Source organism: Varanus komodoensis, unplaced genomic scaffold (assembly GCF_004798865.1).
Source record: "Varanus komodoensis strain SLA01 unplaced genomic scaffold, ASM479886v1 scaffold4, whole genome shotgun sequence".
Taxonomy (NCBI): Eukaryota; Metazoa; Chordata; class Lepidosauria; order Squamata; family Varanidae; genus Varanus; species Varanus komodoensis.
Genome location: NW_025335941.1, coordinates 10663540 through 10807718, shown reverse-complemented (window position 1 = coordinate 10807718; position 144179 = coordinate 10663540). Strand labels below are relative to the sequence as shown.

Genomic DNA, 144179 nt, shown 5'->3' with positions numbered 1-144179 from the left:
TCAGCTATCTTAAGGACAATTCACACACATTGTTCTAACAAGCTACCTTTCTAACAACAGGCACTATCCTGATTGTTGGCCATGGTTCATCTCTGGATTCCTTTCCTAGGCCATTATTGGGTCTTCCAGCCAGGGAGAGCAGTGACTTTGCCCACTTTGTTCAAAAGGTAGGCTATTACACACCACTATAAATAAACAGGTTATTTTGGGTTTTTTCTCCCTGTTTTGTGCAGGGTCTTTAAAATTTTAGCTTGGTCAGTCCCTGTTGTCCATCCATACAGTACATATGTGTGCGTATTTACTGCTAGAAATATGGAAAACTTTTTATACTGGGTTTAACAATTTATCTGTCTAGTAAAAGATCACCAATTACAGGCAAGGGTCTTTCCCATTACTTCTTAGCTGGATGTTTTAAATGGAGATACTGGGAGTCAAATCTGGTAACTGTAGCATCCAAAGCAGGATTGTTAAAACTCTTTTGTCCCAATGGACAGTTCTTCAGTTTTGAAGAAGCTCTCAGGGGCTCATTCCAGTGCTAGCTGGGACCTGAATCAGAAGGTGGAGCCAAAGTCATACTTGAAAAGGCAAAGGTACCATCGTGTTTTTGCTTGCCTACAGGGCCACAGGATTATTTGGAGACCCAGGTCTGATATTGGGAAACAGCTCCAGTTTCAGAGCTGGGCCTCAATGCCTGAAGCACCCTCCTCCCACCTTGCAGACAGCATGGACAGGACCTCCCTGGCTGCAGTTCCAGGATCAAAAGAGCAAGCTCAGGGAGGTGAAAAGGGTGTTCTGGCAGACAGGAAGGGTATGATGTATCCTGGTGGCATCTCAGTTTTCTTCCCTCCCCAACTGAAGCACCCCAGCTAGATGGGCAAAACTGACTGTCTAGCTAAGTTGTAGAGTGGGAGGAACACAAAGGCCATTTTCACCTCCACCTGTCTTCATCTAGGAGAAACATTTCAGCTGTTTGGAATGGGAAACAATTGGCACAAACTTGAGAAGCCACCAAAGAATGCGTAGTTGGGTGAAAGGGGTTATGGGCAGGGAATGTGGTTATCTGAGGAACCTTAGCTTACCAAATCAGAACTCTGGGAGGGCTAGCTTTGACATGCAGACATGAGGTTAGGTGTCTCTGATCCCAAGTTGATTCTGATCCATGGTCCTTTACCCCAGAAAAATGGGCTGGAAAAAGAAGGCTTTTCCTGGCAGCTTTTCTAATACTGTTGATAAGGCATATGGAGAATGGAAACTGCTTTCAGATCCCATCATCCATTTGTACTATAACACAACCTTCTCACATATGCCCATCTTTTAAAAAGCCTCAAGTGCCTGTCCTTTATTGTCTTGGATAATGAAAACTATTAATTAATGAAAATGATCAACTATTCAATGATTTCAGGGTGTTGGCCTGTATGGGGCAGAAACTTTCTTGCTTGCTTCAAGCATTTTGAATAGTCCTAACAAAATCCTCTGGAAATCTTCTCTGCTTTACCAGATACCTTCACTAGGCATGTGTTTCTGTGAAGAACTGAAAGAAGAGAAAAAATGGAAAATGATAAACCCACCTGTCAAGATGTTAACCCATGGAGCAAATGTTGCATTTGATTGGAAGAAGATCCTTCTGGAGAATTAAGTTATATGCATTCATCCCCATTGTGGATTTATACTTTTCTGGTTCTACAGAATCTCAGCCCAAAGCCCTGCCCTGTGGTCTCTTTCATGGCTACAACAACCAAGTGATGGAACTCAGGAACTGGCTTACATATAGGGAGAGGCAGTCCATACCTTCTTTGCAATTCTAGGTTTTCAGCTTTAAAACAAAACAAAACTTCCCTGACAAGGAAAGAAATGCAACCTAGAAATAAAAGCTGTAGGTTTCATTTTAATTGCATTTCTCCCCTAATAAATAGGAGTAGAATTGATGTAGAATACTGCCTACATCATATTTCTCTAGCTAGACTCTGTCTTCTATCACACAAATAAGGATTTGTGAAATGTCTTGCAGTGCACTTTAAAAATAAGAATATTTTATTGCTTTGCTAATGCAAAAATTGTGTTGCTGATTTTTAAAAAAAATCAAGCACACTTTTCAGCTCAGTATCTGCTGGAGATTTCCTGAGCTTAGATTTATGTAATAAAAGCACATGGAACTGCTGCTTTTGATCTTGTCCTCTGATACACCTATACATTTGTCCCCCACATTCTGACACATAGACAAATCTCTTTCACACATGAAGTTGAATCTCCCCCTAATCTACTTTTCCCCCCTGTGAGCCCAGCCATGAATAGAATGTGTTGAGGACAGCTCTAGAGTAACAGGCACTTCAGAAAATAGTGTGGGTTGGTCCTGCATATAAGGCTGGAGTGGAGAAAGAGGATTATTTTTAAGGGAGTTTATTGTGTTAAAGCATTCTTAATCTTGCTTACCAGTCAAAAAGTCTCCCTGGTGGTTTATATGCAATCAAGAAAAACAAGAGAGACTCTCATTTTGTGCTTGCAATCAACAGACACAACACAAATGGAAGGAGTAGTGAGAAAGGAAGAAGGGGCAGGCAAACTCAGGCACAGTTGCAAGTTAAATAATCGTTCTGATTAGCTGGAAAAGAAGCAGTTCAGGGAAAGGATAAGCCTGATCGATCTAACCCCTTCCCATCCCCCACGGTTACAACCCAGAGAAATGTCTCCCTGCCTGGGAGGGAATGCCCAAGTGAGTTAAAATAAGAGACCCAATTCCTTGACATGTGTTTCTGTCGTCCATTATTGTTGATGCGTATACTATACATTCACACAACTGCAGGGTCCCTTAAGGATTTCCATCAGTACCAAGCAGAGCATGATACTTTGTTGGTAAATTATATGGAATTAAGCATGATCAGGGATGTGGACGAGGTTGGGGATGGTGCCAATTATTGGGGACGGTGAAAACCAAAAGGGTGTGTGAGGAGCTCCAAAGGAACAAGGGGCATCACACAGCTCCATGTAAGCAAGGATATCGTGATAAACGAGGGGCAGCAGGATCAGTTGATGGGATCCAAAGTGCTAGAGAGTTCTATCCCTGCCTGAGATACCAGTAAAGAGGTTTCTTCTTTGCTCTGCTCCACTTAATGTCTTCAGCTTAGTCAGCTCTAACCTGTCTACAATAGCCGCACCATGGGCCTCCCTGGGCCCTTTCTCCCAGTCAAAGCTTCATCTTCTATGGTTTCCACTACCATGTTCTTCCCCTGGAAAATCCCTTGAGGCAGTATCTTGTCTGTGCTATAGGATCACTTCCTGGCATCACCTGTTGAAAGCAAATTATGGCAAGACTGAAGCTGGGACTTGGGCCTCATTACTGGAAGCTTCCCCTGAGGCTGGAAATGATTGAAGGCAAAAGTACTCCTGTATCAGGCTGGTCCTATATCATTTACACTGGCAGCCAATTGGAATCCAGGCCCAGTTTAAGGTGCTGGTAATGACTATAAAGCTCTAAACAGCTTGGGTCCTGGATACCTGAAGGAGCGCCTTCTTCCCCATGTGTCTGCCCACCCCTTGAGATCTGAGACACAGGTCCTTCTCCAGGAGCCCTCTTTGAAGGAAATTAGGAGGGCAGCTACCCCAAGAAGGACCCTTTTGGTGGTGGTGCCCTGACTTTGGAACATGATCCCCAGGGAGGTTGCCTGCCACTGTCACTTTATTCTTTTCAGCATCAGGCAAAACCCTTTTAATTTTCCCAGCATTTTAATATTGAATTGGTTTTATCCTTGATTTTCTCATTAATGGTCAGATGCAGTGTGTTGTTTGTTGTTATGTTGTTGTTTTCTGGTTTTTGGATTTTTTTTTTTCTCCTTTGTAAGCCATCCAGAAACTGTGGTATTGGACAGCATACAAAAACTTTAAATAAATAAATAAAACGAACAAACGAATGAATAGGAGAAGGGGACAGCAGAGGCTGTGGTGGCTGCTTGGGGTCACTAGGGAGGTGGATGTGGGGTTGGACGGACTCTGGGGGATGGTGGAGGATAGGAGAATTGTCATCCATGGGGTCGCAAAGAGTCAAACACAACTTTGAGACTGAACAACAACAACTAGAAACTTCAAGAATGGAAGGAGAAATGAGGAGAAAGATGGTCTAATGTGTAGTCCTGAAGCACAATCACAGCTTGCTGAGAACTTCATTGATTTTTTTAATGATTAAGCCACAGCCACCAGTGAAAAGACACTGTGCAGCTAGTCTATCTTTTCCTCCTTAGTGGAGTGTGTGTGTGTGTGGTGCGGGAGGAGGGCAGAAAAGGGAGGGCTTCAAAAAGAGGAAAATTGTCCTAAGTTCCATGTTTCAGGTAAGGTGGTTACACGATAAATGCTTCCTCAGAAAACATCCTAGGAAGCAGGAATAAGTTTAAAAATCTGGTTTCTGATGTTTAAATGGAAGAATGTTGGTACATATAGCAATCTAGGGTGACATCTAGTGGGGTAAACTAAGAATGCAGCCATCTAATTACCATTAGAAAAGCTCATTTGGAACAACAAACAGTTCCCTGCTATTTTATCTAAAGGAACCCCAAAGAACAAGTGTCCTTATATGGCACTTGTTGAGGAGGACTACAATCTATCGGGAAACCCCTGCAGTATGTGCTGTCCTAACAACTCATTTAAGAAACATCTGTATTTTTTCTACAACCTACTCAAATAACATGAGTAGCGTCTCTGCTCAAAAATAAACAGGACTAAATCAGGCAGCAGAACCTTTGAGACAAAGCTGCTGTAGCAGAAGTAGCCCACACATAAGCATGGGTGCCAATGGTTATTCATAAGTCAGCAGGACAAATGTCTCTATGCTTTCTCAGAAGGAAGCTGCTCTGAATCACTCAGCAGCTTTCTCCACAGGTTCAATCCTACCTCCACAACAGGAAAAAAAGACTAATGTCTTGGATCAGCAGCTGGTTGGAATCAGAGCCAGGGGAGGGGGCATGTCTGAAGATGCAGTTGGCAATTAGATCAGCCTGACTGTAGGAAGGGGGATTGGGTGCTGTTGACTTTAATGCGCCATCCTGAGGGCTGTATTGGCCTATACGTCATGGACTGTGCTTCCCTGCACTATCCTATCTAGACTGCTATACTTACAGCAGACCCACTGAAATCAAGCAGATTTAAATGGGATGACTAATTGGAAGGCCTATAAGGGTTTAAGCATGTACAATTTGCCTCTGACGTTTTGCTTTTAAGCAGTAAACACGCACACAGATGTGCCATGTTATAAACTACTTTTCAAGTGTTTTTACATTTTAAAAGTGGGCTGCCACATGACACAGGGGACAGTTGTTGAAACTTCTTGCAAAAAACAGCTTGAAAATTCTTAAATTTTCATTCTGTATGACAAACCTGTTTCATAACCTAGGGAAAATGTGAAAGGTTCTCTTTTCTTGCCTATGGACTGCAGTGGTCTCATCCTGATTGGTTCCCCCTGACTGGTTCCCCCTTCCACTTCCCATGTATACATGCATGCCAGTGGCTCCTCCCAGCACATTAGCCTCACAGGGATCTTTATTAAATGAAATGTTTTGCCACAGTTCCATCCATATCCCTCCATGTATTTATTATCATTTATCAGATGCAGTGTGTTGTGTGTTCTTTGTTGTCTATGGTTGCTTTTTTTTTTTTTTTTTTTGGTAAGCCGTCCAGAGATTTTTCATATTGGACGTCATATAAAAAACTTTAAATAAAGTTTTCACACTGTCTCTGTTTCTAAAAGTAAACAGAGGGGGCTCCATTGCTTGGCCAATGGGAATTCAGCAAGTAATGATGCAACTGTTGCTACGCAGCTGAGGGCAGTAGAGATTGAAGGCTATAAGCAGGTACTTCTGTGGCTGCTCTTGCCAGGGGACTCCTATGCTATTTCAATTATGAACGGTGGTAAAATAGTGATCCCAGATCTGGATGACAGAAGCTGTGGTGAAACATGGAAACCTTAGAACAAAACAGTGATTCTCTCTGTAGTTTCAGGGGAAAAAATCTGAAATACAGGAACTCCAGAACTGGGGCTAGAGAACATAACTGATTTTATTGTGATCTCTTATTGTGAACCTGCCCATTGTAACCTTTTCTCTTAGAGGACCTTTTCAGCCCCTTCATCATTTTAGTTGAGCCTTTCTGCAATTTTTTCAACTCTGCAATATCTTTTCCTAGGTAAACTGACCACAACTCTATGTAGTGTTCTAAGTGTGAAAGTGCTATAGATTTGTATCAGGGGGTCATGATCTTGACAGTTTTATTTTCTGTTCCTTTCCTAATGATGCCTAACAAAGAATTTTCCTTCCTTCCTTCAACATCCACTACACTTTGGGTGGACATTTTTCTACCACAACCCCAAGATCTCTTTCCTGGTCAGGCATCATTAGCTCCAATCCCATCAGCCTACACTTCCAAGATGCTGGGCAGGGGGTTGCCCCAACATGCTTCACTTTACAGTTGTTTGCATTTAACAGTATATGCCATTTTTATGCTCAGTCACCCAGTTTAGAGAGATCTTTTCCGAACTCTCTTTTTGTTTAAACCACTCCAAATAATGGTGTGTCATCAGCACACTTTGCCACGTCACTGCTTGTTCCTAATTCCAGATCATTTATAAATAATTTGAAAAGCATTGGTCTGGATACAGATCCCTGCAGGACCTCACCAGGGAAGACTGGCAATTCCGATGTTAGTAAAAGCTGCAATAAATGAGGAGCCTGCCTATTACCTTTACAGGAGAGATCCATGGTACGGAACCTATTTTGGGGTTGGAATTCAGTACCATGGTTAGCTCCTATAAATTGGCTGCAATGCATGAGGAACCCCACTGAAATAACTGCCAGCAGTCTTCCTGAATCCGTGTTCACATCCATTAGGGATATTATAATGCTTTCAGGCAATTTGTTTGGAATAGACATTAAGCTGACTGGCCTGAAGCTGAACCTCAGCCAGTAAGGTTGAGAATGTCTTCTTTTGCCATGACTATTTCCCTGAGTTCCTTAAACTCCTGTATTGAAAACATTTATTCAGGCACAGTATGTTCTATATCTTCTGTAGTGAAGTCAGATGACCACTTACAAATGGATACATATATACTTAGCCTGCCTTTGTTAATTTTATGTATCATTCTTAGAAAACTGCATATATATCATGAAGCATAAATTGAAAATGATATATTCAAAGCTATGAGGTTATATTTTTCTTCTCCCTTTTATGGTTTTGTTGAAATTTTATAATAAAAACATCAGTTAATAAACCCCTTCAGCCCCTGGCCTGTTTCAATAAGGCATAATTATCACTAACCACAGTTTTTTGCTCAGATGAAATGAGTAGTAACTTGAAAATGAAAGCAAAAGCTTCCTTGCTCTTCATTGTGGCTGGGCTGTAGGAACATAAGAGTAGAGGGACATGCATGCTTATGGTTCATTCTCATAATAAATGGTTCAGGATTACATCTGAATGCAGAGAATGTGTGTAAAAATATGAATATCACAAATATGGGACAGAAGATGAAATACAACTTTTTGACAAAAATATATTCTAACCAATGTGAGTTTTATATTATCATTACAGATACAGATATGATGATACCATTTTAATATGCAAAGATGGCCTGAGGCTAGCAAGACTGGGATACTGTGTGTGTGTGTGTGTTTCAAGACTTGGAAAACAAATTCAGATACAGCCAAGCTTCTATCCTATGCCAGATATTCATTAATACGTGTTTATTCAAAATAGTTTGATAGGCCTTTGAATTTCTAAAGTACATTCCACCCAATGGAGAAGACATGGCTGGAGGAAGAGGAGCAAGAGAGGCCAAGGTGGATCTCTTGCATCAAACAACAGTGAGGCTTAGGCTGCTCCTGGAAACATTCAGCTACCAGTCCAAATAACAGGCTCAAAAACTAAAGTTTCCATGCAGATCCACATAAATTAACTCCTTTTAAGTTCCACTGATTTCAGTGAGAAAGTTGCATGTGCTTATTTTTTGTTAATATTAATGGAACTTAAAAGTACTTAAGCTTGACTGCACCATCCCTCAATTTGTTATATGTGATTTTTGTCATTCCTTTCTCCTAGTCTTGAGGCTCAGCATCCTTTGCATCTTCTTCCTTCTCTTCTGACATGACTGCAGCTGCAGAGAATAAAATAAAATGGAAAATAATTAACATAACATAACATATTATCATTTTTATTTCTGAAATGTTAGCCATGTAACTGACACTATAGAAATATAGAATTCAAGAACAATTGTTGTCTAAAATAGCTTAAGTTAAAATCAAACTTAGACAAGAGTAAAAGCAGACAAAAGGAAGAATAGAGCAAATGAAGATTAAAATGCTGCTATAATTTCAGTAAAATTTTGTTAAGGGTTAGATAACCTTGGAGGGAAAGACTAGTATGTCAGAACTAATAAAACAGATCATGAAGAAGCGATCTGAAGGAAAAGGTTAAGGAGGCATTGCTGATAGTGGATGGATCCAGTCATGCTTAGAATAAACCAACAGGACTTTAAGTTTGTCATCATTAAGAATTTATTCCATTGATTTCAATTGGTTTATTCAAAGTGTGACTTAGTCTGAATTCAGCCATAAGAAGAACACATGAACCTAACAGTTTTACAGTGATTTCTCTCTCCTCTAACTGTAGAGACAATCTATTTTGCACTGTACACAAACTGTAGGCTTTAAGAAATAAGTACCATGTATTGCAGAGCAGCGTGGTAGTGGCTTGTAAGAGAAGGCAGCCTGGTTCACCTTGCAAGTCCTTGCAAGACTGGCATTAGGCCTGTGGATGCTTGCGGGGATTAGACCCACTGCAGTCACCACATCCAGCAGGAAGCCACAGGAGGGGCTCTAAACGGCTGCTCAGCCTTGCCCACGTTTAGGATAGTAACACAAGTTCTTGTGATGGTTGTGTTATGTTCCTGATGGTGGCCCCTTCTAGACCTGCAGTGTCTTCCTCTGTGCCTTGGTTCCTGTCTGCTCCCAACTACGCCTTGCCTCTGGTTCTACCAAATCTTTGCTGAGTATCTGAGCCACAGCTGCTCATAACCTGCATAGGCAGGAACTAGTAGGAGTTAAGGCACAATCAAGGATGGGGTGGGCCTGGAACCAGGATCAAGAATACAATGCAACCTCCACAAAACCTCGTGTCGCTGTGGCAAAGCTGAGGGAAGCCTTTTACAGAGGGTTCCGGAGCTTCCAGCTGTGCTGCATGATTGCACAGGCTCCAATCCTTGTGAGTACCAACAGGTCCTGCAGGAACTTGCAGGGTGAATCATGCCGCTCATCACCAGGGGAACTGTGTCAAGTCTCAGATTCTGACACCTTCCCTTCCAGGAAGAAAACATGGTTGTTAGCTGCCTAGTGCCTGAAGAAGAGCTGCCAGAGCTCAAGGTGTTGTATAGATCTGGGATTGGTGATAATTACCATCAACCGTACGTAAGCCACAGTGAGGATCAAAACGTGTGATACATGCTTTCTAAGCACAGTCTTCTTAATCTTTCAAGAGACCAGCTTCTTTCACTCACCCTGATCACCAAGGTCATCTTTCACTGTCTCATCTTCTTCCTCAGTTTCTTTAGGTGGAGATATTTCTGTGGCCTCTGCAGGTGCCTCAGCACTTTCAGCAGGAGCTTCAGAAGCAGTCTCACCTCCAGCTGAAATGGAGAGGAAAACAGTGAAAAAGTAAAGGTAACCTGTGTGTATTAAGTTTCTTTTACTTAATTTATTGGAGCTTAGAGGGGAGGCAGGAAGAAAAATACCATTGTTATTTCTGATCTGTGGTTGGGATTGTGACTGTGATTGGGACTGGGATAAAAAGGGAATTCCAACTGGAGGCACCAGCTAAGCACCTCCTTCATGCAAAAGAAGATCTGCATGAAGATCACTATCTTCACCCAGCTAAACCCAGCTGTTTACTATCACTAAAGGAGGTGCTTGTGTTCATGGGTCCCATGGCCTCATGCAATGGATTATCTAACCAGTGTGTTGGATAAAATGTCCCATTTCATCTACTTCTGCCACTGCTGGTAGGCCAAGGGAGGTTTCTGCAGGCACAACTGGGGCCTCCAAGGACAATGTCCCCACTGCAGATAGAAGTTCTTTCTACCCTGATTACATGTCACCAGCCAGCAGATTTGGAGGATGAGAATTACTCAGGCCAAAATTAGGAGAAAAAAACCCAAAGTCAAATATTTTTTTTCTAAGAACTTCCAGCAGTATCAGTAACCCCTGTATTGGCTTTTAAAGAAACTCTGAATGCACTAAAATCTCTCTTCAAGGATCCGATAGAAACACTGAAGCCTGACTGAGCTGACATCTATAGCAAAGACATAAGTGAACTAAAGGGCGCATCTTTGCACAAATCAGCTTTACTCACCCATTTATTAACACCTATAACTTTTCTCTATAAAGAATCCATGCTGCTTCATAATTATCAGAACTTCTCAGCAACAGCTCTCCCTCAAACAAGAAATTTCTTAAACTTCCCTCTTGTTTCATTATTCTGGCATGCATCAAAAAGAAGACGGATGGTATGGTTTGCATGTTACTAAGAAGTTACTCTATGCTCAGTGCAGCTTATTCCCTAATATATATGTGTTAATTACTGCAGCCTTATGGACAAACTCCACATTACACTAATGCTGTAGTTTGTAACTTATTCTCCTATTGTTTTGTTATTAATCAAGGAGTCTTTTTTGCTATGATTTATTCATTTTGAAAAATTTAGAAATATTTATGTAATTTAAATTTTATTTTTATGAAAGACACACCGTACCCAAGAGACTGCTCAAGCAACAGGCAACTCCCAAACCCAGCTCCTATGAGGCAATGCAACTGCCCCTAGAGTAAATCTACCAAATCTTCCATTCTACAGGAAGAAGGAACTTCATTAACACAGAACAGTGCAATCCCTTTGATGTTCTTGGGAACAAACATCCATTGCCTTGTCCCTAAAAATGGCACATAACAGTTATTAATTTATTTATGAAATGATCTTCTGAAAGTAGTCCACCTGGCACCCTCTTTACATTCTTTTTGACACCAGGCAAAAACAGTCCTCTTCTGCAGACATTTTAACAATTGATTCTATATTGTTAAAATTTTATGATGTCATTTAAACTGCTTTTAGCTTTAATATATTTTAACATTGCTATTTGATCCCTCAGCTGCATATTCTGTTTTATTGTATGCTATTTTTATGTGTTTTAAAATTTGATGCTATTTTATGTGAAATGTTGTAATCTGCTTAGAAAGACTTTGAACTAGTCATAGTGAACTTGTTGTAAGTTATTCAATTATTTATTTAAGTAATTTTTGTCCACATGACTGAAAGTTCCAACCACTATGCTGGCCAATACATCTCTGGAATTTGCCATCATGCACAACATGGTGGTGGGGATATTCCAGACTGGGCCCAAATTTTGGAGGGAGCCCCTACATAAGATTAAAAAAATAAATCCAGTCTTGAAAAATTTTGTTATACCAAGTACATTGAATGTGAATTGCTCCCACAGCCACAGTACAAACCTGGAACCACTGACTCCTCTGCTGATGGAGCCTGTATAGTTACTACTGGGGTCGGTTCAAGAGGAGGTGGTTCTTCAGGTGCCCAGAGTATTAGGTTAGTAATTTTTTCTGCTTTCCATTTTGGAATAACTGGTGCCAAAATTTCCTCCTCCTCCTCCTCTTCTACTTTTTCCTAAAAATCAGATGAATACCAAGAGTAGTAATTTCAAAGAAAAAGGAAATGCTAAGACTTATTTGTAACACACACAGAACTGCATGCTCTCCTTTGCAACTCTCAAAATGTCACACATGCTTGTTACATATCATTTACATTGCTGCAACATGCTTTATGTGAGCTGCCTTTGATGACTGCTTGGAAATTTCATCAGGTTCAGAATGCTGTTGACCAGTTACAGGGTACATCTAACTATGCAATTACTACAGCTACACTGACTGCTGCTCTGTTTGCAGGTGGAGTTCAAAGTGACCCTAAAAGGCTTAGAGCCAAGCTGACTGAAAGACCATACACAGGAAGGTTCTATCATTAAGCCACGGCCACAGATGCTTTCATTAGCTCTGATTTGGACTACTCTGATGTGCTCTACCAGGAGCTGTCTTTGAAAACCTTTCAGAAACTTCAGCTGGACCAATAATACTGCAGCCAGATTGTTGACCAGGGCCAGTTACAGGACACATGTAACTCCCTTGCTACAACAGCTTCACCAGCCACCAATCTGTTTCTTGGCAGAATTTGAAGTGCCACTTATAGCTTAAAAAGCCCTAGCTGGCTTGGGACCAGGCTACCTGAAAGGGCACCTTCTCTCACAGGAGCTTATTCAGGTCTTAAAACCTTTGGGGAAAGGCCATCTTTCAATACTGCCACCTTCATAGGTGTGTTTAATAGTGGTGAGAAAGCCAGCCTTCTCAGTGGCAGCTCCCAGGCTGTGGAATTTTCTGCCAAGGGACACTAGGTCCACCCCTTTTCACCCAACAAGGCTTGTTTTATTCAAGGTGGTCTTAGCATGTTGGAATTTGCTTTTTCATAGTAGTTTAATGCATTGCTTTAGTGTTGTTTTAATCAAGTTTTATTTATGTGTTATGATTATTACATTGCATTTATATCCCGCCTTTTCTCCTCTTGTGAGGAACCCAAGGCAGCTTACACAGCTCCATTTTATCCTCACAGCGACCTCTCTGTGAGGTAGATTGCACTGAGAGTCTGTGACTGGTCCAAAGTCGCCCAGTGAACTGCATGGCCCAGCAGATACTGGAACCTAGAATACTAGAAGTCCCTAGTCCAACCTGTAACCACACCACTACACTGGCTTTCTTTGAACGCCCTTCTTGGTGGAAAGGAAACAAAAATCAGGTAAATAAATAAAGAGGCAGAGTGAAGTATTCTATTCTGGAAGCGGGGGGGACTAGTACTGTAGTGTTGGAGGACAGAGCTGTGTGTCACCCTGCCATCCTGCTGCCTTCTAGTGAGGTGGAAGACATGATCTAGTCACCGTTAGAAATTCAGTTACCAGTCCAATTAGCTTTGGTTCAAGGAAGAGAAGAAACAAGGACCACTTGTCCTCCACCGCGGGCTGCAAAATATCTTGGGTTGATCGTGGAAGGGCTGTGTTCTTCCCTAGAAGCCTGTCTGGGCAGTGATTTCTTCCAGAATGACCTTTTGCTCTGTCCCACTATCATCTGATGTACATTTGGGAAAAACCCAAGGAATGGCCATCTCAGTGGCTGCACCCAGACCTTAACCCTGCCCCTCCCCCTACCCCCCACCCCCACCAGTAAAACAGCCATTCTGTTGTACTATTCGTGAAATCACTATAACCTAGCAATCCACTCACTGGGATTGCAGGTAGTTATCTGAAAACTTTGGGGCTATTTTCCCCATTATCATCTATTGAAAAAGCTGCTTCATTAGTATTAAAATTGTACCAAGCTACTCAAGAGGCTACAAAGAGACCACAAAATGACTAGCTGAATATTAAAAAATGTAGAATTATAAAATATCAATAGATGGATCACAGGAATTCTTTCTTTTCCAGAATTCCTTTCTAACTTATGTCACATGCAAGCAAATCATGCAAACACTCCAAAGCCAGAAAGCACCTCTGTTGCACTAGTTTCTCGGTAGATAAACACTTCAATGGCTGGTTGCTTCTCATAGTTCTGAACAGAAGGCAGTTCTTTGCTGCCTCTTCTCTTGTTTTTGGTTTGCATGAGCTAAGTTGTGAAAAGGAATCAAACAATGAATTCCACAATACAAAATTTTGAAAGTCCCATTTGCAGTGGGGAAAAAAAGCACACATTTTTTTGGAGAGAACAGAATTCAGATTCAAGGAATAAATGGAGGCTTGAGGCACAAGCTTCACAAAAAGCAAAAAGTTTGAAAAAAAGAATGAGTGCATTTCTGAAAACTATACCATGTGTTTTGTTAATGGTTGATGGTCTTCTATAGATCTCAACTGAATACAGTTATTTCCTGCCTCTTCTGCAGGAGATTGTGGGGAGGTGGAGAACCACACTGGATGTTTACACAAAATCTTGACTCCAACTTCAGCAATTTTGCATGCTTAGAATTCAGTATACTAACTTTTAGAAAAGAGAGTCAGATTCAGATTAGAGCTGCAGAACTTAAAGGACATTCTCCTTTATTAGGGTTAGGGTTACAAAAATGAGGTGTCCTGATATGATGTTAATGGCTGGAATGTGTTTAGAAGGGACAGAAATGATGAGCTGTGCAGAAAAACCTACTCAAGGAAGGCTTTTTCAAAATTGTCCTCTTTTCTATGCAACTTTAGCCCTGTATTAGGGTTAGGGGTGTGCACTAGGGTAGGGTTGGGGTTACAAAAACGAGGTGTCCTGGCATGATTTCGATGGTTGCAATGTGCTTACATGGGCAGAAATGATCAGCTGTACAGAAAAAGCTACTCAAGGAAGGCTTGTTCAAAATTGCCCTTTTCAATGGTATTTTACCCTTATATTAGGGGTCAGGGGAGTGCAGCAGTGTAGGGTTAGGGCAGTGGTGGTGAACTTATGGCACATGTACTGCAGTGGGCACACAGAGCCCCCTCTGTCAGCACGTCAGCCAAGTCTCCCCAGCATCACCCCAGCAGCTGAGCATCGGGTAACAGTGCACACACAGGCCATGAGTATGCTCAGAAAGGAGTAGTGGCACCAGGGGGTGACATGATGAACCGTGCCTCATTAGCCGCGACTTGTCCGAGCTTTCACATGGCCAGTCAGTGTGCTCCCAAGGAGATGGCTGTGAGTTGTTTTTTCTAAACTAAAACCTCAGTTTTCAGGTTTTATTGTAGTGTTGGCACTTTGTGATAAACAAGTGGGTTTTGGGTTGCAGTTTGGGCACTCGGTCTCTAAAAGGTTTGCCATTACTGGATTATACTGTTAACCTGCAGAACTTCCACAGAACTGAAATGTCAAAAATATGGTCTGAGAATGCATTTATTTATTTATTTATTTATTTAGGGGACTTCTATGCCGCCCCATTCACCGAAGCTATTATATATTAGAGCTCTGATCTCACATATTATTTTGATCTTAAAGGTTCATTTATGACCATACTGTATGGACACCTAGATGTAGATCCAATCTGAACATGATGACAACTAGTGGGTTGTTAGGGCCACTCAGGAATGAAGGTGTGAACAGTCTCCCACCTGTTTGCCACTTCCACTTTCCATCTGGTTTAGAAAACAGCTCAGGAATACCCCATTCCTGGGTTGTTTGGTACATCATCCAAACCCAGCACTCTGCATTGCTGAAGATGCAACCCAGAGATTTAAACAAACCATTGATCACACAATTATGTGCAAACTGGATTGTAAAAAAGTTGTGTAAAAATTAAAACTTTTCCTGGATGGAAGCAGGACATCAGAACACTGTTCTTTCTTGTATATAGATTTGGCTTTGGCAAAATTAATATGTATAATTTATCCCTAAGTGGGAAATATGATCTAAACAAAATATATGGACAGGGGCTTGATGGCAGAGTACATGGTTTGCATGCAAAAAGGTCCAGGTTCAATCTCTGGCATCCCAAGGAACATCTAGGAAAGAATCTTGCCTGAAATCTAAAAAAGCTGATGCTGAGCTAGATGGGCCAATGGTCTGACTCAGTATAAGCTTCCTTTTTTTCTCAACACAGTGTTTATGCCTGTGTGTTAAATTCCATGGGACTTCAAACTATGTGTGGGTCATGCGTTTAATATCCATGTATCATGGGATTACTTAAAAGAAGCAATTCATGGGCATGTGTTAGGTTACCTGAAATAGGCTCTAAACAAAGAATCATGTTCAAAGAGTGAAAGTGTGGCTTTCAGTTCCTTTTCCATGCAGAGCATTGACTTGCTGGTACAGAGAAGCCTTCATTGCTTTACATAAAGAGCACAGGATAGTGTTCTGTTCTCAGTGAATTTACAGAACTGTGCTATTTTTGAACACCGCAATCTTCTGAAGAACAGCAACTGTATAGGTGCAACATGCTGACATCCTGATGTTACAGATAAGTTCTTGGAAAAGTGCAACTGCAAAGAAAGTCTTCACTCCTTGTATCATTACACCTGTTAATGCTACTAGTGGGGGCAGATTGGTGGTGATATGGTCATAGACAAAAAGCGTAGGGAAGAGGGCAAGCAAGTATTATGTGGTACCTCCATCCACTGTTATAAAGATCAGAACAGTTTTACAGTCAGGTAGTGCTACAGCAACAGGCTAATAGAAGTAATCTATTGACAGTTATTCTAACAACGCAGACCAGATGACTGAATGGATGCTAGTGTAGTTAGTCATGAAAATTGTTGCTGTTGAATTTTAATGTAAAGGAAAGTACATGCCTCTTCACAAGAGTTATTGTTTCAACAAGAATCAGATGAGTTAAAATAATAAATACATTTCTGGGCTTTCTAACCATTAGCATTGTTTATGCTATAATATTTACCTCATGACAGTATTCACCATGTTGTTCACATCCGATATCAAATATATACTTCCCATGGCCCATTGGCTGTATGAAAAAGGAAAAACAAAGAACAAAAACAATGATATTGTCAAAAATATTTCTGACAATATTAAAGGCATAAAAATACCCCAAACTGTTTTATACTATAGCATAGATGGCATCTGCACAAAACGCTCTTCTGCATTGTGCATGGGAAAAACAAATCATTCTCTATGAAAAAAGAAAAGAGATGGACAGAAATCTGGTACCAGAAAGAGCTAGTTATTCATATATAAGCTTGGACAGAATTGCCACAAACTGCATTTCTGAATTGCATTTCCTGTCCTGACTGTTAACATCCCCCCTTCATACTCCTGTATACCTCAACTGAAGTTAACAAACACTTCATGCATTTGATGATGTAGACTCTAGTCCTCAAAGCTTACGCCATAGTAAATTTATTAGTCTTCAAAGTGGCACAACATTCTTAGTTGTTTTTGCTGTAACTGTTATGAAATGTACACCCTAGGGGTCCCCAATGTGAAGCCCACAGAGACTTTTCTTGGCATCCATGAAGCTCTACTCTCTACTCCCTGTCCCTTTAAGGATGTATTCTCTCATTTAAAAAATCAAAAAAGGTTCGAGTGCTAGCTCCTTCTTCCACTGAACCTGAACCTGCCACTGACCCACTGTTTAACAAGAAAGAATTGCTTCTTGGCCTCAACCAGTCCTCTGTCCTCATGGACCTCTCTCCTCCTCTCTCTCTACTCCCAGCCCCTACCCTTATTTTTCTCCCATTCTCATCCCTAGTCTTCTTTTTCTCTTTTCCAAGCCCTATCTTTCTCTCCTATTCACCCCTTTTTCTTCCTGTTTCTATTCACTTTCAGCTTCTAACCCTACTCATTTTTCCTATCCTTTTCCCTTGCCATTTCTGCCTCCCTACCCCACAGGCTTGAGCAGTGTAATCTCTCTCCCCCACCCCTATTTTGAAAAGTCAGGAACAGAAACAGGTTTATATGACTAGCCACATCTTCAATAAGAGATATGTTGTGAAGCTCCCCACAGCAGTTTCTCAAACTCCTAAATGTGTCCACAGGTCTGAAAATGTTGGGGAACCTTGCTATATTTAATTCATCTATTTATTACATTTATAGCCTGCCTTTTTTCCTTTCAAGGAAATTTATATAAATCTACTTCTCTCAATCTTATCCTCACAACAACCCTGTGAGATATGTTGGTCAGAGAGTTCATGCCTGTCCCAGTTAGTTCTGTGGCTGAGTGGGGACTAGAATCCAGATCTCCTGAGTCCCAGGCCAGCATTCTTATCCACTGTCCCACACTGGTAGATATATATCTACCAAAATAAAACATATTATCAGGCTACTCATAACCTCTTGAGCAGCTTCATATGGACAAGGAGAACTACCCCCTCACTAAAGTGAGTGAAAAACACTTGTTCACATGAAGCTCTGGGTGAGCACTGCAAATCATCTGTACACAAGTTGCTGCTGGCTATCAGGACTATCACTCCTTGGAAAGGGGGACTAGACACCAAATAGCCTGAAGATGTTACTCAGTATGTTCGGTTAAGAAATAAATGATGAAAGATAACTTGTAAGCATTCTGAGATCAGTACTAATTCTAACATGCATACATGTTTATTCACAAACTTCCCCTGGAATCTATGGTTGAGGTGTACGACTTCAGCAGATCCTTCTTGTTGTCCATTTGCCCAGGTGCCAACATATTTAGAGCCAGTTAGTGCATAGAAATATGTACCTTGTCCATGCCTGTGGAGAGACAAAAACTTTGCATTAAACAAATGGAAAACCCTAATCCTAGTTCGGAACATGAGAGCTCTCTCCCTAACATTGTCTTCATATACCCTGAGATAATCGAGGAAATGCAATGATTGATTTAAACTGGTTATTAGATTATTTCTAACAAAAGTCTGGTTTGAATACCAAATTTAAACTAAGACTGCAGTCCAGCACACACTTACCTGGGAGTAAGCCCCACTGAATTCAACATGACTTACTTCCAATTATGCATAGGATTTCACTGTTTATTTCCTCTTTTTAATATTATATGTTTCCTGACTACAAATATATATGAACTAGATGCTACAACAGTTAATGCATACTGGTTTTCAACTAAATAGAACCTTTGTTTTTAATCGTTTTAGTCTGTACCTGAGAGCATTTGAGAGACATGGAATACTCAGGATCCTGACTGAAGGCTGGTTGGAACTCTCAGCATACATTCTCCTACAGGGTGCAACTTTTGTTTCAAATGCTGTTTGCACTTCCTCCAAACTAACATCCTCCAGATGTGTTAGATTGCAAGATATACCATCACCACCTGCACAACCAATGCAGACTTTGAATGATAAGAACTACATTCCAATAAATTTGGAGGACATGACTTTGGGGAAGACTACACTAATATTTAAAGTTCATCAATAATATTAATAAAAAGAAACTCGAAACTTCACTGAAGCAAACCTGTAGTGATTGAACCACTCTCCAGTATATGTATCTCCATTTACATAGTAGTAAACTCCATTACCATGTCTTTGGTCCTCCACCCAGTCTCCTGCATTGAACAGGATAAAAACATATACATTGACGCACAGAAATACACATACTTCTTTGTAAGCCATAGTACTCAATCTCTGGCTTGATTTCATCATGTAAACACACATTTCCTGGAATAAGAATGTGCTCAAATACAAATATTGGATTAGCATACCTCACTAAAAGTTAATTTGATCTTCTTGTACTGCTGCTGACACTGCTCTCTCATTCACACATTTGAACATATATCAGAGTTGTTGCAAATTCTATCACTCCAATGTACAATTCCTTTACCAGAAGTAATCTTCTATTCCAAGCAGCAATAATAACAAGATAAACCGGAATAACTGTGCAGCTGATGGAGGACTGATGTGATGTGCTCTCTAGGACCATTCCTTGTGAACAACCTCACTGCTCTGCTTTGAATTAAATGTGGCGAGGCTCCACTCATCCAAGTAGGAACGTAGCTGAAAAATCAGCCAAAACTGAGAGAAGGTGCTCTGAGTCACCAAGCACATTTGAAACAAGTGACAATTCAGGATCCAGAAGCACCCCAAGCTACTTTGTCCTTTAGGGTGCATGTGACCCCAACCAGGCCAGATTGAAAATTTCTCAGTTGGGCAGAATAATTGCCTACCAACAGCCCCTCAATTTTGGCTGGATTGAGCTTCAGCTTATCAGCCCCCACCCGGTCCATTACTGAGTCCAGGCCCCAGTTAAGAACAGTCACTGCCTCCCCTGGATTAGAAATGATTGAAGTCTGTGGTATAGCAAGTACAGAGGGAAAATGAAGATTTAATAAGCCTTTGGCTTGTTGAATTAAGTATCCACTACTCAATCCATTGTTCCCAACTGCCACATTCTTTCATTCATGCACAGGGGCACAGTTGTGCAGGTTTCACTAGCCATCAGAATCCTCACAATTGTATCTGAGCAAAGAAAATATAATTTACCTTCATATTTGGATCCATCAGGATATATAAAGACACCATGGCCATGTTTTTTATTGTCAAAATATTCTCCTGTGTAGCGTGCACCATTTTTAAATCTGTATAGTCCCTGAAACATACACATTGCATAGAGTCTTGTTCATTCACAGGGAAGTTTTACTTCAGTGCCTAAGTTAGGAAAATAGCAATTATATGCAAAGAAGCAGGATCTGTCACAAAATGTTGCAGCACAGACTTCTGTTCAGGTTTTCAGCCATCCTATTCCATTCTACCATCCCTAGCTGTATTTCTCCTCCAACTGTCAATCAGTGTCCAGTGCTTACTGAGAACTGCTCAGTCTCTATTACACCACTTTTTGGTGTATCCCCCAAATTTCTTTTATACTTCTGCAAACTTTGGGGAGGGCATCAAAATCGGATGATACCTTTCTCTTGCGCATAGATGGCACACTTTTGGCCATTTAAGAATTGGCACTCTCACAGACTGAACTTGCTATTAGCAATGAGCAAATCCTTTTCAAAATAAATCTTACCTGCCCATTTCTTTTACCATTTGCATATTCTCCTTCATAGGTATCACCATTGGGTAATCTGGCCTTTCCATGGCCATGCCGTTCACCAGCTTCATTGCGTTCACCTTCATATTCCTACACAAGTAGGCACAATACTTACTATTGTGCTAAAACAGAGAAGCTAAATTGATATATTTGCTTATAAACAACCATTACCATGTTTTAAAAGTAAATGCTTCAAGTAAATGTTGATTATAAACAAAGTAACCAAGCCATTGGTCCATGTAAGTCAATATTTACAGAATGGTAGTCTTAAAGATGCCACAACAGCTTTACTTGTTTCTGCTGCAACAGACTTCACACAGTCATGCCTCTGGAAAATGGGTGCCAATGGCTTCCCAAGATTTCAAATGTGAGTCATTCCCAGTCATAACTAGAAACTGGATCCAGGTCTCTTGAATATAAAGGATGTTTGGCCACTAAATTGGGGCTCCATGTAAAACAGGTATGCATATAAAATAAGTTATATATTTCAAATGTTTCCTTAACATTTAATCTGTTAATTAACAGGTGTTAATCTTAATTTTCTCTTTTTAAAATGTTAATCTTAATTTTAAGATCTTCTGACACTGCAATGTTCCCTTAGATTGTATTTGACTATCCTTTTGCCCTAAAATTATTTTAATTAAATAATTCCATGGTTTATATCATGCTAGCATCTTGAGCAAGAGCTTAAATCTTAATTGATCTTAATCTTAAGAGCTTACATCTTAATTGTGTTCTCTCAGAATCTAGAATTCTTTGAAAAATCCTAAATTCTATTACCACACATCTTCTATTTGTTATTTAATTCAGCTTACCCCAGTGTGGTGTTCTCCAGCCATGCTGGCTGGAAATGAAGAGAAATGCAGTCCAGAACAGCAGGAGGGCACCAGGTTGGAGAAGGGTGATTTAAATAAATCATGTTAATTAAACATTCCCATTTCCACACATCCATAAAGTTATAGAACTTAGATGTTTTATTCTTGTATGTGATGGTGGAAGAGATCAAGGACCAGAAGACAATAATGTTTATTCCTAAAAGGATGAGATGAGAGACTAGAGCAGCCTTCCTCAACCTGGTGCCCTCCAGGTGCTTAGCACTTGAACTCCCAGCTGGCTGGGGCTGTTGAGAGTTCAAATCCAGATCCTCTGAAAAAGAACTAAGTTGCACTGGGCAATACTCATTCATATTTTGGAGACAATTCTGTATCAAATTCCCATCATTAATTATTAGTAATTCATCATCTTCCACTTTAACTTTTGCTTTGTGGCCTGGTTAATGCTTTGCTTGGCCAAAACGTTTTCATCACCAACCAAACACCGCTTTCTTTATTCAACCAGTTCACCATGGGGAGGATTTTTAGTCGGATGACGTTAATGTCTATGCATATCCACTCAGAAGTGCGTCCCACGGCAATCAAGGGGTTCATTCCACAGTAAATGTGCTTTGCATTTCTGACTCATTTATGCACATACACCACCCGCCTAGTACCTGAGCCTTCTTTCTCTCCTACATGATCTTCGCTCCACCCCCGTCTCCCGCCCCCGCACTCAGTACTGACCCCCAAATCATTCTCTGCCTCCTCTTCGATCTCTTCAGAGCCGAGATCCGACATGCCTCAAGCAGGCCCTATCACCATGGAAACGGCGTCCCGGTCGGACCCCGCCCCCTCCCGGACCTTCCGAGGCGAGATCCTGGAGTTTAGTCACCATAGCAACCATGGCTTGTGCCCTCGATTCGCCGGCGCTTGCCCCGCCTCTCCTCTTCCGGCTGGCTTTGCCATTGGTCCGTCGTGTGACAGGCGGGCGGTACTTTCGACGCGAGCGCGCAGCGGGTGCTTCAGGCGTTCTAGGTTTGCGTTCCTTGCATAGCTACGCGATAGGCAAAAACTTCACAGGTGCGGTACTGCCCAGGATTGGCATGAAGGGACAGGGAAAGGTGCACGCCTTGAATTGCTAGATTAGCCTTTCCTCAACCTGATGCCTTCCAAAAGTTTTGACTTCGACTCCCATCAGCCCCAGCCCGCATGGCTAATACTCAGGAATTTGCACGTCGGACTTCCCGACTGTGCTGCAAAACAATTTGGTTCATTCAGAGATACGTTCCACTGAGTTCCGTGATTTACTCCCAAGCAAATTTGCAAGGGATTGCAGCCAAAATGAGCCTCATTGGCTGCTGGAATAACACTCGGGTTTTTAATTTAATTATTGTAACACTCATATCCTGACTTTCTTCCTCCAAAGAGACAATGGTGGCATAATTATTATCCTCCTCTCCCTGTAATCTTTACAACAACCTTGTGAGGTAGGTTAGGCTGAGAGTCACTCCGTGAGTTTTATGGCTAAATTGGGATTTGCCCCAGTCCAGCATTTTAAACACTAAATCACAGTGCCTTTTTTAAGGTAACAAAATAGTTTTTTGGGTGTTCAAAGATAGGCTGGACATGCACATGATAGGCATGTCATGAGCAGAGCCGGCTGGAGCCAGGGGTCAGACTAGATGGCCCTGGAGGCCCCTTCTGACTTGCTCTATGTTTCTAATTCAGGTTTAATAAGAAGGAAAAGAATGAAGGGCAGCAATGGAAAAAATGCAGTAAATGCAGAGATTTAGTATATAAATGTAATGTACTGAGTTTATAAGTAGAAGTTATGTTGAAGGTAAGCACTTCAGAAATTAAGTGCTCCTGACTTTTTCCAATCTGAGTAATTGGCAGAATTTAAAGCAGATATTTAAAACCATTTCACTTCCTATTTTGATTGTACATTTGGCCAGAGGGGCAGAAAGAGGATAGTGGAATAGGAAAGTTTAAATAGATAATTACTTATATATCTGTCCAGAAAACAGAAGGCGGCTCTTGAAAAATGCATCTTTAAAGTGCACTTTTTCATACCTGCAGCTGGCCAGAACTGGAGTGTGTGTGTGTGTGTGTGTGTGTGTGTGTGTGTGTGAGGGTGAAGCAGCCAATCCAGAATTTATTGGACTATGTTCCGACATTACAGATAGCAATGCTGAGTATGAACTAAGTAAACCTCTGCTTTTTAAAGGCATACAAATTACATAATGTAATTCGGCAGCTTCAGCTTTCCCTACTACTGTAGTTACAGTTAAATACTATATCAGTTGAATTTCTGCCTGTCACAGTTTTTCAGGTGTAGGTGCCCTTTTCCCAAAAATACTGTACTTTGAAACCTTTATGACTTTTTTTAACTTTGAGAGTGGAGATCACTCTTGTTTCTAATGGAATAATAAAAGAGAGCCTCAACACCCACAGTTTGTATATCGGAGTTTAGAAATCTGAATTATAAATGCAACCAAAGTACTTTCCATTTGCTGATATTTTTAGACTTCTACAGTCTGAGTTTTTACCTCTTCTAATTATTTGAGATGAAAATAAATTGTTTGTCTGTGCAACAGGTAAGTGTAAAAAACTCATTTTCTGTGTCACCTCCAGATTAGAATTAGTTCTTGGAGCAACAAATTAAATTGCTTTCAATATTTCCAAATCCACTAGCAACCCCAACCTGAAACACTAGCCCTTTACTTGCTTTAAACTTATAGATTATTTTTACCTTAATTACAGTTAGTTGAATTTGCTTTTCTCTCTTCTGCTTTGTGTTTATACCCATCTTTCTCCTTTCCTCTTCCTGCCCTCTCTCCAAAAGATGGCAGCTCAAGTCCATGGCCAGCAGTTGAAGACCAATTAATCAAAAGATAAACGTGAAGGCATGCAGCCAACCAAATTTTGTGCATTGGCTGCCACAGGCATAAAAAGTTGTATCATTTATCTGTTTATTTATAAACAAACTCCCAGCTGCCATAGACATAAGCAAGCTGCATGTAGTTATCTGTTTATTTATTGTTTTATTTACATATTTATTCTTTGCTAGAAAGGGCAGGAGAGTGTCTATTTTGGAAACAGGTTTACACACCCTTTTTGTGGGAGAGATGTCAGCAGGGAGATGTAATTATAAGAAGGAAATGGTGACACCAGTTAAATGTTTTATTACAGAGCTGCTGTGAGCTTAACAGATAGTAACTGTATTTAGAAATGCCATGCCCATTTACTTCAGAGCTGGTTTCTCCATGCAGGTTCCTTCACCACCAGAAATGACTTCTGTACATTTGCAAAATCTGGGGTCCCCCCACTAAGTCTGCTTATATCTGCCTCTTGTCTGCTGTTATATAAGGATATAAAGATTCACACTCAGAGAATGAGTTTATTAGGGAGGAAGGGGATATATAGCTCATAGCTGAAAGGCCTCCTCTCCCTCCACCCCCCACCCCCTGGTTTCAGGCAGAAACTGGTATTCCATTGCGTGTTTTGGTTCCTATTGTTTACTTCCCTCTCCACACCAGTTTGGTTTTGGTGGCCACCAAATAGCAGGAAAGGAAGAGCTCTTCAGAAGAAATCTTTACTCAACTGACAAGAAGTCTGGCTGTGATCAGAGGCGGAGGAAAAGTGGAGTGATGTCTTCAAATATTTTCTTGCTTCTGTTTGTCTGTAGACACCTACACCGGAAAACCATACGAAATGAGAACCTTTTCGTTTTATAGGAATGTAACTATAATAACAACTTACAATTACATCATAACATGAAAATAACATCCTCTAATTCATGGCAAGGATTCATAGATTATCTTTGTTTGAATTATTAATGTGTTTTACTGTTATCTCAGCAATCCCTTGTACAATTCTGCAGTAAAAGGCATTCTTGTATATGGTGAAAAGGTACACTTTGCTGAGGGCAAGCAGTATGAACTAAGATTTAAACCAGGCACTTCTAAATTACAGATTGTATTTTAAATATTATACTCCCAGATGCCAGTTCTTATATAGTAACTTACTGCTTTATAAGTGGAGATCTCTCTATAAACAAATAAAATGAGCTAAATGCTCACATAGCAAAAACTACTCAAAGCACCTTGGTGCTCTTTTCTGCTAATGCCTGAAAGCTATTATTGTTTATAACAGTTGTTTGTTGTTTATAATAGTAGACAGAAATTAATGTAATCTAATCCAACATTTATTTCCCTGCAAGTGAGTCACTGTTAATGGTCATTGCAGTCAGGCAGAGCTCTTCCTATGTTTTCAATCTATTTTTGGAATGGACATATTATACCAGGAATGAACAACTGGTTTAATCCCCAAAATCATATCAGAAATATAGCCCAAGCCAAATACCACAGATAATTTGTATATTGTGTTCATAGGATTAAAAAAATTCCCATAATTCCATGTATGCATGCTTTAATTAGCTTGAAATCTTTATTGGATACTGCTATGCTGAAAATGGGTTTAAGACTAGAAATCATAACAAACTGAACTTGAATTAGTTGCACAAGCTATATAATAGCACTGAAGCATCATCTACTTTTCTTTTAAATGAAGCAGCTCCCACTGAACCACAGGGTATCTAATTGTGTTTTAGAAACTACTGTGCTGAACAGGAGAAAAGGCAACTGCATGTGACCTTATCTAAAGAACATCAGACCTGGGTCAAATCCTGCCTACCCAGGGTCCCCATCCAGTCCCCTGAGATGGTCACATCCTCTTGCCCAGAACTTAGGGGGTAGTTTCCTGGTTTATGTGCAGTTTTTCCACTGTTTTAAAATGCTGGAATGCCTCTCCCAAGGCATAGTTACTGGCAGTAAGAGCTTTAAGCAAACATATGCTGAAATGTTTAGTATCCAGCTCTTTTTGCCTAGCCCTTTGGTCCCACCTAATACTGGAATACAGCCACTGAGAGTTTCTTCCACATGGAATTTTACCCTTGATCCAAAAGAGGTTCTGCACTTCTCATCCCTAATTGATCATGCCAATTGCCTCTTTTGTCCTAGCTTCTTTCCAATAATCATACAGACACTTATCTGGAACTATGCCTTTGATTTTAATTAGTTCTCCAGGCTTGGGTCCAGGCAAAAGCATCTCAGGGCTGTGCATTGTTTATTAAAGTTTTGGCTCAGAGGTTTTCTCCAAGATGCTTAACTTTATCACTGATCATTAACAATCTCTTACACATCTAACTGCATGCTCCTGTGCCTGTATGTTCCATTATATTCAGTAGTGTTTACTCCCATATAAGTCTGCATAGAATACAGCCTAACAGTATTTAATAACATCTTCCCCCTCCTCCTTTTTGAGCTATATTTCTGAAATAAATTCGTCCATGTAGCTCCAAGATGCACGAGAGGCAAAAAACAAAATGATATCCCCTAGCAGTTCATAAGACAGCATGATCCACTGCACTTCAAGGCAGCAAACTAGCTTAGGGGGTGGAGGACAAGCCACATAGCCCACCACTCTTTCCTCCAGAGCTTTTGCTGCAACCTCCTGGCAGCTGCTGCCTTGGGCAACTGCCAGATGGTAGTGCCAGCCCTGCAGAGTGGCCTTGGGCCAGTAGCTGACTTTCAGCCTAACCTTCCTCACATAACTGAAGAAAGAATAAAATGAGAAGGATACTCATGTTCATCACCCTGGGTTCCTGGAAGAAAGGCAAGATTTAAATGCACCAAACGACCAGCAATTGAGGAAGTACTACAAAGATGTGGTACCCAAAGACTCTCTGAGTTGATAACAGAACGAAGAATGCATTTTGCTGGACATGTGCTTTGCATGAATAAACAACATCCTGCTAAGATTGTAATTAACTGGATCCCATTAGATAGTCAGAGGAGGAGAGGAAGACCAAAAAAGACCTGGTGTCAAACATTCCAAAATGACCTAAGAAGCATCAACCTTGAATAGAAGGATAAAGAACTGGTTGCTGTAACCTGATGTGCTTCTCACAGGATGTAAAGAGGAAGAGACAATCAACAATTTTCAGAGGAGTGTTGTGTTGGTCTACAGCAGCAAAAGCAACAAAGGGTCTTGTTTTAAAAACTAATAGATGTATTAAGGCATAAGCTTTCTTGGATTACAGCCAACCTCAGCAAAGGCATGAAGTATTACCCAAGGTTACACACACACACACACACACACACACACACACACACAGAGTGTGTGTGTGTGGGGGGGCAAGCAAACTGTTAACAGTGAGGTCAGAGGGAAACGACATGAAGTATTTACAGCCATGACCAATATGATAATTTAATAATGGCCACCATTAATAATTGTCACTATTTTACTTTCGGCATGCCCTTTCCTACATCACTGTTAACAGCTTATGCCATAAAACATTGGTTAAAATTAAAGATGCCATAAGACTTTTTGATGCTTTTTCTCTGGGATATATATTTGACCAAGAGGACACATTCTGATGCCAGTGCTACAGAGGCAGTTAGGGAATGGGCTGCTAGGGCTGGAGCCCTAAATCTTGCATTTGGAGTCCCAGACCCTTGGGAAGCCCTCTGCCCACCCCCTGCTATCCATGTTTGGCATTACTGAGTGACTTGCCTAGGCCTGAGTCCTGAATCTTTTGAGCAAGATCTTAAGAGTTGCCCCAGGTTCCATCATCTGCCTGAATACAAGCCTGTTTCTGCCATCAGTAGGACACCTCAAGGCTCAATCATACAACTAGCAAACAAACAGGAACTGTAGTGTGAAGGCACCGGCTTCTTAAACCAGAGGGGAGGCTGCCCTTCCCTTCCACAGGCTGTTGGTTATTTTCATTAAGTCTTCCAGAGACCAGCACTGGTAACAGCACCACCTTCACTGAGCTCTCTCAGAATGTGCCTGACCCCAGGGACCCCAGGGAGACCCAAAGCCCTGGCGAGAACAGCAGGGACATCGGCTGCTCACCTATCAAGTGGAGTACCAGAAGATCCGTTTATATGAGAAGCCCGGCTTCATGCTTAGATATACTCCGGTCTATGCCTTTTACTCGTAAGAAAGGAAGACGGGGATGGGGGAAGCTCCTCCCCGCGCTCTCTGACGGAAGTTTTGACATTTGCCGCCACGAGTCATGCCTTAGAGCGCCCTTCTTTGGCGGAGCCCGGCAAGCCGAACGGGTTCTCGCGGCCAGTCTCGCCTTACTCAAAGACCGGCCCGGCGTGAACGAAGCGAAACCGCGTCTAAACCAGGAAGTCGCTGCTCTCAAGAACTGCGCCTCCGCTCCAGACAGCCCCGGAGGGGGACACCCCCCGCCCCGCTCTCGCCATCATCATCGGCGCCATCCTTTCAGGTAGGAGGAGACCCCCGAGGCCGCCCCCGCGCGCCCGAGCCCCCAAGAGGGCACCCCGAGGGCAGGGGGAAGGCGCGGGGAGCTCCTTTCCCTCCTCGTGGCCAGGAAGGCGCCTCGGCCCGGGCTCCGTGCGTGTTCCCCTCGGAGATGCACCTGCGGCCGGCGAGGCTGCCTGGCAACCGAGTCGGCGAGCCAGCGGCGCCCCGGCAACGCAGCGCCCGCTGCATGGGCAAAAGCGGGCGGGCTGGCGCGCGAGATGCCTGGGCGCTTCCCGGGCACTGCCTTGTCTCTCGCCGGGTCCTCCGCGCGCCCCTCCGGCACTCCTGGCTGCCTGGGCGGGTGATGCGGAATCTCCTCCAGCGCCGGGGCCAGTCCCACTCCCACTCCGAGCAGTTCCCGTGGCCGCGCTCCAGGGCAAGGCGGCTGGGCCGAAAGTGCCACAGAGTGCGGTGGTTTAAAGCTCTCGCCGTCAGCAAGGAAGCCTTAAAGCGACTGGGGTGGAGGGGGGGAAGCGGCGCCAAAGCCGGGGAAACGCCGGACTCGGGGAAGGGGCGTGGCCGCCTAGGGAACCCGAAAAGGACAGACTGAGACTCCTGGAGAGCTGGGTTTGGCTCCACGTCCTGAGGTTCTCCTCCTGTTTTAGGGTAAATATGTAGGGTCACTGAACGATATTTAGCTTCTACGGGTGTAACCTTGCTTGGGATTAAGCTCCACTGAATTTAGTGGGACTTAATTCTGAGCAAACATGCAATGGACTTGTGCTGGAAGACGGAAATTTTGTAACTCTTTACCTAGGAGTGGACTGCGCTTAAATTAATGCAGCTTGCTATTGAGTAGGCATGCATAGGAATGCACTGTTGTGCCTTAAGCTATTTACAAAATACTGTCTCTTTCAGTTTACTCTTATGAGTGACTATACATTCCACTTTGTGGAGTTGCTTTCCTAGGTAAGTTCCCTTGTGTCTTCATTGTTTGATGGGCAGAAAGTTATTGTTTTGCTATACGTTTAGGATATGATTGACTTTGCAGTTGGTTTTACTGCTTTCTGGAAATATGACTGAAAGGTTGAATGTAATTTTTTAAAATAAATAAACAATTATGCCATTTTAGTGAGGTGGCATTATTAGAATTATTTTTTCCATTCAGCTGTATTGATAAAGAGTTGTATTTTATTCTGGATAGATTTATACCTTGCCCTGTTTTTAAAAAAACTAACTTCATGGAAGTTTCCACGGTTCATTTTTGTTGCATAAATTTTTAATCTGGAATGAGTCACATATAAAATTGGTTATGCCAAATCATGATGGGCGAAACAGATTTTTAAAAAATTCAGTCTAGTCATAAAAATGTTAAAAGTCTCCCTCTCAACATTTGTATGATTAGGAAAAATGTATTGGATTTTTAAAAGTGCTTCTCCCACTTCTGCACCTGACATTTCAGAAAATTGTAAAAGAGGCATCCAGTGTCGTGGCTGCTTCACAGCCACATGTTGGGGGAATAAAATATGGATCAGAGATCCAGCTAAGGTGAAGGCTAAAGTCAATTTCTAGCTGCTGTATTGAATAAAACAGAAAAAATTAGGGACAAATTCATGCCTTGTAGCTAGATGGAATCAGTGGTAGTTTACCTGATTGCCACAGGAACAAGAATTAGTTGCATGGATGATACTTCCTGGAGAAGCCATTATCTCATAAACTGCATTTCTGGCAAGTTGCAGGCCCTGCTTTTTCTGATTATTTGCCAAGAAAGTTGTCTTCTCTGGCTCATTTCTGACCAACTTTCAAAATCTTTTCAGCAGCTGTTTCTTAGATTGCATGTCCCTGGCTTTTCCAGGACTTTTAAGAACTGCAGAAATGCAACCGTTTGAAATCATATTAAATGCACAGTAAGTGTGTTACAGAAGTTATGATGTTTTTGTTTGGCAAGACTACAACTTCTTTTCTGACAAAGTTTACCAGTTACACATGTACAAATATTCAACAGGTTAAATGTTTCTAATTGCCCATCTCCATGCTGAGACAACTACATCTATTGAATTTCTGTCCATCACTCAGCTATTAAGGGCTCAAGGGTCATTTGAGAAGAGGTGTTTTTCTTGTTCCAAGACATTTTGCAGAGGTCTACTGTGCTCTCCCTGTCTCTGAAATACCAAGCAGGCCTTGAAAACATGTATTCCTAGTATGTCTACCATCAAGTTAGCAGTGTGCTCTGTTGTCCATTTAGGCATTATTTGGCTGGATTCACACTGTTGAAAACATATCACTTACAGTTCTAGAAAAATTTGACAGCAGGCTGCATTCCTCAGACATTTGTTTAAAGGTGGACCCTCTATTATCCCTGAAAAAGTTGCAGTCAGGTGGCTGGCATTTTAAAGTGAGTATAAAAGTTGCTTAAAGAACTAGGATCCAGAGTCCTAGGTAGACTCAGCTGGGACACTTTTCCCTTGGCTTCATTCAGTGGCAGCACACTTAATATATAGGTAGTAAGTGACAGAATACTGGGAAAAAAGGATGTATAGTTTAATATTTAAATTGTATTTGGGTGATTTTACTTGATGTGCTTTCTTAATGATGTTTGCTTTGCTCTTTTTTCTTATATTGGCATAAAAATGCTAAAATTTAAGAAATGCTTCATTATATAGGGATTCACAAACTTGCATTAAAATTCTTCCTTCTTATTGAATTGCCCTGCATCTATATTTTCATCACATATTTACTGAACCTGGTAAATGTTGTTACTGCGTTAATGATGACTCTGAAACACTTTTTTAAAGGTATGCACTCAAAAAGCATCTTCACATAGTGATGGTTGAGAACATCAAGGAAAAAATGTAAAAAACATTGCCAGCATGACATTCTGTTTACTGATAACTTGGAGCAAATCTCTGAAGCACTAGACTAGCTAAAATTTGAAACTAGTACTGAAAGTAAATGGCTGAGCTTCCACCTGGGATTCGTTTGGTTACATCATTTACGAGAGACCAGTGGTAAGTTGCATTCAATTGTGTGAAAAGAACAATTGACCTGATCTGGTTTTGTTCTCATATTTTGTATTTGAATATCCATTGGTACAATAAGATCACACAATAACACATACATTATTGTGTTATTGTTACTTGTGAGCTGCCCAAAGAACCCTTGAGCTATGGGGTGGCTTACAAATGTAATAAATAAATAAGTAAATATGTTAAAATGTGTATTTCTTCTTGATTTGGTGTTGCATTGCACTATAATATTTCACTAATTTAGTAATATGCTTGACTTTGGAGACTCAGTACTGGGAATAGGCGGAATATGGAAATGACCGTGATGGCCTGCACTTGAAATTATTACTGCACAGTTATTCATACACAATAAACCAGGTTTCCTCATACTTACTGTGGTGTATGAATCCAATAAGTAAATAACTCTGGTTTACACTGTGCTTCGGAAGATAAAGCCTTTTTACAATGAATGGTTACATTTGAAAGAAAAATGTTTTCTTTATGTAGATATTTCTACATGCTTATAATCTAATATAGTGATACTCCTAACGTACTGTATAATATAATTACAGGGCATTATTCACAAACCCTTTGCACTAATACAATCTCAAATACCTAGGATTAGGATTGCCAGCTGAGCAGAAAGAAACTGATTTGTTCTTATGTCTATAGCGGCTTGATGTACACAATTGTACCGTTTTTACAGTATGGGAATTAGCTGGTGATAATATTCGTATCTAGTCATGAGCTGCTTGAAAAGCTGGCTATCCTACCTGGGTTCTGAATATTGCTGAGCCCAGAGGCCATTCATTGGCTGTCAGCAATGCCAGGGAGCTGTTCTGACTCATTCAAACAGTCAAGCAGCCTGCTCAGTTTCAATTATGCTTAAGGCTTGCTAGGTCACAGATGCCTGGACTGAAGGCTTGTATCTATGTAGCATATTTGCAGGTTGCCCCCTTGTTCAAGGGTGGGAGGCCTGTGACTCTCCAGATGTTGCGAGACTCTGGTCCAGCCAGTATGAACCAAGGATTGCCAAGGAAGACCACAGTTAACCTCCGACAGCATCTGGAGAGCCATAGTTCATCACCCCACCCCCTCAAGCTGCAGTTAATGGTGAACATCTTTCTTTGCTGTTTATCTTGGAAATGACAATAAAGCCCTTTCTCCAAAACTATTCAATTAAATAGTTTTTCAGTTGTGGAGCATAGTGAGGACTGTGCAACATAAAATCAGAAATCACTCAGGGCACAATCCTATGCAGGTTTAGACTGAAAAATTGCTATAACTCTTGGTATTATTCAGCCAGCATTGGGACTGCGCTTTTAACATACATTACCTGATCTTTCAGTGATGTTTGATTAGTCTCAAAATCTGTGATAGAATGAAAATAAATCTTTAAAAAGTGAATATAGCAACTGAACAAAATTTGACCTATACATCAGGAAATAAAAATAGCTGCAAACCATGGAATGTTTGTTCTGTTGCAGGTACAGGGCTTTCACATTTGTCCTGACTTTTATGCTGTATGCTAGTTTCCACTTATCAAGGAAACCAATCAGCATAGTTAAGGTAAGCAATAAGGAAATAATTGTGTAACATATCCTGCTGATGTCAAACAGGGAAGTACTTCTTACACATGTGGTATCACCATATACATTACAGAGCATGGCAGCAATAAAACTGCCAGTATCTGAGTAATAAAACTGAATACAAGTGTTTATACAGATTAAAACTCTACAAAGAGCTTCAGTGCTGCATATAATTTTGTATGCCTCTTCGCGATGATATACATGACCTGTTAAGATATATGTACCACACATACAAAAGCGGATCAAAATATCATTTTAAGTGGTCCAAATTGAAAATAAGATGGACTAAGATAGTCCCCAGATCCTGCCAGCCGGTCTCATCATGACTGAGGCAGATGATCAAACTCCCATCAGGGCTGTAATGGCATGTTGAGACTACAGGTTCAAGCACTGGCATCTATTTAGATTTAATTTGTGACTCATGCCTTTCTTCACTCAACGCCCTTCTTTCTGTATGCAAGCTAATTAGGAATGCTTTGCCATCTGTCAGTTTTACTTTATTATTTTAGATTATGTCTTTCTCTTCTTTTCAAAGGAATAAAAAGTGATACGCATTGTTCATTCCTCTCTCTTTTCAATGATATCTGAATAACAACCCTATGTTGTAGGATAGGCTGAGAAAGAGTTACTGGCCCAGGGTTAGCCTGTAAACTTCCTGGCAGAGTAGCTGAGTCTCCCAAGTACTAGTTGGATCCTCTAATCCAATCTTTCTCTAACACTGGTCTTCATATATTGTTGGACTACTATCCCTATTATCTTTGACATCTGTCTGCTGCCTGGGGACAACAGCAGTTGTATTCCAGCAGCTTATGGAAACCAGAGTTTGAAATGGATGTTCTAGCCTCTGGACCACAGATGAGATTCTGCTGCTGTTCTTTATCCAGCAAATAAATCCATGAATAAAAATCTGCATGAAAGAAAATGATAGCAAGAAAATAAGCTGTGTCTTGTTTTCCAGTCCATGAATTCCCCAGACTTGTCCAAATACCAAACAGAGCTACACAGAACACACGTGTTCAATCATCCAACATGAGTCATAGACCATAATTTATATTCATGTGTTCACTAGAACATTTCTATCCCAATTTCATAATGGTGCTCTTCACTTAGCTTACAGTCAAAAATCCCAAGATCACTTTGGCAATTGAAAGCACACACTACACACAGTAGTCACACACTACACAGTCATCAGCAAAATAAACTCACTCCAGGGCATCTATAGGTTACAACAACTGAGAACATTTGAAACCAAGAGCACACATTACTCATAAGTCCCATTTTAGTGGGACTAAGAACAATGGATGCCCACTGGATTGGGGCAATATCTTATCTTGGAAGAGAAAGTGGTTATAATCTCTCCTTAAATTCCCCTTTCTAAATGTGTAAGAAATGGAAAGAGAGAACACTTGTCTGATTTTTAAAAAAGTTGTCCAGTACTGTTAGGTATCCCACTAGTCCTCTTAAAGACACATGAGTAGTGATTAGGCAATATGATGAAATATTAGACATGCAGAAGAACTTGCTTTAGTGGGGGCACACCACGGTGTAAGTGGATCGTACAAATCAATCACCCCAGCTTTGCATTTCTCTGGTTTGATGTTTCTGTGCTGCTCATTTTCTTAAAATCTGCTCTTCTTGCCACTTCTGCTTCTTAGCATGGATAACTGGTTTAAAGCATTTGGTAATAATTTATATTCTGTCTAATGTTCTCTTTAATATTCGACTCTAAGGACAAATTCAGCCTGTTGCGACTGCAGTTTCTTGAATATATTTCTTAATTTTCTCTTTTTTCTTTTTTCTTTTGTGTATGTCAACATAGCTTAGATTGAGGCTCTTACTGAAAATATACAAGGTTGAAGAAAGCACAACTAGCATGAGTTTCTGGAAAGCGAGCTGATGTTTGAAATCATGCGAAAGAAAAATTAATTAGTGCAATATTATTATTTTTTTAAAAAAATCTCATTTAGGGAGAACTGCATAAGCACTGCATTATTCCAGAAGTTATTGAGGATAAAACTGACAAAGAATATGCCATCCAGAGTCAACCAGATAAAGAGTTATATAATGAGTCTCACTGTGGTTGGGAACCATTTGGTGAGTAATGATTTTTTTTCTGACTTTCTGGGCAAGATGAATTAAATGGAATAATATACTTGCTGCAAAATAGAATACCTAAAACAGAAGAATGTCTCTGCAAAAAATCTGGGGTGACTATGGTGAGTAAGCCAAGTAAGCTGGCCAGAAAAGTTTTTAAAAGCCTCAGAGGAAGAGGGTTATCTTAACCTGGCACTGAAAAGATGACAAATTCAACGCCAGCTGGGCCACCGTGTGGAAGGTGTCCCATAGATGGGGGTGGGGGGGTACCACAGAGAAAGCCCTCCCTTTTGTTTCCACCCTCCTTCAACACTGAAGGAAGCACTTTCCTGCTTCCTTCAGAGTTGGCACTTGGAAGAGGTTGACCATAGTATCCCAACTGTTGATATTAGAAAAGTATTGGTCTTAAGACCACAGGCAGAGTGCTCTTACGGCCCTTAGACGGTACCTAGAGAGTCATTGGATTATAGGGATTCCAAGCTCTGTGCTTGGAAGACAGCTCAGCTGTCTAGCTGCTTTACTAGCTGAGAGGAGCATGGAGGTGATCCTCACCTCCCACTTTGCATAGAATGCCCATCGTCCTCTTTGTTTGGTAGACTGCTGACAGCCTCACTGGATTGCACCCTAAAAGAGATTTTGCGACAGGCACCTTAAATCAGCATTTGTTCAAATTGTTTTGTAATACAAATATATAGCCTACATTGGCTACATGATGTTTTATTTGATGGTTAGCTACCTTGAAGTATTCCAAAGAAAGTGATAGATAGATAGATAGATAGATAGATAGATAGATAGATAGATAGATAGCATGGTTATTTTTTTCTTTCCTTTTCTACCTTGTATTAACATTCGTACATGCCACAAATAGCAACAGCCCTATTCTCAAGGCATCCATGGCCAATGCATGTACAGATAAGGGGGTGCACCTCCTTGAAATGTTACAAAAGTAATGCACCACACAAATACAACCTAAGCAAATTTGTTGAGGAGTAAACTATTTTTATTATATATTTCTTGAAGCTACACCAAGATTGAGTGGCCTGATTTGCAGAATCAAAACTGTCTACCATGGATTGTTAAACCATGGTGGGCTGCAATGTATTTGCATAGTCAGTACCTGAATATTCAAAATAACCACTCATGTGCTGCAGCCTTATTGTGGCCTATATAAGCCAAATAGTGGGCTGTTTGATTGTGCAAACCAGTCCGATATAAATTGCATATTAAATAATTATTGGCTATTGTTCAAAATTACTTACATCTCAAACAATTTAATCCATGAACTCTTGCAAACATATATTCCCAGATAAAAGCAACTACAAACAGTTGTTGGGAGCCCTGGACTATTCATTCCTATGTGCTTATGCAGTCGGAATGTATTTGAGGTAAGGTTTATTTTATTCCTTTCTTAATCCTGTTTCATAGCCTCAAATTGTCAGTACATTAGATTGATCCATCTCTTCCTATGTGTGGTATAAATGTTGCAGAGTGTGGAGAAGGGAATATTCAAGAAGAAATGAGAAATGTTGAAGGCTGTATATACTCTAGGGGACATGGTCCCCACATTTTTCTGGTCACGTGGGCACAACTCCCTCTTTTTGCTCCTGCCTTTTCTGATTTCTTTTTTTTTTTTTTTTTTTTTTTGCAGCCCCTTTACCAGCTCAAGGTTTCCTGTCCTTTCTCTCCCCACCGCCAGGACCCTCTATTGCCACCACCCATGATCCTGCTGCTGTTCCCCTGCTTGGGATTGTCCTTGCTGGTTCTTCCCTCTCCCGCCCCCTGCCACATCTTCGTCTTCCCCAACCTGCCAGTTCTGACATGCTCAGCCTGCCAGCCATAACTTGTCAATTTTTATGTCATAATCTCACCTTTTAATGATTATGGCAATACACCTTTGTTCAGTAAGCACTCAGAATTAATCACTCTCTCATTCTCTCTCTCTCCGTCCCTTCCCTTAATTGAAAGTGGGATAATAGGGGAGCGCTTGCCTATCCGATACTATCTCACAGGGGGGATGTTTGCCAGTGGACTCTTCACAGCAATGTTTGGACTTGGCTATTTCTATAACATACACAGCCTGTGGTTTTACATCATAGCTCAGGTAGGCAGACCTATGTTTCTTTTCCCTTTTGTCCTTTAGAATTTTTCAGCATGGCACAACATAAGAACTACATTCCTGAAGTTGACTGAAGGTCCATTTAGCTTAGCATTAAGAACACAGGAGCAGCCATAGTGAATCAGACTGAAACCTATCTGCTCTGATGGGATGATGCGTATACATCTTTTACTTACCTAGAGTCCATTTCCAAAACCCAGTCCAGGACCAAGGAATAAAAGTCTCTTCTACCCTGTTGTCCCCAGTTACATGCTTTTAACAGAAAGTGGAAGAGGCCAAAATCTGCCCCATAGCAGAAGACACTGTTTAACCTAAAAGGATCTCCCAGGTACTGTTAGTCTTACACTTGAATAGGGAAAAACACACTGGTAGCAAAACCCAGTCTTACAGACAGGAGCTGTAACATTAATTTTTCCAATAAGTTTAAGACCATTTTAAATTCATCTCTAAAGTTGTGTGGTATAGTAGTAATACTTGAAGTTTCAACATAATGATTGACATGTTTAAAAATTTCAGGTGGCTAATGGATTTGTACAAACTACTGGCTGGCCCAGTGTGGTTACTTGCATTGGCAACTGGTTTGGAAAAGGAAGGTACATTGTCTACATTTTTCTCTTTTGGACAAAGGTGGGGAATATGTGATCATAGTGCCACATTACTAATTCTAAAAGTCATAGTCTGCCCTCCCAACAACTTAAGTGCAGATTTGCTAACACAGGTGAACTTGCAGGTTAGAAATGCTTTGTCTTTCTGGGGAATTTTGCCACCAAGTATGCCTTTTTAGGAGAATAATAAAGACAATAATAAATTAAATGTTTTGAATTTCTTAGAAGAAAAATGGTAGTGTGACATCTTAGTGGGCGCATTTTTACATACCAGTACTGCTGCATATTCTGAACACAATCCCCCAAAGTGTGGGGAGTGTCCTGAGAAAAAGACCCACAAGTTTAGCTAGTCATGGAGCTACAGCTTGTACAGGTCATGCATTTGTTCTGTCGGCTGCTTTGCTTTGTTTGGGACCAATGCAAACTGAAGAACTTTGCATTTCTCACCAGCAGCAAGTCTTTTCCTATCATTAGAGAAAGCAAAGTAGCTGATTCAGGCAGCAGCTGTTGGCGGGGTGGGGACATGGCAAGGCTGCTCCGCCCTCCTGCATGGCAGTCCTCTAGAGCTGGCCCCTCAGTGATGGTAATGCTTGCTTCTTTCTATCCTGGGTTGGCTTGCCGTCTCACCTCATTGCCTTTTCCCAGTGTGTCATGGGCCACATGCCATTGAGAAAAGCCCCTGTTTGAACAGACAGACAGAGAGGCAGGAAGCCCAGGTCACCTGTCTGAGCAGGCGCTGCATTTACAAATACATCGCTGTGCTTGCGTGATGCAAACTGGTGCACTGCTAGCCGGTGAAGCGCTGCTACGTGGGCTGCAGCCTGATCTGCGTCTCCTAACCTAGCCTCCTCTCCCCTGCTGCAGTGGAGGATACTGTCCCCTCTCAGTGGCCAGTCTGGCTAGCTTCTGTACTGGGACTGGGGTGCAGGGGAATGTCTTGGCCATCACCACAGGCCGCAAGAGTACCTTAGGCTTATTCGGACTAGAACTGAAGCACTGAATCTGCCTAGGTAGCCCTTGAATTTTAATTTTAAATGCAGTATTGTCTTTCGTACTAAGGGTAATGTTGATTGTCAGATTAATATATCGCTTTCCTTTTTTGTTTGTTGTAGGAGAGGATTGATAATGGGATTGTGGAACTCCCATACTTCCATAGGAAATATTTTAGGATCCCTAATAGCTGGCTGCTGGGTGTCCACCTGTTGGGGTCTGTCCTTTGTGGTGCCTGGCATCATAATAACTTCAATGGGTATAGTCTGCTTCCTGTTCCTTGTTGAACGTAAGTGTTACATTTCAGTGAAGTTATACTAAGTGGGACATGTTCTCAGTTGGGATAATTGTAATTGACCAACACTACTTTTTCTTGGCTATGCACAGAAACCTCTCTGCCTTCTATCTGTAAAACAGCCCTTATAATAAATTTAAGCATGTGCATAAAAGGTTTGGAGTAAGAATCCAGGGCAGGTGGTATATAAGGTTGGAGTATGTGTGGGCAAATCTGCAACCTTCTCCTGCTCGTCGGGCTTGGTTGTATGTCTAAATAACCGAACTGCAAACCATCTGGGCAGGTGTTTTACAAATATTTCCAAATAAACAAAACCAATAGGAGGGTTTAAATTGATATTATGTAAATGCCAAAACTACAAACTGGATTCAAATGACACATACCTATTTCATGGTACAGTGGTACCTCGGCTCACGAACACCTTGGTTCACGAACAAATCGGGTCACAAACAAAAATTACTGAAAAAATTTGACAATTTGACTTGGGTCACGAACACCACTTTGGGTGGCGACCAAGATTGCAGCCATCTCCCCCCCCCCTCCCAAGTGGGGAGATGGGGAGATGGCCATGATCGCAGTTCCATTCGTGGCAGGGAAGGCATGCATGATCAGAGGCACGCTGCTGCAGGAAAGACTGGAGCATCAAAGCAGAGCCGCGGGGGAGATGGCCGAGATTCCGCCTGTCTTTTCTGCAGGAGTGTGCCTCTGGTCAGGCACGCCTTCCCTGCACGAACGGAACTGCAATCACAGCCATCTCCCCACCCCCAGTGCACTGTTTGCGCCCATCTTTCCCTCCCCCAGTGCACCCATGATCATGCCTGTCTCTCCCCCACACCCCCCAGCACACCAGGATGACAGGCACCTGCAGGGATGACAGGCGCGATCTCGATCATGCTGGGGGGGTGGGGGGCAGATGGCCGCCATCTTTGTTGTTGTGACTTTGCTTCACATTTTTCTGATTTAAAAAATGGTTACAGAATGGATTAACCTTATTTACACTGAACCTTATGGGGAAATTTAACTTGACTCACGACCAATTTGGGTCATGACCAGAGTCCTGGAACGGATTAAGTTCGTGAGCCAAGGTACCACTGTCATTCATATATTTAGTCATTTTATACTATCAGCATTTTGGACATCATATATACTTCCATGAACTGTATTTTCTCTTTCAGATCCTAGGGATGTAAATTGTTCAAGTACATCATCCATTGTAAGTAAAAACTGTAACTGCATTTTCTTTTGGTTTTGTTTCACAATACTAGTTTACAACCAAAATGTTTAAGTGGGGGAAGGAATAAAATAGATGGTCCAGAGTAAACGCTGAAATCCATCTCCTTTCCCTCTTATTTTTATTTTAACATCCAGCTTGAGAACAGTTCTGTGCAACTCAAAAGTTTTGTATTTTATACTGCAAATACTGATACTACTTCAATAAAGTTGTTTGAGCTAAAACTGAATGTAATGGGGGTAGTCACTTTCCATGAAACGTTTTCTCACAATGTATACTTCCCAGACAGCATTGACTTTGCATGGTGTAGAAGTAAAATTAACAACAGCACACAGACAAATGTACAAAAACCTTTGCCTCTTTAGTACGGTTATGCATAAGGCCAGCCAAAACATTCCATTGCCCAAAACTGCATTTCTCTTCCTGCACCTGCTCTAGTGGCCTGCTGGCTTCCTCCAGTCTTAATTGTGGCAGCACTGCAGGCACATCTCCAAGGCCATGTTCCCCCAGTGACTCATTTTTTGGAAGGACTCTGCCTTATTATACAAGGCCCTTCCTCAGAGCAGGACAGTGGGACAAGGTAGGTCTGCACCTCTAGCTGCTTTGTTCCAGCTATTCTTGGGGTCCATTTTGACCCTCAATGCACCGTACTGAGGAAAGAACCATCCTTCCTGGTGATGGGAAAAATTGACTGTGATGTGTAAAGAACGCGATCTCTTTATCAAAGGTTTTTCTGAATGATGGTGCTGCCCAGTTTGTCTACATATTAATTTCTGTGCTTTTAGCAATGGTTTTAACTATTTAAAACATTCTAACTGATGCATTTTTATATTTATTATGATGGATTTTAACCTCAGTTTCAGTTAACTTTTGATATAATAAATGTTGGTGGATGTAAATTCATACATCATCATAAATGTAAAAAGGCTGGAAATCTAATCCTAAGAATGTTTATTCAAAAATCTTCTAGGAATGTAATCATCTTAACACTTATACCTGAACTCTTATTATCTTTCAGAATTATCAGAGTTACATGAATGGGTCAGATAGATTCTTCATTCAGAAACCAAAATTAAGCACATCAAAGGTAAAGAGAAAATGTTTTCATAAATACAGTATTTTTTCACAGCCTCAGTATGAAAGCAAATTACCTAAATGCTTTGGGGAATAGTATGGTTGTGCGAAAATGTTATTTGCCACACTTTATCCAGCTCTTTCTATTGTGACACAATAACCCATTCTGGGTTGGAACCCATGATGGTTTGTTGTGGCGTGCTAATCCAGACTCATTCAAATAGGTTTTTGTGTGGTCAGACCCCAGCAACCAGCCCTGTCTTGGGTAAAAGGATCAGCTACTGATTTGTGCAGCAAGAGCAGCAAAAACTGCTTGCTACTCTCACCAAGCATGTCCAGCCACCCCACAAGTGTCCCAGAAAGTGCCTCCCCCTGCTAATAAAAAAAAAAGAAAGTGGGATGTGCTATTACGTGTAGACACTTTGCGTGTAGGGTGGGGTATAAATGTGTTAAAATAAAATAAAAATAAAATATTACACTTTCCCAAGCACCTAGATTATTGGGGGAAAGTGTAAAATACGCCTTAACTGGGACGGTTAGAGTGAAGTTGAGAATTTTGCCACAAAGGGTGTAAATTACCCCCTTTTCATGAGCAAATATCATTCATCTTTTTGCTTTCTCTTGATAGCAAAACTCTCTACTCATTTCTCACATTTGACAGCTATCAAGAAAAAACAAGGAGAAAACCCATATTGTTCTGGGCAATATCTAGGATTGGTACCTGCCACACCTTGGCAGCAGGTACCCTCCAGGGCATCATCCTTGCTAAGGTTTGAACTTCCTGCATTTGCACAACTGGGGCTTATTTATTTATTTAAAATGCATAGCTATCTGCACAAGTTTTGTCCATTTTTAATGGGTTCTGTCAGCTTCCAACAGCCACTCCACCTTGTTGTCCAAGCACTTTTGAATGAGCTGTTGGTGCCTGCCAAAATGGGAATTGTAAAAAATAGTTGTCAAAACCTGGGAGTAAAAAGAGGAAATGTTGGGAGCAGCTGGGGTGGGGATGTGGGAAAGAACCGGATGCTATTACAGAGTCCCTTGAGAGGACCAATGGACAAGGAAGAAGTCAGTAACACATGGTGAGCCCAGTTATCTCTTGGGCACGTGTGGGTTGTTGTGATGTGTACGCCTGTGCAGTGTTTCTGTTTTGCCCCTTTTCCTGCCTTTGAGGGGGATCTGGAACTTGCATTTAAAGAAACTTTGTTAATATATTTAAACAAATTTAATAAATAAATACATTTTATACACACACACCCCTATCCATGCTTCATTTTCATTCCCATGTAGCTGTTTATCCAAAGAGTTAAGATTACTGTGTTTTGAGTTGAAGCTAAATTGTAAGTCCATGCATGCACATTCTATTAAAAACCCTGGTTTTAAGGAAATCTATTGTTATGGTTTGTTTATTAATAGACTATCTTCAGAAGTCAGTATGTGACAGGTTAGTGTTGAGTAAATAAATACGTGAAAACCAGGCAAACAAGAGTTTACATTGATCCTTAGTCTGAGAACAGATGTCTTCTGGTTGTACGAGTGTATCCCTATTTTAGTCTGTGAGATATTGAAGGGTATGTAGATATCTCTATTTTTGCCATGTTTATTGTGGCATATGTATAATGGTGTGGCTGATAATGGTTTTCAGTTGACCCAGATGGTATAGCCAATTCTTCATTTAGTTCATCATTGTTTTTTTAATTAAGAATACACAGTTCTTAGAATGGGAATAGTTCTGTAAATGTCTTCAGGAAAGAACTAAATTTATTTATTTATTTATTTATTTATTTATTTAGAAAATTTCTATGCTGCCCCATTCGCCGAAGCCTCGGGGCAGCTCACAAAGATATCAATTAAAATATAATACAATAAAAATATAGAACAAGTTAACAATATAAAATAAGTCGCCCTGGCCAAAGAATAAAATAAAGTATCCTTTAAGGTAGACTAGGTTTCTTGTTGAGTCTCTTATTCTTGGTACTAATAAAATAACGCCTGAAGAAATGAATGAAGAAATCTTAACTTTTATCAAGCCACACATGTCATGTGAATATTACTGTCTGTGCAGGTAACATGATTTCATAACATGTATGGCATAAGAAAATGTAATTCCTTCAGTCTTTACTGTTTCAAAAAGATAAATAGCATTTTAATTTTTTTAAATGTAAAACTTTTACTGTACCTTCTTTGAGTTGCTTGGTTTCTAAAGAAAGGTTATTGCTTCCATTGAGTTTGATGGGGTCTTTCGTAGGATCCAGAGATGCATTGTCTGCTCTCTAACAATGAGAATTGCTCAAAACAACCAAATCATACTAATGGATTATTTGAAGGACTTGAAAATGGGAAGTCTGCTATTAGTTTCATTGGAGCTTTACGAATACCTGTGAGTATTTCACCTTCATCACATCTGGTTTGTGACCTGACCTGCACTCTTGTCTGTTGCAGAAGATGAATATAACAGAGATTAAATCCTCTACTATGTCATCTTCATTAGTGATAGTCACTGTACTATGGAAAAATAGCAATAACTACCCAGTAGGAACTATGCCATGACAAGATTGGAAGTTACTATCATTGAATGAGTGTTACCATCACTATACAGTGATTGTTACCTTTCCCCCACCTTAATACTGATCCTGTTTTGGGTTCATAGTGGTCAGCACTGGAACTGACTCCTTTGACGTTTGAGTTATAATGTGCCAGTTACTTGTAACCATACTGCAGAAAATGGATAAAACTAACTAGATGTAGCCTTGGTGCTAATAACAGTTTAAGATAATGTGAGGCATATACCTCAGGTTTATTACGTAGCCCTCCTACTGCCTTGGCACAGTCCATTTATGGTCTGGTGTATCCATCCTTGCCTTCACCTATTTAAAATTGCAGGAAAAATCCCATTGTACAACTTACCTGTGCCACACAATCGCTCAGAGAAACAGGCACTCCAGAGACAGTAACTATGTACAGTTAATGAATCTGAGTACTGGAATGAGAGAACTTTTGCATTGTTGGGGGTACTTTATGCCTAATTCTGCGTAGCTGTCTCCATGTGCCTAGTGATAGGATCAGACCATTACATATTGCATAGGACTTACTTGCTTGGACTGAAATTACCTCAGTGCAAACAAACAAGCAAACTACAAAGTATGCTTTATGCCTGTTTATTAATTTTGTTTTACTATTTTTTCCAAATTTTTCCATTCTCCATAGGGAGTTATAGAATTCTCTTTCTGCCTGTTATTTGCCAAACTGGTCAGCTACACTTTTCTCTTTTGGCTTCCACTGTATATCACAAATGTAGGTAAGGATCTGTATTGCCTTTAAGAATGTTATTTGTAAGATACACCACAATACCTGATGGAAGTACCTCTCCCAGCCTCAATCTACCTGGACCATGTGATCTGAATCTGGGGCCTCAGTGGTGGTCCCCCATTACGAACTGATCTGCTCTCTAATTGTCATCTTCTTGGATGCAGATTAAAACTGTCCCAGGCATTTAATGGCATGTGATGGGTTATGTCACTTGCTTTAATTAGTCTAGTTTTATTGAATTTCCTTTATACGCTTAAACTGTTTTACATTTTGTGTATTCAAATTTTATGCGCCACCTGCATCCCTATTCAAATTTTAGACTGTTTTAAATGTATACTGGAATATTATACTGCACTTTACTGTATCTGCATTTTATTGTATTTCAAGAAATTGTGGTAAAGCACCAAGAGAGCTTTAGCTACCCAAGGCGGTGGGGGAGGTGTATGGAAGATAAATAAATATTTTTTTTCCTTGACAGAACACCTTGATGCAAAAAAAGCAGGTGATCTTTCCACACTCTTTGATGTTGGAGGAATATTTGGTGAGTTTGCAACTATTATATTAAAATCTGTCTATATTTGCAAGTGATATTCTTAAACAATCTTAGAGGCAGGAGATCGAGATAAACAGCAAGGAAGCTCATCATACATGTCCAGCTGCTCCACTGAGAGAGCAAAAATGTAAAGGACATGATGGCTTTAGTAGCAGATGCACTCTTGGAGAAAGGGGCAATTCCTGGAGATATTGAAGAAGTAGTAGGGAAAAGATTTGTAACAGTTTGGATATGGGCAGAAAAGAAAAGTAGAAGTGGAGTTATATTTTTGGAGACAAAAGAATTCAAGGAGCAACAGAACAGCAGGGAGGAAAGGGCTATGGATACAATAAGCAAGAGCAGGCTCTTCATCATGTTCAGTTTGAGACATTGACAGGAAATCTTATGGGAACTGGTGACAGGCAAGTATAAATTGCAGTTGGGCATATCACAGGAAAATAAAGTTGGGAGCAATTGACTTAAAAGTGTAGCAAAAGCCATCAGAATAATTAAAATTGTTCAAAGAGAATAGAGTAGAAAGAGAGGAATATAGGAGCCCCGTTGATATAAACCAAAGGTCCTACCTAATCCAGCATTCTGCTTTGTACAGTGATTGAGCAGATAGCTTTGCGAAGTTCACAGGATGTTCTGGAGCACAAAGACATTTGTTAATAATGCGTCTTTCTTCATCGCTTTTCTCATAGATTGAAGAAAAATGGCAGGAGAAGGTAGACATTTTAGACAGTATATATCCAAGTGTGATTGATTATAGTGCAAAAATTAAGAGAGCAGGTACTAATGCTACCATTGCAGCTGATGTATATAGAGCACATCTTTTAAAAAGAGCTGTTTGAGTCAAATCTAGGGAAATCTATCTAAAGCAGTTGCGGATATGGTTAAAAACATTCTGTCCGATGTTTGCTTTCCCTCCTCTTTCTGCAGGTGGAATTTTGGCAGGTATAATATCAGACCGACTGAAAAAAAGGGCTACAACGTGTGGCATGATGCTTTTGATTGCTGCACCCATGGTAAGATCTGCTCTCATTACCATAGCGATAAAATACAATTGTCCGTGACTCTGCTCTGCCAATATGTGCTGGCTTAACAATATGAATGTGCAATTTTATGTTCTCATGTTGTAACAGTTTAAGGTATTTTCTTGTAAAACATAAAATAAGCCTAAGGTAATGAGAAATGAAGGAAGCATTACTGAGGTGAGAATGATTAAATCCTAGAGCTGCCCTTACCCTCTACGTACCAGAGAACTACAGTTGGAAACGCCTTCATATTATCTATGCCTATAGATCCTAGAAAGCAAAATAATAGGAAGGGTTAGGGTTAGGGCAGCTCGCTGGATAGAAATAAAGTATAAAGTGTTACTGGAAGTAGAGGTTTGCATGATAATTTGACCTAACTCGGTGATGTCTGTGCCATCCTAGCTGTATGTATTCTCTGCAATCAGTAAAATGGGCCCTGAAGCTACCATAGGTAAGTTCTCAAATTGTTGATAACCAGTAACATCCAGGTGATGTCTCAGTGGGCACTAGTATGGCCTAAGAAAGCATAGACAGGTGTTGGGGGAAAGTAGCTCCTTGCTTTCAGCTCCTTCCCTCTCAGTCCTCCTGTGGGTATCCCAAGGGGCCCCATGACAGGACCAACTTGTCTCCCCCAGCACCACAATCACATGACATCTTCAGTTCACCATGGCTTTTTTTTGTTCCTTTAACTTGTTTTCCCAGAAATTGTGAAAGCTAGCTTGACAGTCAGGTTTTACAGTCGCCAGTTTGACAGCCACTTCCAGCTGTTTTAAAGTTTCTCAGTGCCAAGCAGCACATGGTAGGGTTGTCAGTGGTTAGAATTTTTTTAAAATTGGTTTCTGGTTTTGTTTTGTTTTTAAATGCCACACTTGCACAGCTGACAGCAGTTAATCTGCCCTAAGGGTAAGTTCACTTTTCCAGTTGTTCCAAAAACCCTAGATGCTTGGGAACATGGAAAATGGAAACCATCCACCTTATAAAGGAGTGGGTGCTTTGACAAGCTATGTGTTTAAACTCTGGCTCCTTTTATAAGGAAGTTCTTGAAAGGGACACATCCATTTATGCCTGCATGTCTCTGTCAAGAAACCAGACAGAGCCTTTCCAAAAGCACTCTTTTAAAATCAGCTGTTGTTTTGACAGCTACCTGTTGAAGCCAACAGCCCCTTGCCAAGCACCTATGCAAGAGTATAAGCAGCATGCTTACGGGGGTGGTTATTTTGGATAGCCATCAAATAATGCTGGGATCACACATTGTATATTGTTGAAGACGACATGCATTCTAAAACTCTGATCTGATGGCTTTTCTTCTCCAATTTCAAGTCATGCTGCTCATCTGTGGAGCTCTTGTAAATGGCCCATATGCCTTGATCACAACAGCTGTTTCAGCAGATTTGGTGAGTGCATTTCTTTTCTGGTGAGTTTCAGAAATGTATTAATCATTTTCTGTTTGATAAGAGCAAGTGCACGTGAAAGGTATGAGCATAAACTTATAGGCAATGATAGAATTCATTCAAACTGAACAGATGCAGCCTTGATCTCCACCAGCCAAGATCTGGGGGAATTGACTGCCTTCTTAATCCAAGATTAATCCACAACAGGATTTGTGAATATGTCCTCAGTATCCCTATTATCCCAATTTGACATGGGAAGGAAGAGGCTCCTGGCACCTGTGAAATAGTTTATTAGTGTGGAGTTGTGGAAATGCAAGGCAGAGGAAAATTAGAAGTGATGTACAACTTCAAAAATGTGAGACAAACTGTTGTAAAGTCTGCTTTAGTCCACATACGTTACAGCAGCCTTTTCCAACCTAGCACACTCCAGATATGTGGAATCCTGGGAGTTGTAGTCTACATCTCTCGTATACCAGGTTGGGGAAGGCTGCCTTGAGTTTCCTCTGTTTAACAGAATTAACCATATCATTGCAAATTTTTTAGAATCCATTTTGTGTAAATTAAAATGTATCACTGATTTGTTTTAGTGATGGATATTGTGATATAGTTCTTCTCTGTGTATCACACATATAGTCTCTGTACCTGTGCAGAGACTCACCTCAGGAAGGTTGTATAGCTGAGGTTCTGTTGGTGGGAACCTGCCATCACTATCACAGGATACATTCCCACCCCTTTCCCTCAGTTCTTCAACTACCATTGTGGCAGCCTCATGGAAGCTTCACTTCATCTACTAGATGTTTTTTTTCCTCCAGCTGAGTTTTCTTATTGTTGTTCTTATTTGGGGTATACCTCTGACTATTATCCACACTGCAAGCTCAGAGAGCAGACTGGCAGATGCACTCAGCCATTCAACAGAGGCCTCTCACAAGTGTTAACTGCACCCTGCCAACTTAGACGCATTTTTTCAATTTGGGGATTCCTACCGGTAAAAAGGTAAAGGTTTCCCCTTGATGTTAAGTCCAGTCATGCCTGACTCTAGGGGGCGGTGCTCATCTCCATTTCCTAGCCGAGGGAACCAGCGTTTGTCCACAGACAGTCTCCATGGTCATGTGGCCGGCATGACTAAATACCGAAGTACAGGGAACGCTGTTTACCTTCCCACAGAAGTGATACCTTTTTATCTACTTGCATTTGCATACTTTCGAACTGCAAGGTTGGCAGGAGCTGGGACGGAGCAACGGGAACTCACCCCACTGTGCAGATTCGAACCGGCAACCTTTTGATCAACCAGCCCAGCAGCACAGCAGTTTAAACCACTGTGCCACCTGCAGTCCCGATTTGAGCGGTAGTGGGCCAGAATTCATTGGGGATGTATTCCTCCTGAGATGGCTGGGGACACTTTTTTACCTCTTGCCTTCCTTTTCTCCCTTTTCTGGCAAGAGTTCTGCCAAAAATTCAACTTGACAGTACAGTTGGTATCATTTTCATGCCATGGGACTCTGATAAACATGGTTCCCCCAGCTACTTTGCCTGTACAGCCACACCTTCCTTTGGCTGCCATCAATAGCCAACTTCATCTCTTTGGATTAAGGAGGAACTCAGTATCCCAACATTCAGACCTTGCATCTGACAGCATGGAGCATCCTCTGCTAACATCTTACATCACCCTCCCTGAGGGCCTTTGCGTTATATTGAATGTGGCATGGAAGCCAACTATCAGATGTTTCAATGAAGCAAAATAGAAATTGTACATTCATTTCTCCCTAAAGTGGTAGCGAGTTTTCACATTAATGGGAGGGGGGGGTAATTATCTTGCTCACTTTTTTTCCCCACCCTCATTGTTGAATCTACTTTTTACACCCACAATGCCACAACTTTGGCATTCTGTAGATGGAAAATAGAATAATTCTGTCAGTTGCTGAAGAGTTTTTTATGGTATGTTGGCAAGAATAAAGAACTTCCAATTTCTTCCAAAGTGTCACATCCTGAGTAGTTCAGTTATCCCTTCATATCATGGGCTGGCCTGGAAACCTTGGAGCCACTGAAAGCTCACTTCATCCAGGGAATGGCAACCTTGTCTACTTCCTGAGTTAGTTGCCTCTGCTAGAGTTATGTAGGGCTCCTTTCATGTTCATAAAGCACTACAAGCGTGGCATTCAGAAGGGCAGTATTTTCTTCAGTGCTTTGAAGAAAACCCACCAGAAGTAAGTCAGCCCACTACTGGTGTAACGCACAGAGACCATGAAGAGGAAAGGCAGTTGCTTACCTATGTTTTTCTCTGCAAGTGGACAGAACCTTCCCGCCATCACCACTTTGGGTGTAGATGTCACATTTGGTGCTGGTACTAAGGCTGGTTGCCTTTGGTATTCACATCAATGTCTATAACAGATATTGATCTCAATGACCCTCTAAGTTCAGGGGCTACAGTGATGGTCTCTAGGAACTCAGGGAAAGTGCAGGAACTTATAAGAACATGCATGCTGTGAGGCTGAGGAGGTTCCTGCCAAAAAAATCCTCAGCTATAGAAGCTTTCCAAAGCACAGTCGACACACAGGTGCCAAGTATGTATGTAAAAACACACAGATGACCATTTGAAGAATTTGTATTGTTAAACTGTCTTTGGTAATGGGACATTCCACAAAAGTTTTAAATGGATGGATGGATGGATGGATGGATGGATAACAGTTACAGGTAAGCAACCCAACTTTAGTGAATCTGTCCAGCTAAATTTAGTTAAATGCTATTTTAACATCTTTTCAAATGGGAAGAATGGTGTACAGTACAAATAATATTAATAGTCCCATTCTCTGTGCTCACTGATTAAGTGCTGAATATATTTTCATTAAAGGGGACCCATAAAAGTCTTAAGGGAAATGCGAAAGCACTCTCCACTGTTACAGCCATCATTGATGGGACAGGCTCCGTAGGTAAGTGATCATTCTCAATATATGTGCCTGGGGCAGGATATTCTCTATAGCTCTTGCTACAGCTGACTAGAAGTTTTTATCAGGTGACCAGCCTTGCTCTAATACCCAGATGTGTGACTGTGCATGGGTTACTCTTGAACTGCTATAAGTAGATATTTCCCAGCATTCATTCTCCAGCACGTTATCCGTGTCACAGTCCTATCACGCGTAATAGGTGTGGTTTTGTAATTCACTGGTGACATACACAGAGAACAGTTAAACAGGAGTGTCATGGATAGAACATTTGGAGAGCTTTCAGCCAAAGGATTGCTATGAGTTGGAGACAACTTCATGGCACATAACAACACAACAGCAACAGCAACATGCACGGAATTTATAAAATTGGTTAACTGTGTTAAATTTTGAGTAAAGTATCAAGCATTGTGCAGTCCAGTAGATGTACTGATTCTCACCTTGTATTGCTTTACACTGTATTTCAGGTGCTGCTCTGGGGCCTTTGTTAGCGGGTCTCCTCTCTCCCTCTGGTTGGAACAATGTCTTTTATATGCTGATGATAGCAGATGCCTGTGCCTTATTAGTAAGTCCAAGTATATCATAGTGCCATATTGCTATGCTGCACTGTCTTTGTTAAAATGTAGACTTTGGTTTAATGAGTTGTCCATGCTTTGTTTGAAAGCATAATGTTTCACCATATGTGCACTGTCTGCAGCCATATGGAAAATTCTGACACATACCATGGTAATTACGCTTTAGTTTCCACAGAATGCCTGGACATCTTCCTCTTCCCCTTCCCTTCCCTGTCTTCTCCCCATGTCTTTCTTTTGTTTAGTAATTTGTATGAGAAATGCATATTTATATCATGGAGATGTCCACAGGCAAGCATCCAAAACATTTCGAAAGGACAGATACTGATGTAGTAAGAGTTTTGATGAGTGAGAAACAGTTTATTACTGTTTTTCTTTTCTGCTCAATTGGCACCAGACTCTTAAAATACTGTAATATTTTCACTGTACAATGCAACATTACCATACAGTGATGAATATGAACAGTAGCAAAAGCATAAGAACTTAGATAGCCCACATTTTCTAAGCAAGGTCCCAGTGCTATACCCACCCAGGTCCTAGAAATTTCACCAAACCCTCTTTTAATTTTCTTGTTCTCGGAGGAAAGAATTAGCTTTAATGCACCAAATGCAGGATCCGTCCTGCAACATGTTACAGCAACCCTGCCCCAAAGTATTGGAAAATCCTTGTAAAACCATTCACTGTGAATGGAAGGTAGAGCTGCCAGTCACAAATAATTCATCCCCGCCTCTTCTCATTTCCACCCTGGTGCTTTTCTTATGAAGAGAACTTGAGGAGAAAGGTCAAGTTTTAGAAGCATGCCATCAGAGTTGGCATTTTCCACTTTGAAGGTGCCCCGCTTCAGTGTGCTCTCCTCCTCAATCTGTAGGAATCAACCCCCCTGTTTAGGGGCATGTGCACGTTGAATTATTTGAGCGCTGGGAATGAACCATCATCACTAGATGAAACTAGATGCTTTTGGAAATGATGGTAGCATACTTTCAGAGTGCTATAAATGATAGCCAGCGTTCCAACAGGCCTGGGCTCCCTCCACTGGACCATTTAGCATTCTCCATCCACAGTTTTTGTTATGTGCAAATACAGATTGTGTTTACTCTTGGATTTAGATTTAATGCTGTATGCTTCACTGAGCCATGTGTTTGCTAACAAGTGGATTAATGTGCATAGGTGTTAGAAGATAATCTAACAAAAATGAATTACTCTGTCAAAATCCATTATATGACCAGTGCTCACAGTGGACTATATTTTAAATTAGGGAATGAGACACCCTTTGCCACTGTTTCATATAAAGCCTTTCAGTCCAGCATGAGCACTGGCCCACTTATGGCAGCAGCTGGGTATCTGTTACTAATTGCTAATGTATGTTTTAGCCACATAACCAGTTGCTTTGCCCACATATGCACTTCAGTTAAAGTTCCAGGAACATTCATTCCCTCTGACTGTCCTCCCCACTTCCTAGTTTTTCATGCCCTATCAGGTGATATAGTACCTCACTTTAATGAAGAATTAATGTCGGTGGCCATTTTCCCTCTTACCATATAACTTCTTTTTAATTGTACAGTTTTTACTCCGCCTTATACGAAAAGAACTTCAGTGTAGTCTGGACCAAGCCTTGTAAGTCCCTGTCTAATTCCCTGCATTTTACTTGTATCATTCATCAAACATGTCTTCCTATGCAACAATAATATGTTTTTTTCCCTTCCTACTTAGATTTTTGCACTATTTAACCATTTCTTTGTCATTTCTCTTAGACTGGGGCCACATTACACAATAGGCTATCCTGGGTTGCCACCTACAATAAGTTGCTATGTTGTGCAAATGTAGACAGATTCATATGGGTTGACTTGTGTGTGTAACAAGCCACCCTGGCAACCCATGAAGTGCTTTAGGGGTTTCTCTACCCACAGTGGATTCTCATATTGTCCAGACCAAGACAACCTACCCCATTGTGGGTTCAGGTGATCAGCTAGTGAGATCCATGGCAAGGGGAGCAGAAACCTGTTGCCATGTGGCTACCGGGCTAGCATTAGTACCAGCCACCCGCAGGCCACTGACGTGCCACTTGGGGCATCTGGCACTGCTGCCCCACTGCCACTCCAGGCTCACCACTCCAGGCTCCCTCCCCCGCACCCAGACATGTTCTGCAGTTTATGACCGCCTGCTCCCCTGAGCCCCACTTGCACAGCTACAAACAGTCCCTTTAAGTTTCTCAGCAGCAGGCTGGAGAGCTGCCTTGGTTTGCCCAGCCTTTACAAAACTTGCATAAGAGATTTTTTTAAAATAGCCATACTTGTTTAGGTAGTTGCTGCCAAGGTTATATGGCTAGCTGTCACTGCTGTCAAAACTCCTTTTTCCATAGAAAAAGTGGGTGGAGGGTACTCTTGCACTTTCCCAAGCGGGTGGTAGAGATGACAATCTTTGTGAAAGGTGACATCACCCCATTTTCTCTCTCACACACACACACACACACACACGGGCTTTGGGTTTTTTTGGGCATCTTGCCTTCTGACTGCTGGCAAGAAAAACCAAAATGGGAGAAATGAACTTGCAGCTTCTTTTGGGCAATGTCTTGGGATGGTACCTACTCCCATGGGCAGCAAGCCTTGGAGGTTTCCTTAGCTGGTGTTTCGAATCCCTGCACTTCCACAACTGCAAAGATTCACAGCTGTGCAAGTGCAACTAAAACTATTTCCCAAAAAAGCAGGGTAACCACAGCAGCCCCTCCAAACATGACTTTAAAGAGCTTTCTCCTAGCTGTCCATACAGGAATAACAAAAGCTGGCTTGATAGCCTGCTTTCATGAGTTCCCTCCTCATTCGCACACATACACACAAAAGTTTACAGGGAGAAAAAGCCAGGGTGAGCACAAAATATCCCATAGCAGCAGGAAAGAGAAAATTACTTCTTCCCACCATGTTCCCTGAGACACCTGCAGAAGGACAGAGGAGAAAGGAAAGAAGGGGAGATGCAGTCCAATGCAGTAGTGTGATAACAGTACATTTTCCAGAAGCTGTTGGACACTACCTTTTGGTTAACCAAGCTTTTTTTTGGCAAGGGGTGAGTATAGAGATGGCTTAGCCTTGTTAGCTATGCTTGACATATACAGATATATAGATATAGTTGATATATAATGCTAGCTACATATACACATGGATACTTTTTTGACATTAGTGATCACTGTCTCTTAATATATATCAGCTCTTGTTTCTTGCTTACTGACAAGTTTCATTCTTTTGTAGGTTTAAAGAACACTGAACTTTTTGCAAGGAGTAAATTCTTTATATGAGATTTTACAATAATCATTTCAAAGATTTTGACTGCAATTAAGAATGCCTAGTTATCTTGTTGAGAAGGAGACTGCTCTGCTTAAAATAAAGCAGGAGGATGGGGAATAGAAGAATTCATCTTGCATGTGGTTCTCTGGATCCCTGTTTTTGTGGAAATACTATTCTGCATTTGAGTTAGTTTTCCTGAATTGTTCTGAGCAATTACACGGAGGAGGCTCTCCCCTCCCCCCGCTGCAGTTTTATTTTGCACATATACCAATACCTCAGGAAGGTGACTGTCCTCAAAAGAAAGGAGCTGCGTGATATTTTATAGTAGAACTGAGCCAAAGAAAATGTGCCTTGATACTCTTTTTGTCTTAAGTTGATGTTATGCTACATGGCTGGTTTTATTGTATTTTATTTTATTTTATGTTAATAGGATGCCAACAAATCTGAGCAGAAGGCATTAAGAAGCCTAATTATCATTGCATGTTTGCAGTGTGCTAAGAAGAATTAGCAAAATATTGAGCAAAGTGTCCTTCATATGATGTCTTATCTTGCTAGGAAAGAATGGTGTTAAATATGTGCTATTTTAAGTAGATTGTTCTCATTATTCAGCATTAACAGGTAAGTTATCACACCACACAGTCACAAAGAAAATACTCTGTTTGAAACAGGTTAGAACCAGCAATGCCATGTACACATACTGGTTTTGCTGCTGTGGTCTCCTGCTCCTAAGAGCCATTCCCATTGAGTTCTGTGAGTAAGCAACTAGAGAACAGCATCCTTAAACTATCTTCTGTTTAGTAAGACAATAACATACACCTGCTAGCCTTTGAATCCCTGGTACTAATCAAATGATGCAGATTTGGAAAAGGCTCAACAATCTTATTTGGGCATGTATTGACTTTTATGGCAGAATTTAATTAATTTTAGGCCAGGAAAAACTTTTGTCCCCGCAAGGCCTGCCAGTTGAATGTTGGTACCTACCAAATGAGTCATCTGTAGAATAAAAATTAGCCCCTGCAATAAGCTACTCCAAGACACTCTAACTATTCTAGTTGGGGCTTCCTCTCTCATGTGGTTGATGAAGAGCTGCTGTCCCAACTTGAAAGTGAATGGTGAACCTCCTGTTTTTGCGGTGCTCTGTATTGCATTGTGGTGTTTATTTTTTCCTGAAGCCTTCGTATAGATTTCATCCAGTTGACTGATACTGATCCCTGTTGTGTGTGTCTGGTCAAGGAAACAATAGCATTGCTCAAGGTCTTTCAGCAGCTGAACTTGGATATACTCCTATTTTCATTGCGAATAGTTGGAATATTTGTAATTGTACTGGAATATCTTCCACAGAGTAAGAGCCTTAATTTGTACTGAGCTTACATACAAGATTATTCTTTCGCAAAAGGAGAGAGAAACCATTGTTTTGTCCCACAAAAGCAAGTATTAACAGTTTCTCACAGTACACTCTACGCTTTCTTCCTCAGCATATGCTAAGACTCTGTTTCGATGCACAGCTTGCTTCGGGACTGCAAATATGTATCACAGAACTGCTTGTTTATTTTTTTGAAGAGGGACATACTGTATTACAAGAGAAGATTTTAGTTGAATTCAATATGTGTACCATTGATGTGTATTTATTAAAGTTCAGTAGCTTATATTTTTCCTGACAATTGGTGTTTTAGTCAAAATAATTTACACTGTACTTGCACCACCAAGCCCAAGCCTTACTTGAGAAACAAGTTCCATTACCAGTTAGAGCAGCCACAACTAGCATAGCTTTCTGCAGATTTACGGTTTATATTCTCATCTCCCCCTCTACTCATGGTTAATTTTGGTTTGTGGCGGTGGTGCTGTTTACATATGTGTATGTGAGCAAAGAACTTCTTGGCATTAAATGGTCATGATTCAGTATTCGTTCTCATGCTGTCTTTATTTACCAGACTAAATTTGTGCATCCTTTGCTCAAGGATCTAGGGCCAAATTCAATTTTATTCTTGAGTTAAAGAGTTGCCATGTGAGAATAGTAGTTTGAGTGAAGGAGTGATAGGAAAAGGGACTGTTGGACTTCTTTCCTTCCTACTCCTTGACTACTCAAATGCCTCATGCCAAGCTTCTTTTTAATGCATTTATTTATTTCCTTTTTGCAATTACTGATATGTCAACTTTCAGGATACAAATCTTGAAAAGGCAGCTTACAAGTAAAATAAATATAACGAAGTCACAGTAATCAATATTAACATTTCTTAAACAAACCAGGATCCTTCCCTCAGAGGTATTGCTGGAAAATAGCCCTGTGCTGAGGATTGTACTCATGGATAGGAGCAGGTATCAGGCATTATCTGTATCTATCACAGGGCAGTTGATGATAGATGGCCCTTTGGAGGGGGCAAAGGGGTTCTATCTGGAGCAGACCCTCAAGTGTTGTTTTCTTCTCTCCTGAGATTTCTATGCAAATTTTCTCCTTATAGGAGTGATGCAAAGACCTTAAATGTTTTACCCAGTGGATGGGAAAGGCAGCTGCTGGCAAAGTGACTTTGAATGTAAAACTGGCCTAAAGGTAAACACTTTAAAAAGCAGCCCTTCTTCCTCCCTCTGACCCTAACACTACTCTCATTCTGTAAGTCACAACTTCCGAGGCTGCTTTTCAGTTTAAATAAATGCATCTGGTTCCTTCCCATGTTACACTAATAACTCGAAGGTACAAAATGATCCCTGTACTTTGATCCCCACAAAAGCAACTTTGCATGTGAACGCTGAGTACTCCCTGTCATTTGCTTTTTTATATAAATCTAAAGAGATTCTGAATGATCCTTCTGTATTTCATAAGTAGCCATGATGGGACTTTGCTGGTTCTGTACTTAAAGTTAAGAATATTTTTTGTGTGTTATCTGGTGTGTGAAGACTGTTGTACTCAGTCTCAACTGCAGGGGCAAGGTGTTGTTAGTCGCGAAGTCGTGTCCGACCCCTTGCGACCCCATGGACAACATTCCTCCAGGCCTTCCTGTCCTCCACCGTCCCCTGGAGTCCACTTAAGCTCACAGGTGCAAAGTAGCTAAAATATAAACCCTAAATAGTCCGCCAAAGCTCTGCACTGGTTAGCTCTGTTAGGTGGAATGTCTTTCAGTCGTAAGGCTGTTTAAAATAATGCACTGTACTGTTAACAATTACATCATCTGTAACCTTTTCAGTGAACCCATCAGGGAATGGTCATAAAATCCCTGCAGAACTATAGAACTATAAACCTTGGTTCCCAGATAGCAGTGAAGAACAACTGTTCTTCTGCAGCAGAGCTATTTCCTTTGTAAATAAACATGCACAAAAAGGCAACATAGTTGAAAGTCCAAACGTGTGATTTGTGTGATGGTTGGAGAACTGGTTGTCCTTGCCATCCTTCCCTTTTCACATACAACTATCAGGGGAAACTAGATAGAACTGGTTTCCACAATCACATGGAAAGAGAGGAAAAGAAGGATCCAGTTCTAACAACAGAAGGAATATAATGGGTGGCTCCAACTATGGTTGGTTTATCGTTGACACAGTAATCAAAAAGGCCATTATTTGTGTCTTGAACACTCGCAAAGTCTGGAAGATGAAATAATGCTGAGGCACACCCCTCGAGAGCAGAGAGGTGGTGGTTTAGGACCTTTAAAAGTTATTTTTAAATCATTAAAATCCCCCTTTACATTCTTATTAAGAATTCTAGTCACCTCTTACCTAATATTTACATGGGCCTTATTATCTCTTCAACAGTTCTGTCTTTTCTTTGGTTTCTGTGGTGTTATACTAGTTTAATCCAGGGACTGCCAGCATGGCACCCATGGGCACCTGTAAATCTTTTTGTTTAAATTCCATGTTTGTATATAGGTACATGGGTTTGTAAATAGCCATAGCAATGAATACATGCCATGAAATGCACACAGCTTTAGAGCAACAACAGATATTCTTCAATGAAAGGGGACTAACTAACCAAGTAAGTATCCATTTGAAGGAGACATCAGTGTGCCATGCACTTAAAAACTGAAAACATTGTAAGGGCCTCAATCCATTGAATTATAGGAGCTGTTTCTTTTTTCATTATGGTAATATCTGTTCTTTTACCTTTTACAAAGGAGCAAAGACTCCTTTACGCTATTTGTTAATTTCCATGAAGGAGGTAAATAAAAGAGTGTGTACATCAGTGAATACTAAAGACTGTTCCAGTACAAAGTATTTCTGTAATAACCACTTTCCCAAAAGTAGCAGCTACTGGCCAAAACCTATATTTAAAAGAAGCATTAGCTCTATAGCATTAGCAATTATCCAAATTAGACAATTCATTATTAAAATGACAGGGCAAGTTTCCAAAAGACATGAAGGTTTTTGTTCAATATGACACATCCTAAGATTCACAGGGGGGATGCAGGTGGTGCAGTGGTTTAAACCGCTGTGCTGCTGGGCTGGTTGATCAAAAGGTCACTGGTTCGAATCTGCACAACGGGGTGAGTTCCCGTTGCTCCATCCCAACTCCTGCCAACCTTGCAGTTCGAAAGCATGCAAATGCAAGTAGATAAAAAGGTACCACTTCGGTGGGCAGGTAACAGCGTTCCGTGCACTTCGGTGTTTAGTCATGCTGGCCACATGACCACAGAGACTGTCCGCGGACAAACGCTGGCTCCCTCGGCTAGGAAACGGAGATGAGCACCGCCCCCTAGAGTCAGGCATGACTGGACTTAACGTCAAGGGGAAACCTTTACCATTAACCTAAGATTCATAGACATGAAAAATGACTGTCCACTGATTATACCTTTTGTAGTGATGCCCACAACATATTCTCAAATTCCCAAAGATGCCCATGGGTCCAAAAATGCTGGGCACACATCATCAGCCCTGAATCATGCAGTATTTCCATGGTGTCTCTAGCACTTGTCTGCCCACAAAATCCAAATATTCATCATAATAATATGCTTTGGTGGATACATTCCAGCTGTGAACTCTTCAGGTAAAGAGGGTTTTTACTAAAAGCTCATGATTATGCTTCTCTATAATGCTATCACAGCAAATTTCTACTCTTTAAGGCAGTGATACAATGGTAGATGAACTGGTAGGCTCATTTCTGCATCCTCATTTGTTCTTCAGCTGGTTAAGAAAGCTGCTTCAGAGGAATGAGGGGGAGCACTTTTTGGAAGAGTTTGGTTTTGTTTTGTTTTTCAAAGCTCTATGAAATAGAAATGTGTACATTTGTATTTATAAAATGTGTACATTTGTATTTATCCATGCCCGTGAACAGGTGTGCAGAAAGTTGCAAACAGAGGAGTTGGATAAGTTAGGAGAAGGTTTTTCTACCCATTATAGACAACCCACCTTTGCAGGAAAAGAACAGGTAGGAAAAAGGTGCGTGCCCGCGCACACACCCCTACCTGTTGGGGGAAGCCCAAGATGTTGTGGGCAAGAGTTGAAATTATTAGCTCTAAACTGGAACACTTGGAAGTTTCTGGCCATATCCTTATGGAAAAGAACAGGGCACTTTTTCAAGGCTTCTTTTAATCTTAGTAAAGAACAGGTTAGCCTATTTGTGAAGTCGTCTGTATATGAGTCAGATCTACCTCAGATACGACAAAAGAACTTAACTTGGGGTTCCTATTGAGCAAGTTTAAGAATTGAGCAAATAGTGTTCCAGAAATGATTAGTTGCTTTAAAACACGGAATAAACTGATGGGTCTGTATCAGGAACTTAGATCGCAAAAATAACTTATCAACATAACTTGTGGAAGCAAGAAGAAGCCCACCTGAGATGCCATGACAGGAAGAGGCCAGTCTTGACTCTTGTCTAGCAGCATGAAAGAAAATGAAAAGTTTCAGTAACAGGTGGAAATGCAAACTGACCACCTGAAAGCCCAATTATTCATCCCTCCAAGTTGAGGTTTCTGATGTCCAAATGCCTCAGAAAATGCCACAGAAAAGATGACAGTGCCAATGCCTGGCAAGCTGCTTTGGGGAAAGTGTTGCATAAATGTGGGGCTATCAAAGGCCATTCCAAACTGCTACCCCTTGGGCTTCTTTTGGAGGGGGAAAACCAAAAAGGAACCCCTGAAGCCAATTTTGGGGTTCAGGTAGGTTCTTATGGGGGAAAACAGTGTTGAGGCCCTAACCTTCATACGTTCAAAACAGCATTTTGAACCTGACCCAAAAACAAATTGCAACCAGTACAACTGGGCCAGAACCAGACTTGCATAGTCACATCACCTACTCCCAGTCTGCCAACCTAGTGAATACTATACTAGCTGCAGTATGCAAACTAAATTGTCTCTGAGGACCGACTACTGTACATGCATCGCTGCAATCTAACCTCGAGGTCACCAGAGTATGATGCAGGCTATCCCCATTCAGACGGGGTCACGACTGAGGTACTACCCAGAGCTAGTAGAAGGTCACTTAACATCATGGAGATCCAGGAGTACTCTCAACTAAGCACCTGCTCCTTCAGGGGAAGTGCCATCTCCCCCTGAGCTGGCTAACATAGGAAGCACCCTAACACTGTGTAAGACCATTGTCCATCTAGCCCAGTGTTGCCAACGCTCCCTGGCAGTGGCTTCCCAAGGTTCCAGGCAGAAGTCTCTCCTAGCCCTACCTGAGAGGCTGGCAATTGAACCTGGGACTTTCTGCATGCCAGGCGTCAGGTTCTGCTTCCCACTTCCTCTGCAGAAAAGCCCACAACTTTTCCCTCAATCAGCTTTTATAATGCAAAACTCAAAGATCAGCCAGCATTGCTTCAGGCTACATAACAGATCTTGCAGTCAGTAGAAAGAAAGTACTCAAGCAGAGTTTACACTGTAGATCAGTTTCCTAAGATAAAATGGCAGGAACGTTAATATAGAACTGTTCGGGATGAACTTGTTGTCCAGTTGACTCCCATGCCCTGTCTACAAGGTGGATCTTCTTTGGGTGGTCTCGCTGCTCACCTATCTCCTTAAATTTCAGGCTACATTGTGCTGCACCACCCATTTCGTCTGTTGCCTGCCCTTGGAGCTCTGATTCCTACTTCCTCCTTCTGTGAGGAGCCTCTTTTCCTACAGTTTGAGGGGGCTCTTTGGCTGTCTTCCAACAAACTAGGTGCCCCCCAGCAAGCTCCCTCTGTATCGCACTTATTCTCTCCTGTTTCCTGCACTTGCTCTCTTGATGCCTCAGCAACCTCTTCCCTGCCCCCCTCCCACTCAGACTTGTCAGACTGTCTTGAAGTATATCTGCAAGGCCTAATCCCTGTACAAAGTAAGTGCCCACCACTGAGCTGTGCCTCTTCACTGGTTGCACCTGAAGAAAGGGACCACCCCACAGCACACCCTTACCCTCATCTGTATTGTCAGTTTTGTCTTGGGGCAGGTCCCATAGAAGTGATGCAAAGCTAGGGAGTATATGCAACAATAAGCCATGGTTTATGTTAACCTTGTTCTATTGCTTTAGCTACGAAATGTCTAGCAGATGAAAGCAGATTGCTTTAGCTATGAAATGTTCAGCAAACAAATGGAAGCATTTTCCCCAATTTTCTGGTTTATTTCTCTTCCACTCACTTTACCAGCCTTCAGATTGGTCTCATTTAAACCTGTTCTATGGGTAGTCAGCAATTTAAACCCTAAACTTTGTGTAGCTGTTCCAGATCAAGACAGCAATGCAAACAGGCCTGGAATAAGCCACAATTCTGAGTTCCCACATCACAACAAGCCATGGTTTAACCAACCAGTCTTATAAACCAATAACAAGTCATGGCTTCTATCTGTGGTTTATAGCTGATTAACAATTTATCATTTGTTGGTGGGGATGGGTTTGCACACAGTCAAAAGTCAGATTTCAATAAACCACACTGTTTCTTTTGTTAAATGTGAACCAAGCTTCTACATCTTAGAGTTTAATAGACTTTCCAACAAGTTGGATAGGAACTTAGTTCTTCTGTGCTATTATTTTGGTCAATAAAGAATACTTTGCAAGGAATAGGTCTGTGGCTTTGAATGCGTAAAGAAGAACCTCAGCTCTCGACAACCACAATATTTATTTATTTATTTATTTATTTATCTGGAGAATTTGTATGCCACCCCATTCGCATAATACTTTCCCTGAGTACTACTTTCTCTAAGTTAATATTGTATTTCAGTGGAGTTTAAATATTAAACAGTTGCTATTTATTTTATCATGGAAGTTAAAGCTTCCTAGATTACATTCTAAAAGGGGTAGAAAGGTACCGACTGTCATAATGGTTGACAACCATTATGGCCAACATAGAACAAAATAACACTGTGCTTCTGAACCCTTACATTTTGATATAAAATTGCCTCATTTTCCTGGAGCACAAAGAAATGCATAATTCTCCCTAAAAAGAACCATATGCTTAACTGTTTCCTATTTTGAGTCTGAAAATTGTTGCCATCAGTTGTAGCCTTCTGCCAAACCAGGCAAATCAAACTTCGGCTAATGGAAGAATTTCAGCTTCTCCATATCTTGGCTGTCAGCTGTGAGCGATCCAGCAGCCCTCTTGACATGGTTCACTTCAGATTTTGCCTGCCAGCAGCCTGTAGAAAGCTCCAATTGTCTGCTAAGCCTTCCACTGCATTCATAAAGTAAGTCCAGACAATCTTTATAGCTGGGATTTCCCAGAAACACAGTCTCATGTGCCAAACCTCTGACCATGTTCCCAGAGTTAGTCGGGTTATCTTTTTTCCCCTTTCAAACACCTCTCATCTATGTTTCACAAAGAGCTGCATCCAAAGGATCCTGAGTCAATTTAACTAAAAGGAACATGGCAACACCCCTCCATGAACGGGAACACAGCAGTACCCAGCTGAACCCCTAGGGCTGCCCACCTGCTTGCCAGCATTTTACTGATCTAACTAGTAAAAATATGTTTGACAGGCTATATCAAGGGTCTGAAAAGCTTTTCAGTTCTAAATTATGCCAGTCTCCATCTCTAACCTGAGAGATTCTGCTCAGATTCTTTATCATTACCTTCCAGATTCTTTCTTGACTTGATCAGAAGCCTACTAAATTCATCCAGCTTCTGCTTGACTTATTCCTGACCATGATGTTATTATTTTGAAATCTGAAAGCATCTCCCCAAGCCACATGCAATTTTATTTAAAGTTGGTACTGACAGCAAATCATACAGCATGGATATGTGGAGGTGGGACGGGTAGGTGGGAGGTTGCTCCTCTGCATGCTGGGCCATATCAGAGGAAAAGCATTGGCCCACTGATAACAAGGAGCTGTTTTTACTGTTATCATTGTTCTTAGCCTTACTACTATTATAGCATTTTGCCCCATTCTTCAGTCAAAAACGGAGCCTGAAGTGGCCCACAAAGAGTAATAGTAAGATAGTCACTGCATGTCATGCCTTGCCCCTGAGTCTCCGAGGAGGAGTCTAGTTCAGAAGTAGAAGAATCTCTTTTAGAACTGAACTAAGGTTTGGAGTGTCAGAAGCCTGCTCCAAACTTGCTTCTGTCCCATTTTATGGTCAATTGCTATCAGGAGGAAGCAGCTACTCTTTCCTAACAGCAGCCAGAGCTAACCTGGGAAAAAACACCCAAGTTACCTCAGTCTGGGATATGTTTTGATAAGATCCAGGAGACAGATTTGGCTGAGGAAGGGGCATGTGCAAGGCTCTCCTCCAGGCATTGCCAGTGGCTGAAACAGAGAGAGTCAAAACAACCATTCAGTGGGAATTCTCAACTCGAGGACTTAATTGATAAATGAAGTGCATTGGTCACTCTGACCCTGCATAAAACCTGGTGCATGGGCAAAAGTGATTTGTGGGTACCATGTTGCTGATTCCAAACAATCCATTGCTCGGACTGTGTCTGATACCTGAATTATTGCTTGCTTTGAATTCAGGAATCACTTAAATGTTGCGGGGGATCACATTCTGGATTATACCGCTCACTGGATTTTCTGAGTTTATCTGGGTGATCCATAGACTCTGGAAAAGTTTGTCTGTGCTTTTGTCCTGCTCTAACCAAAGATTTTGTTGTTTTTTAACATGTGTGTTTGGTTTCTGATATCCCAAGGGATTCTAAGCCCACCGTTATGTTTATAATCAAGAAGACATGACACAAAAGGAAAAGAGGTTGGAAGGAAGGGGAAGGAGCAAAACTCAGACACAAGTTCTTCATTTTTAAATTCTTAGAGGAGATTTTTCAACAAGAATGGTGAAGCAAACTTCCTTCAGCTGCTCTCTCTCCCTGACTGACAGATGGGACCATGTTAGTCTCTCCCTTACCTTTTAGGATGCAGGGCAGCATAAAAAAATAAATGTTTCTCCTGGAAAGCAATGCAATATAAATGGGAATGGTGGACTAGTGAAGCTCTACAGTGAAAGATGATGGTCAAGATTATTACAGGAGTCCAGACAAAATAGTAAGACTGTTAGCAAAGATGGAGGGCAGCAATCAGCCTGCAAGCTGTCAGAATTACCACTAGGTGGTGCCATTGATCAGCCTGGAGATGCTTTGTGAGAAGTTCTGTTCAGAAAGAAGGATCAAAAGCGCATTTGATCAGAGGTGTTTTCAAGTTGGGATAGTTTACATAAAGTAAAGACTAGACACCCAATTGATTATCTTACCCCCACTGAGTTGTTGCTAGATTCTAAAATGAAGAGGTTTAGAGCTAGTTATTGCTTAATACGCAAACATCCCATTCTTAAATGGAAGAAGCAAGTAGAGGATGTATGGTCTGAGACAAAACTGATTCTAATTTGTGGGAATTTAATTTAAAGTTTAAGAGCAAAGACATAAAGGCAAAGAAACCAAAGGGTTTAATAAAGAAAAGCTGGTGTGGCAATGGACATTACAGCTGTAAGTAAAATCCCTGAAGGGAGATTGGCAAAGGAAATATAGGAGAAAGAAGCATAATAGGAAATTGAAACTGAGGGGGAAAGAAAAATGTGAGGGCACAGAGGGAGCTAAATGAGAGACAAAGACACTATTCAGGCAGGAGGGAAATGGATTTGATTTATATATAATTTAGTGTGTACTTTAGCCAGAGGGCTGGTCCATGCTATGACACATTGGAGTTTCCTGGAGTCATATGCACAAAGGATGCCAGGTCCTTCATCTTTCTGAAGTGGGCAGGTATGTTTGCATTTCAGTTCCTTTCAGTGTTTGGCTTCTTCCTGAAGCCTGTGGCTCCCTTATAGAGCTAAATAACACAGTGCGCTTAACATTTCATATTTCAACTGCCAAGGACTCCAGTTGACTTCACTTGAAACTCTCCTAAGGCATGGTGTTTTAAGAAGAAAAATGCAATAAATCATAATCTAGAGAGAGGTGTGCAACAGCATTTTAATGAATTTCAGAGCTGACATGTGGCTATCCAGTGAAAAAAAATATAGAAAAGCTCAGAGAGAGCCAAAGGCTCTCGGAGAAAATAATAACATCGGAGTCAGGCAGCAGTGCAGAGAAACTTCTGTTTCTTGAGAAAGGTAATTTGATGTATTGATGCTGTTTGTGGGAAGTTGTTGTTTTTAAAGACAGGTGATTTATCCCCAACCCAATTGGAATTGGCTCAGAAATAAATCAAGCTATTTGCTGAGAAGTAAAAACTGACTTCAAAAGTGTCCCCCCTGACCTTGATTCCCAATACACCTGCTCAGTTAGGGCCTGATTCTCAAACTCCAATTCAGTGAAGTCATTAGGGTAGCGTTCCTCAAACGGCCATCCACCAGGAGTGCTGTACTACAACACCTATCACCAGTCAGCATGATTGTGTTGGCTGGGGATTATGAGAATTATACCAGAAGACATCAGCTTGGGGAGGGCTGATGGAGATAAATCAGAAATATGTCTCTGACTCAGATCTTAATCTGAAGCTGGAGTAGAATTTTGGTGCTCCTAAAGCTTGCATCTTCTCTGAAAAAATTTATGAGCCCCCCTCTCTCATGCCACCTCTTATCTGAGTTCAGCAAACTCCTTACTATCACCCTTAGATTTTTTTTAACACTCCATACAGGCCTAGATATTTTGGAACATTGGCTTCTTTTCTTGCTCTTCTCTTCCAACTCCCTTTCATCATCCCTGCAGCTATTGTAATATCTGCAGTCTTTGAAGATAAAATGTATTCTTCCAGTGATAAGGAAGTATGATGCAGTAGATAAAGGATGAACAGAAAGTTCTTAAACTGATTTATGCCCATTTCAGAAGTGTTCTCCCATCCAGCTTTTGTGTGGCCTTCTTTAGGAAATCTTCTTTCAGATCTGTACAAATATAGTAAATGTTAATGTGCTTAAGAAGTGCTAATGAACTGGCCCAAAGGCTGCTTTGTGTTGTTAGCTGTTGTTTTACACATACGAGCTGCCAGGAGTAGCAAGGACAGATGGTACTGAAAAGATGGCTGCAGTCGCCTGGGAACTACATACCCCAAAAACATGCCATTACTCTCCGGGAGCTTATACAGAAGAAAACCGTGGCTGCCGCTGTAGGTCCACTGGGACTGTTGGGAGGGGGCAGTTTCTCACCAAACAATCTTCCCAAGAGCAATAATACATGTTTCTACTGCTCTCAGGAGGAATTGCTGCCATATTTCCACCGGCTGCACTTTTTATGCCAGGCGGTTATATCTTCTTAAAAGCCTGGCAGGAGAGAGATATCGCTCAGATCACCTCATTGTAGTATCTAGTAGGAATGCAGAATGCAAGTGGATCTGTATCCAATCCACACATTTGTCTGGAAGACACAAATCAGGTGAGCCCAGATTAGCATTTAAATTTGCCAAATACTCCCCATTCCAAATATAGATGGTTGGGCAAAGAAAGAGAGAGAGAGAGAGAGAGAGAGAGAGAGAGAGAGAGAGAGAGATGTAGCCTTCAAATCGGTCTCCTTGACTTGGTTAAAGGATTGTCTTGCAGGCTCAATTTGCCTTCACCCTTTGTCTTAGATCTAAATAGAGCCTCATCTCATTTTCCAAAGCCATGGATGCCTCTCCTGTTTCTCAGAATGGAAAGATCACCACACACACACACACACACACACACACACACTTCTGCAAAGCTGTATAAAATGAACAGGCATGGTACACCTTCTGAGGGGTAGAAATGTCAAACCCCAGGCAGATAGGTGCAGATGATGAGCATCTGTGATGTGCAAATTTAAAATTTGAGGATGTTTAAAAATGAGGGGGATTCTCTGCCTTCTCTATTGTTCCAGACCACATACTTACAGTTTACATACAAGATACAAATACCCTTAGCTACATCCCCTGGGAATTTTTTTAATTTACCCAGTATTTTAACGTATAAAATTTTAATTATGTTTTTATTCCAGTCATGGGTTATTAGTGTTATTAGTATTATTGTTTGGGTTATTAATATGATATTTTATATCATTGTATTTATTGAATTATTGTTGTAAGCCGTCCAGAGACATATAGTGATTGGACAGGTTAGAAATACCCCAAATAAATAAATAAATAAATAGGGACAGCTTGTAATTTGGAGTTGTAGTTGCCATCATTCTAAGGCTGTCCTCCCCACTTGGCAGTTTTGTAAGCAATTTGCTGTTTGTTGTGTATGTTGTGTGAATATGGCACACACATCCACATGTGGATGCACACGCGTGCTGTTAGAGTCTTTTTGGTGCAACTATCTGCCTGCCAAGCCCACAGAGCATCCTACAGTTTCAGGAGGAGAGGGAGCAAACCGTGTTTGCTCCTTGTTTCAAGGGAGAGGAAACTGAATTCATCACTGTGGCTTTATTTGGAAAGTGATGGGAGAGGAGGGAAGATCAGCTCCTTCCACAGCTATGCTGGTTTCCTGGAGCTGGTGCCCCTTGCTGGCATCCTGCTCTCCCTGAAGGAGGATAGGAGGGAACAGTGCTTTGGGGACTTGGTCAGGTTGTGGGGAGTCAGTGGAGAGTTGGTGCCAAGCACCACTGAACAGGCCTGGTGGGACCCCAGGCCATCTCCAAGCGGTGGTCTTGGAAGCACTGATTGCAGCTGTTACCACACACACAGTGACAAAAGGCAGCGAAGTGAAAACATCAGAACACCTTCTAATAAGTTCCTTTTATACCTGTCCCCAAAGTTCTGTGATGGAAAACCAAAAGGACGGGACAGATAAGTCATTCTCTAGCTGGATACAATGGCTGTCAGTAAGAGGACTATAACCCTCCTCTAGTGACATTTTTCATTTACAAAGAACTTGGAGGTGCTTGTGAGAAGTTCAAAAATCAATGTGTACAATTGGTCGGAAAAAGTAAAAGCAAAATCATTGTTCCACAGCTCTGAGATGATTCAATAAATACAGGAGCAGCCTGCTCCGTCTCTCTCTCTCTCTCTCTCTCTCTCTCTCTCTCTCTCTCTCTCTCTCTTCCTGTGTATATAGATATAGGGATTGGGTATATGTACACATATTCATTCACTTATTTATCTGAAACATGAGAGCAACGATGTGCAATATTTTCAAATGAGGTGCTTACGACGGACCTAAGTCTCCACAACCTAAGTCTGTTGTGAAGCAATATATCTCGAGGCCAGTGCTGATCTTTGTGATTCTATTCCAGTACACATAAAGTTCAACAAATTACTCTGGCACTCATTTCTTTTCCATTTTCCCAAGCTCAGGATTTTGAAGCTTTGTGTTACTCTGTGTCATGATATTACCACATGAACCCATACCAAATGTAAAAATTAAACAAGGCAAAGGTGTGAGATTTCTCTTGTGCTCTGTGCCATTTTGTCTCCTATTTATGAAGTGTATCATAGTCAAGGTACATGCTGTGCTCAGATATAAATATGCATTTTTGTCAACTTTTAGTTAACCATGTTGGTTGAGGAATCCTGAAAGTTACAGGACATTTTTCTGTCCAAGCATGTGCAGGATAGTATCTTAAATCTCCATGAACTCCCAAGAGGGGTTAGGAGGGCATTGGCCCATGTACCTCCCTCCCTCCCTCTCTCTTGGTACACAAGCAGAGAGTCCTCCCATGGTCACCTGGGGGATATTGCTGCAAGAATTGTTCCCCTACAGAACAAAACAGTTTAAATCTGTGTGAACTCTTTTAAATTAATGTCACTAGAAATATCAGTACCTGTATTCACATAGGTAAGAGGTTGTGAAAAGTGGCCAGTGTTGTTGTTGTTTTAATAATTCAGGTGATCACATGGAACTAACACTTTGTTTTGTTTTGTCACTTCTGTGAATGGATAACAATATATAAAGCTGCACTTGCTTAACACTTTGCAGTATCAAGGAATGAGAACTCTATAGAAGATGAACTCCCATGGAGCCAGCTGGGTGTTTTAGTCTTAGTTTTGGGAAGAGGAGATGGGTTCTCTTTAGTCACATTTTTTCTTTTCAAGTGGGTAGCCATCAATAGCATCCATAGCTCTGCCCTGCTCTGATAAGGCAAGTTTTGGTGCAACCCTATCTATTCCTGCTCAGAAGAAAGTTCCACCTTATTCCCAAGATAAGTGTGTAGAGGTTGCAGTCTGCATCTCAATAAGCAACTTTTTATGCACTCGGCAGATGCAAAACAAAGGAAGGCCTTCCTTAGTAAGCTTTATATCTAACAGTGACTTTGCTTGCAAAGAAGCTGGGGCACTAGATGTTCACCAATTCCTCCCCTGCCCACCTGCTCCTGAGTGGACTGCAGAAATGGGAGGTAATAGCACCAAAAATAGGTTCCCTGACTCGCAAGAGTGGAAGCAAATTTTGGTAAGGCAAATCCATGATTGGATGCAGTGGAATATATCTAATACACTGCTTAATGTTGTCATTCTTGCTTATATGATATTGGAGCTAGTCCTTCCCCCTCCCTCTGTCCTCCTCTTGCCTTCAAGTCCAGCTGCGATGGCAGAACTCCCGTTTTCAAAAAGCGAACGTGCATGGCTCTGAGCAATACGTGTTTGGGTGGGAACCAAGTGTGGACTTCAGCTGGTGGAGCCTGCCTGTTTCATCTCTATGCATGCCCCTGTTCTCTTTTCTAAATGTCATGCTGTCCTGTGCTGTTGAGAAATAATTTGGTGAAGTTTAAAGAAAAAAAGAAACTATTGTGTCTGGTCACTGAAGGATCACTGTGCAATTGTTGTGAGTCGCAGACACTCATATTTTACCTCCCTGAAACATATACCATAGAATAGTTTATAAAGTAATCTTTGCATGATGGTTGTTTGAGATGGAGGCTGAGTTGCCCTCACCTAGCCATCTCTGGGCCTGATAACATGGTAAGGAGGAGAACAATGGAAAAGAAGAGAGATCCTGAGTATATACAATATCTTTTCTCAGATTTTGTCATATTTGACCAAGTGGGCCATTTCTTCAGGTTCACAAATCCAAAGGAAATCTGTGATTATGCAAAGGAGCTCTTGTCATGAGCTCTTATAGCTCACAGGATCAGACCCTCAAGGCAGCAGCTTCCCTGAATTTAAGTGTCAACAGGCTGCAGGTTTAAAATGATGTAGGATTTGCCAACTACCTTTCAACCAGACTTCAAGTTGTTCATGTACAAGTCGTTCACACCCAAAACCCTGGTCAGGAAAACCAGCCCTGAATTTTGCCCTGCAGAGCAGGAATGGGGAAAATTCAGTCCTGTCGGCCAAATCTGGCCTTCCTGGTACTCAAATCCAGCCCTGCAGGCTTCCCAGGCAAGTCATGCCAATCCCCAGTGCCCTGATAGTTTTGTGTTTTCTTTGCTTTTGCAGGTTCCCCACCATTCTAAAAAGTTGAAATGCTTTGATACTGAGAGAGGAGCTTTAAGAAAAAGTATGCTGGTCTTTATGTAGTTTGGGCCCAGCCCTTATTGTATTTGCTCTCACTCACCCCTGGACTGCAAAATGTAATTCAGTCCTTGGGCCAAAGGAGGTTCCACAGTCTTGCCATGAACGTAAACCCTGTAATATAGCACATTAAGATAGACCATTCAGCAGAAAGTTACATGCAGGATTCTAATCAGTTTTTCCAACCTAGATGTTTGAGGGTAATATAATTGGCTATCAACTCATTTTCCTCTAAGTAAACAGAACATTTTTAGGACCCAGAATTACAGCTACAAGTGAAGCATTCTGTTTTCTTGAAGCGTTTTCCTAAAGTCTGTGGATGTCTATTTTAAAACAGCAACCTTTTCTTCCTCTTGGCTTTTGTCTTTGTTTTAGACCATTAGAGCTGAAGCATGCATAAAAGAAACTGCTTTAATTTGAGTGGGGGTAATTTCAGCTCCGGCTCTGCCCTGCCCTTCAGTCAATTCAGGAACTAGTGCAGCTGGCAGCTTGTCATGCATTTAGAAAGAAATGTGCCAGGAGGATGGATGCTGAAAATTTCCAGTAAAAATGATCAGTGCTGACTGTAGATAATTTTCCTAGTACTAACTGGTATTCTGCCTTCTGTGTGGAAAGCAGCTAATCAAACCCTACTTTGCAGTACAGCATTACACATTGATTGCCCAGAGGCTCCTGGCTCTGAAGCAAGGGAGAGTTGCTATGGGAATCAAGAGGGCACTTGGAGACAGGATTTGGGGCTTGGCTCTTTCCTGCCCATGGCTGCTGGAGTCACAGGAACGAAAGGAAGGAAGGAAGAAATGGAGAGGAGGTGGCAGGGAGGCACAGGGAAAGGCATGCATGTTAGAGGAGGGACTGTTGTAGCCAGAGGCAGTGGAATGGAGAAGAGCAAAGGCACCGATGCATCAGGCAGTGGTGGTTCTGCTTAGGGTGCCTAGACCTTATTCCTGCCATAGAGTTAATAATCTAACAAAACTGCCATAAAAGTCTGACTGTGTCCAGAAAGATGGGATCCAGCTCGTCAGCATACCGACCCAAGTGTGTTTATTTGGATATTGATGGAAGAATTCAGAAGGTACTCTTTCACTCCTTGTACATTTGCAGCGATTGTCTTTATCAATGCCATTTGCATTTAACTGGATTCGCTGTCCAGCTTTCTTCCCCCCACCCTTTTCTTTTGTGTATCATGAGCTGTAATTGCATTTTCATTCAAATCGATGCATATTGCTGCCTTGTGTTAATAGTTTCATTCCTGCACAGTCTTGGGTGGGTTTGTCTGCTTGTTTGCAAAAGCCTACAGTGAGAACTCAAGGAAGCAGATTGATGGTTTCAAGATAGCAGAGATTTGGAATGCATGTGTGAATTCTCATGTGTTGTCTTCTGTAGTTACTGTGTGCACTAGTACAGCTGGGAATGCAAAGTTACAGTTACACTTTGAGGATTCTAAGCTAGTTTTTGTGCGAGCAGAACACAGTCTAAATGCAAATATTTTTACATATCCAAGCTAAGTCTGATAGGTAGATTTAAGTAGTTTGAGGGTATAAAGTATCCTAAAATTTTAGTGAATTATGCATGCCCTTGGTTCCTACAACTGTTTTCAGTGCTTCTTGTATACAGACACACACACAGCATAAACTTCTATCATAACTTTCATTTATTGTATGGGTGCCTCAGCCGAAGTTAAGAAAGGAGGGACCTAGATCTGCAACCTAAAAGAAGAAAACACCTGAGACATATTCTGTACACGTGCTTGTTTTGAATTTTGTAACCTGCCACTTATAATAAACAATGGAAAATAGGTGTGCTGAACATGATTGGGAAAATCCAGCTAGTTCCACCCTCGAGATCTGCATCTCAAGTCTTTTGGTCACTGTGCTCTGTTCTCTCATACAGACAGTGGAAATGGCAGGTTGTACATTCACCTCTTTCCTCTGGATCTCGAATTTGCTTTGAGGAATAATTTAGGATAAACTTCTACCCTGCCCTGCCTTGATTCAGTCTGCAAATGCATTATATTATAGCAGCAATGCTGTATTCACACTGAACTGAGTGTAAACCCCACTGGACCCAGTGGGAGTCACTTCTGAGGGGATATGCCTTTGGCTACAGTACAAGGGTATTTCTAGATGTGTGCTTAATTGGAAGTGCTGAAGTCACGTGAGCCCTTTTTTAGCACCGGTGCTGTTACACACCCATCCTTGCTGGGAAATGGCAGCGCTTGGGGTGGCTTTGCTCTCTGGAGGGACCCTTGCTGTGGTGCTTGGACAGCAGGGGTGTGAATCCCCTGTTGGCAGTACAGAGCCATAGCTAAAAGGACACAGGGAAAAGGAATGGCTTGCCCTTTATAATCGTGGAGTGGGGAGTGACTTTTGAGATCCCTGTCCATGACACAGCAGGCATTCGTAATTCTCAAGTATTTCACAGCTAATACATTGTTATGATGTCATTCATTCCATATTCATGGCACGAGTACAACTGTGATGGTGCGTCTTTCAAGCAGTGTTTGGAAACTTCAGCTGGAGCAAAAATGCGGCAACTAGAGTTTCAACTGGGGTTCAGTCTACCTAAAAACATGAGAAGGGCCCTGCGGTACTGAGCCAAAGATCTCTTTAGCCCAGCATTTTATCTATACAGTGGCCAGTGAGGTACTTGTGGGAATCCCTCTAATTCTCCCTTTGATGCCATTACTTCAACTTTTGCTAGTGAATTCCGTGTGACTCCGAACTTCGTCACGGATCTCTGGCTGTTCATTGATCTTCACTGGCTTCCAGTCCATTGCCAAATGCAGGAAGTTCTGGTGATTTCAAAGTTCTATCCAGCTTGGGGTCAGGATACCCTAAAGGTCCACATTTCCACACATGACCCTGCTGTGTTCATCAGCAGAAGCCCTGTTCCTCTTCCTCTTGCCTTTCAATGAAACAATACAAAATAGTGCCTTGTCACCTGTGGCATACAGATTGTGGAGGTAATTCCCTCCCAAGGAGGTAATCAGTCCCACTGTCTGCTGCTCTAACAGTCAGGAAGTTCTTCCTGATGTTCAGCCAGAACCTGGCTTCCTGTAACTTGATCCCATTATTCCTTGCCCTGAACTCTGGGAAGATCAAGGAGCGATCACAGCCCTCTTCTGATGATCAAGCAGAGATCATCGCCTTTCAGGAGTGCTACCATAGCTCCCTTCAGGCTTCTCTTCTCAAGGCAAAACATGCCCAGTTCGTCTGAGCTCTCCTCCTAGGGTTTTGTTTCCCTTGTTGCTCTACTCTGACCTTTCCAGTTTATCTGCATCATTCTTAAGCTGTGGTGCCCAGAAGTGGATGCAGTACTCCAGATGAGGACTAAGAAGTGCAGAATAGATGCAAACTAGAATTTTGCGTGATTTGAAAATTATACTTCCATTAATGCAGACCCAAATACCATTAGTCTATTTTGCAGCCACATCACATTGTTGATTCATGTTCAGATTGTGAGCTATAATTCCAAGATCCTTCTTATATCTAATATTTTTGAGCCAAGTATCCCATATCTGGTAACTATGGATTTGGTTCCATTTTACTAGGTGCAAAGCTAGGCATTTATCCCTAATTAATTCTTCCAAGCACATTCTTCCCAGTCCTTGTGAGATGCATCCTATCCCTTGCCAGCAGTCCAGTTTCCAGGAACTGTACCCCACGGTCCAGAATCTCTTGCATCAGTACCACCTTTGAAGTCAGGCATTCACCTGGATGGCAATGTTACCTTTGGGAGAAATGATATGAATTCCCTACAAACCTGTCCATTTTTCCCATTAGCCTGGAAAGACCCTAGGGACCTTTGATCACATAATCATGTGACTTCAGTGTTCAGCATTTTTCCCTTCCTGTTTCTGGCTAACCATGCTGATTGGAATGGGTTGATAAAATGGGACAGGCTAATGCCGCACAAATAGGCAGGAAATGGCAGGCAGCAAAAATAAGGATGACTGCAGAATAGATGGCTGGGGATGATGGAGGTTGTATCCCAGCATATCTTGAGCATTTTAGATTGGGTAAGGTTGCCCCAGGAATTCTGGTGAAGAACAGCTGGAGGCAGTAGGTTCCATAATAAAGAATTTGCTGAACTTTATCTACAGAACCATGGATAGCTCCAGAGCAGGCCCCTTGCTCCAACCACTGCTAGAGTGGAACAGGACCTTCTGATATTGATGAAGACAATGATACCTGTGTCAAACTCCATACCTCTTTGGTAAGCAGTGAGCCCTTAAAGAGGCTGTCCTCTGACCTCTTTACGGTACAGACTCCTTTGGTGCTCTGTGGTTCCTGGTGAAACCTCTGGCATCTGAAGAAATGGGGAGTGGATGAAGGAAGCAGGTCCAAGGCAGTTGGGGAGGAAAGTCCTCAGGGATGCTCTGCCCATCTGCTTGTACTTCTGAACTGACTGGGAAGCTGGGAGAGCCTGGTTCTGGTCCTCACCCAACCATGAAGCTCACTGGGTGAGGCTGAGCCAGTCACTTATTCTCAGCCTAACCTCACAGGGTTGCTGTTGTGAGGATAAAATGAAGTAGAAGACTATATAAGCCATCCTGGGTTCCTCACAAAAGGAAAAAATAAATGCAATAAATAATAATAGCCCATTCAGTTAAGTCAGATAATGCTATATCCTTCATGGTTAGCTGCTTCTTAGACTGGGCAGGTTCATGGATCCTATTATACCATGTCTTCCGGGATGGTATCTAGGTCTACACTGGCAACAGGGGAATGAATCCCTCTCCTCTGAATTGGTGCTTTACTCATTAAACAAGACCAAGTCACAGACAGAAGCAGTCGTTCTACAGCTTCCTTTAAACTTGTGCCCTTGCATATGTTACTTGACTACAGCTCCCATCATGCATCACCATTGGCTGTGCTGGCTAGGGCAGCTGAGAGTTGCAGTTCAGCTGCACCCGAAGTTGTCCATCTCTGCTTTAAACTGTTCAGAATGGGCTGAAGTACAAAATTTGGTCTTCTGTTCATGAGGAACAATTCAAATAAAGCCTTTACCTCAGACATATGTGGATGCAAATGTAGTAGCCAATTACAAGTGGGACCTGGCTTTAGCTGCTCTCACATCTTCCATGCTCTTCAAACATACCCCAAAAATATCCTATGGGAGCCTCTTTGATGGGGTCAGTGCAACATCTCAGGAGCAGAGAAACATGATTTGGTCATCTTGTCCCCTGTAAGCCTGCCCAGATTTTATGCTCTTGCAGGGAGAGCCTCCTCCATGGCCACCCATAGGCTATAGCACTCCCTGCTGAGCTAGGATGGCCCCTCCCAGCTGCCACAGAGATTCAGGCTGGTCTTTCTCATCTGGCTGGTCTTTTGCTGAAAGGCCTTTCAATTGGCTGGTGCTGCTTATTGCTTCTACTGTTGTGTTTAAAATTGCATTTTGAGACTGTTTTAATGCTAAGCCTTAATGAAGTTGATGTTGTTAGACTAGATTTTATTGGTAGCTAACTTGAACACCTTTTCGGGGGAGGTATGTGAAAAGGCAGGATAGAAATTAAACATTTATTTATTTATTTCTATGCCACTCCATAGCTGAAGCTCTCTGAGTGGCTTACAATAAAATATACAATAACTGTCTGACTATTACAACCCTTGCCAAGACTATAACTAGGTTTACACAACACAGTAAACCAGACTCAAGGATTGAGTATGGGTTGCTTTGTGGGTTGTCATTGAAATGTGCGTTATAGTCGAAATGTTGTTCATCATTTTGTCTAAACACAGCCAAGATAACAAACCACACTGAACAATTCATAGTTCACAACCTAATACCAAACCATGCATTCATTTGAAGGGTTCTTTGCAATTAACGAACTATGGTTTGTTCATGCAGCAGACTTCAGATAACATGTTTCAACAGCAGCCCATAGTTCAACAGCATTCCACACGCAACCCATGCTCAACCCCTGAGCGTGGGTTGCTGTGTTTTCTGAATCCAGATTAGGTGGAGCCACAAGTGGCCTCTCAAACCAGCCTCAGTGAACCTAAAAGTCCCCAACTTCCAACAGTGTCTTCAGATCTACCTCCCAGGATCATTGTAAGGTCAGGGACATTTCTGTCCTCACCAAATGTGGTGAAAAGAAGTAGCTAAGGCAATTCCACATTTATGTTCATTCTTCCTGAAAATGCTTTCAGATGATGCAGCTGGACCAAAACTTTGATCCTTTCCAATTTTAAAAGTTGAATAATGGTGTCTTAACTGTTACTTTTGCCAAGATGTACTTGATTTCCAAAAAGCAGTCCATGAATGCCCAGTTTAGTCTTTGGTGTTTGCACTAAAGGTAATATCTCTAGAATGATCAGCTCCTTATTAGTACCAAAAAGGGATATCTGAATTCTGTTAACATCAACAATTTTGGAATATCAAAATAATGTACCATAGACTTATTCTAAACTCTGGAATCCATGTTTCCATAGCCAAAATTCTATATAGTTTGAGATCCTAAATTCTATACAGTTTGAGATTCACACAACACTTTCTAACCTGACTTCCCCTCACCCAAATTTGCTGGGGTGAAAACACACATAAGAATTTGATTTTGTCCCAAAATTATTCTCTAATGAACACTTGTATTACTGCAGAACTTGAGAGAAAGACAAGTTCCTAAAAGTCACAACACATTCTGATACAAAGACTGGCTGTATGGATGTTATCCATTTCATTTTTCTATGATTAAATTTTATCTGGGGCTTGCCAGAGTGGGAAATGCAGGAAGTGGGGGAGAAGGAGACAGATTCTATCTTGTTTAGTCAGAGTTCAGTTAGGGGTAATACAGGAGATTATTTTTCTCCATACATGACGATATAATTAGATGACTTTGAACCTTCATCTGCCAAAGAATGCAGTTTCTGGAGAGAGCTCATTAAATGAATTCTAAGCCATCCTTTGACTTGACCCAGCAGTGAGTTAAAACCCTCTTCATACCATTATCCCATAAATTTGAAAAGACTCTATTCATACTGAAAACCACAGTACTTAGAAGCATTACAATGGACATGAGCATATATGGGAGCGTGTGCGAGGATTGCAACTGAAAATACTATATATAAGTACAACACGGATGAATGGATTCAATTAGAGGATTGCTCACTGGCCAAGGACAGTGGTGTAGTCCAACTGTCTCTCAAATGAAAATTACTAAATTATATATTGCAGGCATATAGGCAAGTTTGGAAACTTTGGATAATTTTTGGAAAGCTAACGTTAGGAAATGAGAATGTAACCTGTGTTGGCCAACTATGGAAGAGCTTTTTCCTCCCTCCCTCCCTCCCTCCCTCAGGAAATGTGTTTTTATGAGTACCCCAGATAGCCCAGAGAACCTCCTAAGCATTTGTACTGAAAGGAGTCAGACCCATGTACTTTGCCCATGGGAGTAATGGCTGGATGGTAGGGAGGAAAGCGTCTGTGATGGCACTTTGACAGGATTAGCATCTGCTGCAGAGAACCCTTTTTTTCTACAGGGACATTCCACAGGATGTGGAATGGAAAATCAGGGTTCTAGAACATGTGGGAAACCTTCATAGAGATAAAGGGCTCCTTGCAGGAGATAGTTGCCCTCAGCACATGGGAGAGGATGAGAATAGTGATGATGTGGAACTAGCATGCTTATCCATGCTCTGCTTCCTTATATACTGACTAAAGCCCTGTATATGGAATGCTTGAATACAACTTCCATAGTGTACAGGCTTCCCCTGAAAAGTAGCTGCAATAGCATATTCTACTCTGGGGGTAGGTACGTGCTGAAAATAGTACAACAAAGAGGAATGTTTTCCAGCAGGCCACTTTCTTTTTGGAACAGAAATGGTACTCTAGAGCATATCACCATCCTCTTGAAAAAATATTCTTGCAGTTCCTATTCTGAGATGCTTATCAAAATGCAATGAGTGTTTTATTACTTAGGCCTTTGCAAGAATCCAGAGTTAGAGAAGACTAACAAACTTTTATTAAACTTCAAGGTAGCATCAACATATGGGTGACAATAAGCTAATATGCTTATTATGTGCCTTGGGTTTGCTTAGCTGACACCTCCTATTGTGTGGAAAAAGAACATCTGCTAAGTTTGTTATGTCTCTCAGTGTGGGTTTTAATTAACCAGGCTAACTATCTGACTTCCATTTGTTCCAATTATATTGCCATATCCCACTTAACTTGCATTTATTCTGTTCAACGATAATTGATTTCAAGGCTCAATGGCCCAGCACATTTCAGAAGTTCATTCCAAGTTCAACAGCAATAACATCAGATCTCCATTGATTGAATTCTTCATCCATTAACAGATTGGTAATATTCTGTGAGCCCTCCTTTTTGCTCTGACAATTCCTCATGCTACTTTTTGCAATGATCTATTAGTATTTCAGGATGAGCCGCATCAGATTAACTTAAACAACACTAACATTGTTTAATTTCTATGAATCCAAATAGACAGGAACACTAGAATCTGCTTAAGTGATATCAGAACAACATCCACTTTGTTTAAAGTGTATCTTTATTTGGGCGCAGGAAAGAAAACTGCATTCTATAAAGGAGACACAATGCAGAAAGAAGGGATCTTATGAAAGCTGACAATAGATGGTTGAAAATTGAAGTTCTAGTGTCTAATATGACAGTCTTACGTGAGACATTCTAAAAAAGAGCCATGGGCAGCTTCCAGATGAGTCTTTTAAACCTCATTTACAGAATTTTATGGCAGGCCAGATGCTGTCATCTTCAACTCATAACCCGCCCACATTGTGCCACTACTTTCTACACGTTTTTCCCCATCTATTAAGGAAGAAAAAAAGGAATCCCTGCACCAGTAACCTAAAGCAGAGAGAATGCTGTGGAAAGTTGACCAGTTGCTGAACATAAATTTTGAAAGTAACAGCACCTGGAGGTTCACACTTTCCTTTGATCTCAGCTGCCAGCAAGAAATGTTGTTATTTCAAAAAATAAAAAAGTAGAAGAAGAAGGGCACCTCAGCCTGAGCCAAGAATAATGTCTAAGCATGCACTGGTGTCCAAAGATGTCACATTGCCTGCACTTACGGCGTGTTGCACCTTTTATGTCCCTCTCTCCTGTCTAAAATCAATTATTTATTCCACACAGATTGAAAGTTCCACATGTATGCATGAAATTGGTGGAGGTGGGAGCTGGCATGACTGAACAGTGTTCCTACTTGGCAATGTTTCTGTCTCTCTAGTACTGATCTCTTCCCCAACATACAGCCCCATCACAGGTGCCATTTTGAGGACCTATCTAAGGGGTTTTATTTTGTTCCTGCTGATCAGTTCCAGTACAAGTGGGGAACATCTTCAATTACTGGCTGCAGTACAGGCCTGGGGCCAAAACGCAATTACATAACTAAGCCCCGCTTAAAGCAATTGCTTAGGAGAGTATTTCAGCCTTGTAGAACTGGAGGCAAGAGGATGCACACAAGTTGGGAAACCACCAACTAATTAGGGGAAAATGTGGCGATGAGGGAAAGCTGCCTGGACAACCTCAGATGGGTGGATTCAGATCCTGAGCTTGCAATTCCCCACCATTGCGCTGCAGAGATAAAATTTCTCACAAAAATTACACACTATCCTTGATGATCCCTCCTAATTTGTCCTGTCCAGTTTGTGAGTGTGTACATATGCAATGCATATACAGAAATTAGGCTACCCTTTACTCTCCTATTAGTGTGATTTTTTTTATACAGTCTGGCTTAGGTTCTCAAACACCATTCTTATTATTTGTTCTCTTCAGAATGAGAAAATAAATTTAAAAGAATGGAAAGGGTTTGGAAGAGTAAAGAATAGGAACCAGATTATATTAAAAATGAGATATGTGTAAGTGGAAAAAATGATCATGTAAATTAATGGCATGTCTACAGGATGTAACTAAAAATTGCCATGGAAGGTCTTGATTTGTCTTCACTGATTTTATTTCCTTTGGAAGGTGGCCTTCAGTAAATACTGCAACTCAAGAGATATTATGGACCTCTTCTGCATTGCAACTGGTTTACCAAGGTAAATACATTTTCTGATGCAACTCTGTTCCTTAAATGGGCTAAAAACACTATTTTGAAAAGGTTTAGTTTCTCTTTTTCATGATTACAAATAGAAATATCATGAAGAACTATGGAAAAGAATTACATTTTCTTCCTTTCCTTTTGTTTTAAATAAAATAAACATTGTACCCATGTTTTTGATCTCAATAATAGGAACCACAAAGTAGCTAAGTAACCACAAACAATAAAATAATATGAAACTTAATTCAACAAAGCAGCAATGTTTGCTTTGAAATAACAATACTGTTATTTCATCAATGATAGCTAAACCCAAACCCCAGCCAGGAATTTCAGACAGTGCTGTGTGTGCACTAACTAGCTGTGATCCTTACAACAGCCTTGAAAGGTTCATCAGTATTTTTCCCCCATTTTGCAGATGGGAAGGCTGAGGTTGAGAAAGAGAGTGACTTGCCTGAGATTGCCTAGAGGCTGCATGGAAGATGCAAAATCAAACTTGGGAGCTGCTGCTCCATAGCTCAGTCTTTTAATCTTTATACTCCTTCAGCTGCAACTTAGAGGGCCCTCTGAAGATCTCGGGGTACAAGCACATTAATATAGAAGCACGTGGTTTTTCATTTCTGATGGACGCAAGCTGTTTGGAGTTTAAAATGTCATGACCAGCATTAGAATACATACTTAGAGGTTTAGAACAGGTCTGTTGTACAACATCACGATCACGATGCATGACTTTTGATAATAAGACTGCTGTGCCATCCTCTGGAATGAGAACTGAGGAGGGGCTGGGGCCCGTTTGCCCCAGAATGGCTGCTAGAAATGCAGCAAGTAAGGGCAAGCCAGCTTCACAGATGTCTTTTCTGTTGGCTTTCAGACGTCTCTGAATCGATGTGTGCGGAAATGGAATGTAGGGATGCAATCCATCTCAACTCACATCAGTGGCAGTCTGATTTGAAAGACAACACTCGGTACCCCTGCACTGAAAGTTCACGGAAAAGCGAAGAGGCCTGTGAAAGAGTTTTGCTATTTTTTGGACAGTTCTATTGACTGCACAGTTTGAAAACCCTTAATGCTCAAGTGGCAGAAGCCATGATTACTTCAATAGTGTCATTTTAGCTTAAAGATTAATAATCATTAATAACTGATGTACAGTTTCAGAAATGACTCATAATATTGTGATAGAGTATGTTAACCAAATTGCAGTGGTACGGTTGCTCTTATGTTCTTACAGTACTCTTAGAATATGTGCTATTTGTGTTTGCACCATGCTATTATCTCATATCAACCCTTTTAAAATTGCGCTTGTATCAAAAAGCGTAGCCCGTAAAGCTCTGCAAGCCTGAAAGATGGGTGAATCAATGCACTTGGCTGTTGATGCTGTATGAGCCAATGTAGGTCAGCCAGCGTCACCAGCCTGTGCTATTGAACCTTCTCTTTCCCCCTAGAAGTTCTGTTTAACAATCTGAGCCATTCACAAAATGCTGAAAGAAATCTGCATTTTTCACAAAGGTCCAACACAAATTCAATCTGTTATTGCTTAATGTGTTAAATCTGGGGTTCCAGGCTTAACTTGCCTGACAACTCTGAGTATTGATCCAGCAACAGTTTTTCCTGTACTAGATGTGTGTGCACTGATTGTAGCAAGAGAAAGAAACTCAGTATATATTCAAAGATACTCCAGGGATCCTGCAGCTGCCAAAGGAAATTAATCATAATGCCATCAGTCTCCAAAGCCTGTTCTATTGTTCCAGATTTTATGCTGATTTTTCTGGTTATTGTGTGTCATGTCAGAATACAATCATGTCTTTTCTGCAATTTACTGCACATACCTTTGGCATTTTGTAAGTAAATGGGTGAAGCATTCTGGAATGTTCTGGAAAAGATACCGGAAACTTTCTCAGTAGATTCTGATACAAATGTATTAATGGCTGCTCTCTTTGAGCCTTGCTGTTTAAAACTTTTTTCTTAGATGGATGAACTTTACCTCCAGAAACAGGCATAGACATGAACAGGAGTTACAGAGGCAGTGGGGAAAGCACAAGAACTGCTTGCCCTGACCAACAGCCAAATATACAGGAGAAAGCATCTAAGGGGACAATCTCGGGCAAGTTAGACACACACACACACACAAAAGAAAAATCCCATGACTCCCATCATGGCTGGGACAGGCTGAGAGCTGTACTTTTTCTCCTGTCTAAACATGCTTAGGATTGCGCCTTAAATTTCTTAAGTGAAAGACCCACTGCTTGAGGTGAGCCCTGGACCAGACAGACCCCTAGGATTGCTAATTGTCTATCCCTAATACATGCATTCTTTTTCATTAGCTTTGAAAGGGGTTTCATGGGGCTGTTTTGTGAATTTCCTCTCCTGGCTGCCTTTAACGGGGAATTAGACAAATTCGGGGAGGATAAGAGTATCAATGCCTGCCAGTGATAATACTTCTCTTCAGGATCTGAGGCAGTGTGCCAGTGCATGTCAAATACTGGGGAACACAGCCAGGAGGATGCTGTGGCACTCGTGTCCTAGTTGTGGCTTTCCCACAAGTAGTGGGTAGACCCCTGTAAGAAAAATAATGTTCGAGAGAGACCCTCGCTCTGATCCAGCACTGCTCTGCTTATTTGTTACACTAAAGGAAGCAATGCAAGATTTAGATCAAACTCCCCCCTTGGTATATTAAAACTAACTGTGGAAGAACGAACTGTGAGTCGGCTTCATTCCCTCTTTCACCACTTTCTGTACCACAGAGACAAAAAGTTTGAGAGAAGGAACCACCATTTTTCATAATATTCAAGGCACTTACCTGTCTCCGAATTTTATAGCCAGAATGCTACATGTAATGGAGCATTTCACTAATTTTACATGCAGGTAGGGGTTGAATGTATGATCCCACAATAAATACTGGATATTACCCTATTGTGTTGGTGCTCTTGTGGGATCCACCTCTTGCCCTGTGGGACTTTCGCCAGTCAGGTCAGCAAAGCTCACAAAAGGGACCTCTGTTGACTTGTCCTCATCTGGAAAGAAGTGTTTCTGGGGTTATTTTTAGAAATGTGAAAGCCATCGTGTGGAAGCAGTGGGTCTCATGAGCACAATAGAACCAGCAGCTTGCATTGTAGAATGCCCACAGATTCAAAATTCTCATTTTCATCCTGATCAATAGGCATGCTTAAATAGCTTCCCTGTGAGAGGCAGTAGAAGAAGCATATCCCGGGGCCATGTCTTCTGCTCCTTCTCCATGTGGTGGCACCCATTCATTGGATGGAGCTGTGAAAGGGATCCTGTGCAGAGATGCTTGTGGACAGGCCTCTTCCACACACAAAAGAACCTGGTTTGGCCAATAGATTTGGTCCATTTGTGCAGGAGACACCTGCACATATACACCAGGATTTCATAGGCCACCTAGTGAATGTGCAGCTGCTGGAGACTGTGGCCATTGGCTGCATCTGCAGCAGGTCAGTGACTTGAAATCATGCTCCCATTTCTCCCCACAACTCATGAAGGCATTTCTGTGAATAACTCTGTGTTACTCTTTTTAATGGCACACCTCGTCAGTCATTCAGAATGACACTTCTTCAGTCCTTTGCTGCTTGAAATGATTTAATAGTATTCAGTGGTATTCATTTATGCACTATCAATCTATCTATTGCACATGTAGCCTGCCTTTTCTCAAAAAGAGCACTCAAAGCAGCTAACAGTACAATCTTCTGATCTTCTTTTAAATAATTGCAGCCATTTCCCAGCTTTCTGCTCCAGGTTACGCCCTTTTATTTGATGTGTCAAACAAACATAGTGACTTGCCATCTACAAGGTGCCACAAGATATTGGGGCCATAGCCTGATCTGGTTAAATAAACATAGCTTTGAACTTTGTTTTCCAGGAATACAACCATTTCACTTTTCACGGCAGATGACTGCATGGTATCCATTGATCCTACCATGCCAGAAAACTCAGAAAGGCAGGTATATGTTCTGGTTACCAAAGCCAACTCAGAGGAATGGTGGTGTGGTGTTTAAACTACTGGTTGTATTTTATGCATGCCTAGTATAAGAGAAAATTCAGTGGGATACAGCAAAAAATACTCATTTACAGCTTTGAAGATCCCTTCAGATGCAATCCTATGTGTGCTTAGACAGGAAAAAGTCCTACAATTCCTAGTATTCCCCAGTCATCACAGCTGGCTAGAAAATGCTGGGAGTTGGAAGACTTTTTCTGCCTGAACATGCAAAGGATTGTGCATTTCATTTCTTTATTATTGTTATCATTCAGAAAGCATATAAAATACTGGCAGGAGTAGTTCATGTGAAAAAACCTCTTTTCCCATCAATTCAGATTCCTCTGGGGCTTACACTTCCTTATGTTCACAGTTTTCTTTAGTTCTTTACTAGAAGAAGCAAACGGAAACAGCTTTTGCCTGCAGACTTGTTTGGAGATGTGTTCATATTCATGCACCACCTAAGGCTTCTCTCCCCCACCCGCCCCACAAAGTTGCTCTTAATTTTCCCAGGTCTCTTAGGGTTCCCTTTGGCACTGTTATTTTCCCCCACCATAATTCTTTATGCTGAAAGCCATATTTTTCCCACCACTTTTTCCTAGTCTAATCCTTGGGGTCTCAAACAGAGAAAATGCCACTGCTTTCACTTAAAGTCTGCAGAACTTGTGTGCTTTGTCCGTACCGTTTGAATACAGCCGAGCCGCGTTGTGTGTTAATAGGGTGGGGTGGTGTATTCACAGAACATGCATGTTCTTTTCCTTGGCTCCACTAAGCACAGAAGGCTCTGCAGGCAGCGCTTCTCATCTTGGATGAGGCTTGACAAGCTCATTGTCTTTTGTCTCTTGCAGGACTCCCTACAAAGTAATACCTGTAGCCACTGGACAACAAACAGGTAAATATTGTTTTAGCCAGAATTTAGGTTTAGTATGTTGCTCAACTTTGTAAATCTAAATGTTGATGGGTATCGGAATCATATTTCACCTAATAAGGCTTTAAATACTGTGTAAGTTAGGTGCCTTTAAATCAATAGAAGTGAAGACAGTATTGTAGATTTTAGTCTCACTGACATGACTGAGACTGATCTTCCCTTTGTGCCATGGGAGCCTTTTCGTCAGGCCATTCCACAAAACTGCCAGGAGTCTTTCTTGCGATGCCCCCACGGAAAGCAGTCAATGGGGCTTTCCCATGCACCATACCTATAAAACTCACCTCTCACAGAAATTCAGCTGATCCCCATGCCATTATCAATAAAGACCTATTATTTGTGCAAGCTTTGGGGATATAGGTAAGTGTCTATTGATTGATTGTGTTGAATACTTTATTGTCTTTTATTACATATGCATGATTTTAGAAGCACAACATTGACGTTGTTTATGTGGCTGCTGTGTTTTATATGGGCTGTTGGCTGCCCTGGGCTCTTTGGCAGGAGCAGCAGGATATAAATCAAATAAATAAATGATAATGTTTAAAGCCTTCCAATGAATGATGAGTAAGTCCTGGAGAATGAGTCCCACTCACACTTGTTTGCCAGTGTTAAATTGTGGTAGCAGTAAAGCAACTCCTGCAGCACAGATGCAATTTAGAGATACTTCATAATTTCCCTAAACCAAATGAAAACAGTTTGTACTGAAATCTAATAGAATTTCATGTTGGCGACTAGGAGATGTCAATGAAAATCAATCATAGGTAGCTCTCTCTAGGTCGGGGCCTTTATGAGTTGCCCTCCCATGAGAAGAACAGTATCAGGGAGCAGTGGCATTGCAGCTGCCCTGGCCCATCCTTTTCAAGGTCTCTTCCAGGAGGAAGAGCACCCAGAAAAGATAGGTGGGGTGCAGGGGAGAAGAAGGAGGGGGAAATCTCATTGTACAAGCAGAGTTCCCTTCATATAACATTGGATGAGCACTATGTCAGAGATGTTACATTGGAGTAGCCTTATATTTTAATCTCAGATATAAAAATTCTCATCTTTAATTGGCAAAATACATCTACAGTAGCACCAATTATCATTAGCAGCTTCATATATAAATCTCTCAGTTTTCCATGCAATAAGAACAAAAGAATGGTCCAGTCTCTTCCCCACCATCAGACTTCTGTTTATTGCATCTAACCCTAGCCATTTAAATACTTCAGTGTCACACATAATCCACAATACCACGCACAGTGGAATGATTGGGGGGGGGGGGGTCCTTAACCATTTTTAAGCATGAATACCGGCTGTAGATGTAAACATGTAAAGTGTGAATCATCTCTTAGGCACTCCTAACAGACATGTTAAAAAAGGACAACAACCTGAAGAAGAAAAAAGAAACATTTCCACTGAGTGAAGGGGGAAGAGGAACATATTCAGGAAAGCACAGGGCTTAACGACTCAAAAAGTTTTGGAATGGCATCTGAAAATCATGAAATGAAGCTCTATCATTTTAGCAGGAAGGTTTTGGCAGGGTTGGAATTGGAGAAGGACCAAAAGGGGAACTACTTTAGCAGGGAAAGACCTAATGATGGGGAAACACTGCAAATACGGTATTTTCAGTATTTCCATGGAATGTAATGGGGAAACAGAATATAGAAGGCAGGATGGAGTGGAATATCTTGGAAAAGGGCATGTCTGGCTTGGAAAAGCACCTGCTGAGAACCCTGAGCCCGAGTCCTTGAATATGTGCCATTTTGTTGTAGGTTCCACTTGTTTTCAACTTTTCCACTTGTTTTATGTGAGGACAGAACTTCAAGCCATTATCATGTAGGGAGCTCCTTGTGGAGATGGTCAGGCAGAGTCACACACACTCTTCCTGTGTTTTGGATGATGTGCAGTCATTTCTTGGAAGTGGCTACATTACTTGCAATTCTAGGGTACGTCTGAAAGGCCACCATTAAGAGAAGTTCAGAGCACTACAAAACCCATCCTGGTGAGGGTCTGGGCATCCACTCTTGAGAACGGTTGGCAGGTTTTGCTCTTAACTCAGTGGTGCCCGCAAATAACCACACAAAGGAATGGCAGCCTGCTAAGAGATGGTAACAAAGTGTAAATGTGAGAGGTCTAAATCTGCTTATTGCCTCAAGTGATTCCCCCCCCCCCCAAAAAAAACCCTTAGACATTGGTGGCCAGATTTAAAACTCTGTTCATATCGTCTTTTTTTGGTTTTTCTTGAGGGCCACAATAGAATATGAAGACAGGCTGAGAGAATTTACTGGACAGTGGGAAGGCAGTGTTCATGTACTGAACAGGGATGGAGTGGGGAATTTGTTCGGTTCCCTTAATGATATGACATTACCTAATCTAATTTAAACCATTCAAACCAATATGCAAACTGCAACTCAGTTATCTCCTGAAATTGGCACTTCTCTGACTTTTGTAATGGGGTTCTCCAGTCAAAACATGCAAATGAAAATGCATATATTAGGGGAAATGCTGGTCAGAAATGTACCCTAATAGGAAGCTTGGTGGCAAAAACAAATTATGCATTATGAAAAATGTGTGTATTAGGCAAAGATGAATACTAAAAAGTATGCATTCAGGAAATGTCCCTCTGAATTTCTACATCAGCTTGAAAAACAATGAATGGAAGACTGGAACAATTATTAAAGTTTAAGACAAACTGTAGTTAAGAATGGAAAAAGAATTGAGAGAAACCCAAATTGACAGGTTTGTCCATCCCTAGTTTTTAAATATGCCCTACACACACACACACACACACACACACAGACTAGCCACCTGATTGCTGATCCTTGCTATGGGACATCCATGTCCCTTGTAATACGGAACCTAAAATGGAGACCTGATGGACTATTGCACAGAGGTGCACTTTGACTGTGTGCAGTGTTGGTTCCAGGTGTGCAAGGGACCTTGGGCAGGAAGCTGTTGGTGGCTCCACCTCTGGCGGGTGTGTTTTGTCCTTGCCACTGCTGCTCATTTGCTTGCCCCCTCCCTCTGGAGCCAATCTGCACGGGGCCTGGAAAGACAGTTTGAGGCAAGTGAAACATGCTGCTCTCTCTCTTCACCAGTATTACTGTTTGCATGCTCAGAAGGTGAGGATGAATAGCAAGCAGCAATAGCAACAGGGAACTCTGGGGATTTCTAGTGAATGCCCTGCAGTTGTGTGAGTCTCAGTGGGTGCCTAAAAAAGGCAGCCTTGGTGCTGGTCCCAATTGCATGAAAGCAGCCTGAAGCATCAGACTAATAAACCTGATCTGAAAAAACAAGTCATGGAATCTTTTAAGTTCTATGATGGGAAGTTGGGTATCTCTCTCTCTCTCTCTCTCTCTCTCTCTCTGTGTGTGTGTGTGTGTGTGTGTGAGTGTGTGTGAGAGAGAGAGAGAGAGAGCATGGCTCACTGCTTTTCCGTGGAGCACTGACTTTCTGTAATGTTGCCAGTTCATTTCACAGTCCCTGCATCTTACCTAGCAACCTCAGCTATCAGTAAAGCCAGGGCCTTCCTGGATAGCAAGTATAGTTATCAGATGATTGGCAGAAGGCAACAAGGACAACAATTGATCCCTGGGGATATGACTAGGAATGCTGGATCAGGAGAGGTTTATACAGCTGTCCCTGGCTGGAGCCTTGGGTGAGGCGCTGGGAACAGAGCTCCTTACAACAAGCCAATTTACTGAGTGGATGGTAAATCATAATGCCTCAGAGGAAACCCCCCCGGAAGTTTGTGTAATAATTAAAGGTGTGCACTATCACTCTTTTTGCCAGTTTTGCAATCTGATCCCAAGACTAAAGTGCCTAATTAGGTCAAGACATGACACATTTGGATAGGCAGGCGTGCTTTACTGCCAATTTCTCTCCCCACAGAGCAGCTTTTCTTTATATCTCCCCTTTGGATTGGCCCAGAAGACTTCAGCTTCTTCACAATTTTGCCAGGAAAAATAATAATTCAGAAACACTTCCACTGGCTTCTCGCCTTATTTTTCTTTTGAGTAAGACTTTGAACGTAACCCAATTAAGTGAACCAGCCACAGGCAATAGTACAATGTGAAAAAACAGAGCATAAGGGTCGGAGATGAGTGGCATGGGATAGAACCGTATTGTGCTTTGTGCTAGTCTGAGGCATTTATTTTGCTGGACTGCTACATTTGGATGAGCACAATTCTGTGTATAGGAAAGCTTTTCTTTTTGGCGATGTCCCCAGATAAGTTTCTAATTGCCTGGTCTGAGATCTGAATCTATTCAGCTGGTAATCCTCAGCCATAGTGACCCTCATTTCCCATAGGGTGGCCATGTACTATTTGAAGGGCTGCAAGAAGATTGCCTTCTGCACATGGTGGGCATGTCGTGAGCGGAGCCGGCTGGAGCCGGGGGTCAGACTAGATGGCCCGGGAGACCCCTTCTGACTTGCTCTGTTTCTATGTTTCTATTTGGAGGCATGCCCTATTTGAAGCCAATTTCAGTGCTGTCCATCAGCAGTTAGCACTTGAACTCACAGGTCACCTGGTCAAAGTCTGCCATATTTCACTGAGATGGCCCGTATTTCTATTTAAATTATAAGTGTTATTTATAAATTTGCTTCTCTAGGTATACATTAGTACAGTCACATTTTCTTCAAAGCACTGTGGTTTTCTTTTTTGGAGGGAAACCCATTTCACCAAGAAGTTATTATTTTGTTCAAAACATAAAAGATTCAGCACCAGCCCAGACTGAACAGCCAGCCGAGTTAACCAGGATGCTTCCAGAGAGGTTGGTCCTATTCCATCAGTTCTTCCTTAGTGGATGTATTCCTGGTAGGAAAAGAAGCAGTCAAGAGGGAAAACATGGGAAGACTGGAAATAGGAGATGGCATCACTCAGACTCCCCCCCCCCCCCCCCCCCCCGAAATTGTGTTCATGAAGCAATCTGTTTTTCCAATAAAAGCCTTCCCTGATTGTTTGATAAAAGCATCCCAGGCTGCTTTGTAGGTAAATGAGCAAAGGTTCTTTAAAATTAGCTCCTTAATCTTGATGGAACCACCCATTGATCACTATGGATCTGTGTGAACTGCAGAGCCAGGTGCTTTAGAGGTCCACGTGTAGAACTTCATTAAGGCCAATGCAACCCTGGTGGATGGATGGTTGGTTGGTTGGTTGTGAACTGTGGGGCCAGATCACCCAACTATGCATCTTTCATTCTGTCATTAAAGTTTCTGTTTGAGTTATTTTCCCAGTTATTTCTTTGCAAATATTTTATGTGGATGTTCTCTGTCCCTACTCTAGATCTAAAGCCCTACTTTGTCTCCAGGTATTTTGGCAGAGAGGGTAGATTGTTGAATTCCCCAAAGGCTCTCTGTTATGGCTGCTTCTGGGAACTACAGTTCCTAGAAGGAGCATGTAAATATGCACACATACAACTGTATCTGTGCATATGTACCAACAAAGCAAACTAGGAGACAACACTCAGGAAATAGATGGGCAGTTTCTACAGTTATCTAAGAAAGTTATTGGATCCAGACATATTTGGAGCAAACTCATTGAAATCAACAGGACTTGTGGATTAAGACTATCTTACATCTCATTGACTCCAATGGGTCTACTCTAGATATGACCAAATTTGGACCCAATCCAGTAAATACTGAACTGATTCCAAATCAAAGCAAGGTTGTCCTTAGGCTTGAAGCTGGTCTTTTAGCCTTTTGTTTAAACCAGTCTCCTTAGCCAAGTAAAAGTACCTGACCTTTCTGCCAATGCTGTTAAGATAATCTTGAGTACTCCTATCTGGTTAACCAGTTTGAAAACCCCTCCTCTTACATTGCAGAATCACAAAACTAGAAGGAATTCCAAGAGGACATCCAGCCCAACCTTAACCCCATCATCCTATTTTCCCCTTCCAGGTTGAGATTGCGGCAATTGATGCATAGTGGGATGTGCGTATATGAAGCTGTGAAGATAGATCATCTACCTGTCTCAACCACATTTTAGCAGGGCATACACTATGTTCCAAAAATCTATAAATAAGCAGACAGATTGAAAGCTAGACAAACAGCGACAACTTCCTGCACTGGAACTTGCTGCATTATATATTTCCTTTGGTTTTGTAGGATTAGCATACATCTGTTTGTTGGAGGAAAGTGAAGGCTGACATAATGTGGCCTTCTCAGGAGGTCAGATAATCGGCTTTGTTCCCACAGCGCAGGTGTTGCACCCCCAGCATGTGTGTCTCTTGAATAACAAGCACTCCTTCTGGGAAAAGCTTCCACTGACGTCAGACAAGACCTTGCTGAGAGCCCTGCACACACCAGAAGGAGCCTCTATGCAGGGGGAAGTGGGGGTTTACCCTGCAGCTGTAACCTATTCTTACATCTTCCATGTCGCAGTGAAGAGGGAGAAGATTCTTTCTTCTCCCCTCAAAATTTGGGTCTGCCAACAAAATTGCTTCTGAACATATTGCATGCATATGTCCAAGAACTTTGAAGGAATACATTGTGGCCCTAAAACGATAGTGAAAGAAAACTAGTATGTATGTGTGTGTGCATTATATTTTTAAGCTGTCCAATTTTTGTTGTTGCTAGTCGCAAAGTCGTGTCCGACCCATCGCGACCCCATGGACAACATTCCTCCAGGCCTTCCTGTCCTCCACCATCCCCCGGAGTCTACTTTTAGGTGGACCATTTAAGGTCTGACACTGAAAACTGAGAGTCCAGGGGGGTTCTGTGAATTGGTTCTGCCCGCCTGTCTTCTCTTCAGTCTTTAGAGCAAGTTACTTGTCCTTTGTGATGAGTTATACCTCCCATGGCAACCAGTTTTTGCTAGTGCCCTGGACAGTTTCTCAAATTGCCAACTGTGTCGTGGGTCCAAAAAAGCTTGCCTACCTATGACATAAGTGATCAGAAATTGGGATATATTTTCTGACTTTAGGCCATATGCTATTCTTCAGTGCTATCATTCTAAGGACAGCTAATGTGATGGCCTTCTAGATTACAATATTTTCCTGGGGCTACCTTTGGTTATAAGAGACTTGTGTACTGCATGACATATGTGCTACAGATATACCCAAACAACATCATTCCTTGTCCTCCAGAGTAGTGCTTTCCACTGAATCTTTGTTGGCCATAAATTCTGACTGAACTCTAGGGTTGTAAAAACATCTATCTTCTGTCTTACTGGGCCACAGATGGTGACGATACTGACCGCGAGAGCCTTATGCTGGAAAATTACTGCTCACTGGCAGTGAATTGTTCTTTGAGAACTATCACAGCTGTTCGCACAGGACTATTATTATTATTATTATTATTTCCTGCTTTTTTCTTTTTTTTAAGAATTCAAGGGGGCTTATTCTCATCCCCCTGCTCTCAATCTTATTCCCACAACAACATCTCTGTGAGATAGGTTGGGCTGAGACTATGTGGCTGGCCCAGAGTCACCAGTTGGCTCCATGGCTGAGCAGGGACTAGAACCCAGATCGTCTGAGTCGCAGTCCCATGCTCTTAACCACTACACCACACTGGCTCTCTGTTATTTTTCCTTAAATACTCGTAGTTCCACCACTATGTATTGCACGGATGCCTCCATTCCTTCATGACTAGGCTGCTGCAATGCAGTTGAGGGGTCTTCAGAAACTTCAGCTGGTGGAGACAGTAACACCCTAGCCAAAAATGAGGAATCACTCACCAACCGAGAAAGTGAGCACATGCACATGAGATCCCTTCACATGAAAAACCCAGCCTGCTCCCTGTCCTATTAAGTGTGAGCCCTTCTTCCTGACAAGGCATCATGCTGGTTGCCGATTTGGACAGCTTTAAAAGGGAATCACACACATTCATGGGGGGCACGGCCAACCAAGGCCATTAGTCATGCTGGCAATAAATATTCTCCAGTATTGAAGCAAGTATGCCTCTGTGCATCAGTTGCTGGAACATATGAGCAGGAGGGTGCTATTGTATTCGTATCATTTTTGTGGGCTTCCCAAAGCAGCCGGTTGGCCACTGTGTGCAGAATGCTGGACTAGACAGCCTTTAGTCTGCCCAGCCAGTCTGCTTCTTATGTTCTTCGTGTTTCTATAACTGTGGTTAGGTGTCTCCATGCAGGAGAGGTTAGAATTGGCATGCAATGAAAAGCACTGTATGCCACAGTTGACATCTGGAGCGATCCAGTGAGAGTGACAGATCTCTGGCTACCTAAAACCTTTGAGGGATTGCAAGCCTGTGCAGGACACACAGAGCTACCAAAACCAGATCAAACCACTTTTCTCCAACTTGCTACTTTTCCGTTTATTGGCCTTCATCTATGCCATCACTGCTTCCAGCCACCAGTACAGCACTACCACGTCTGATGAATGAAAAGCTGTAGGAGAATGGACTGTCATCACTACGCTGATGACACCAGATGCCAAATCTCAGAGGACTTCACTGAGTAGTTTCATGTGGCTAAAACACCCATAGGAGACTAGATGGGACCCTCTGAGCCTCCATAAGAACTGAGCAGTAATCTCAAAGCACTAACATCTTATGCTCCAAGAGAGCTACCAGGGTCAGACTCTTGTCCTTCAGTCTGAATATGAATAACAAAGGCAGTTACCATGGTGGAACCAAGCCTAAGCTCACCCCAAAAGGTATCTTAATCTAGTTCCTACAAGAGTGACATTGTGGGTTCCCATGCCTTTAACAGCTGTGTAAGAGGCAGCAGAAATTCAGCTGGCAAAGCTTTCCCCAGCATGCAGATACAGTGATGGAGAAAGCTTAATCTGTTGAATTGCCATTTCTGTGCATCCAGCTGTTGAAGGGCTACACAGGAAAAGCCCTGCCAGGAAAACGAAAAGTTGGCAACACTCTCCCCTCTCAAGAGAGTGAGGGGAGAGTGTGAGGCCAGTAGAGACTGTGCATTTTGCAAATTAAATATTTCAACCGACTGACTGAGGTCGTCAAAAAGATGTTCCCATTTGATGGATGGTATTGTGCAGTCCAAGAATTAAGTAAACAGTTAATGCAAATATATACGGGAAAGGGACCTTTGTCTCTTTAAGACAAGAGGAACTGTGAGCCATATATCTTTACTGTGCTGTGGGGTTATAAAAACATACCTCTTCATTCTTTTATTACATCTATAAACTTCAGGCTTCAGTTGACTGTTCCCTGGATTAGAACATCCTAGAACTTTAAGTGAGTTTTGACAGTGAGAGGGAGGGAAAGTAGAACATCTAGGGGTGGGTTTTTCCCTTTATTTTAACCGGGTTGTTTTTATAGGACCTTGTCATTCTCTCATATGCTTCAGCCACTGCCAAAGTTCTGAGAAGCAATGAATCTGGGATACACGGGGTTCAGAGTTTATACTTGCTTTGGCCTTGTCTAAGCTCCGTGGCTTGCATACGGTAAGCAGAAACAAATCTTCCATGCTATTTTTAATTTAAAGCATTATTTGTTTGGGTTCAGCTATTTGATTTTCAGCAGAGGTAGGGACCGCTTCTTTCTTTCTTTCTTTCTTTCTTTCTTTCTTTCTTTCTTTCTTTCTTTCAAGATAAGCAAAAGTTACTTGTTTGACTAGAACTAATCTATTTATTATTCTGCTTGCTGTAACAAGTACTCTCTATTGGATAGATTTGTGATTTCAAAGCTTTGTGTGATTATTCTACTTTTAGGCTCATAAAAATGAAAGTCAAATCTTTATAAAGGTTGAACAACAGAAAAAGTCTGATACCTTATGAAGTTCAACAGGAAAACTAATTTAGATGATGCATGCTTTAAAGAAAGTTACATCCCTCCGGAATAAATTCTGCAAGGTATTAATTCCTCAGGCATATGAGCATTCATACTAATGTCTTCAGTATGTGTTTAACATTATTTCAAAGCAGCATACATGTAAACTTTAATTTCTTATAGAAAGAGAAATGCACCGTCTTAAAACTGATTAGAAAGAGTACTCTTACTGAAGTGTGCTTTAATTCATAAGTCTCTTAAGATGAAGCTGACATAAATTTGCTACTTCAGTGATTCCTGGCTTGCTGAAATCAAGCTCCTTAACTCATGCACACATTTGATTTTGCCCTTGCATTGGAACAATCTTACCCTTAATATTTAAAAATAATTTAAAATAAAGTCTATATTGTATGTCAGATTTTCTAGGGTACACAATCATAATAAACTGTACTGTGTTTTGTGGTTGAAGCAATAGATGGCTGGTGACTTTTTCCGGGGAAAACAGCGGGTTATGATTGCTTCCACCTTGCCCTACTTGTGGCTTTCCAGAGCATCTGTGAGCTTCCCAGTGCTGAAAACAGATGACATACATCTTTGGCCTGACTCCGTGGAGACATTTCTTATTTGATTAAATCAGTTGTCTGTGCTTGCTTTGTTAACACTTGTACTGTTGAAGTAGGCAAATGATTCTGAAGTGCTTGCTGATGCATCTTATCCAGATACAAAATACAAGACAGATGTGCAGCACCTCCCGTGCACTTAACAATTTTCTAGACTATTAATGTTGCTGAAGTACAACCTTAAACACCTTTCTTCCATCCCAGGAATGGATGCAAGCCTCATTGTAATCCCAACTAATCTTAGGTATACAGATCCCAATGCTCATCAAGGGATGACTTGAACTGATTTCAATACAAGCATGCACATGTGAGCACTGCATCAGAACGCTTCATCAATACAACTGTCCTAGGGCCAAATCTCAGGTGGCTTTAACAGAAATCCTAAATCCAGGCTAAAGTATTTGTTTTGAACTGTGCACCTGGATAAAGTGTTCTGAGACAATATGGTCACATGTTTGCATTTAGGGGAATAACTCTGAAAGTCATCCTATGAAAGGAAAATGTTGCACTGGGCTGGGAGGTTCCTGCAAATGATGAAAATGCTAGTTAAGAAATTGGGGTGAACAAATCTGTCAGTTTGGTCTCTCTTAGTTTCTTATTTTTCCAGTCTTATTTGGTGCATCCCAGCTTTGGGAACTTTTCCTGTTTTAATTTAGGTTCATTCTGAAATCTGAGAATTATATTTCTTAAGTTGGCATGCAAATTTTTGTATGCATTTCTTTCCAAACATGCCTTTTTACAGATAATTTTACTAAATATACACAATACTGCAAGCAAATTTCCTAAACTCATAGATGTTCAATATTATGGTTTTCACCAACCAATACATTTTTGCTTGCATTTTCCCCTAATACACAATTATTTTGATCTGAGAACTTTGTTGCAAAATTCCAGAAAGTACAAATTTTGGGAGATAACTGAGGCTGGTATATCGTTTTAAAGGGAAAAAATAGATAAGCCTACATTAAAATGTGAACCAACCACATTTCCCCCATTCCTAACCAGAAAGGACTGTTTGTGGATTATGGAAACCTTCTGTTCTCAGTACTAATAAATAGGTCAAATGTTTAGTTTTATGAGAGATGAATTCCACTGGAATGGCCACACCCCTAGGAAATTTTAGACATCTTTCCTGTAACCCGTAAAGTAGTTATTGCCTTGTATAGTCAATGTAGTTACACTGAATATAGACTCTTTCTTGTAATTACAGTTATTAGCCAATGTGGTCTGAGAGCTACTGTGGTATAGTAGTCGGACTGAGACTGGTGAGATCCAGGTCCTGGTTCCCACTTGGCCATGAAGCTCACTGGGGACCTTTGGGGCAGTCACTGACTCTTAGACTAACCTACCTCACAAGGCTGTTGTTTTAAGGATATAATAGAGAGGGAAAAGACTATGCAAACCACCCTGTTTTCCTAAGAAGAAGAATAAAGACAGAAGATAAATATATTGTAATAATAATATCTATATAACATAATCATTGTGCATATTATAGGATATAGTAAACAGAAAACCCCTTAGGCCCCTACCCCAGAGAGCTTACATTTACAACGTTGGTTGTGAGGGACATTGAGCAAGGCAAGTGAGGAAAGGCCAGGGGGCGCTTATAATAAGTGGTCATTCATATTTATTATTTCTAAAAGATATTGCTAAATGCTGTACAGTGAATGATCTAAAAAGAACAACCCCTACCCAGGGGCATGCAGTCAAAGATTAATGTAAACAAATGCAGTGCGGCAGTATAAACATTTGCTGACTCTGCAAATGTGCCAATTAAAATGGAGGAAGAAAAAGCTTTCTGAGACCTAAATGAAAGCACTTCATATCAAAGGAGTTTATGAGTTAACAGTGCAGGAATGGAGTTAGTTGATGAAGTACAGGCAACATTTACTGAGGCAGGAGCAGGAGAGAATATTTAGATGATTTCTAGATCTGTTTTCCCCAACCAAGGAACCTGTCTGGTTAACCCACGGTGGCAGGTTTAATTAGCAGCTGGCTCCTATGTTTTCTGGCAGTGTCTTCTTCCTAGATCACCTAGCAGAGCCCAGTTTAATGTCTGCAAACCTTTCTCTCCCCCATATCATCATAAGACTCTGACTATGCAGGCATCTTGGCTACACCACACGGTCAGTCTTTGCCCCTTCCTCTCCTTGCTCCACACCATCCACAACCGTAACAACATGACATGACTAGGAACTCTGGGGATCGCCGAAGCTTGCATGCTTTGATGATCTTTGCATTTGCTTAATGACGGTTTTCCACTCTGTGGCTGCCCACTCCCCTTGCAGCCAATACAGGAGCCTTTTTTAGGGGGAGAAATATCTCTGCCTGCCTTTCAAGACTGCTAATCTCACCACCACTGAAAGAATCTGAGCAGCAACCAATCTTTGTTTCTTAATCTCCTCAAAGCAGTTGAGATAATTTCTCCAGTTGTGTGCAGTGGATCAGGGAATAAAGAACATAAGGAAGTTTAAACTGTATTGGGTAATTATGGAGATAAATAGAGCTACCATTGAAGTATCATTCTTAAGTATGGCCAACATAGCTCCTGCAGGTCTGAAAAGAGACTGTAGCTCCTCTATTCTTTTTTTTCCTTCCTTCCTTCCTTAAGATCCCTGCAGAGAACACAGGATCAACAGGGCTGGCCAGGCAGCAGGTTGGTGCAACCTGCTTCAGGTAGTGTCAGGAGGAGAAGATACGTGAAAGCAGGGACTGGTGGATGGCTGGGGTTTAAATTTTTCTCAAGTGTTGTGCTAGTGGCAGATGGGGAGACAGCACCACCAAGGTGCTTTCAGCCAGCCCTTTGGTAAGGCTATCAAAGCCAAACAAGGCTGAACAAGGTCACTCAGAGGTGTCTTTGTCGCCTCCAGACCAGCTTCGCCTTACCCTTGTGCCGATTCCACATCTGTCATGAGAGACCCAATTCCTGCAAACTGTTCATGAGCCCAGGCTGTGGTGCCAGCTAAACTGACACCTCCTTCAGCAGGGCACCATTTCCCAAACACCCTGGCCCAGTGCTGACAAGCTCTGCCTGCAGCTAAAGCCAAGTCCGCCCAGTGCTGATGAGAAAGCAACAGTGTTGTTTCCATATTCATCCTGCACAGACAGAAGCAAATTTTGATGATGAAATCACACAAGAGCTTGGAGGTATAGAAATATGGGAATCCATAGCAGTTTGTCTGCGCAGGCTCCTCTCCACCCAGGCACTGCTGGGTTACTCCAGGAGTCCCACACCTCTTTCAGCCCTCAGGTTTGCCTTCCTCTCCATCCTCTTCGCCACACTAACTGGTAAAAACTGCAAAAATATCAAAAAATGCCACATATCTTGAGGGAGGAAATGACATCAAAGAAAGAGATATAAAAGGTCATTGACAGCACTATGGGATCATTTGTACCCATGTCCCAATCAAATATACTATTGACTGACCCCTAAGCACATTACATGTTAGTCATTTCCCTTTAATCCTCTAATCCAGCTTCTTATCTAGAAAAAGAGTTGATTGGCTTGGCCACTTTTTTGTCCTCACTCTGGCTAGTACCAAACATCTTTTATGTGAAAGATGCTTACGCATTCAGTCCTTGGCATTTTAAAAATGTTCTTTCTCTCTTCCACACTTCCTTTCATACTTAAAGTGGGGGGACCCTAATAACATCTAGCTATTGATGAATAGGTGACTTCATATCAGCCAGTGCTTTTCACAGACTATGAAATACAAAGCTTGAAAGTGTGTTATGAAACTGTTCTGAAAAGTAGCAGTAAAATAGCTGCTCCCACATTGTATGCTGAAAATTACTTTCCAAAACTCCCCTGGAGCATGTGACTGCAGTACTTCCTCTTTTACCTGTAAGATTGATCTATCTATCGAGAGAGAGAATGAGAGAGTATGTGTGCTTGTCACTGATTTGAATACTTGATGAAAACATGGCAAATCCAGGACAGCAGGAAGTCTGGCATAATGAAGGTTATGTGGAGCCATCAGGACCAGACTTTGGGGCAGATGACCAGGGTAGTACTGAGCAGAATAAGCAAGAGGGCCTAAGTGCAGAAGGGCTGCTTACACACTTTGAAGTCTGTGAAGTCACATTATGAGCTAAAGAGCCCCCTCCCCCAGCCCTGGGTAAGAACATTTAAGTTCAGAGTCCAAAATAACCTAACTGCACCACTGGGTGCTTCAAAGTAATTGCTTCTTCTGGAGAAGAAAGATCAGTTTAGTTCTTTTCCAAGAATACCTTATGCATTAACTAAACGCTTCACCACTAAGGTGATTATTGTGTGACTAAAAGTAAGATTGCAGAATTACACTACTGACAATACCATTATATAGGTTATCAGTCTTCATGCTTCAGAACTTTTGTGTGTGTGTCCTTTTTATAGCATTGCACAACACTTCATTTAAGAAAAAATGTGACTTAATTAACAGTGAATTAATAGACCTTCTAATCTGCTCCACAGAAGCAGTTCTTTGATTGGATGAGGATGGCCCAAGCTCATTTTCTTGGCCAAGTTTATCTTTATACAGACTGCAATTGTTAATATGGGAGTTGTTCTAATCAGCATTGGAGTCCTCCATTATTTCTCATTATTTTATTTGTGGTTTTTTAAAACAGAGAAAGAAGAATTGTTCCAGAATTTACTGGTGCAGGTGTCTGAGCAATTCTCAAGGTAACAGCATCATATTATAGTTAAGCGATGACGCCATTTCTTCTCAGATAGTACATCAGGACATTTCAGGACATTCTTCAACAGCCTGCTCTGAAATAAGTCCATCCATTTTGGTTCCACTCTTCTGCATATCCAAGCTGAAATGCCTGAGTCATTTACAAGTGTATGCAGATAGTTACAAAGAGAAAGACAAATTCACTTAAGACTGCACTCTTGTACATGCTCGCTTGCTTGGATGAAAGTCCTGGCAGATTTGCTGTCAAGTAACTCCCCCTGCCACCCCCCCCCCCACCCCCACAACCTACCCAATTACACTGCACTTGTTTGTTCATGTTGCAACTGGAAAGAAATAATTCATCTATGCTGATAAAATCTACATTTGGTAAAAGAGATGCAGAATATCTACTTTCCAATAAGGCAGTTCAATTCCTTAGCATCTTTGTAAGTTACCTCCACACTTGCAAAGGAAAACCAGAATCAATTTAGCCAGAATCAAGACTAGATGATTATGTTAAGGGAGGGAACTGTTGTAAGCCAGGTTCTCCTGCTGCCTTTGCACTTCCAAAACACAGACTGCTCTTTGGCCAAAGCTCTTTATTCTCCAACGCACTTCCAGTAAGCACAACCAAAAAAAGCAAGTCTCTGAGCATGCACAGAGTGGTTTGTTGAACCCTTAGCAACTACTTCTGAGCATTCTCCTTTTGTGTTCCCCTCTGGGATGTCCTTTATGGAATCGGGCAAGTCTCTTCTGTGTCCATTGCCCCTCTAGCTGGTCAGCCTCTCTCCTGCTCTTGCATCAAGGGTCAAGGGTCACGCCAGACTCAGCTGGCTACAGGAGTCCCCCCACACACCCTCCCTGCAGTTGTAAATCCTGACAGTTCTCAAAGTTCACCTGAACACCTGGGGAAGGTGTCCTTGAGATAAGCCCCTCTGCTTCTTCCATTTCAGCACCTAAGAATTCTGGTTCCCAGGGGCCCTCCTCATCTGACGAGTCCATATCTGCCTGACCTTGGAACATGCGCCAAGAATGACTGCTCCTTTCATTTCCAACAAGATCACTATTTAAAAGCATCAGAAGAGCCATCCTGGATCAGACCATCTAGTCCAGCATTATATTCACGCAGTGGCCAACAAGCAACTGATGTGCATAGGCAAAAGGCAGCAATGGAGGAATAATAAGCATGTATAGCTTTCTCCTCCAGGAATGTGTCCAATCCCCTTGTAAGCCATCCAACCTGGTGCCCATCAGTACATCTTGTGCAAGTGAATTCCATAGTTTAGCTACATGACATGTGAAAGAAGACTTTCTTTTATCTGCCTTGAATCCCCTCCCAGATGTAGATTAAAATGCATGCCAAGATTAGCTTATCTATGAAATTTAAATGTGCACCTATAAAAATAACGATATGCATTCTTATTGAAGGCTTTTGTTCCCCCCCCCCCCAGGGTCTTTAAAATCGATGAACTGAAAACAGAAGTAGCTAATCACTTGGCAATGCTGGAGAAAAGAGTTGAATGTGAGTGTCATTTTATTATCACTTTGAGTTATATATGTTGATGGACATTTATTCTACCTTTATCTTTTTGAGGTGCAAAACTGTATCAGAAAAGGAGAAGAAAATACCTATAAAACATACCCTTCACTTCTGAAAGTAAAAAATCTGGCTTTGTATCTTACATTACTTGGTTAGAATAATACCCAAAATGATGACATACAGAATCACCTCTATTTGAACCCAGTTCATAAACAAATGCAGCCCGTTAAACTAGAAAGGTTCCTAGTTGAACTCCTGTATCTATTTACTTTAGAGGAAATCCCAGCAACGTCCATTGCACTTATTTCTGAGTAGGCATTCATGGGATTGTACTGTCTGGTCCCCAGATCAGCTTGATGTCCATCTTCACAGAGGGCTGCCGTCCTCACTCATGCTTCCTCCCAGATGTAGGCCCCATTCACCTTCTGCCTCCCATTTGCTGCAGCATCAAATAGGCCTGATTGCGTCCCTTCTGATAGGGGCACCCTGACGAAAGCCCCTGGCATCCTGCCTTCTTTTCACCACTGCATCACATGCCTCTCACTTCAGCGCAGCCAATGAGGTGCTCACTAGCTCTCTGTCTGTCAAGCAAGTGAAAGGGAGAAAGCGTGGGGGGGGGGGGGGATTGCAGCTGGTGAGTATGGTGGTGGGAAGGATTCAGGGTACTTTGCCCAAGGGTCCTCAAAAACTGGGAGAAAGAAAGAAGGAAAGAAGCAAGTTGAGTACCTTGCCCCTTGGGAGGAACAACAGGAGAAGGCTGCCCTGCTTTCACTTGCTTCTTATGGGCTTTCCCACAAGCAATTGGCTGGCCAGTAGTATAAACAAGATGCCCACAGGGACATGTCTGATCCAACACAGCTCTTCCTCTGTTAGAATCACATCCTGGTAGCCTAGCAGCCTCAGCATGCAAGGATGGGCAGTAAGGGCATGGGAAGGGAGCTAGTCAAAATGACGATGTTCTGCAGCTATGCGGTTAGAACGCTGGACCGCATCAATTAGGGGTGACCCACCATTTTGCCCCGAGGGCTGCATGTGGCAGCAAGTCAGGGCCGCAAGGCAGTAGTGGATGTGTCCCGAGCCCGCCCACAGTGGGTAGCACTTGGACTCACATGCAGAGTCACCCACAGGAGAACTTTAGCAGGATCTTGACAGGAAAGTAAAGCAAGAACTTCTTCAGGGGCATCATTCCAGTTGCTGAATAAAGTGGAGTGGCCGCTTGTGAATATCGCAAAAGGAGGAAATGCAGCACCAAAACAGAGGGCCATAATTTGCATAGCATGCATGTGTTGATTTATATGTATAAATGAAAACTTCAAATAATTATTTTTACTTAAATGGAAGCATAGTAGATTTCACTATACGGAGGAAGACTATGATGAGGTGAGCTGTGTGCATACCTGCTCACTCTACTGAGGAGCATCAGTTCATAGGGTTCCCTTTATTTAAATCAGAACTGGACAGAACAGCCTTTCAGAGGAGGCCTTCAAAGAGAGGACAGCCCTCTGGCAGGAATTCAAATGTAGAACTGCCCTCCCTAGAATAGGGCACCTGGCTACCTTGGGCAGGTGCCTGCCAGGGAGAGGGCCTTTTTGGTAGTGACCCCTCCATTATGAAACATTTTGCACAGTTTCCCCTGGTTCTCTCTCTCTGGTCTTTTCAGCCTCATGAGAAGCCCTCTCTGTCCATTCAAGCCTCTTAAATACTTTGTATCATTTGGGTCACTCAGACTGAAAAACGGTGCATTTTATCATGAGCTGTCTTGAGTTTTCTCGTCCTGTTTTATGTGGCTTTGGATACTATGGTTTTACGCTCCACTTTGTATTTCAATTGTCTTTATGGTGGTTTACTGTAAACCAACCAGAGAACTTTGTTATGGGGGAGCATACAAACGCTGTGAACAGACAATACTGCATAAAGGCATTTTTGCGTGTGAACTGGCTGCCCATACAGATTTGGCCATTTTCACCCCCGCCCCTCTCTCTGGTAGTGTGGGTTGATGTGGTGCAAGTTGCGAAAATTGTGGAGGGAGCTGTTTACACAAGTTTGCTCACGCACAGGGAGTACTGTACACAAACGCACGGTATATGACTGGGCATGACCTAGCAGAACAAAGGGCATCTCTGTCTCACTTGGATAATAAACTTGGAGAAAACTCTTCCTGTATTCATAGGATTCTGCTAAGACCCCTCCATTCCCTGTTTCCTTATCGGGAATTAAAACACTGCATGGATGTCCCTGCTCTTCATCGCTTGCCCAAATGTAGAATGCAAGTAAAAAGCTTGTCATGAGCTGAGCTTGTCATGGTGGCAGGACATAATATATGGAGCAGAAGGAAAATGTGTGGGGGAGGAGCTACCATGTCCTAGCCCTGCCCCTGGCCAGGGCAGGCGTGGGGGGCTGGCTTTACCCCCTTCTGAGATATTATGATTTTCCCTTCCATTAACACTAACGGAGGAGGAAAGAAGCATGCCCATTCCAGGGCTGGTGTGCATTTTCACCCTTCTCAGGAAGGTTCTGGGGAAACGAAAAGGCTTTGCAACATGTGGATCTCCTTCCATGCCCTGCCTGTCTCTCCTCCTGCTCTCAGAGTTCTGCAGAGTAATGGCAGCAAAGGCTTCTGCCAGGATGTGGCTCCTGTGGCTGATCTGCTCCTCCTCCTGCGAGCAGGAAGTGCTGCAGTATCCAAAACTCCCAGGGAGAAGAGGAATGTAGCCATGAACTTTTTAAAAAATATTCCCATATCATGTGAAGACTCAAACCAGAATCAAGTATGAAAATTATAGATGTGAGTCACATATTGTCACTGAATTACATCCACACAGAAAATCTAGGAACTATTTCAGAAATACGTTGCTTTCTTCTGGAATAGCATAGATAGCCATTTGGAAATGGTGCTTTTAGGAGTTATAGGGAGAAAATTAACTGTATCCAACTGTTTTGTTTTAGTCATGTAGTAGGAATGTAGAAGCATGGATAACAGTTTCACCATGTTTGTGTACAAACATAAATGTGTGCATATAATAAGGATCTGCCACCTTGTAAGTATTTAGTGTTTTATCACATCCAATATTTTAAAGTGTCTGATAGAGTGTTGGTCTTGATAAAAGGCAAGTCCAGTGACATTTCACAAATATCCCTTACAGCAGAGGAGTAGAATTAAAATAAATTTAAAATAAATGGAATTAAGCATGGTAAATGTCAGCTAGTTTTGGCATTAAAGTGACTTTTCTAGCTTGTAATAATCTATTGAATTCTACAAATATGTGTGAACCCAAAAGGTTGAAAATTTACCCTCTAAAATTACTAAAAAATTATTACTATTACATAATTTTGGTTGTTTGGTGTCTTTTTTGCACAATATCATGGTGAAGTCATAAGCAACCAAGTATACCCATTTTAATAAAGCTGAAACAGGCATTAACCAATGATCCAAGCATTACCCCAATAGATAGAGACCGAGGATGGTAATCAAGGGTTGTTTCTATGCATTTTCCCAGTATGCATGTTCATTGTGTGTACACCCTACGGGGAGCCATGGCCAATATTCTCGCTCCCTGGTATATGATGCACATACGGCAGGCAGAGGAGGCAGCCACGTCATGTGCACTCTGTGACATTGAAAGTCACTCAGATACAGGCACACGTCACTCAACATCCAGTTGGTGAAGGGGTCTGCTTGCTGGTTCCAGTCGGGTGTGGGGGTGCTACTGTGAATACCGCCCCAGCCGTGCTGGGGATCTGTTGCTAAGCTGCTTGCAGACATGATGCGGCCAACGCAGAAATATTTCCGGCAGGTTTGGATGTGGGACTGTTAGATGTACATCAGCCTTGGCATAATAGACACAGGATGTACCAAAAAGGACTTGGTGCATAATTACTTTTCATTTCAGTGTTGTGGAAGTGGGAGCCCAGTGCTTTTTCGTGGCATCATCTGCTGCTACACAGGAAGAGGGAGAGTCCAGAACACACTGTCACTGAAAATTATCCAGAAACCTTTCCTCTTTATCACTCTTCCAGTGTGGGTGTGTGCGCATAGGCATGCAGGGCGGGGTGAGGGGGAGGTTGACAGCATGAGAGGAACACCTACTTCATTAAAGGGATGATGACTCCTGAAGGAAGTTTTATGAAAAATGGAAATTGAGATGTGGATGGCGAAGCCAACTGCACATCATTCTGTCTTTTAATCAGATGTGTGCCATGAATCATGAGCTTTCATTTCTACACTCCTCTGCTTTTCCTTTCCTTTCTTCACCCACCCACTTCAGTGCAGTGACTGCAGCTGCAGCTCTTCTTTTCCTCCTCATATGAATTGTTAATGCCACTTCTGGAGCAGATCTGCTTGACTTTCCTGCCAGGCCACATGGGAGGAGGATTGTCTATGACATTGTGAGCAAATGAACTCCAGTTAAACAATTATAAGTTCCCTTGAGTTTCCTGAGCATCAGCTTGGATGCACAAGCAGTGAGCCCAGTGAACAAGTGGGCCATAAAGTAATCCTACTGAGAAGGATATGTACATTTTTAAAATGGCATTGAACCTTCAGCATTCAAACAGGAGAGAAAGGTGAGGAGCCACTTATGCGTTTGAAGCATGTATGAAGCCCCTTGGAGTTTGCAAAATCCTTTCCCTTTCGCACAACCTACGCACAAAGCAAACCAAACTTTCGGCTGTGTTGCAAAGAGAGCAGGATTTGCTGTGTTGTTTTCAAAGCTAGCTTTTGATTTGATATTTAAAGAATCACCTCATTTTTTTTGAAGTAATTGACAAGAACTGAAATTGCTTTCCAGTTTGGGGTTTCTTTGTATCAAGCATAGGATTCCCGCAACTTTCTCTTCCATACTGAGGAACTTTCATGTCCCCTATTCATTTAATGGGGTGTTTTAAGTGCAGCGAAACACATCTGTTAATATACAATATACAGTGCTTCAGATTAACATATCATTGCAGCGGCTTTGTCTGGTGCTTTCATCTGTTCACATTCTAAGAGAGGGCCTCCAAAAAGCAGCAGAACTGCTAGATACGGCACTCTGCACGCAATAGGTATTGTTGCAATTGCTTTTGTGATCTCCTAAATTCCTGTTGCTTTTAACGATTTATGATGTTGGCAGCACCTGCCTACAAAGGAACAGGTTTCGGAGAAAAGGACCGTTGAGTCACCGGCAATGCAAACTCCACTGTTCCAGGCCTTTTGAAATTCTGCACAATTACTGAAATGAGATCCTTCAGGCTTTGCCATGGTAACCCCCCTGTTGTTTCACTTTGTTGACAGTGGAAGGACTGAAAGTAGTGGAGATTGAAAAGTGTAAAAGTGACATTAAAAAGATGAGGGATGAAATGTCAGCCAGAAGCTCCAGGTAAGTTCTGCTTTTCTTGTTCTGGACACTGAGAAAAGTGATCTCCTGGAGCTGTTTTTCATTTTAAAATGCTCTTATGATGTGAACCTTAGAATGCTTGCTTAGAAACAAAACCCATGGGATTCAGTGGGGTTTACTCCCAGGTAAGTACACATAAGGTTGCAGCCTAACAAGCATATGAATTTGTGGTTGCTGGCCATCTGTTTTCTAAATGAAAGGCTTTTATACCAGAAGTGGGGGACAAAAGACCCTTCGGGTATTCTTGGATTACAACTCCCTTCAGCCCCAGCCAGCATATCCAACAGTGAGGGATGGAGAGAGTCACAGTCCAGCAATGTCTGAGCACCTACAGATTTCTCATCACCGATCTATAATTTACCAGTATTACTATCAAGAGAGGAGATGTTTGTTTTGTTTAAGATCATGTGGCAACTTAATAGTTAAAGAAGTTCATTCCAGATGACTGGAAAAATAACTTTCAGAGAGATTAACATCTTGGTTTCCTTATGTTTACCCATCCGGTAATAAAGAATTCTGGCCCTAGTTTTATGCATAGAACAAAAAATTCTTCTGCCAAGAAAAACATTCATTTGCTAAGAGACTCACTTATTTTAAATGGACCTGCTCAGATATGAAACATAATCTGAGAAAATATCACAGTATACACACAGCAACTCCTTTTGTTATGACCTTATACTATGAGAGAATGTGCATGTTATATTTTAACCCAGAAACGAGGCATTTCCTTTTCAGCAGAAGCCAGTCTACTAATCTGACATATTACCAAGTTTGGAGTTGTAATTAAAACAGCAGCAGATTCCTGCTCGTTATGGTAGGCAGCATCAGCTGGGGCGTCAGACTTCCCCTGTCGCTGGCATTGCTCATTAGGACCTGCATGTCAGCAGCTAAGACATGTTTAAAGCTGTTATTAAAAGCGGAGGGTAGAACATAGTTCAGAAGCTTTACAGAGAAAGAACTCTCAGAGCAAAGGCATGCCTTGCACTGGCTGAACTGTCATGGAATCCTTGGCATTGCAGTCTTGGGACCCAAGGCATGGCGAAAGAGCCCAGGGTGCATTTGTACTGGTCAAGTACAAATTTGCAGGTCACCAGTTGTAGAAAATAATGCTAAAGGTAGTAGAAAATCCACATACCCGTCAGCTTTTGTAAACCAGCCCTCTCAATGGCTGTCCAGCTGCATCTTGAATGCCTCTAATATGGGGAAGTCCATCACATTCCTTGGTCATTGATTCCATTGCCAGATGCAATGAAGTGAGGCAAGAGCCAAGCTAGTCCAGGGATCCTCATCATTGGGCATTTGCTCAGCTCAGCAGAGGGCATGTTGCCAAACCCTGGAACCCCTGGCCCTGTACCTGCCCTCTTTGTCTGCTGCCCTGCCTATTCCCCTGCCTTCTGTGTGTAAGGGGGCACTGAGAAGCAGCAATGGCTTCTCCTCTGAGTGACTGTGCAGATTGGGCCCAAAGGGAGCAGAGAAGGATTGGCATCAGTGATGGGAAGCTGCCCTGCAGACAACTTTTCAAAGGGACCCTCAATGTTTGGAGCCCTCCTTAAAGCAGAGTGCTACTCTATGGACCCACACTTTCAACTCTATATACGAGGGATAAGGCAGGGATGGAAAAAGAGATCCGAGACTAAGCATTAGCAGGGACCATTGGCAAGGAGACAGGCTGTGCTAAAGGGCAAGGTGGGGTGCAAGAAGCATCAGGCAGAGGGACCTGATCTGTCCCTCTTGGGCTTCCAGTACAGTCCTCCAATATTTTCCACACATCTGGTTTGCTTCCCCCAACTGCTGCTTGCTTGATTGTTTCCAGCACATGTGCATTTTCCCCGCAATTCTAAAAGGTTGAAAGGCCTTTCATAAAGATATACTGGTAGTAAGATATTTAAGTGACAATATGGAGGCATCTGTTCATTTGGTGTGTTTTTAGTTCCACCTCTTTTGCCTTTAGCACTGCCCAGCACTGGGATGTCACACTTGAATCGAGCTCCTTCTCTGTACTTAGGGGAGACAAAACTAGTTCATTCCACTCCTCCCTTTACACAAAGCATTGAACCAGAGGCCACAGAGTTGGTATTTCATCCAGCAGTTCAAATTTAGTCTAGCTGGTTGTTCTAAGTAGCTAGAAGAAGCCTTTATTTCCAAAGCTGCACATGCTACAAATGATGTTCCTTCACCCCTAATTATTACCTGTCAAGATACTAAATGGAGTTTCATTTTGGTTCAGAGCCTGCTTGTTCAATACACAATTCACCAACTACCTTGCAGTACTGTTATTACCATTTAGAGGATGAATAAGCCCAAGTGCAAAGATCTATCTTAGAACACTTTCGTGTCCTCTTTTAAAAATTAGTATGGAAATCTATATATCTGGTGGGTCACTTTACATTTTGCACTATCCTTTAAAGACCAGTAACAGCAACAAAAAACAGTTCCAACTTTTGCAACCCAGATTTCAAGCTTCATTCTGTAATGTGTAGAACAAAATCTCCTGAAGTCCTGGTCTACTGATATATCAGTACACAGTTATCTCCCACACTGAGGGGTATCTGAGAATGCCTATGAGCATGTAGTCCCCTGGGCACACGTGTGACACTGTTAGGACAGAATTACATATATTTTTCCTTATTTTGTGATTGTGAATTTGCTTTTTTTTTGGTTTCCTGGGAAACTGCTGCAAATTATATCCCTCAAAAGGGTCTTCACTGCAACCTTTATACCACAACACATTCAATTTCTTCTTTTCATTTAACAAAGATCACTGTAAAACATTCACTGTATTCTCAGTGACATGGTTATTAGTTTGGGCAAAGAGCACAGTTTAAAAAAAAAGTCGTTTCTGAAGCTTGCGTAATATTCTACCATCTCCAGTCATTTGCTGGGAATCATTCATTTATCCTCTTATGTAAATTGGAAAAGATAGGGCGTGCTCCATGTGCATGTGGCCATGAAGAAAGGCCTCCACTGAGCTTACTGTGTAAAATAACAAGACACGTTGTGTACCCCAGCTAACATGGCTAAGCAGTTTGCAGTACTGGCACATGCCAGCCTTAACAACGCAAAAGCAGCCCGATCATTTAACTGCTAGGTAAACACTTGCGCCAAGAGGTAGACAGGTCATGAGGTCACAAGATTAAGCAACAGGCCTCCTTTGCCTTCCACTTCAGGAAGGAATTTGAGTTGCTACCGTTTTCAGCATGGAAGTGCTGCGACTGGGAAAGCTGTGCCTTTTGTAATTGTCTAGCAACATTTATACTGCAAAATGCAGAACTGAAAAAATGTGTTGCAAAATAGCTGGAGTGTCAAAGAAGACACAGTCTTGCTTGATGAGGAAGTGGTCATTCTGACCAAGTGCAAAAGCAAATTGAAGGCTCCTTACCTCATGTCATGCGTTCATGTTTAAGTGGTAAGCAAAGGGGCAAATGAGGGATCCCAACGATGTAGATTTAAAGTGGAAAACTTTATATCACAGTGATAAAGAGGTTCCCTTGCTCAATGGACAGTGTTTGTAAATCATAAATCATGGAAACTAACTGGGCTCTTCCAGTCTTGGCCTTCATAACACTATAACATGTTCACTTTTGCTCATTTGTGCACTCAAAAAAGCAGGACATTTTGCAAGGTGGACACGAAAGAGATAAAGAAGGAAAGGATAGATTCATGTTTTCCAAGGAAAAGAAACAACTGATGATAAATTATTGTAATTCATTAGTATGATAAATCTTCTATCTTTGCCCATCATAAGCCAGTGTTATCCCATGACTTCCTGTTTCTGCAAAGTCACAGTTTTCTAACATGGGTTGTTTCTTCCTATCAGGGCATTGCCTTGCAAGTACATGGTCAAAAACCTTGTCTTGTAAAGATTGTGCATTGGGGGCTCAAGACCCCTGAAAAGAAAATATCTTTTCTAAACACTGTGGGTTTATTAAAGCATTTTTATGCACTTGAAAATAGCTTCTCCATTGTTGTTGGTGGTGTTGTTTTGACCCCTGGCTTAAGGCATATTGATGTACCAAACTCTGCTGTAGTAGCTCACTCTCCAAATGCAACATATATCAAGTTCCAAACCAAAGAATAACGAAGCCTCCTCCACCCCCTCCCCCCGAAGTGCACAGTGCCTGATACAGAAAAAATGTTTAAATAGAGAGTTAAGAAGTCACTTTTCCCTCTCTTCAGGTGAGTTCACTTATAGCCCAGCCACATGTATGGCATCACCTAGCCCCTATTGGCTAGGTGCTTTGGGTGCTTTCTAGTCGCAGCACAGGCAGGCAAGTTCTGGGCACTGACTACAAAGGAAGAGACTGAGCATGCTCACTTCTTGAGCTCTGCAAGTCTTTCAGACTGTTACAGATTTCCCTTAATAAACATATCTGTAGTCTCTCCATCTTTGTATTTCAGACTTATTTCAGTGCTAAACAATACATGAAACAGAATCTGATGTATAAACTGGCGTTGAGCTCACATTTATGTGTTACATATCATATACTTAGTGTAAAAATGACACAAATCAAGTGCTTTAACACTGCAGTCCTAGAGGTTTTCTACACAAGGCTGTTTATTGGCTGTATCTGTTTTCGGTTGCATTGCAGAATTGAGCTCTTGAGGTCTACACAAAAAGCTTTTTCTTTCCTGCCTTTTCACCACATAACCTCTAGGTGGCGCTATGGTATAGTGAAATGACATTATTACCCTAGTGGTGGGGAGGGGATATACCTTTTGTTTCACTTTCAAAAAGAATACTGCATTTCCTACTCTAGCCCCCACCCCTCGCTCTGTCCTGAGAAAGTGCAGTTTAAAAGCAAAGCAAAACTGGAGGGTCACAACATATCTAAAATATTGTGAGTGAAGAACAACAAGTACATAATAAATACTTCATGTAGAAAAGCTCACTACACGCTAGTGAGTAAGTCCCATTGAACTCACTGGAAATTACAGCTAACTATGTTTGGATTTGTAGCTCAACGTGCTTAAGTGTAAATAAACATCATTATAATAATACAGTGTTACTTTGGCTCATGAACTTAATCCATTCCAGGACTTTGGTCGTGACCCAAATTGGTCATGAGCCGAATCAAATTTCCCCATAAGGTTCAACGTAAATAAGGTTAATCCATTCTGTAACCATTCTTTAAATCAGAAAAATGTGAAGCAAAGTCACAACAACAAAGATGGCGGCCATCTCCCCCACCACCCCAAGCACAAGCACGGCCATTCCCCCCCTCCAGCACAACCGATATCACGCCTGTCATCCCTGCAGGCGCCCGTCATCCCGACACGCTGGGGGGGGGAGGCGGGGGGAGAGACAGGTGTGATCACGGGCACACTGGGGAAGGGAGAGCTGGGGGCAAACGGTGCGCTGGGGGTGGGGAGATGGCCGAGATCACAGTTCCCTTCGTGCACGGAAGGCCTGCCTGATCAGAGGCGCGCTCCTGCAGGAAAGACAGGCGGAATCTCAGCCACCTCCCCCATGGCTCTGCTTGGCTGCTCTCGTCTTTCCTGCAGCAGCGCGCCTCTGATGCATTCATGAGCCAAAGTACCACTGTATTAAGTTTCTTTGTTTCTTTGAAAACTGGATCTTTGCTCATTTGGTCTGGGTTAATCATGTTTCCTCTACAACATAGAAAAGTATACTAATGTATTAAAATATCCAATAAACACATCTGCAAGAGCTATAGTTCCTTTTTTGCCAATATGCAAATATCCTTCAAATATCATCTCTCTCTTGCACACACACAGACCCTGCAGATTCATGGTGACATTTAGGGACCTGACTTTGGCAGAGGCTGACACTGAGCACAACCTGCATTCTTTAAGTGGGGTCCCTTTGCTCCCAACTTAATAGTTCTGCACAGCTGCAGACATGTCTTGTTCTGCTGTGCAGTTCCCTGAGTGAAAATAGCTTTTCTGGTCTTGAAAATCAATTACCTTCAGGATAACTATCAAGTGAACCTGTTTTTGCAAAAATACTAAGTTTTGTATAAATGCTGAGGGCTAAATTTTGTTTTGCACACAGGACCAACTGCCCGTGTAAATACAGCTTTCTGGATGAAAACAAGAAACTGATGCCTCGAAGGGATGTACCATCCTATCCCAAGGTACCACAAGATACATAAAAGTTCAAAATAACATTTTAGAGAGCACATTGTACTGTCAGTTGATAGTATGCTTTCCATACCTGTTTATTCTTGAAATGTCTCCTACCCAAATGCTACCTAGATTTATCTATAGAGCTTAAGTTGCCATTTGCTTTCTGCCAAAGAAGGTGAGAGTCTGTTTCTTCCATGCTTAGATAAAATATTTAAATTGGCACATCATTTCTAAACAACTTTGCTATGATTTTTAAACATTTCATCAAATGGTTACTTCCAAGTATTTTGCTTAGAAACATAGTATTCAATACTAAACAAGGTGGCATTTCATTGTGCTAGAGTGGGGAAGTTACTTATATTGTTGTTATTACTTAAATAAATAACTGGGTTATTTATTTAATAAATAATGCAACATGACATCTTGACATGCACAAACATATAACATTTGCTGCAATATTTATCAGTAGCAGAATGTCACCTGTTTCAATTATGAGCCGAATAAATTTGTGAAGTACATTTTCTGACTTTTAGCTCAAGCCCACTGGGTCAAGAAAAGTCCTGTCCCTACACTCTCCCTACCTTTGCTTTCTCTCCAGGGGATATTCCTCATGTCTTCCTTGAAGGGGAGCTGGCATTGGCTTTTCCTCTGATTAACAATCTCTTAAAAACAACCTCCATATGTGGCTTGCTGAGAGGGGTTAGGATGTGCGGGGGGTGCATCAGATTCTTCAGCTGCATAATGCCCTTCAACACCATTTGCGTTCAAGCGTGCAGTCGGGTTCAAGGTGGACTTAGTTTCTCAGTGAGAATGTTTGGTGCCCTCTGGGATTATACAGGTGATGGATGCTCAATTTGAAATGTGGGAGAAGTGAGAAGCTTCAAAAAGGAAAGAAAGCGGGTAGGTGGATAAGGTAGCCACTGATCCCCAAAAGACACGTAACAAATATTTGCATGGATTCAGACAGGGGCAGTGGAAACACGTGTGTTGACCATGCACCTCTTATTCTAACATGGCTGCTGGCCATGACTGAGTGCTTGGCATTAGTGAAAAAGGATCCATGCATTCAGACAGCCGTATATAATGTCTTGTTATTTTGTGCTGTCAAGTTGTTTCTGACTGATGACAGCCCTATGAATGAAAAGCCACCAAGATATCCTTTCCATGACAGCCCTGCTCAGGTTTTCTAAGTTCAGGGCTGGGTCTGCCTTTATGGAGTCGGTCCATCTCATATCTGGTCTTGTTTTTCTTCTGCCTTCAGCTTTCCCTAGCATGATTGGGTTCTCCAGTGAATAGGCCATGCTGGGCCAGGTATATAATGCCAGGGCTCCTCCACTTGATTGGTCCAATTTCCCAGTTGATCTGAATCACATGCTGCAAACACAGCTTCCCACTGGGGTCCTGGCAAGCTCTGAAATGTAGTCATCATCCAGATGCATCCCTGGTTTGGCCTAGTATTTGAGTCTGTAACACTTATTTAATAGCAAGGGCAATATATTCTGCACAAGTGCAGAGTCTCCCTCTCTCTCTCTCTCTCTCTCAGCTGGTAGCTGCTCTTTGAAAACAATTACTTGAGCTAAGCCCCCAGCTCTGATTCATGAGAAGTCCTGGCTAAGGGAGAACTTGAGCTGAGTCACTGAAATGGCCGATCTAGAGATAAAGCAGATACTGCTTACAACAGTAATTCATAACCCTAGATTTTTTCTGTGCAGTACATGCTTTCTCAGGAGACCATAGAAGCTCTTAGGAAACCAACCTTTGACGTCTGGCTCTGGGAGCCCAATGAGGTAAGAATGCCAAATGAAAACCAATCCCTGACATCCCATCCTGTAGATGTAATTTTGTGGTCTGTTCATGAGTATTTGAGGACTGGCACTTGGACATATTTGTTGCAGGGACAACAATTTCAAAATTTTCTTCAGAGAAATGACTAATTTAAAAAAGAAGTATTTTACTAATGAGTGCAGCCTGAGGAACTCTAGAACTAGATGGAGCAGCAGACTTACGTTGAAGATGGTTGCCCAGTCATTTCGTGGACAGAATGATGGAAACAGGGCTGGAGGAGACCTCATCGTCCCTTGTTCAACCCGCTGCCTGGGGCAGAAAATCCAAAGCTAGAGCATCCCCAGCAGATGTTGGCCCCATCTCTGTTGGATACCTCCAGCACAGGAGAGACCACCACCATGCCAGCTAATTAGTCCCACTGCTCCTATGCCCAGAAGTTTCTCCTGATGTTTAGTTGAAATCGACTCTCCTCCAGTGTGTCATATGGGCAGGATGGCTCCATCTGTAGTAGCAGAGTTCAAGTCTTTGCCTCTTCTATATTAGGCAGCCCTTCTGGCATTTGAACAGTGCTATGATGTCTTCACTCAGACTTCTTTCCAGGTTAAACATAGCCAAACATAGACTTCCCTCAGCCATTCATCATTTTGTTCTAAAGATTTATAGACCACCCACCCAAATAGGTTCCAAGGAAGTATTTAAGCATAAAATCATGTGTGCAATACATTAAGAACACATCACTCCATTAAAATTGAGTGGAATTAAAGCAAAACTCATCGATCAGCTAAAAAGGTACAGCCAGAATGAACTATAAGCATGCCTCCTCCCCTAGCTCATCACCACTGCCAAAAAAATGATCATCCAGTGCCTAAAAGAATATTATATTCAACTGGCACCAGTTCGGTCTCCAGCACCAGCTGGGATTCCCTCAGGTGAACACTGGAGAGTCAGGTCAGCATCATAGAAAAGGCCACCTTCTTCATGTTCTGAGGACACTTTCTGAAGAGCCTTATCTGAGAAGGTGAATGTACAGGTAGGCTGGTATAGCCTACCCGGTGCCCCTTCATGTATTTGAATTACACACCTTTTAAGGCTTTGAAACAAGCACCATGACCACTGTTTGCCCTACTGCTGCCCATCTTCACTCTCTTCCTTGAATCTGTTCCAATTTGTCCATATCCTTCTTAAAGAATGGTGCTTAGCAGATAACTGTTGTATCACAAAACTAACAGGAAAAGTAGTACTTTCTTCTGATAATGTATAAGCATAGGAATGTATTATTCTATTCAATATCATGTGCATCAGCTAACTCTGTTCTGTAGTCCAGACCTTAGCACAGCTGCCCAAATCTAATTCTCTGCTGTTTTTTCCAACATTCCATTTCAAGACTCTGGCTAAGGTCAGACTCAGTAGCTTCAAATATCAGCCAGTTTTTAATCCCCTCTGCCCTGCTTTGTTTACCAGCATGATGAAGAGTTCTGGAGATTTAAAAATATACTTGTGGTTTTATGCCATTTTGGTTGGCCTAATAAAGGTTGGCCTTCCTCTGCATTTTGAAATTGGTTTTCAGAACAACTTTTCACCCCAGATTCTATTTGTCCAGCTAACGGAAACACATTGTTGTGTCACAGCTACTGTTATTTCTACTTTCATTTGTACATTGGCAATATGATTTGTGCTAATTGGTACAAAAAGTAGACTTCAAACAATCATATGGCCTGAGTGCAAGAAGTATGTGAAAGTGCTGCTAGATTAGATTATTTATCTGCAGTTCTAATGAGAACGCCGAGAGAGAGAGTCCGTCTGGCTGATCATCAATATGTTAACGCAACTCATGGAAAAGTGGAATATGTGAGATATTTTATTTTTTAAATGGATGTAGCTGGCTCATCTTGTTTTCCATACCTTTCTGACTGGCATGAGTTTACAGGTCAAGCAAGCCAGATGGAAATGTACCTCTAAATATGGGAAGAAATCTGAAATTTTCCTAATATTTGAGGTGGAATCCAGAAAGCCATGACAAGAGTCCCTTCCCTTATCTCCCTATTTCTGAGGGCTAGGAACCCTCCATAATGCAATGGGATGTGTGTGTCGTGAGAGCAGGAGGGAGAGGACTCCTGGAAACCTTATGCCGCATTTAGCATGAACAGAATTGGCATCGTGCAAAAGGGGCTTTCTGGACCCCAATTCCTACTTCCAAAGCTCGTGGCCTCATGTTCAGGTCTCAAGAAATAATAATTCCACTCCCTTCTGCTCTGGTCAGGCTGCATTTTGAGTACTGTGCCCAGTTCTGGAGGCTATCCTTAGAGGACATTGGCAAATTGGACCATGTCAAGAGGAAAGCAACCAGGATTATGAAGAGTCTGGAGCCAGGACCTATGAGGAGCAACCACAAGAGCTGGGTGGGTTCAGCCTTGAGAAGAGGAGATGGCCAGACATGCTAGCAGTCTTCAAATATCTGAAGTGTTCTGATACATACAATGGAGCACAGATGGTTCCCTTACCCCAGAGGGAACCAATGGGTGGGAATTTTAGAAGGATCAGTTTTGGCTAAGCATTAGGAAAAACTGCCTAACAGAATGGTTCACAGTGGAACTGCTCAGCAGGAGATGAGCTCTCAGTCAGAGAAAGCATTTAAGCAGCGACTGGCTGGCCATCTGTCAAGGGATGCTGCCATGCATCCTGTATTGTAGATCCCACTTGAGCAGAGGATTGGACTGGACTGGACTGGACTGGACTGGACTGGACGACCTCCAAGGTCTGTGCCAAGACTGATTTTATGTTGCGGGCCTATTTCCCAAAATAGCTGATTGACAATGATTCTGGGATGCCAACCCAGAAAACAGAGAAAGAGAAAGCTGCATTTCAGTGAGCTGCCTGATTCATCATACAAGCAGCACAGTGGTCATATAATGGACGCACAGTGGTCTGAAAAATGCCATGCATACCCTGCCTGCTCAGAACCTGTTCATAGCCAGTGTGAACTCAGTGAGGGGTTCAGTTATGTTGGTAGCACTTACTTGGGTTTGTATAGCATAAGTGCTTGCTGCTTTATAGTGCAAAACAATAGCATAACACCCTTCCCTAAAGTATCTCAAGAAAAAGTGTGTTTCTTTCCTCCTCCAGCTCCCACAATATAACACTTTAAATGGAAAAAAGAATATTGCTTCTAATGGCTCATAGGGAAGACAAGTACCTTCAGCTAAAATGTATTTTTATTTATTTATATGCCACCCACTAGTCCAAAAGGATTTTCTAGGCGGCTCATAATAAAATTGATAATTACAAAAGCTAAAAACAACAACAATAAAGCCAGGCATAATAAAATCACAATTTAAACACTAAACATTATCATTATATCAAGTAAGCAGGACAACAAATATCACCATAAATAACAGATCTCAAATCTATCAAAATACACGGAGAAGAGAAACATCTTTACCCGATGCTGAAATGATAGCAATGTTAGCACCAGGCAAATTTCTTTGGGGAGCCTATTCCATAATTGAGGGGCCCTTCTTCTATTCACCATCCCTTTCACCCCCTTATGGGATGGGTCTTTCAAAAGGACCTCCTGCCCTGATCTTAATGGGTGGGCTGGTATAAATGGGAGCAGATGGTCCTTTAGGTTACCGAGTCCTAATTCATTTAGGCCTTTATATGTCAAGACAAGAATTGGGTCTGGAGTACAACTGGCAATCAATGCTGTTTCTACAAAGTTGGCGTTATACAGGTGTGTAAGCTGACACTTGCTACTAACTGCACCATCCTATTTTGAAACAGTTGAATTCACCAGACCATCTTCAAAGACAGCCTCACATAAAGCCCATTGCAGTAATCTAGTCTGGATGCAAAATGACCAGCATATTTCGGTTTTCCTCAGACTCCTTTCCTGAGAACATCTGTTCAGGCGCAGGAGAAGAAGAAATGCATAGCCTATCGCTGTTGCCTGTGGTTGAGAAGGAGAAATACATAGCCCAGGATTGTTCTCTTAAAACAATAGTTTCCCTGTGTACTTTAGCTTCTGGAATGTGCAGATACACCATTCAGTTTCCTGCATGGAGCGTACAAGATTAAATTAAGCACAGGAAGACACCCCTTATATTAGGCAGGGCTCAGTTTCGCCTGTCCTTCTTTCCAGCTGCCATTGTATCCCAGTGCTGTTCTTTTGTGCACTTACAGCAGGATTGGATCGCATTTGCGGTCATTTTATTAGTAAAATGAATGTATGGGGTGGGGGTAAAGGAAGGAGTTTTAATTCGGGTGGACACTTATGAAGCAGAAGACTAAAGTCCTGAGAGACTTAGCTACACGGAAGAGACTTCAGTGTCCCTTCTGCTACATTAAGAACAATAATCTTGCCATTGATTTGTACAGAAGTAGGACTGAAACCTCTGCATTCACACAGATCTCTTTCTTATGGCTTCAAGAAGAGCCATCTAGTATGATTTCATTTAATCCCCATCTTTTGGGGCTCACACAGAATAGGTTGCTCAAGGCTGGCAATGAATTTCAGGGATTAGAAATTGAACCTGATTCCCACAGTTGGCATGCTAGATGCATCTGGTACTACTTTAAGCTACAGAGTATATTGGAGTATGCAATAAATGTATTTTTAAGTGCAACAGTGAGGATAATACAAAAATAACCCAAGAATTCTTTTCCCTCCTCTAGATGCTGAGTTGTTTAGAACATATGTATCATGATTTAGGATTAGTGAAAGACTTTAACATCAACCCTATAACACTGAAACGGTGGCTGGTAAGACATCCATTGAATTTTGTTTGGGGGCTTTATTGGTGTTTGTTTAAACATACAACTGCAAAATTTTACATGTAGATGCATGGGCTCAAAGTTAAAGAAAACTGTTAAAGATAAAGAAAACAATCCATATCAATTTCATCCTGTACTGGCCTTAGATGTTTGGGTCCCTTCTTTAAATGGAAAACTGAGTAAGCTACCTGATTGAGCCATCCAAATTACAAAATGTTTAGAAAGTGACAAAAGTAAAGTTATTTTACTCGAGATGCCTAATGGGTCACTCCATGCCTTACATCAATTGTATATCCTTTTTTAGTTGAGGCATTGCCATCATCTAGTCATGGTGTGTACCTGAAACACCACCTAAATGAACTGAAAATCATGTCGCAGTTGTATGTATTTATTTATTTTTTGATTTATACCCTGCCTTTTTCCTACCAAGGACTCAAGGCAGCTTACATCTCCTCCTCCATCTTATCCCCACAACAACCCTGTATTGCCTCCTGAATAACTATATGAAGATGAGATCATAACTTTGTGCTTCTCTGCCTCTCTCTTTCTGTCATGCACACACATGCAGATGGAGGGAGGGAGGGAGAGTGCTCAACAGAAATTAGGTAAGGGGGCAAGGAAGAACCATGCCGGATCTGTGCAAGGGTCCATGTCATCCTGAGTTCCATCCATACAGTGGCCACCCAGCTGCCTGAAGGACATCTACAAGCAGAATCTTCCAACCCATTTTCCCTCACAGTTGGTAGGCATACTGCCTCTTGAGACTGGAGGTAGCACATAGCCATCAAGTCTAGCAGCCATTCCCTCCCATGATAACCATCCCTTTCATGAATGTGTACATTAAAAGAAAAAAAAACTATCCAAATTGGTGGTCATCACTAAATCATCTGAAAATTAATTCCATAGCATTGTGAGAAGAAGGGCTTTCTTATACCTTTCTTAACACTTCCACTAGTCTCCTTCATGGGATGACTCCACTGGATACTAGAATTATGGGAAAGGGAGAAAAATATCTTCCTACCCAAGTCTCTTTCCACCATGCGTAATTCTGTACACCTCTATCACATCTCCCTTAGTTACCTTTTTTGTAAGCTAAACAATTCCAAATGTTATAAGTTTTCCTCAAGGGAGAGTCTCCCCAACCAGTTTTGCTCAGCTGTTTTTGGTGAGGGACTTAGCTAAAGTGCATGTGGAAGTTCTACTGTACATCTACTGGGTCACTGAGGCCCACATGTTTACTGAGAACTCCAAAAGTGTAGTGAGTGAGGACATCTTTGCTGAAGTCACACTGATTCTTTTTCAGGCAAGCTTTTCTTTCTATATGCATACTAATTTTTATCTTTAATAATGCTTTCAACCACTAATTTTCCCAGAACAGATATTAAGCTATAATGTCCTGGATTCCCCTGGATCTCTTTTTAATTGGCAATACATTTGCTATTCTCTAGTACAGAGTCAGATCTTAGGAACATGTTACAAATTTTTGAAAGAGCAGCATTTTCAGATACCAGTGCCATAACTCTCAAGGAGTGATTTCTCCTGAGGCTGGGGATTATTTATTAACTTGCAATTTTTGTCAATAAGGTTGACAGCTTCATCTTTTGTCAACACTATTTTCCTCAGTTTCCCTTCCTGAAGACATCTGTTCAGGCACATGTATATGTCTGGTAAAGAGGAAAAGAATTAATTCCCTTTCTCTGCAGTTGCCTTATTCTCCTTTAGTACTCCTTTTAGCTCCATTGTCATCCCAAGGTCCAATTGCCCTCTAGCTAGTTTCCTGCTTCCTGATTCTTTATTATTGTCCTTGATGTTGCCAGCAATACAATCCAAACAACAAATACAAAATTGTTGTTGATGTTGTTGTTGCTTTTATCGCTCACGTTCTGGTTCCATCTCCTTTGTGCAAATGTGTGTCTGCTCCTGTTTGTCTCATTTGGATGAGATTTCATTTTCTGAAGGAATTCTCCTTTTGTCTAATCACAATGCTCATTGACAGTGTTCATTAACCACGCCAGTGACCTCTTGAACTTGGTGCTACCTTTCCTAACCTGTGGCACACATTCTATCTGATATCCTATTCGTGTGATGTTGTGTAACCTCCAAGTATTTTGCAGGGATAGAACCCTCCTGATTCCCCCTTTCAGCTTTCTTTTTACCAGTTGCCTCATACTAGAGAAGTTTCCTCTTTTCAGGTCAGATGTGGTGTTCTGTATCAATTTACCATTTAAATGCATATTACATTATTATTATTATTATTATTATTATTATTATTATTATTAGAACATTTCTATGCTGCCCCTTGCCGAAGCCTCGGGGTGGCTTACAACACAATAAAATACAATACAAAAATAACAATATAAAATTACAGTTAATAATATAAAATAAATAAAAAATATAAACGATATAAAAGAAGTTATAAAAGAGAAGTCATAAAAGAAAAGAAAAGAAGAGAAAAGAACTGTGGTCATAGTTTTCTGTTGGTTTAGCAATGCTCCAATCTTGTACTAGAGTGTGGATGACTCCACTTAGGGTCACTTTCATCCTAGTTGGTTCCACAAGCAACTGTTCTAGGCACTGTCCTATGGGCACATTTTCCATCTCAGTATCACCCAGTATTCTGATCAGGGAGAAGATAGCATGTTCCCAGTGCTGAATTAGTTTTGCATTAGTTTGGGGGGAAGGTATTGTCACCCACAGTGTTTCTATGAATTAGTCTGCCCCTTTTAGGCTTTCTTCTCTGCTCAGAGCTATGCTGCCTTTGACGTACACAGCAATGCCTCTTCCAGGATGCCCTTTCTCTGTCCTTCCTATAGAGTTTATATCCAGAGATGACTGTTTCCTACTGGTGTCTCCATTCAACCAGGTTTTCATAATGCCCACTTTGAAACCTTTACAACTTTCATCTTTAAACACCTTTAAAACTTCTTTAAAACTTTGACTCCCAGACCAGCAGAATTCCATGAAAACCAAAAACAAAATCTCAATTTTGGATTGAATTTTATTCCTTCCTTAAGTTTATTTCCATTAAATTGAACTTAATTTAATTTCTGGAAACACAAGAAGATTGAATATGTACACTGAAAAATCACATTTCTTCATCCTGGAACTAGACAAAGGCTGGGAACTTATGGATAACATATGACTAGTTCCTTCCAAAGTTCCCAGGTTACTTAGAACCCTATTTTAGTCCCAGCTACCCACAAACATGCTTTTAAAGAAGTAAATCAAGTAGGAAGGCTCTTGCCCTATTCCTGTCTCAAGTTACAGGCAAGGTAATTATGTTGAATCAAGCAAACCTTCACTGCAAACATCTGTGGTGATGACTCAAATTCTTCTTCTTGCTGTGGTCTCATTATCGCTTGCTGCTCACTGGCTGATCTCTAGGTGGCTTTGCATATTCAGAGAAGATGTAAAAGTGGTTGCCCAGCTTCCTTTTTTGCATTTTAAAGTATTATGCAGAGGTAGAACCTGCACACCTGTCCTTGAAGAAAGAAATTAACATTCCCCCTTCCTGTCCTGCACGCACATCCTGGCAAGGTTCTGAGGTGACCATTTGGTTGGACTGAAAGCTCAGATTCTGAGAATGAGATGTAGGAAGGGGAGTTGGCCTATTCTGCCAGGGATGACAGCTTAGGCTCTGATAATAAGACAGTTTTTGAAATAAACTCAACTCCTGCTGCAGTCCAAGGCCCTGGGTACCTGTCTGTGCCTGCTAGGGAAGAAATTAGTTCAAGGGCAGCCAAGTCAACCACCCATGGGAACAAAGAAGAGCAACAACATCCAGAGGGGGGAGATTTAGAGATGTGGAGTCTATTGGATAGAGAACGCCTCCTGAGGAGGTGGACCCAAGTGGCACAGTCAGAGGGTGGCCCAGCTGGGGTCTCAGAGGGAGGAACACAGGGGTGCCCGTTTCCACAGTGCTCCTCCCTCCAGAGACAGGCACAGAAGGATTAATGAGCAAAGCGTTGGGTGGAAAGGGCCAGAGAGGGTTCAAATTTCACTTTGGGTATGCTCAGAGACTTACAAGTAAAAATAAAGACATTTGGAAAGACGCACTGGTGAGTTTGTTACTGCTAGGAGAGAGTGCTCAGCTCACAACCCCAGTGATTCCAGATGATTCTTTTTATCCTGCAGTGGCTCTTCCTCCATCGTGAAATTTGATTGGAGTGCTGGGTACATGCATTTCATCACTTTCCATTTGTGACTCTCCCATGTTTTCCCATCACCTTCCACCGTTTTTCTTACCATAGAGCCTCCTTTCGTGGAACAGGTACACAATGTCTTTGAACCGATAGCACTAGGAGTCCCTCTGTGACCAACCCATGTCACTGAAGTGCAAAAGGTGGATGCATAAGTCAAGAATTTGACTCATTTCCTCCTCTTTTCTGAATTTGTCAAGCAGTTTTATTTTTTATTTTTTTATTTATTTTTTTATTTATATCCTGCCTTTTTCCTACAAAGGGCTCAAGGCAGCTTACATCCTCCTCCTCCTCCATCTTATCCCCACAACAACAACCCTGTGAGGTAGGTTGGGCTGAGAGTCTGTGACTGACCCAAAGTCACCCAGTTGGCTCAGTGGCTGAGCGGAGACTAGAACCCAGATCGCCTGAGTCCCAGTCCCATGCTCTTAACCACTATGCCACACTGGCTCTCTACAATGTGCTTGATATATTACTGCTAATAATCAATGGAATTGTAGAGTAGCCAAAACAGGAAGAAGGCAGCACCACCAACACACACACCAACACTCTTAAAGACAATTCAGCATTAAATGTGTTTCTAGGGTGCAAGCGTAGCTTGCTAGCATAGCCAAGGGCTTGTGAAGCACAGAATGCAAGAGGCAGGGGTTAGGACATCCAAGGGTTAGTTATGGGAATTTAGTGCTATACCCTTGCTTTCCTTATCATTATTTTGTTTCTTTTTATAGCTGTGTATTCATGACAACTACAGAAGCAATCCATTCCATAATTTTCGACACTGCTTCTGTGTTACGCAGATGATGTACAGCATGATCTCTCTCTGCAATCTCCAGGTGCGTCCTTGCTGCCCACTTTAGCTCTCTCCTGTTCCACAATCACCAGAAACATGGGTTTGCATTCATACAACGCATGCCCTGTACCATATAGAGATTTTTCTCCCCAGCATGGCAGTTCTTAATTTAGTACATAATGTAGAGGAGGTCTTCCTTCACCTGTGTAGTTAGGCCAGAATAAGTATTCCAGAACTCGCTTGTTCTCTGGGAGAATTAAAAGCTATTGAAAGAAGGTTGACAGTCTTGGCATGTTCAGGTTCTCCTGCTCATGTAAACCAGGAACAGCTGATGAGAAGCGACAGACAGTGTGATTTTTATGGGCCCCACAACACCTTACTGTAGCCTTCACCCTACCTAGTTTGAAATGCAGAGTCAAAATAGAAGATGGGTGAAATGCATGATTGCACTCTATGCATGCATCTTTATGTTTAAAAACAAGTTGCTTTGAGGGTCTCAACTTGGATTGGGACCATTATTATTATTATTATTATTATTATTATAACATTTCTATGCCGCCCCTTGCTGAAACCTCGGGGCAGCTTACAACACGATAAAATACAATGAAATACAATAGCACATAATAAATTACCAATAAATACAAAATACAAAAAATACATTGATTTACAAATATAAGATTAAAATTATCAGTATAAATTAAGTAAATAAAAATATAGGAGGAGAAAGAGAAGGAAGAAGAATTGTGCAGGAGAAGCAGGAATAGCCCTCACCTTGCGGTATCTTCCCAGTAAGAATACCTCACCTGAGCTGCTCTTTGAAGCAAAGCTGCTCTGTGTACCTATGGCAGCTTCCATTCGGCAGCAAATGACATCAGCAGGGAAGTGGTGCCAGAATGAAAGGATTAAGTCCCTGCTCTGCTCATGCCACAGACCCAGCCTAGATCAGGCCCATCACAAGCGCCATTTAAAAAATAAAGCTATGCAGATGTATTTAGCATAGCATCTTTTTTGTCCTTCAGTGTGAGAAAAGTGCCTTGGCTACCCATTCTAGCCATTTCAGCATAGACAGAACTGCCTTAATTTCCTCTGGTACATTCTGTTCTCTGAAGGGGTCGGAGAGCTGTGGGGGCTGAAGGGACAAAGGAGGCCGGTGACTCCTCTGTCAGTGGGGTCCCTTATCCACTGAGGCAGCTATTCCAAGCTTTAAATGAACAGTCCATGGTGCTTAACTCCATCCCCTAAACAGAGGCACCACCACGGAGCACCACAGATGGCTCCTATAAATCTCAGCATAAAAGCTTGTTAAAGCAGGAAGATGAGTCACTTGTGCCCCCACATTTCCTTCTCTCCCAACAATGGCATCTGGCCCGGGTTCATCCGGCCCTGAACAGCTTGGTGTTGGTTGGTCTCCCCGCATTCCCACCCCATTAAACATGGGAAGTTGACCTCTGAACTGAGCAACTGAATCAGCAATGGTATATGGCTGAAAGTGACTAGAATTCTTTGAGTTAGGGTCAGGTTGTTAGCTCAAGCAAAGAGATCATCAAAAATAAACTCCAAATTACTTGATCTTCACATTTGTCTTCTGAGCTCAAATAGGGCATGAAGGGCTCAAATAAATGGCTTTTTAAACTAATACAAACCCTGATGTCTTATAAAATTAGAAAGCTTTGCTTTTAAATAAAGCTTCTCCACTGTCATGTGAAACTGAACTTTTTTCCTATCTTGTTGTTAATTATACATCAGAGACAGTCTTAAATAATTTGCTACTGCTACCAAAAAGAAAAAGAAAAAGCCTCTTCAATCTGGTATGCAATAAATGTAGCTATTAAACCTCCGTTCACTGAACCGATTATAACCTACTTTTCCAAAACAAATGTTTTTTTCGTCATTACAAAACCCATACAAAGTTATAAGTCTGCGTTTTCCCCTCCTGCTCAGGTAAAGCTTTCCCAGATGGATATCTTAATGCTAATGACTGCATCAGTGTGTCATGACCTCGATCACCCAGGATATAACAACACGTATGTATCCTTTTTGGCAAAGATTGCTGGCAGTATAATGTTTGAGTAAATGCAGACCAAAGCTTAGCCTACAATTCCTCATATTAAACACGACTTACACTGCGATCCTCTATGTGTTTGTTCACTGTGCCCAGGATGACTTACTCCCAGGTAAGTGGGCAGGATTTCAGCTTCAGTCCTACTGAAGTTAGTGGGGCCTGAGACCATTTAACTGTTCATTGTGCAGACAATTTCATGCTTAGCAGGTTGCCAAAACATCACAAATAAGGAGGATACGCATCACCACAAAAGAGGACACTCATGTACCTGCTACAAATTGCATATGTTCTTTGATCTTCACAGGTGCACATTTGGGAAAAAAATACTGTAATTTAAGTAAAAATGTAATACGTCTCACCATAATGGAGGAACCTGTGTCAGGTGTGTCTGCTCAATTTGCTGTCCAGGTCCAAACTGCAGACGGGCCGCTTCACGGCCCCCACACCGTTCTGCTGGTTCTTTATCTGGACTGGACAGCCCTTCACATGGAGGATGCCTTCAAATGTTAAAAACTCCTCTGCAAAGAAAGGCAGAGGCCACCTTAGTGCAAATACAATGAGGCTGGCAAATTGGGCTTTTCTCACAGGACATAATAGGAATGCATGCGAATTTCACTGTGTACATGCTAGCAAGAAGCCAATTGTGGCTTCCGGCTGAGAGTACCTTCTGCGCGATAAAGCATGAGTCTGCCTTTCACCCATGCAGTGTTTGCTACTCAGGAGTGCGTGAAGTGTCCCTTAGGCTGGAAAATAAAAGCCCTTGACAAACAGAATCAAGCTCCTTATACAAGGAAAATAATTGGTTTCCAGTGGCAAAGCAACAGTGCAGGCACTGTGTGTGGGACACAGAGACTTGGCACTATGTACTAGACTGAAATGTGGGAGGTGTCACTATCTGAAGTGCTGTATGTCCACAAAAGAGTCTTCTTAAAATGATCGCACAGAAGCAGAGAGAGGTGGGAAAAGTACTGAAGTATTAAAAAATGAGAGTCCATCAAAAAGTTATTTCAAAATTTTCTGCAGCTTATTAAATTGATGGGTGTGCTTAGAACTGGTCAGTTAATGTTTCTATTTCCCTCTTAGCTAGTGTAGCAGCAAGACTGAACTGGGGTGGGAGAAGGGACAAAGGACATTTCGGCATCAAATGCTGAAAATTCAGGAGGGGAAAGCAGCATGGCATTTTGCTGAAGGTCACACAGCAGCCTCAAGCAGGCCTTGAAAAACAGTGGTTGCTGTGACTCAGCCACTACCCCTTGGCAGTGTGTGCCATTTCTTGTCTACAGTCATTATTATATCTTGTATTTATTATCTAAATATGTCAATTAAATAAAAAAACTGAAAATATATTTCACCAGGGATTTTGTAAAGATGAGATTTCATGATACATCCAACCACAGTCCTAGCCTCACCCCCACCCCGCTTTCCCGAATTTTTATTCACTTTTCTGATAAGTAAACCTCTTTACTTATAATATATTGTACATATTGACAAGATGTTCTAAATGTTGAGTATGAAATAGAAAACCTATTGTAAGAAACACAGAATGAATGAATGAATGAATGAATGAATGAATGAATGAATGAATGGCATAGAACTAGACCCTAGAAAGGGACCAGTGCGCACAAGAAGAAACAGGTATGTCCATGCACACACAGAGAGAAATGCAGATAGATGCATTTGCTGCTTCAGAGTTCCCATTCCTGAATTTATTTTAAAAAGCAGACTGCTATTTTTGGTGATGAGACTGTTGTGACAAAATTGTAAGCAAATATCTATGTGTGCATATACTTTTCATGCATGCACAACCCTTTGCATAAGAATCATTTTGCATTGAACCTGGATATCATGGGTTGTTTTCAAGCATTTGCATGAACAGAAGGCCAATCAGGCAATGTGGATTTCGAATGTTGCCAGTTCCCTTCTCTAACTTCATCTCCCTGAGCCACATCCCAGGTCTTTTCCAACAGTCCAGAGATACAAGGGGCTGCAGTAGAAAAGAGGGTGGGGAAGCCACACTGGGTTTTCCACTTACATAACATTCAGCTGTAGTTCCAGATGTTCAAGGAAATATTATGGTGATTTCTGCATAGAAACACATTTCTTGTGACTTGAGCTTTCAAGAACTATGCATCTGGAAAGTGGGCTGGTTTTCAGATGGCACACAGGATCCTCTTGCAGGTTTTGCTACAACAGACTAACTTACTGCCCCTGTAATTTGACCCCCTTTTTAAAAAGCACGGAGCTTCAAGGACAAAGACGAATCTCACTGCTGCAGCTTAAGAAAGCTCAATAGAACCAAACTGTGCTGACGGTACAAAAAGTGTGGCCCCTCAGGACTGAGAGTGCATTTTTTCATATGTCTTTCCTTCACATTAGGTACCAGATTAATGCGCGAACAGAGCTTGCAGTGCGCTACAATGACATCTCTCCTCTGGAGAACCATCACTGTGCAGTAGCTTTCCAGATCCTTGCACAACCTGAATGCAACATTTTATCCAATGTGGATAAGGAACAGTTCAAACGGATAAGGCAGGTATGACTTTAAAAGCTGTGGCCAAGTCTGCTACCGTGTACATTACACATTGCAACTAGCTGCAGAGGAGAAAACCCGTAGGCTTAAGAAGAATCCCCTCTCACGCAGAAAGAGTGGAGGTGGGGCAGCCTCTGGTTTGGGGCATGGAGTGCCCCTCTCCTCGCAGTACAGACCCAACATGGATCTCCTCCCGCCGTAGACTCCACAGTAACACTGGAAACGCCGAATGCTAATAGATCTTCAGCATAACGTAGCATTCGGTCTCCCTTGCACAGGGTGATCCCTGGCATCTCCCCTGGCATCTCAAAATGATGCCAGGGGATGGTGCGCAACAGGTTCAATAGGAGCAAGTTGAAGAGCAGGGATCCCATGTGCAAAACAGTCCTTTCTCATTTAAGAAGCCTGAGTATCTTACCATCTTTATCTTGCATAGGGAATCATTACGTTAATCTTAGCAACAGACATGGCAAGGCATGCTGAAATACTAGACTCTTTCAAAGAAACACTGGACAGCTTTGACTACTCTGATGAGGAGCATGTGACCCAGGTAAGCAGAGTCTGTCCTGTCCTTTCTGCATGGTCCACAGAATGGCAGCATGAAGTAGCTACAGGAATGCCCCCCCCCCCTTGAGCTCCCTCCCTCCCTTTCTCCTTAGCAGATCACGGAAACGGTGATTTGCATTGAACATCTGGCTCTGCCCCATTTTAAAGAAAGCTCAGCAGTGTGGCCGTTTCAGAGGAATCCAACCTGGTCAAAATGGTGGATATTACACAGTTGTCTAAGGGTGCTTCCAGATGGAAGGCTTCTGGCATTAACCCTCAGAAGGCATGGTTCCTCTAGTCAGTGTTTTGCACTTTCTTACCACTCTGTGATAAGAAAATGCTGGGAGAAGTGGAGGGAAAACACAGTGGGAGGAAGGCTTACAAATGGAAAACTGTCATCTGGACCCTCTGTAAAATTCCATGAATTAAGGCAGGGTGCTTGTACAATAACAGTCTCGTTTGGAAGCACCCTGTGATCAGCCGGTGCTTTTCAGTAAGGAAAAATTAATCAGTGTCCTTCCCTGTCCTAACCTTTTTCACCTCAAGGGAATGTCATTTTATTCACAGCCATGATATTTCATCTGGTCTGTTTTTGAACCACTTGCGTTTAAAGGGCTAAATACACAATTAAGTCACTCGTCTTTTAAGAGTGGTTTGTAAAGGATCAGGCTATTAGATAATTTTCAGGTGCCTCTATCTGTCACATTCAAAATGTGAGTTTTTCCTTTTGCCTCCCTCCATCACACCAAAGGCTAAGGCAGTGGGGCAGATTAGTTTTCATAAGGATCATGTACCATCTGACTGAAACGGAATGAATGAAATGCAAAAGGAGGAATTCCTTCAAAGTAGATGTTGCTATGGGAAAATACCTTCGAGCTAAGCATGCAACTTTGCATGGAGGCTGCTCCTTATGGAGGAATCCAAATTAGCGGGGTGTTGATCATTCAGTGGCACAGCTCATGGGTTGCATGCAGAAGGTCCTAGACTGCATCCCTGGCACCCCAGCTAAAGTGATCTATAAAGAGTGAGAAGGACTTCTGCTTAAGACACTGGAAGCAGCTTCCAGCCAGAGTAGACACTACTAGGCTAGGTGAGCAGATTGGTCCAAGCCGCCTCCTATAGTCACTGGGGTGCTGTGTACAACCCGGAGCGCATGTTCTAGGCAAAGACAACTGTCTGTAGGCATCTTCTCACTGTGGTCAATAGCAGAAACCTGATTGCTTTTTATCCCTCTTGACTGCCCCCCCCCCCCCGGCTAGTTTCAGTGCAGAGATTCCACTGTTGAAGTGAAGAGAACAGTGCCAGGGAAAAGGCAGATAACACCCTTTCTCTCTTACTTACAAAGTTGTCAAAATGCTTTCCTGCTTTCAGTTGAAGATGATACTGATCAAATGTTGTGATATCTCCAATGAAGTTCGCCCAATGGAAGTGGCTGAGCCATGGGTAGACTGCTTATTAGAGGAATATTTTATGCAGGTAAGAGCACCCCCAGAGGCACCACTCCAGTAGTTCAGGTTTCACCATTACAGAAGCAGTGGCCCCGTACACACTATCACCGTGGCATAGGCTAACACACATGCTGGGCACCATTTATCTAGTTGCCCACCCGTGACAGACCAGGGGTCATTTGAGCATTGTTCCCCTCCTCAGGCAAGCCAGGTTCAGCTGAAACAACAAGCCATGCCCAGGCAAATAATTAGGCAAATGATGCCTGGCACATACTATAGCTTAATCTGTTGCTTAAACCACGGTGCTTGTGTGAACCAGGCCACTGCCTGACTGGCTAAATCCAACCAGATGGAAGGTCTCTTTCTCAGTATGGTCCGGGAAATGTGTCATCCTGGTGATGTGCTCGAAATAAAAGTGACTGTAATTGACTGGAATGCATAAACTAAAAGGGAAAATATAGGCACGAAATGAGACTGGATTACTGCTTGTTCTTCCTAATAGATTGTTCTCAAGTTAAGCCCGTATGTGAACAATGTAAAACCAAAAGGGGTGAGATCTGTTTGTGGGGAAAAAGTCAGTTGAATGAGTAGCACCAAGTGGGTCAGGTTTGGATTATTTTTATCTGTACAGATGGCTTTGTAACATTTGTGACTAAGTCATGGAAAAGAGAAGGAAGGAAGGAAGGAAGGAAGGAAGGAAGGAAGGAAGGAAGGAAGGAAGGTCTCTGAAGATTTCAAAAGGACAATCTCATTAGTACTGAAAAAGGTACCATATGGTGCCATGGTTATCATTTCTTACTGTGTTTCCATTGGAGACATTTGTAGGAGGAATCAACAACAACAACAACAGAAATTAAGGGAATGGCCAACTGGCCCACCCATATGCCAATGGAAGTGTGTATGAACAAGTTGTGGCAGTTGGCACTGGACCAAGTAATGCTTGATCATGATACAAAGCGGGGGAAGCACTTCTGGTACTTCTTGATTTAACATCTCCCCGGTACCGGAACAATGATTTGGAGCCATAATAACTATTTTTAAAAACACATCTGATAAATTCATTGCACAAGATCAGGCAAAAGGAGCAGCTTATGGGAAAGTCCTGAGATGGCCCTCCCTTCCTTTCATTTGCATGGTGGCATTTCTCCGGGCTGACCCATATCTTAAATCATGCATGCTCTGTAAAACCAAACATGTTTAAACTGCCCACCTTTATTTTGAGAAAAAACAGCTGTACAGTCCTGGGCACTGGTACTGACTGAAGTTCTCTCTTTACTCCCTTTTAGATGGGCACTGAAGACCTATTTCCCCTACAGGTCTATTTCAAATGGGTTTGGGCACAGGGCTCATTCTGCTGTAATGACAACTCAGCTGTTAATCTGGTTTGTTGTTCTGATTTGCCCTTATCATCTTTTCCTTTTAGTGTACCACCCTGGGGGCTGAAAGGCACGCTGTAAATACTTCAGTTCATAAGCAATATAAATTATACATAAATAATATCCATTAACTTGTATGTATTTGTTTATTTAAAAATGCCTTGACACATTGCTACATCTGTCCTAGAGTGACCGGGAAAAGTCTGAAGGTCTTCCAGTGGCACCTTTTATGGACCGAGACAAAGTGACCAAACCTACAGCACAGATTGGCTTTCTGAAGTTCGTCCTGATTCCAATGTTTGAAACTGTAACAAAGGTAGGGTCAGGCAGATAATTTAGTTTAAATCTTCTGATCAGCTAAAAAGGTGCTCCCCATTATTTGGCCAATGCAGTGTATAAAGGTAATTATTTTTAATGGCAGGCATTATCATGCAGGAAACATGCCATTCCTTACCTTATCCATAATTGGGAAAGAAAACCTCTCCGACAACATATGCATGCATCATCTAAAAGCAAAGTGGCTTTTTTTTATTTAAAAATCTTCATTTGATTATTTGCATTTTTCAGACCATTGATTTCAATAGGAATTATGTTCAGACAAATGTGTATCTAATTGCACTGATCTGACCTGACTGAATTAATTTCATATGGTTATTGTTTACCTAATTGACAGCTCTGATAAGTTATTAACATTCCAAAATGCCAACTAGAACTGAACTCCCCCACCAACAAAAAACAAAACAGTGCCTTATACAATGCTTCTGTGATTAATTTTCATGTAAAAATAAAAGAATTGTTAAAAGAGAAGTTTAGGGTATGGTCTTATCCATGTTTGGAAACAAAAATGTGATTCATTTCCCAGCATCCCTTCAACCAACATGCAAACTGAGAAATGCTGGTACTATAGGACTTTTTCCTGTCCAAACATGCATAGGATTGCCCCTCCAATTGACCTGCTTGGCTTTCTTCTAGCTTTTTCCAGAGGTTGAAGAAGTGATGCTCCACCCACTTTGGGAATCCAGGGACCGCTATGAAGAGCTAAAGCAAACAGATGACACTATGAAAGAGGTAAGCTTGCAGCTCTTGATTTGTCTTTCTCATATTCCTCCCAGACACATCTTCCCAGCTTGCATCCTTTTCTAGAACTGAGCTAATGCTTCTCGGAAGACACTTTCCCTTAGAAAAAGCCATTTTGCAAATAATTCTCTAAATACTATTGCTTTTGCTGCCACCCCAGCCCTGCCCCCTTCCCTCCCACACTAGCTTGCCCCACAAGGCCAGAATAATCCTAAATCCAGGGAATGAAAAATAGCAGCCAGACTGCCAACACAGCTGCTACTGTTGTTTCCTCTTGCAGTGGGAGGAAAAACAAACCCACATCTTGGGGACAGTGGGTGGGGTGAGGGAAGTTGTGTTATTGCCCCCTAAGAAATTGTTGGACAATTTCTCCTCTCCAGGGAGATATTCAGTAAACTGTTCCCCTTCCTATTTCTCTGCCCAAAAATAGAGTGGAGAATTTCATGCATTTATTTGCTTAAAAAATAGGTTTGGAGATGCTTTAGGAATTAACGTACAGCAAAATCACAGCTAGTCAGCCCGTCCTCCCCAGCATGGGACCTGCCAGCTGTGTTGCACAAAATTCCCAGTGTTTCCCACCCAGTTGGCTGCAGGTTGTGGTGAACAAGCACAAATGCCAGATTACGCCCAAATGTACAGATTAATTTGTACTGATGCTAGAAATTATTTCCTACAGAACATGACATCATAAAGCTAAGCTACTTCTGGGGTAGTTCAAAGAGTGCAGGCGGAAACCAAGGAAGCATTTTATTTTTCTCTGCCCAAATTCAATCGCTTTTAACAAAATAAACCACAATATTTCAGGGACTCTGTGCATTTTGCAATCTGTTCATTTTTCAAACCAAAAATCCTTTCAAAAACTGAGGGAAGTGTGTGGTAGCTGGTACTTCCAGAAGTATGTAATTTAGCCATGCTTACTAATGCTGAAAGACTTCCTTTTGGCATGTGTGGGAGACAGTGGCTCCCAGCAACAAGGACTCTGGCCCTTCCTGTCCTTGGGGATGCCTCAGATTAAACATCGCTGCCTCTGAGAACTGGGTTTTACGCTGTGAAATAGAAGGAAGAGGGAACTTACGGGAATACTACCACCTCCTTTCCAATAGGTTAAAGATCATAGTAAGTTGTTGCTGAAACTTGGTCAAGTTTTAATTTGGAGTGACATAACAATGGGAAAGCTGACCAGTACCAGTGTGTCTCTGATGAGCAATGAAACTGTACCTTATGGGCTTACTCAGAAGTAAGTCTCACTGTGGTCAGTGGGGTTTGCTTCCAACCAAGTATACATAGAATTGAAGTCTTACTCATAAGTGCCTTAGTCTTGTTGGCTGAAGGTGATGGGCATTGTAGTCCAGGCTGACCTACTCCCATGGGATAGTTTTTGACCCAAAGGGTGAACACAAGCCAACTTACTAACTCAGGCCTTTAGCAACTGCCTCCCGCTGTCCACGATGTCTCAAAGCCAGTGGTGGGCGAGTCCAAGTTTCTCCACAGGCAGCATGGAAACCAAGCAAACCAGCGGGAGAGGGTAGGAGTGACCCATTTCTCTCCTGCCAGCCTGCTATGCTGGATGCTGGCTATGAAGGAGGGTGAGGGCCTTCCCCCGCAGCCAGGGTAGACGGAAGCCAGGCGTGGACCACAGAGCTGCATCTGCCCTCGGCTGGCTCTGTGAAAAGTAGCTGCTTCTTTTGAATAGCCCACTTGAGTGGGCTTTTAAAAAATAAATCCAGGCAAGTAAGTTTTCTGACCACATGTTTCAGGCAATACAAAACCTTGATGAAACATGCTTTGTGACCCTGCACGTAAGCTAGGATTCTGGATAAAAGCATCACAGCACATTTAATGCTCAAGCCACGAATGGGGGAAAGAGACACACAAACAGAAGAAGACATGGGTTAGGCTTTACCTCTCCTTTGTATGGTACACTTGGTTCTGCAGATGGACGGGCAGCCCTTTTATCTCAGTAGCAAAGAAGAAGATGAGCCAGATCGCCAGTTTCCACCAACCAGGGGAGAGTCTAACTAGGTTTGTTTCCCAGGGTTATAATGCCTGACTCACAGGCATGTCACACACTGCTCACCCCAACCCGCCTTCCTGGCATTATTTCTGCCATTGTACCCCAGATTTCTTCAGAGCACTGATATCACAACTTGTTTATATGTTGTGGTTTTCACCCAATATATAATATCAGTGTGTGTGAAACCTGTGTGCTGTTTTGGCATTAGGAGGAGTGGTCTTAATAGGGTGGTAGGGAAGAGGACATGTCTTATCGGGGTTTTGACAAAACAGAAGGAGCTCCTTCAGTGACTTTCCTGCTTCCCTCACCTTCTCATAGCTTCACTTCATCTCTCTCGCCGTCTCTGACTTGCAAATGCAGTGCTGCTTCTCCCTTCCCTCCCTAGCTTTGACAAAATTCGTAATGCCTTTTTGACCCTACTCAACTGCCTCCTTTGCTCTCTTGAGTTTGTCCTTATCATATTCTGCCCAGAAGAGACAGATGCCTACTCAGAAGTAGATCACATTACCTTCCATGGTCTCACTCACAAGTACATCACGTTGCGTTCAGTGGCGCTCATCTGTGAGAAGGATGGCACAGGAGAGGAGAGGAGATGTGCTCGCTTGCCTTCTGGTGGAACAGGAGGCGGTTGCTGGTCCTGCTGGCTTCACTGGCTGGAAGGCAGAAGTGAACAGGAGCACAGCCTCTCCCTTGTGTCCCGCTTCTCCTTCTCTTGAGTTTTTGTGGGGGAGCAGAAGGAGATGTCCCACTTCCCCTTGAAGTCACTGTTTCTTTGCTTCTTTGCATTTGCCCCTAGCTGATGGGGGTTTTAAATCCCTGCACACGTCTCTTTTCCGGCTTGTCCTACTTCACCCACAACTGCATCTGTGTATGCTATAAGCTCAGGTTTTCCACCCAATGGAAACTGCACTGTATTCATTAGTGTGTGCCCTGATTGTGATACACACACACACAATGTATTTATCTCAGCTGTGCTTCCTCAAAAAAGGAAGGGGCCCTAGTGCTTGCTCCAGATGTGTTGGACTACAACTCCCATTAGCTCTAGCTAGCTTGGTCTGGGGTCTTAGTTCAAAACATCTGGAGGGCACCAGATTGGGAAGGTTACCATACTGTCAAGGCAAGCCAGAGACTTCCCACTGTGCCCCTGGGCATCCACAGGAATTTTTCCAGGGGGCAGGTGGAGTTACAAAGTCATTTGTGATTGCTCATCTTTCCTTATGTTCCATTAAAGCAGTACAAGGTCGCACTGCAGTACAGCATAATTGCAAAATTCTGTCATAGTGTGATTTTCAGGTAATACCAGATTTTCCTCACTCTAAAAAAAAGCCACTAAAATGCTTGCGGAGCACAAGGAGACGCCCTGGAGGATAACCACACCACGGTACAGGAGAGCTCATGAGTGCAGTATGACTCCCCCCGCTTCAACATTCCTGGTGGCTCTGCCCTGTACCCCAGACTTCTCTGCGGCAGAATTCCTGTTTCCTGGGTCCCTGTATTAGCAACAGATCTGCTGGGATCGCTGGCCGCCAAGGGAACTCCCTGTCCCAGCATTTGCTCACCAACTGGAATTCACTGTCTGACCTGTGGGGATTCATTAAAACGTTAGCCAGCTATCTAATTGCTTTTTCATATAACTTCACTGGTGCAAGAGAGTACAAGACTGCCTCTCGGGTTTTTAGCTCAGCCTGCTGATGGCTCCTTCTTCTCAAAGACCCTGTCAACTTCACCTGCCCCTTTCTGGTCTTGTGTTGCCAGAGAACACAGGTGTTTGGGTCAGTGTGTGTGTAAAGGTTGCTTCATGTTACACTAAAGTAAGAGCACCTACCCATAAAGTTCCTTCTCTTTTGGTTCTCTCCTCCATTTACTCACATCAGATTGCACTGCAATTTATTTATTTATTTATTTATGTGAAACAATTCTATACTCGGGACGGTTTACAACTCTTTACAATTTCCATTCCACCTTTTCTCCTCTTGTGAGGAACCCAAGGTGGCTCTATTTTATCCTCACAGCAACAACCTTGTGAGGTAGATTAGGCTGAAAGTGAGTGACTTGCCCAAAGTGAGCTTTATAGCCAAGTGGAAACTAGAACCCACTAGATACTCCGAGTCTCCAGTCCAACACTTAAGCAAAACACCTCACTGAGTCTCAGTCATCATCCCCCTCATCACGAGCACAATAATTTGTTCCCTAGCTTTCCCCTCCACCCTCGGGAAATTTAGCTGTTGCAGAAGAAATGGACCATGAGTCAGCTCCATCAAATCCAACCTCAAAAACAGCTTCTTAAATTTATATGCTCTTATGAAGCATAAACTTGGCCTCCAATCTTCATCTCTCTAAGAAGCCCAGGTACAAAACTGCTGTCAGACAAGGCCGGTGGAAGGGAGCCATCACAAAATTAATTGGAATGAGCGTAGCTTTTGGAATGGAAATGTCTGATGCCAGAATTGTGAGATCACTGGGTTATGAAACTGTTAGTAGGGCGCATGAAGTATGGGTGTAGTACTTCTATCCGTCAAAGAAACACAATGGCTGCACAATAGTAAGCACTGTTGCTATGGACTGAGCCATAGAGGGAGATCTGCTGGGCTCACAGCAAATACTTTTGGCATGGCTGGGTCTGCGGCAGTATTCACGCTTGTGGGGAGCCACACAACAGTCAGTGAGGCTGTTTTTCCATTCTGCTCTTAACTAGTTACAGAAGAATGAAAGTTTGACATCTGGAAGCAGGGAGAAGTGAAGAGGAAAGGAAAGAGGGGGCACATCAAGTTAAGGTACCTTTCTTTTTTTAAAGGGGGGTCTTTCCCATTGGGAATCATAGGACGCAGTCTGAACAACTGATGTCTGATAGTCAAAAAACTGAAGTATTAAAGACAGAAAAGTGTCTTGTGGCATGTGGTGTACTGAATGTATTGAACAACAGAATGAATCAATAATCAATGATGAAGAGTAGAGAAAGTAATTCCTGCCAGGGGAAGGGAAAGAGAGATTGAACCGTGCTGTTCCTCTCCCAAATCAAAGCAGGGTCTGTGGCTTTGGGAGGCAGAATCCAATCAATCCTATGGTCTCTGGACCACAGGATTGTTCTCTGCTTGAGAATAAACATCTCTTTCAGATAGAAAAGGATTGCATATTTTAAAGTAAAAATATCAGTTATCAGATGTGGTTCTCTGAATGGTCATTTGGGGAACGCAGTTGCTGTGGGGTCCTGGAATTTGGCCCCAAGATCCAGCCCAAGATGCACTCCGGGGGAGTTTAATGTGATTAAGAGCAGCTTGTACCCAATATTCCTTTTCAGGAGACACATGAAATGCCTCTTTCAAAAGGTTCTAAAGAGCTACCCTTGCCTGATCGCTAATGCATTCATTAGGCAAAATTGTGCTGGTGAGCAATGTAGAATTCTAGGCTCCATAGAGCCTTTTTTCAGGTCGAAAAAAGCCCGGCTCGATCTGATGAATAGGCTACCATGCCTCCATAGTATGTGGATCAAGAAGAGCTCCCCATGACACCACTGTCATGCCTTAGCGATGCACCAGAAGGTACTCCAAGTAACAAGAGGCACCATTCTGCAGCACATCGACCCACGCTTCTACCTACTCTAAGCCCACCATTTTCCTGGTCCGCTGTGTGGACTGATTCGCAGAGCAGCTATGCATGGAACTGGTGTCCTGCTTCTGCGCATCTGAGTTCTGCCAAAAATTCTGGGTGGATGAAATGTCATCCTCTGGGTCTAATGATGTTTGTATTTTAATTCCAGCATTACAATGGACACAAAGACCCTTTAGAGGTTTGCCAAGTTCAGCTAAACATCACGGGAATGCACAGCACTGACAAAGGATGAGGCCGAACCACTGAGCACTTTCCCCAGTTCCTTTTCTATAGACCGGCATTTATCTGCTGGATGTAAATGATAAGGAACCCTGCTGTTGTACAAGATTTTTTCTTTTATTTTTAAATTCATCTTTTAAATAATATATTCTTATACCAAACAATGGCTGCTGTGATTATTCTCTTGTGTAGACTTTGTGTAGGTTTTTTTAACTGCTTCTAGTTGCTTTCGGGGAGAGCAGGAGGGGAGAGTTCTACTTTTTAAAAAAAGTTCAGAAATGTTTATCTGTAGTGCTATTTTTCATTAAAGTAACAATTATAAATCTCATTATGGCTAGGTAGGTGACAAGCCTCCCATACACATTTGGGAGACTAATTTATGACTCCTGTCACCTTGCTGAAGCAAATGACAAAACATCGCTAGCCGGCTATCCAAAAAGAAGCATTTTACCATCTCCGATATGCAGCTACCTGTCACTAAAACACTTTTGAGAAGGAAATGGGAAGTGACAGGCCCCATCACATGCTACTCTTCAGCCCCAACACCACGATGCTGTTCTTACACTGGGTCTGGGTTGGTGACTGAGGGGCAGATGCTGCTACAGAGGACTAGATTTGGCCTAGCAGGTTCTAGCTGCCAAATCCTTAACAACCGGACATTTTCAAGGGGCTGCCTATATGGTCTGAAGGGGCCTGAAGCAGTCCTGCTGCCAAAGCTAAGCCGTCTGACCTGTGACACCAGCCAGACAGGACCTTGGGGCAGATGCTCAGCACCCCCCTCAACAGGATGTCCCTTTAACGCAGCTGGAATGGCTCACCACATTTTGAAGAAGTACAGTAATACATGGCCCTCTAAAGAGGAAGGATCCATAATAAGGCCATTATGTTGAAAATCTAAAAGCATTTAACCATACTGCCAGGTTGAGCACTGAACACTGCCTGGATAAGAGATAAGATTATATGGGAATGATAACTATTGCCCCCACCCCTGATGCACATGAGCTTCCAAACTCAGAGGCTCAGGTGCAGCCTGTGCCCTAAAAGACATGCGGCAATTTCAGCCTCTGCTGTGTATTCTCATTTTTATCTAGGCAGGTGCCTCCCTGCATCTAGAGGAAGCACCAGAGAGAGGGAGGCAAGGAGGCTGAAGCACCAAGATAAGTCCTCTGCCCCAGTTTCTCTGCTCCCAGCCCCTGGCATGTCCCTTTTCTCCCCTCTAAGGTATATTTGCAACTTCATGGGAGGGAGCAAATGTGGTTCTTCCTGCATGCATGGTGAGAGAGGCAGGGTGGGGCTTGGCCTTCCAGGTCCCGGCTCCGTGATCACAGGAACTTGACTCTGAATACTCTCTTGCGCCCCACAGTGGGCAATGTCAACAGGCCAAAGGATTCTGTCCTAAACCACTTAGGCTCCCCCAGGAAAGGAGGCTCTTTGTGTAATAAACAGCAGCTGCAATAAAAGCAGACATTTTCCCAAAAGTGATGTGTCAATTGTAATTTGTATTTGGTTGCATTTCCTGTACGAAATCTGCTTAAAATCCAGCCCCATTTAAGGAATGGCTTGTAGAATCACCTGCAATAGTTGGTTAACAAACATTCTAATAAGCTAGTGCTTTATTTGTTTACAGACTAATCAGCAAGAATTTAGTGCATGTTTTTGTATAACTGAGACTCGTCTAATGAGAATTTTACATCATCATCTATTATTATACCATGTACACATGTCATGTACTATGGTGGTGGACAACATATGACCCTCCAGATATTTTAGCCTTTTGCTCCCATCAGCACTGGGCAGTATAGGCAATGGTGAGGGGTGCTGGGAGTTGTAGGCTAAAATGTCTGGGGGACCACAAATTGTCTTCTCCCCATCTTGGAGGATCTCTCACAGGAGGGGACTATAGCTTGGAAACACAACTTGTTTTATATGCTTCAGATTTGAGATCCATGCCCTGAAGCCTCCATCGTTAGAAGAATATCAGGCTGTAGACTTGGGAAAGTTATTTGCCTTTGGACTTGAAGAACACCTACCAGTCTTAGTGGGTAGTACTGGACTAAATAGAAAGGCAGCTCGGTAGAAAGGCAGCTTTGTATGTTCCTGCATGGTAGGCATCTCGTGAGCAGAGCCAGCTGGAGCCAGGGGTCACAGTAGATGGACCAGGAGGCCCCTTCTGACTCGCTCTGTTTCTGTTTCTATATTGGACACAAGCTGATAGACATTTTTGCATAGAGGGCAGTTATTAAAGGCAATGCTGATGGTATCCACATTCACTGTCAGACAATGAGTTTGCACTGATGTGCCTACATATGCTTTCATTGCCAGGTTACAGATGGAAAGCTCAGGCATAAAGATACTAGCCTATAGATGCCAAGGTCTGCAGAAAATCCTATTACAGACAGGACTTAGATACAAATTGTCAGGCCTCCCTTAATCTAATGGTTAAATATCCACATTCAGACCAGCAGAAAGGTGGCTGCATGAAAGAGAAGACCGGGAACTTGCCTTACACATAAATCGTAGCTTTCACCAGTCTAGATGGACAAGCATTCAAGTATGACTTATATGCCATAGTGCAACCATTGTGTGCTTTCTACAGCATGAAAATAAACCACAAGACCTAACATGGGAGCTGGAGTTGGGGAAAGACAAGGGAGAAATCCAATGGTCATCTGGATCCCTGGAAGGTGTGTTGCACATGCGGGCTGTCTGTATACAAAGTTGTGTTAAATTGCTGTGAGGTGTTTGAAGAGGAGGCTATGCAAGGGCAAAAGAAGAGCCTGCTTTGTTAACTATTCCAGGAGAAAAGGTAAAGGTAAAGCTGCGCTAAGTGTGCTGTGGATCAGGCTGATGTACAGATGCTCTGGTTTCGCAGGCGGATCAGGCCAGGCTATGGGGAGTGAGGACAGCATCCAGGGACAAAAATGGCAACACAAGCAGTTTCTAAAACAGAGTTTTACTATAACCACAAACAGAGCTTGATTGCTCAGTGTTTGTGCAAAATTAGCAACATATTGCAGCTTAAAGCTTTTGCTAAGCCTTCAGAGGCATCTCAGCTCTTTAAAATGGCGGCGGGGACGGGACTGCACAAAACCTGGGGAAGCAGTTGTTGGGTGGAGCAAGGAAAGAGGACAAGATGTGGCAGTGTGGGGAATGCTGGAGGGTAGATTTGGAACCTAGAGGAGCACATAAGGAGCAAAAAAGCCGTCGCCATACCTTAGCTACAGTGCACAATATATGCATGTTCTGTGCTGTGCTTTGACTTTGAAACGGATGGTCTGGTCAACATGAAAGTCTCGCACATAACCATCTCTGTATGTTTTGAAATGAAAATGCACTGTCATTTCAACCTTGGCTTTTCTTAGTCTATTCTTTAGGCGGTTTATAAATACAGAGCAAGATGTATGGGAGGCACCCCACCCCAAGAAAGTGTCTCTCTCTCAAGCCATATGTCTGCAAGCAACCACTTGCCA

The 144179-nt window shown here is 42.0% G+C and overlaps 4 protein-coding genes across 7 annotated transcripts in view; 3 read left to right on the top strand and 1 right to left on the bottom strand.

Moving 5' to 3' along the window:
* UBASH3A (ubiquitin associated and SH3 domain containing A) overlaps positions 1-3443 on the top strand; it is a 21766-nt gene extending 18323 nt beyond the window's left edge. For all 3 annotated transcript variants that reach the window (XM_044442626.1, XM_044442625.1, XM_044442624.1), the window contains exons 13-14: positions 61-167; positions 1499-3443. In XM_044442626.1, coding sequence (XP_044298561.1) covers positions 61-167; positions 1499-1636 — 245 coding nt within the window. In that variant the 3' untranslated portion in view covers positions 1637-3443. The remainder of the gene's footprint in view (positions 1-60; positions 168-1498) is intronic.
* Positions 3444-7775: 4332 nt separating this feature from the next.
* Positions 7776-22162, bottom strand: RSPH1 (radial spoke head component 1). The gene is made up of 9 exons (XM_044442643.1): positions 22109-22162; positions 20526-20639; positions 19997-20102; positions 18972-19062; positions 18122-18257; positions 16468-16533; positions 11526-11697; positions 9524-9652; positions 7776-8125 (listed from the first exon to the last, which is right to left on the bottom strand). The coding sequence occupies exons 1-9, from the start codon at positions 22160-22162 to the stop codon at positions 8067-8069; spliced, it is 927 nt and encodes a 308-aa protein (XP_044298578.1). The 3' UTR covers positions 7776-8066.
* A 6333-nt stretch (positions 22163-28495) lies between these two features.
* On the top strand, positions 28496-56543 carry SLC37A1 (solute carrier family 37 member 1). Of its 2 annotated transcripts, XM_044442646.1 has the most exons (21): positions 28496-28667; positions 29564-29614; positions 31441-31653; positions 33138-33219; positions 35207-35333; positions 36640-36718; positions 37299-37434; positions 37966-38042; positions 39167-39333; positions 40515-40552; positions 41589-41657; positions 43893-44024; positions 44852-44942; positions 45432-45494; positions 46428-46513; positions 46925-46973; positions 47843-47916; positions 50762-50840; positions 51320-51417; positions 52986-53038; positions 54664-56543. In XM_044442646.1, exons 3-21 carry the CDS (start codon positions 31598-31600, stop codon positions 54677-54679), a joined length of 1572 nt encoding a protein of 523 aa, XP_044298581.1. In that variant the 5' UTR covers positions 28496-28667; positions 29564-29614; positions 31441-31597; the 3' UTR covers positions 54680-56543. The 2 variants fall into 2 exon arrangements, with proteins under 2 accessions (XP_044298581.1, XP_044298582.1); XM_044442647.1 differs by lacking the exon at positions 29564-29614.
* Positions 56544-72418: 15875 nt separating this feature from the next.
* PDE9A (phosphodiesterase 9A) lies at positions 72419-140867 on the top strand. The gene is made up of 19 exons (XM_044442688.1): positions 72419-72487; positions 81352-81422; positions 85296-85373; positions 86258-86301; positions 101236-101290; positions 102737-102807; positions 108095-108179; positions 114211-114292; positions 115997-116071; positions 120741-120827; positions 125767-125871; positions 127770-127852; positions 130267-130423; positions 130857-130970; positions 132338-132442; positions 133978-134106; positions 134763-134858; positions 139577-139655; positions 140639-140867. The coding sequence occupies exons 1-18, from the start codon at positions 72419-72421 to the stop codon at positions 139619-139621; spliced, it is 1551 nt and encodes a 516-aa protein (XP_044298623.1). The 3' UTR covers positions 139622-139655; positions 140639-140867.
* Positions 140868-144179: the final 3312 nt, after the last annotated feature.

Excerpts from the sequence above, each read along its gene's own strand:
- RSPH1 (XM_044442643.1), bottom strand. The coding sequence starts at position 22,162 with ATGTCGGATCTCGGCTCTGAAGAGATCGAAGAGGAGGCAGAGAATGAT. Across the intron at positions 11,698-16,467 it reads ATGGTGAATACTGTCATGAG|GAAAAAGTAGAAGAGGAGGA; the intron begins GTAAATATTATA and ends TCTGATTTTTAG. Across the intron at positions 8,126-9,523 it reads AGATGACCTTGGTGATCAGG|CTGCAGTCATGTCAGAAGAG; the intron begins GTGAGTGAAAGA and ends TATTCTCTGCAG.
- SLC37A1 (XM_044442647.1), top strand. The coding sequence starts at position 31,598 with ATGGCTGAGCTTCCACCTGGGATTCGTTTGGTTACATCATTTACGAGA. Across the intron at positions 41,658-43,892 it reads CAAAATTAAGCACATCAAAG|GATCCAGAGATGCATTGTCT; the intron begins GTAAAGAGAAAA and ends GGTCTTTCGTAG. Across the intron at positions 46,514-46,924 it reads TTTTGATTGCTGCACCCATG|CTGTATGTATTCTCTGCAAT; the intron begins GTAAGATCTGCT and ends GTGCCATCCTAG.
- PDE9A (XM_044442688.1), top strand. The coding sequence starts at position 72,419 with ATGGGATCCAGCTCGTCAGCATACCGACCCAAGTGTGTTTATTTGGAT. Across the intron at positions 85,374-86,257 it reads ATGCCAGAAAACTCAGAAAG|GACTCCCTACAAAGTAATAC; the intron begins GCAGGTATATGT and ends TGTCTCTTGCAG. Across the intron at positions 120,828-125,766 it reads TAACACTGAAACGGTGGCTG|CTGTGTATTCATGACAACTA; the intron begins GTAAGACATCCA and ends TTCTTTTTATAG.